The following is a 143,710-nucleotide window of genomic DNA, read 5'->3' on the forward strand; positions in this document are numbered from 1 at the left end:
CCCCGACTTAAGACTCTCCCTGTATGCTCTCTAATTCCCCAGGTTCATCCTGTGTTACTAGAACCTGAGGTCTCAGTCCCCGGATCAACAAGCACGGACTGGACTAGGTGCTCGAGACAAAAACAGGAAAAGCCGATCCGGCCCAGCCCTCCGCGCAGCGGAGGAACCGGACCCTCCGCCCGCCAGGAGCTCTGCACGGGCCACCCTCAGCCTCCGCGCAGGCGCCACCCCACGCCGCCCCAGGCTTCCTCTCCGCGAGGAAGTGGAGGACTCCGGTCTCAGGCCGCCCCCTAAGGCCGACCGCGCGGGGCGGAGCGGGTGGAGCCCAACGGCCCCGACGCCGCCTGGTCGCCTAGCAACGCCCCCACGCGGAGCCATGCAGGCGGGCGGCAGCAGGGAGCTGGAGGCCAGGAATTACTTGGAAAAACACCGGATTATGGAGTTGGTAAACTATCTCACCAGCACCCTGCTCTTTTTCCGGCCGGGTAAGAGTCTTGCTTACCGCTTGGCTTTCGATCCCACCCGCCTCCCTGCCCGGTTGGTTCCCAGAAACTCCCGGTACCGCCCTCCCTGCGCGCTCGCACCCCGGACCCGCTCGCCTCCCCGAGACCCCGCAGCTCGCCCTCCCGGCCCGGCCTCTCGGCGGCTGGAGCCCCACAGCCCGCGAACGCCGTGGCCCTGAGTCAAGCGAGTACTGGTTGAACGGCCTCTTTTGTGCCGGCCACTGGCCAGGTGCGCGGGGCTCTCCTAGGGGGAGGCTCGCGGCGGGTGGGGAGAGGCTCGGGGGAGGGTAGTCCTTAACACTAGCGGAGTGTGGGCGAGTGTGGGCGAGGGCCTGCGCGTCAGGGTCCTCTTCTGGAGAACCGGGAGCAGTACCGAGCTGTGGACACGTGGGGAAAATTGAATGGGTAATATATAAGTTAGCCCTATGGCTGGCAACCAACACGTGTTTGATTTAGATTTTTTAATAAAAGTATATGCGTATGGGGTTTAAAAGTCAAAAAGCACCCCAAGACTTATAGAGAAGAACCGCGTTTCCCTCCCTGTCCCAGATTCCTGTTGTAAAGAATGATTGCCAACTCCCTGATATTTCTAGATCACAGACTTGACTGCTACTTACCAATGTCCCCTCAGCCCCCGGGGTTTAGATTTAGCTTTATTTATACTGTGTAGGAGGAAACGTCAGCTCGCTTACAGACATGCACGTACACTCACACCTGTTCCCACTCATCCCCACCTTTCCAGTAAAATTATAATTCAGTTTTGGTGTGGCCAGCATTTAGAATGTGCATTATTATTATTAGGCAAATATCCACAGCGAATCCGTGTAGCATGCTATGACTGTATTTCCTTTGTTGATTTCCTGGAAATTAGTAATACCACCGTTTTTTTAAAAAAATATATTTTATTTATTTATTTGACAGACAGAGATCACAAGTAGGCAGAGAGAGAGAGGAGAAAGCAGGCTCCCTGCTGAGCAGAGAGCTGGATGCAGGGGCTCCATCCCAGGGTTTTGGGATCATGACCCCAGCCAAAGGCAGAGGCTTTAACCCATTGAGCCACCCAGGCGCCCCAGTAATACCACATTTTAAATGTTGACTTAAATTTTCTGTGTCATTACTACTCAGTCATCGATATTCTCTTTTGGTCGCAAGCAGAGCTCTCCTCCAGGTAGGACCGGAGTGTCGTGGTGTAACCACTCCCCTACCCCAGGGCATTCTTGCTCCGGACTAGACTGATGGCCCAGCTGTGCTGCTGTGTGGCTGTAATTCAGGGGTTTCCCTCTCTCTTCTCAGACCTTAACCTTTTCACCTCTGTCCTCTGTTTACAGCCTGTTTTATGGTGCTTGGGTCTCTTTCCCCCATCCCCACCCCCACCCGCACTTTTTTTTTTTTTTTTTTTTTGCCTTTTCTCCCTTCCTCTAGAGGACAGACCAAGGAGCATGCTTCATTGGAGTGGTAAATATTTTGAGAACTCATGTGTATGGTAGTGTCTCATCCTACACTCAAACATGATAACTAGGGTAGATACAATTCTCAGAAAGTACTGCCTTCAGAATTTGGAGGGCTGTGCCCCTTCCTCTTCTGATTGCCACAGTTGTTCTGAAGAATCTGATGACATGACGTCATCAGATTCTTTTTTTTTAAATATTTTATTTATTTATTTGACACAGAGAGAGAGAGAGATCACAAGTAGGCAGAGCAGCAGGCAGAGAGAGAGGGAGAAGCAGGCTCCCTGCGGAGTAGAGAGCCCGACGCGGGACTCTATCCCAGGACCCTGAGACCATGACCTGAGCTGAAGGCAGCGGCCTAACCCACTGAGCCACCCAGGCGCCCCATCATCAGATTCTTGACCTGTTTAATGAAGACTTTTTCTCTCTTCTGGAAGTTTTTATTTTATCCCTGTTCTCTCTCTTTCTCTTTTTAAATACGTGTCCTCTTTTTTTTTTTTTTAAGGTTTTATTTATTTATTTGACAGAGATCACAAGTAAGCAGAGAGGCAGGCAGAGAGAGAGGAGGAAGCAGGCTCCCTGCTGAGCAGAGAGCCCGATGTGGGGCTCCATTGCGGATGCTCGATGCCAGGATGCTCGATGCCAGGACCGTGAGATAATGACCTGAGCTGAAAGCAGAGGCTTAACCCATGAGCCACCCAGGCGCCCCTTATCCCTATTGTTTTAAATGTTTATATGCCTTGAAGTGGGTTTGTTTTTGTTTGTTTTCTCATTCACTGTGCTAGTAAGTACTTTGTAGTCTTTTTTTAGTTTGTAGATTTTTTTTTTCTGTTTCCTGCTTCTTTCCTGGCCTTTTTCTTTCAAGCTCTTTCTAATGTCAACCAATGTGGTATCTCAAGGATTCGTTTTTTTCCTTTAATATAAAAGGCTTTGAACTCGTCTGGCAAAAACAGCATTCTCCTATGGAAGGCATGGTGGGGGAAAGAGAATCTAAGATAAAGACAAATTTTCTCAGCAGAGGATAGGAAGGGGAGGTCTGGTAGTAGTTACACAATTAATATTGTAATCCTACCCCATTCATAATTTAAATAATTATCAATGTAAGAAACTGAGATGCTGTTACCCCCTGTAACAATGGGAACATTTTATTTATTTATTTATTTTTAAAGATTTTATTTATTTATTTGAGAGAGATCACAAGTAGGCAGAGAGGAAGGCAGAGAGAGAGGCAGGGGGGAAGCAGACTCCCCACTGAGCAGAGAGCCCTATATGGGGCTTGATCCCTGAACCATGGGCTCATGACCTGAGCCAAAGGCAGAGGCTTAACCCACTGAGCCACGCAGGCGCCCCGAACTTTTTCTTTTTTAAAGATGTTATTTATTTATTTGAGAGAGAGGGAGCAAGAACAAGCATCGGGGAGGGTCAGAGGGGGAAGCAGAGTCCCTGCTGAGCCGGGAGCCAGGTGTGGGACTTTATCCCAGAACCCTGAGATCACGACCCAAGCTAAAGGCAGGCAATTAACCAACTGAGCCATCTAGGCACCCCACAATGTAAACTTCTTGAAACATCTTTACAAACTCCAAAGGGAGTGGGGAGGGGCCGGAAAAATATGAAGAAATACTGAGGAGAAGCTAAGGAAGGGTTTGGCTGGTGTCCAGAGTATAGGGCAATGCCTCTCCAAGGTTCCTGCCCAGATTCTCCTAATGGCAGAGAAGAGCAGACTTGTAACTTTGGTGTCTGAGACCTTAGCCTGCTGCTGCTTGACAAGTTTCTTTGGAGTCACTTGTATTACCATAAAAATTTGCAGGCTTTGTTCTTCTACAGAGATACCCATTTCTTACTATAAATGTTTCACATTACTCACCAGAGTATGATCGATTCTCAGGAAGAAACATTATCTTTACCTCGGGTCTATCCGAAGCCTCTGGCATTATGACATGGATCCCAGTTTGAAAAGCTTGGATCTTAAAGGGATTTATGGGGGTGCCTGGGGGGCTCAGTGGGTTAAAGCCTCTGCCTTCTGCTTGGGTCATGATCTCAGGGTCCTGGGATCGAGCCCCGAATCATGCTCTCTAACTCAGCAGGGAGCCTGCTTCCTCCTCTCTCTCTCTCTGCCTGCCTTTCTGCCTACTTGTGATCTCCGTCAGCTCTGGAAACTAACAGATTTTCATAACTCATTTAACAGCAAAACCTAACATGACCTGAAGTCATTCGGTAGGAAAACGTGTCATTTCCCAGCCACAATTCTGTGCTAGGGAAGGAGGGAGTATAAATGTTTAGGAGAGGCCTTTAATAGAATTATAATTTCATTTTAAAAAAAGAGACAGTTGTAGTAACCCAGGGGAGAGATATTGCTATGGGAATGGTTAAATGAGGATAAGATACCTTTGAGAGTTACAGAGGAGGAAAAACTCAATGGAGACCATCAATGCTGACAAGGTTTGGGGTTTCTAGATGTTTCCCATATCTGAATTAGTAGAGTGCTCCCTATTAACTCCCTACCAATTCCCTAAAATGTGCAGGCTTTACTGCACATTTTAGGGAGCACATTATGGATTCATACTAGCTGTGGTCTTGGGGAAGTGATGATTATGGGGAATACCAGGCCCATAGTGAGGGCTCAATAATTATTAGCATTTATTATTAAGATGTGAACTTGAGGTTTTCTTTTACAAAAACTGATTGTCATTATCAGCTGACATTTACAGAACTTAGGTGGTTAGTAACATTTGGATCTTCCCTTCATGTTTTATTTTTTTTAATTTTTAAAGATTTATTTGTTTGAGAGAGTGCACGGGCAAGCAAAGGGAGGGAGAGGGGAGAGAGAATCTCAAGCCAACTCCATGACCAGTGCAGAGCCTGACGTGGGGCTCAATCCTGGGACCCTGACAAGACCTGACCTGAAACCAAGAGTGGGATGCTCAACCAGCTGAGTCAGCCAGGCAACCCCTCTTCATGTTTTTAAAAAGCCCTATCTTTAGGGGCGGCTGGCTTCCTCAGTCATTGGAGCAAATGACTCTTGTTCTCGGGGTTGTGGGTTCAAGCCCCATGTCAGGTAGACAGGTTACTTGAAAATAAAATATTTCTTTAAAGGTAACACTTTTATTACTTCTGCGTAAGCATTTTCAAAACATTTTCAGAAGCAGGCAGAGTATAAATTATAGACTCTAGACTTAAACATGATAAAATCTCATGTAGTCTAAGGGATATACAGTAAAAATACTTCATCAGAGAAACACACCAAGTTCCATTAGCATTATTTACTTACTCTGTCCTTAAAAAGAAAAGTAGTAAATTGAAATTCAAACTTGGCCTTTTTTCTTTTTCTGAATTTGATAAGTAGTTTGGGAGAAGCGACAGTAGACCACATACGTGACGGGATTGCCTTCAGTAACCCAATTGTTTCTATAGTCTGTTAAAATTTGTACAGAAAGGCACAAGAGAGATCTAAAAACATAATCAGAATGTGTGGGTGCTATTTGAATAAGTGTTTAAATTCATTTTTTAAAGATTTTTATTTATCTATTTGACAGAGAAAGACATTGAGAGAGGGAACAGCAGGGGGACTGGGAGAGGGAGAAGCAGGCTTCCCACGGAGCAGGGAGCCTGATGCAGGACTCAATCCTAGGACCCTGGGATCACGACCTGAGCCAAAGGCAGACACTTAAGGACTGAGCTGCTAAATTCACTTTTACTTTTTAAAACTTTACTTTTTTTAAAAAATTCTATTTATTTGAGAGAGAGAGAGAGAGAGCGAGCACATGAGCATGGGAAGAGGCAGAGGGAGAGGGAGAGGAGCAGACTTCCTGCTGAGCACGGAGCCCAACATGGGGCTCCATGCTGGACAGGACGCTGAGATCATGATCTGAGCTGAAGTCAGATGCTTAACTGACTGAGCCATCCAGGCGCCCCAACTTTTTTAAATTTAAAAAGTGTTCTCAATTCATAAAATTTGTGGGACAACCTGATACCATAAGATTCCTAGAAGAAAACACAGGGAAGAAGCTCCCTGACACAGGTCTTGGCAATGATTTTTTAGATACACTACCAGAAGCACAAAGAACAAAATGAAAAAACCAACAGCTGGGATTATGTCATATTTAAAGCTTCTGCACCACAAAAGAATCAACAAAATGGAAAGGCAACCTATAGGAGAAAATATTTGCAAACTATGTATCATTTAAGATCTAAAATGTATAAAGAACTCGTACAACTCAATAGCAAAAAAATTGATTTAAAAATGGGACACCTGGGTGGCTCAGTCAGTTAAGCATCTGCCTTCAGCTCAGGTCATGATCCCGGGGTCCTGGGATCGAGTCCCACATCAGGCTCCCTGCTTGGCGGGGAGCCTGCTTCTCCCTCTGCCTGCCACTCCCTTGCTTGTGCTCACTCACTCTCACTCTCTATCTGACAAGTAAATAAAATATATATATTTTTTTAAATGGGCAAGGCAGGGCTCCTGGCTGGCTTAGTCAGGAGAACACGGGACTCTTGATCTTGGGGTCATGAATTTGTTAGGGCTCAATGTAGCAATTAAAATAAAAAATAAAAAATAAAAATAAATAAATAAATAAATAAATAATAAAAATAAAAAATAAAAAAATAAAAATAAAAAATAAAAAACTTTAAAAAAAATGGGCAGATGAGCTAAATAGACATTTTTCCAAAGAAGGTATACAATGGCCCGCAGATACATAAAAATATGCCCAACATCACTAATTATGTTGGAAATGCCACTATGGAAAACAGTATAGAGGTTCCTCAAAAAAATTAAATCAGGGGCACTTGGGTGGCTCAGTGGGTTAAGCCTCTGCTTTCGGCTCTCAGGGTCCTGGGATCGAGCCCCGCATCGGGCTCTCTGCTCAGTGGGGAGCATGTTTCCCCCTCTCTCTCTGTCTGCCTCTCTGCCTACTTGTGATCTCTGTCAAATAAATAAATAAAATCTTAAAAAAAAATTAAATCGGAACTACCATATGCCTCAGCAATTCCACTTCTGGGTGTATATCCAAAGGAAATGAAAACAGGGTCTGAAGGAGAGATCTGTTCACTCATGTTTACTGCTGCATAATTCACAAAAGCCAAGGTATGGAAACAGCCCAAGTGTCTGTCTACAGATAAATGAATAATGAAGCTGTGGTATATTTATACAATGGAATATTATTCAGCCATGAGAAAGAAGGAGATCCTGCCATTTGCAACGAGGATGCCCCTTGAGGATAGGCTAAGTGAGCTAAGTGAGAGAAAGACAAATACTGCAAGACACCACTTATACAAGGAATCTAACAAAGCCAGTTGTAGAAATGGAGTAGAATGGTGAGTGGAGCTGTTGTTTGAGGGCAAGTAAGGTAATTCTTGGAAATTAATGCACAGCATAGGACTTACAGACAGTATCACTGTATGATAAACACTAAATTTGCTAAGAGACTAGATCTTAAAGAAATATGTGGTAAAGGTGTCAGCAAATACTACAGTGACAATCATATTGCAAATTAAAAATGTACCAAATCAACATGTTATGTAAACTTACATAATGCTATATGTCAGTTATATCGCAGAAGGAGTCCTTATCTGTTAGGGATACATGCTCAAGTATTTATTAATGAAATATCACTGTAATTGACTTCAAAACAATACAGCAAGAGGGAGGCCTGGATGAGATGATGGTGAAATGAGACTGGCCACAAATTTTAAGTTAAAATGGGTTGACAGGTTCGTTATACTTTCCTACTTTTATTTATTTATGAAATTCTCAAGAAAAAGCCTTTTTTTTTGAAGATTTTATTTATTTATTTGAGATCACAAGTAGGCAGAGATGCAGGCAGAGAGAGAGGAAGAAGCAGGCTCCCTGTGGAGCAGAGAACTCGATGCAGGGCTTGATCCCAGAACCCTGGGATCCTGACCAAGCTGAAGGCAGAGGCTTTAACCCACTGAGCCACCCAGGCACCCCTCATGTTATACTTTTTTTTTCTCCCCCTCGACACTTATCTACAAATTAGAATCACCTGAGGAGCTTTTTTAAAAATTCCCAGGTCCTATATCTGGGGTAGAGTAATTAATTGTCTAATGTCTTGTTTTGCTTGTGAGCAAGGTGTAATACCCCAGTGCCTAGTACAGAACCTTGAACGTAGTTATTTAATAATTGTTAAATGACTGTTTCCATGTGTGATATATCTTAATTTTATATCAGAAAGAATTGGAACCATTCTTTTACAGAAAAACCAAGAGAGTATTTAATATCTATATTGGAACGACTGAGAATTGCCAAAGTAACAGGCGTGGCTTTTCCTTTCTTTATGGATCACTCTAACATCGTGTCTATGTTTGAGATGATGGACACTTCACATAAAGGCACCATATCATTTGTGCAGTACCGAGAAGGTCAGTATCTTCTACTCACTGAAGTAAAAGCTCGTGCTCATTTTTGAACTTTCCTTAGTTGAAAATAATGCTCGCTTCATGAATTTTCCTTTCTTCTCATTCTGACTTTACAGGCCTGAAAACCCTGGGTCTGTTGGATGAAGATGAAGTTTTACAAGATGATGGACATGTGATAACTTTGGAAAAATTCAGATCTGAAGTGTAAGTTTATTTTGATGTGGCTGATATTTAATGGACATGACTTTGAGGTACAAGGACTATAATTTAAAACAGAAGTTCCTACCTTTTGACAGAAACATTTCATTCCCTTGAAACTTCCAGCTGTCTAGAAAGCAAGGAGTGACAATCAAGTCTGGAATTAGGAAATTCTGGGGCAGATTCATTCTTTTCTCAATGGGAAAGCCCAGCAGTTCTCAAAGAATGAGGGGGAGAAGCCCCAGTCTGCTAGAACTCACAGAAAAGCTTTGAGCCCAGTACACGAGTTGGAAAATCTCTTTTTAAAATATAGAGCAGTAGAAGTTCTCAGAATATTTCCTCAAAGTTATTTATCACCAAGTAGATGTTTATCGATAGTAGAGGTTGTTGGGCCTGACTAGCTCAATCAGTAGAGAATGAGACTCTTGATCTCAGGGTCATGAGTTCAAGCCCCCTGTTGGGTGCAGGGCTTACTCAAAACAAACAAACAAAAAAAACAAAACAAAAATATCAGTGTAAGTTGCATGCCAGCCCAACAATTTTAGATTTGGAGTATTACACTTGAAAAGTACTAACTAAATGCTAAATCAGGAAAAAAAAAAAAAAAGGAATAAAATTTGATAGCTGTAGGCTTCTGACCAATGTAACTCAATGCCTTTAAATATTTTGTTCTCTGAGGATTTATTAATCAAGAAATCATTATGTAACAGAGTCCAGAGCCAAGGAAAAGTTGGAAGAAAAGGAAAGTTAAAGATTCCCAGCTCGTTGTCACTTACATCAATATCAGACAAAACTGTTTAGTTCCCATCCCTACCCTTGTGGAGAAAGACTGAAACACAGTGCTCTGGCCTGAAATGTTTCGTCCAAAAGAAAAGGCTGTCTACTGTCATATGGAATGGAACTAGGAAGGATTTTATTTATTTATTTATTTTAAAAGGTTTATTTATTTATGAGAGAGAGCACGCGCACAGGGGTAGGTGGTAGAGGGAGGGGGAGAACGAGAACCTGCAGCAGACTCCTCACGGAGCCGGGGGCCCAAAGCATGGGGCTCCATCCCATGACCCTGAGATGATGACCTAAGCTGAAACCAAGAGTCTGATGCTCACCTACTGAGCCACCTAGGCGCCCCTAGGAAGGATTTTAAATGTAAGGACATTTGTGGAAAATGAGAGCAATTCTGGTTTAGTCACCATCTCATATGTTTTCTTGCAGGAAACACAGTGAATTTCCAAACCAAACACAGGAATCAATTATAAACATGCATTCTACATTGATTTTTAAAAAAAATTTATTTGCTGTGTTTGATTATCTACAGTAGTCTCCCTTAATTAGCATAGGAAATTGAAAATTCATTGTAATTTATTATCTCTGTTCTTGTATCTTACTTAACAGACAGACATAGCATTTATATTTGTAAATGGAATTACTCTTGAGTTTTTCTGGCTTCTGAGTTTTCTGTTTTTATTTTCTTAGGAACAAGAGGACTGAGAAAATATGGTCAGCATTTTAATAACACTGTAAATTCAAGATAATAAATGATTCTATAAAGTTTTCAATTGTCCAGTTTCATTAATTCCGAACATCATCATATAATTCGAAATCCAACCGGCTTCCTCTTTGTTAAAAACGAAAAACTCCAAAACAAAAAAAGATGCATCATTTTCCAGTGTTAGGCCAGTTTGTCCTCAAATTAAGTAGAATCTCAACATCTTGTTGAGCCAGTTTGTAAATTCCAACTTCATTTAAGGCTGCTGTGGCCTGAGGCTGCCCAGAATTGGACTGGAGGACGTCTTTCAGAAGTAGGGCAGAACCAACGTTCAGGTTCAAAACAATACAGGCTTCTTTGACACTGTTAAGAAAAAGAAAAAAAAAAAGGGCAGGAGGTCCATTATCTGTATCATCCACATTACTCCATAATATATTCATTTTCAGAAACAACCTCCCTGCACTGCTAGTCCATATGTCTTCTGTAAAAAGTATTGATGGATTTATTTGGCTCTTTTAAGACATTAGGACTATGTATTTGTATAGTGTTTACATTTCATTAGATTACTATAATAGGACCATTGTTTTCAATATGTATCTATTACTTCCCAAAATATAATAATGATACTAACATAATAGCCTATTATATGTAGCTTAGCGTTTAGCTAGATTAGAATATGGGAAGAGAAACAAAAAAAAATTTCAGATGACTTACTAAAATGAGCAAAAATAAATCTTTCATTTTATAATAACTTTAAAAGGAATACTTTATAATCTCAAATTCCCCCCAATAATTTAAATTTTACATCAGCAATTTCTAAAAATGTTCTTACATACATTTATAGTTATGCTTAGAATCAAAATTAATACTAAATATTTAAGAAAACAGATTTTCTTCAGGCCTGGCTTACTATTAGGTACTAAGCATAATTTTAATTTCTTCTACATCTTGAATATGGCAGAATTACACTTGTTTGCATTTTCTCTCTCTAATAACAGGCAAATAGGAGCATTCAACCAAATGCAAGAAACAAAATGCCCAACACGTAGTTTAGATCCAGTCCTGATAAATCTGGGGGGGATCATGAATCACATCTTTGATTATCTGGGTACATAATGGATATTTTAAAATTTCAATTGATGCCTTACTTATCCCACCAAACATCACTGGAACCCTGAGAGTTGTTATTAAAAAAAAAAAAAAAAAAAGGAATCAACCTCCTCTAAACATGCGATACATTAGCAGTCATTGTTAAATATCGAGCTTACTGTTTAAAATAATTTTCCGGTCTCTTGCAATAGTGGGAGAACAGGGGGAACAGGTTCCGGGTCATATCAAACTGCAGCTGAGCCGCTCCTCCTTCATTGAAGTGATTAGCCAGAATGATCTGAAACAAAGAGCAACTCATGTTACGGTCGCCTTGATCCTCGCGGCCCCGACATGCGGTCTGCTCTTACTTACTTCTTGGTAGATGTACACATCCAGCTTCTCCACAAGCATTTGCCAGAAAATTTTAAATAAGGAGAAGCAGAGCTGCTGCTCCAGCTGAAGGGAGCGGTCTCTGAGCGTGAGCAGGAGCGGGCAGGCCGAGCTGGACAGGGACATCACCGCCTGCTCGGCCTGCGACGGCAAGGACAGCCATCTGCAAGACACAAGAGCAGCATGGCCTGTGGCACTTTAAGTATGACTATAAGATTTTCCAAACGCGGTGTTTTTTGTTTGTTTGTTTGTTTGTTTGTTTGTTTTAATGTGACAGGCAGAGATCACAAGTAGGCAGAGAGGCTGAGAGAGAGAGGAGGAAGCAGGCTCCCTGCTGAGCAGAGAGCCCAATGCGGGGCTCGATCCCAGGACCCTGGGTTCATGACCTGAGTCTAAGGCAGAGGCTTTAACCCACTGAGCCACCCAGGTGCCCCCAAACATGGTGTTCTGAAAGATTTAACAGATCCTTTCAAATTCGGGGAAGTGCACGTTGGATAAGAAACGATATACAGCCCAGCATGAAAAGCTCTCTCAGAAAATAAATCTATTTGGGGTGCCTGGGTGGCTCAGTTGGTTGAGCGTCATGATCCCAGGGTCCCAGGATCAAGCCCGGCGTTAGGCTCCCTGCTCAAGGGGAGTCAGTCTGCTTCTCCCTCTCCCCGCTGCTCATGCTCTCTCTCTAATAGATAAATAAAATCTTAAATAAATAAATTTATACTTTAGTGCTTTTTTTTTAAAGATTTTATTTATTTGACAGAAATCACAAGTAGGCAGAGATGCAGGCAGAGAGAGAGAGGGGGAAGCAGGCTCCCTGCTGAGCAGAGAGCCCAATGTGAGGCTCTATCCCAGGACCCTGAGATCACGACCTGAGCCAAAGGCAGGGGCTTAACCCACTGAGCCACCCAGGTGCCCAATTTATACTTTAGTTCTAAATTAAATACCCCCTATGTAAGGAGGATGATAGTTTTTTTTAAATCCCCCAATTTTAATATGACTTACTGAAATATTTAAAACAGGCAACATGTAACCCGTATTAGCATTTAAGACATCTGCTAACTTTGTGATCTGATTTTCGGCAAGATCACAGGGACTGAAAATGAAAACACTTCCACACTGATTAGAAATACTCCATGTGACTGGCACTGTTCTCCAAGAGGACACCGTGCAGCGCACACAGAACCACAGTGGGATCAAGTGTAGAGGCAGACGCACAAAGGATACCCCTGGACCGTGCTTGGTAGAGCGGTGACAGGCCCTTCAGCTCCACACCACACACCAGCTCCCTGTATTTACAGACAGTCCTGGAGCTCAACTATGATCAGTTTATTCTGATAAAGAATGTTTGAATATATTTTAGAAAGATTTCCATCAAAAGGTAAAGTTTGTAGTATAAAGAGCCAAACTCTGCTGTCTAGATGCCTTCGAAGTTGACTATATGTATCATCTTTCAATTTGTTTTTAAGGTCTTAAAAATTAATTATTTTAAGATTTCATTTATTTATTTGTCAGAGAGAGAACGTTCATAAGCAGGCAGAGTGGCAGGCAGAGGCAGAGAGAGAAGCAGGCTCCCTGCTGAGCAAGGAGCCTGATGACGGACTCGATCCCCTGCCCCTGAGATCATGACCTGACCCAAGGCTGCATCTTAAACAACTGAGGCACCCAGGTGTCCCTTTAAGTTTTTCTTTAAATCACCGGTGCTCAGCACAAGCACACTCCCTTAATCCCTGTCACCTATTTCACTCATTCCCCCAGCCACCTCCCCCCGGTAACCAGCAGTGTGTTCTCCATTGTTAAGAGTCTCTTTCTTGATTTGTCTCTGTTTCCCCCTATGCTCATTTGTTTTGTGTCTTAAATTCTACATGCGAGTGAAATCTTATGCTATTTATCTTTCTCTGATTTAACTTAGCATAATACTCTCTAGGTCCATTCATGTCTTGCAAATGGCAAGATTTCATTGTTTATGCCTGAATAATATTCCATTGTATTACATATACTATGATACATGCACACACACACACACACACGTATGTGTGTGTGTGTGTGTGTGTGTGTATCTTTATCCATTCATCAGTTGATGGACACTTGGGCTGTTCCCCTAACTTGGCTATTATAGATAGTACTGCTATAAACATTGCAGTGCATTCATTCCTTTGAATTAGTGTTTCTGTATTCTTTAGGTAAATACCCAGTACTGGGATTGCTGGATCATAGGGTTACTTTATTTTTAACTTCTTGAGGAACCTCCACACTGTTTTCCAGAGTGGCTGCACCAGCTTGCATTCCCACCAACAGTGTAGAAGGATTCCCCTTTCTCCGTATCCTCGCCAATACCTGTTTTTTCTTGTTTTTGATTTTAGCCATTCCAACAGGTATGAGGCGATATCTCATTGTGGTTTTGATTTGCATTTTCCTGATTGTCAGCGATGATGAGTATCTTTTTATGTGTTTGCTGGCCGTCTAGATATCTTCTTTGGAAAAAATGTCTGTTCAGGTCTTCTGCCCTGTTTTTGTTTTGTTTTGTTTTCAAGTGAGCTCCATGCCCAGCATGGAGCCTAATGCAGGGCTTAAACTCCCGATCCTGAGATCAAGACCTGTGTTGAAATCAAGAGTCCCACACTCAACTGGCTAAGCCACCCAGGTGCTCCTGCCCATTTTTTAATTGGCCTATTTATTTTTTGAGTTTTAGAAGTTCTCTATATATTTTGGATATATAACTCTTTATTGGATATGGATTTACAAATATCTTCTCCCATTCTGTAGATTGCCTTTTAGTTATTGACTTTTCTTTCTGTACTGAAGCTTTTTATTCTGATGTAGCCCCAATAGTTTATTTTTGCTTTTGTTTCCCTTGCTTCAGGGGACCTATCTAGAGGAAAGTTGCTATGGTCGATATCTGAGTTCCGGCTAGTGTTCTCTTCCTGAATTTTTTTTTTTTAATCTTTTTTTTTTTTTTAAAGATTTTATTTGTTTATTTGACAGACAGAGATCACAAGTAGACAGAGAGGCAGGCAGAGCGAGAGAGAGGAGAAAGCAGGCTCCCCGCCGAGCAGAGAGCCCGATGTGGGACTCGATCCCAGGACCCTGAGATCATGACCTGAGCCGAAGGCAGCGGCTTAACCCACTGAGCCACCCAGGCGCCCTCTTCCTGAATTTGTATGGTTCCAGGTCTCACACTTAGGTCTTTAATCCATTTTGAGTTTATTTTTGTATATGGTGTAAGAAAGTGGCCCAGTTTTCATCCTTTTCAAGTAGCTGTCTAGTTTTCCCAACATGATTTGTTTTTTGTTTTAAGATTTTATTTATTTATTTGACAGACAGAGATCTCAAGTAGGGGGAGAGGTAGGCAGAGAGAGAGAGGAGGAAGCAGGCTCCCTGCTGAGCAGAGAGCCCGATGTGGGGCTTGATCCCTGGACCCTGGGATCATGACCTGAGCCAAAGGCAGAGGCTTTGACACACTGAGCCACCCAGGCGCCCCAGCCCAACAACATTTGTTGAGGAGACTGTCTTTTTCCCATTTTTCTTTCCTGCTTTGTCTTAGATTAATTGACCATATAATCATGGATTTATTTCTGGGTTTTCTATTCTGTTTTATGATCTGTATGTCTATTTTTGGGGCCAGTACTCTTTTGATGTCTATAGCTTTGTCATATAACTTGAGGTCTGGAATCCTGCTGCTTTCAGCTACACTTTTTTTTTCCTCCGAGATTACTTTGGCTACTTGAGGTCTTTTGCGGCTCCATACAAATTTTAGGATTGTTTGTTCTAGCTCTGTGAAAGATGCTGTTGGTATTTTGATAGGGATTGCATTAAATGTGTAGACTGCTTTGGGTAGCATAGACATTTTAACAATGTTTGTTCTTTCAATCCATGAGCACGGAATGTCTTTCCATCTCTTTGTGGCATCTTCAATTTCTTCCATCCGTGCTATAGCTTTCCGAGGACTGGTCTTTCACCTCTTTGGCTGGGTTTATTCCTAGGTTACCTTATTATTTTGGGTGCAATTTTAAATGGGATGGTTTTCTTAATTTCTTTTTCTGCTTCATTAATGGTGGATAGAAATGCAACAGACTTTTGTATGTTGTATATTCTCTGACTTTACTGAATTCATGATCAGTTCTAGCAGTTTGTTGGTGGAGTCTTTTAGGTTTTCTGTATACAGTATCATGTCTTCAGCAAAGTTTTACTTCCTCCTTACCAATGTGGATGCCTTTTGTTTCTTTCTGTTGTCTGATTGCTGTGGTTAGGACTTCCAGTATTAGGATGAATAAAATGGGAGAGTGGACATCCCTGTCTTGTTCCTGACCTTAGGGGGAAAGGCTCTCAGTTTTCCCCCACTGAGGATGATGTTTGCTGTGCGATTTTCACAGATGGCCTTTATCATGTTGAGGTGTGCTCTCTCTAAACCTACTTTGTTGAGGGTTTCTATCATGGGTGTTGTACTGTGTCAAATGTTTTTTCTGTATCTACTGAAATGATCATATGGTTATCCTTTCTCTATTTGATGTAACGTGTTCATGCTGAGAGATTTGCAAATACTGAACTACACTTGCAAGCCAGGAATAAATCCCACTTGATCGTGACAAATGATTTTTTTTTAATGCACTGTTGGGTTTGGCTTGGTAGTATTTTGTTGAGGATGTTTGCATCTATGTTCATCAGGGATATTGGCCTATAATTCTTTTTTTGTGGTGCCTTTATCTGGTTTTGGTATCAAGGTAATGTTGGCCTCACGGAGTGAATTAGGAAGCTTTCCTTCCTCTTCTGTTTTTTGGAATAATTTGAGAAAAATAGATATTTATCGTCTTTCAGTTTTTAGCAAACTGGATTTGAGAGTTGAGTTGTCAGAAAATACAAAAGGACTTACCTTTCTTTTTTATACAATTTTGCAGCTTCTTTAACTTCTCTAAAAACGTGGTCTACTTGGCGGGTTAACATGTCATGCTTTAAACGTTCCAGCAGGTTAATCATGTCATCAAAGACAGAACTCTCCATGGAGGCTAGCTGTCCCAGCTGCAACTTACTGAGGGTGTTATTCTCTGCAAAGACTTCCAGTGCTGCCTGTTGAAGTTGTAGGAAAAACTGAAAGCAAAAGCAGGTTCACATGGTTATTAAAATACGTCTTAAAAAAAAAAAATTCTTTTTTAACAGCTTGAAATATAATTCACGTACTACATCTTATTCATTTCAAATGGACAATTCATTGGGTTTTAGAGTACATTCAGAGTTGTGCGTTTATCACCAGAGTCAATTTTAGAATCTTTTTTTTTTTTTTAAGATTTTATTTATTTAATAGAGAAAGACAGGAAGAAAGGAAACACAAGCAGGGGAAGTGGGAGAGAGATAAGCAGACTCCCTGCTGAGCAGGGAGCCCAATGTGGGGCTCGATCCCAGGACCCTGGGATCATGACCTGAGCTGAAGGCAGACGCTTAACTGAGAGACCCAGGTGCCTCTAGAATGTTTTCTTTACCCCCAAAAGATACCCACACTTAACCATCACCTCCCAATTCCTTCCCTGCCTGCCCTCCCTACCCCCCAAACTGTAGGCAACCACTAATCTTCCTGTCTTTGTCAACTTGCCTGTTCTGGACATTTCATATAAATGGAATTATACAATTTATGGCTCTTGTGACTGGCTTCTTTCACTTAGTATATTTTCAGGGTTCATCTATGTTGTAACATATATCAATCAGTACTTAATTTCTTTTTACTGTTGAATAATATTCCAATATATTTACATTTTATTTATATTTATTCAGTCATCATTTGACAGATAATTAGGTTCTTTCCACTTTTTGTCTTTATGAATAATACCACTATGAACATTGTGTAAATTTTTTATAGACATAGGTCTTTATTTCTCTTGGATACACCTAGAAGTACAATTGCTAGATCACATGGTAATTCTAGGTTTAACTATCTGGAGATATGACAGACTGTTTTCCACAGTGACTGTACAAACCATGTGTGACCATTCAAATTTATCCAAAGCTGCACGGATAACACTTACTGTTTTATTATAGCCATCTTAGTTTATATTTAGTGGTAACTCACTGTATTTGTTTGTTTTTGAGACTGAGAGAGAGAGGGTGTGCAAGGAGCCGGAGCGGGGGGAGGGGCTGGTGGGAGAAGGAGAGACAGAATCTCAAGCAGACTCTTTACCCAGCACAGAGCCCAAGGTGGGGCTGGATCTCACAATCCTGAGATCATGAGTTGAAATCAAGAGAAACCGACTGAGCTACGCAGGCAGCCCATCTCACTGCGATTTTATTTTTTATTTTTATTTAAATTCAATTAACATATAATGTATTATTGGTTTCAGAGGTAGAGGTTTCATTGTGACTTTCATTTGCATTTGCCTGATGGCTAACTTCTTTGGGTAGTCATTTTTTCTGGGTACAGACTAAGAGTTGTAGTAAAACCAGGAGATTTCTGACAGTTAAGAAAATTTAAAATGCGAGGGGTGCCTGGGTGGGTTAAGCCTCCACCTTCGGCTCAGGTCACGATCTCGGGAGTCTTGGGATCAAGCCCTGCACTGGGCTCTCTGCCTACTTCTGATCTCTGTCTGTCAAATAAATAAATAAATCTTTAAAAAAAAAAAAAGATTAAAATGTGGGGCATCTGGGTAGCTCAGTCAGTTAAGCAGCTGCCTTCAGCTCAGGTCATGATCCCAGGGTCTGGGATTTAGCACTGCATCCTGCTCCCTGCTCAACGGGCAGTCTGCTTCTCCCTCTCCCACTCCCCCTGCTTGTGTTCCCTCTCTTTCTGTCAGATAAATAAATAATTTTTTTAAAGGAAAATTAAAATGTCATTTTCATAGTGGCATTTTCAATAGAATTCATATTATTTTTCTGTAGGGTAGCAAAAAATATTTTTCTAATAGGAATAATGCTGTGGATAATTAGCAAAAGATTAAAAATAGCCTAAATGTCCATTAACAGGGAACTGGATATGGCCACACTAGGGATTGTTCACGAATGGCCAAGTTGGAATTTTCTGCTCAAACGGAGAAGAGGCACTGGTCCTTTGGAGACTGGTGAATGACAATGTGAGCTTGAAGCCACCTGTGGCCATGCTTCCCAGAGCCTGCCCGAGACCGAAGCCAGAAGCGAATGTCTTTAGGGCAGCCATGCCTAATGCTTTCAGTTACACCAAATCCTTACCTCCTCACCCCAGCCCCCCACTCGCACTCAGGCCAACATGAATCTGGTTTCTGTCACCTACAACTCAAAAATTCCTGATGTTGAAGGGCTGTGTATGTCAGGCTTGGCACAATCTGGCAAGAGTCAGACAGCTATTAGTAGAGAATCTAAATGAATGGAGGGGTGCCTGCATGGCTCAGTGGGTTAAAGCCTCTGCCTTCAGCTCAGGTCATGATCCCAGGGTCCTGGGATCGAGCCCCGAATTGGGCTCTCTGCTCAGCAGGGAGCCTGCTTCCTCCTATCTCTCTGCCTGCTTCTCTGCCTACTTGTGATCTCTGTCTGTCAAATAAATAAATAAAATGTTAAAAAAAAAAAAGAATCTAAATGAATGGAAAGTGAACTCTGTCCACTCTTCTTTTTTCTATCTAGACAATACGAGAGCTTTAATTTTATTTTAAGCATTCACAGGCTGAAGGACCATGAAGAAAGTCAATTTTTGATGTTAAACAGATTTATAATAACAAACAAGGACAAAGAACTCATTCATGATTTGAAGAGTAACTCTAAATTTAGTTATTCTTCTGTTGACAGAAGGATCCAGTTAATTCAGCATCAGATTATAAATTTCCTAAGGATAGGGATGATGGCCAATTCACTGTCATTAACAGACTACGGCACCAAGTAAAGTGTTTAATGATGTTTCACAAATAATTCGTTGAAGCTAGAAATCTGGCCTTGAATGAGTCTCTTATTAGATCATCTGGCACAAGAAAGAGGAATGACAATTTGTTTTATGACAAAGCGTAGCAGAAAATGGAGCAGTGTGGGGGCTGAGTGAAGAAAGTACAGGATGAGGAAAACAACACATAAAAGTACACAATGAATAAATGTATTCTAATTGGGTGCCATTATAAACAAATGCTGTGATCATTACACTTTACATTATATTCATTTTATAAAATAATTATTTTGTGTCTTATTTTCCTTGCTTAGCAGAATGTTATTACATACATGGATTTCAGTTAATGTTTTTGTAGAAAAAAGGCTTTATATAGTTAAGTCCCAGCCAAAGAGTCCAGAATAGAATAAACTATGATTGTGTTTCTCAGGTTTTCATCTTGTTTATATTTGTTATTATTTTCTTTGTTCCCTATTTTTAAAAAATTTATTACCCTATATTTAATTAAGATTAAAGACTTTTTTGTTTCATTCGTTCTTTCACAGTAGAGAAATATAACTTCTATATAATACAGTACATTATACAATTTTTTGGTCATAAATTCATAATTTAAAATTTATTTTTTAAAAGATTTTATTTATTTATTTGACAGACAGAGATCACAAGTAGGCAGAAAGACAGACAGAGAGAGATGGGGGAGGAGGCTCACTGCTGAGCAGAGAGCCCGATGCGGGGCTCGATCCCAGGACCCTGAGATCATGACCTGAGCCAAAGGCAGAGGCTTTAACCCACTGAGCCACCCAGGCACCCCTTGATGCCTTTAAAACATGAGTAAATACAGGGGCACCTGAGTGGCATAGTTGTTAAGCCTCTGACTCTTGATTTCAGCTCAGGTTCTGATGCCAGGATTGTGAGATCTGGCCCAGTGTCTGCACTTACCAGGAGTCAGCTTGGGGTGCTCACTCCCTGCTCTCAAGTGTGTGCATGCACTCAAATAAATAAATCCTTAATAAATAAATAAATAGGCAGACCAAATCTGTCAACACAAAGCATTGTGTGGAAAAAGGAAAGATAAATGAAATTCCTGGATGTAAAAGTCCTTGTAATACATGCTAACCAGGGGCGCCTGGGTGGCTCAGTGGGTTAAGCCGCTGCCTTCGGCTCAGGTCATGATCTCAGGGTCCTGAGATCGAGTCCCGCATCGGGCTCTCTGCTCAGCAGGGAGCCCTCCTCTCTCTCTCTCTGCCTGCCTCTCTGCCTACTTGTGATCTCTCTCTGTCAAATAAATAAATAAAATCTTTAAAAAAAAAAAAAATACATGCTAACCAGACCCAAGGTTTTGATTTTTAGATTTATTTGAAAGATACCTCTCCCTATAAGAAATTAAATTTTTTGGATGATGTGATAATGGCACTGTGGTACTTTTTTTTAAAGGCGTTCTCTTAGAGATACATTTTGAAATATTTATCATGAAATATATCTAAGATCTTTAAAATAATCAAGGATGGGGGATGGAGAAGAGGCTTAAAACAAAACTGGTCTAAGAAGCTGGGTCACAGGCACATAGGAATCCCTTTTATTATTCGATTTACTCATATTTTGTTTCTTTTTTAAAGATTTATTTATTTGAGAGAGAGAGAGAGAGAAAGCAAGAGCACAAGCAGGAGGGACAGAGAGAGGGCTCCATGTCACCCAAGATCACAACCTGAGCTGAAACCAAGAGTCAGCTACTTAACCAACTGGGCCACGCAGGTGCCCCTCTATTTACTCGTGTCTTTTTTTTTTTTTTTTAAAGATTTTATTTATTTATTTGCCAGAGAGAGAGAGAAAGGGAGAGAGAGAGAGAGCGCACGCAAGCGAGCACAGGCAGAGGGAGAAGCAGGCTTCCCGCTGAGCAAGGAGCCCGATGTGGGACTCGATCCCAGACCTGAGCCGAAGGCAGCTGCTTAACCAACTGAGCCACCCAGGCGTCCCTATTTACTCATGTCTTGAAGGCATTCAAAAGATAGCCAATATCATCATTATTTTATTTATTTTATTTTTTTATGCAATCTCTATGTGGGGCTCAAACTCAGGACCCCGAGACCAAGAGTCCCATGTTCCACCAACTGAGCCGGGCAGGCGCCCCTCAAATGCTATTATTTGATCTTTCTCACAGTCCTGGATTTTACTGATTTTGACACCATTATTCAATGTTAGCTTTTTCTGAGATGGCAATTACCATACATGAATATTTCCCAAATCTAAAGAAGAAAAAGCTTCATTCTACAGACAACTATTACATGAAAGGCTGCCTTTCTTTTCTAATGATTAAAATCATGGGATTACTTAACCATTTGAGACTTAATTGAGAAAAATATGTAATTTAATCATACCCCCTAAATTTGGCCTAATTGTTATTCTACCTAATGTGTAACTTCAGCATGTTATAAGTTCAACATTTCAAAAGGTAAAACTGTTAAAATTACTAATTTGTTATTTAATATAAAAGCATATTAATAGGGGTGCCTGGGCGGCTCAGTGGATTAAGCCGCTGCCTTCGGCTCAGGTCATGATCTCAGTGTCCTGGGATCGAGCCCCGCGTCAGGCTCTTTGTTCAGCGGGGAGCCTGCTTCTCTCTCTCTCTGCCTGACTCTCTGCCTACTTGTGATCTCTCTCTCTCTGTCAAATAAATAAATAAAATTTAAAAAAAAAAAAAAAAGCATATTAATAGAGTGCCTGGCTGGCTCAATCAGAAAAGCATGTACCTAACTCTTGATCTCAGGGTGTGAGTTTGAGCCCCACATCGGATGCAGAGATTAACAAATATATATCAAAATATATATTAAATAAATATATATTAAATATATAAATAAATATATATTAAAATAGATGAATAAAAGTACATTAACTTACAACATTGTCAGCCCAATCTGCTAGGACTGTTGAGATATAGTTCACGGCATTGAGAATCGCACAGTATCGAAAGCCAAGGGAAGCTCTAGTCTCTTCTTTCATCACCTGAGTTAATCGTATCCTAAAATCATCTACTAAGTCCTTCTGTAACTCCAGGAACTGTAGCTTTCTGGAAGCTGTGGGGAGATTTTTATATCTGTCTGTGGAAAAAGTAAGACATGAAGGTTTGGGTTCCATCCATTATACAGTTAGAGGCTTTCCTATTGACACTGTTGGGTGCCTTTGTCAAAAACTCTATCAACTGGAGGCACCTGAGTGGCTCAGTGGGTTAAAGCCTCTACCTTCGGCTCAGGTCATGATCCCAGGGTCCTGGGATCAAGCCCCACATCGGACTCCCTGCTCAGTGGGGAGCCTCTGCCTACTTATGATCTCTGTCAAATAAATAAATAAATAAATAAAAGCACCAAAAACCTCTATCAACTGTTCATGTACGGACTTATTTCTACACTTTATAAGGGTATGGGTTTCACAAGTATATGTACTTGTCAAAACTCACTGAACTGTATACTTCAGATTCATGTCTTTTACTATGTATAAATCACATGTCAAATTTTTTAAGGCATGAGGAATTTGTAGATGGTGCCTGATTTATGATGGTTCAACTTAAGATTTTTCAAGTTTACAATAGTGCAAAGGCCATATGCATTCATAGAAACGACTTCAAATTTTTTATTTGGATCTTTTTGCAGACTAGCAATATGGGGTACAATCCTCTCATGACCCTGGGCAGTGGGAGCAAGCCACAGCTCTGTCAGCCACGGGACAGAGAGGGCAGACAACCGATGCCTTTACAGAATGGTTGTACCCACACAACCATTTTGGTTTTTGCCACCAGTGCAGCACTCAATACATTGCATGAGACAGTCAATACCTTATCATAAAATAGGCTTTCTGTTAGATGATTTTGCCCAGTGAATGGCTAATGTTAATGTTGTGAGCATGTGCAAGGTAGACTGTGATATTCAGTAGGTTAGGCGTATTAAATGCATTTTTGACTTGGAATATTTTCATTTAGGATAGGTTTATGAGGCTATAGCCCCACTGTAAGTCAAAGATCTATATATACAAAAATCATTCCATTTCTTCAACAAAAAAAATGACTTATTTTTTCACAGGAGGAAGGGGCACTTGGGTGGCCCAGTCAGCTAAATGTCTGCCTTCGACTTGGGTCATGGTCCCAGGGTCCTGGGATGGAGCCCTGTGTCGGGCTCCCTGAGGGAGCCTGCTTCTCTCTCTCCCTCTTCGTCTCTATCTCCCTCTGCCCCTCCCCCTGCTCAGGTTCTCTCTCTGTCAAATAAATGAAATCTTCAAAAAAAAAAAAAAAGTTTATTTATTTATTTTTTTTTTTTTAAGATTTCATTTATTTATTTGACAGAGACACAGAGAGAGAGGGAACACAAGCAGGGGGAGTGGGAGTCTTCTTGCCAAGCAGGGAGCCCAATGCAGGGCTAGATCCCAGGACTCTGGGATCATGACCTGAGCTGAAAGTAGACGCTTAATGAGTGAGCCACCCAGGCACCTTCCAAAAAAAAAGTTTTTTTAGATTTCTTGTGTGTTCTAGTGTTTTTCATATTCTTCACACAATGAAGAATATGGAGTTATTTACTGGCTAGGCTGGAATGACACTTCTTCAGGTGACTACCCAGGCCCAAGAAATGGACAAGCTAGAAGAGGATGGTACTGAGGGCTCAGGGGCACCTGGAGCAGCAGCAAATCTGCAGTGGGACAATGCAGACAATTATGGGCCAAACAGGACTAGAGGCTGCTAGGCCCTCCTCCGGCCAGAAATTCTGGCACTGTAAGAAGAGTTCCTCTTACTATTCCAATCCTTAAAATCACTTTATTATTGTATTCTTTTTTTTTTTTTTTTAAGAATTTTATTTATTTATTTGACAGACAGAGATCACAAGTAGGCAGGGTCAAGCAGAAAGAGAGGAGGAAGCAGGCTCCCTACTGAGCAGAGAGCCTGATGCGGGACTCGATCCCAGGACTCCGGGATCATGACCTGAGCCGAAGACAGAGGCTTAACCCACTGAGCCATCCAGGTGCCCCTATTATTGTATTCTTCTGCAATCTTTTCTTTTTTAAAAGATTTTATTTATTTACTTGAGAGAGAGAGCACGAGAGAGAGAGTGAACAAGCATGAGTCAGGGGGCAGAGGGAGAGGGAGAAGCAGGCTCCCCACTGAGCAGGGAACCCGATGCGGGACTCGATCCCAGGACCCTGGGATCAGGACCTGAGCGAAAGGCAGACACCCAACCGACTAAGCGACCCAGGGGTCCCTTCTGCAATCTTTTCTATTTCAAGGAGAAAAATAACAGTATTTAAAATTCAGCGCCTGGGTGGCTCAGTGGGTTAAGCCTCTGCCTTCGGCTCAGGTCATGATCTCAGGGTCCTGGGATCGAGTTCCACATTGGGCTCTCTGCTTGGAAGGAAGCCTGCTTCCTCCTCTCTCTCTCTGTCTACTTGTGCTCTCTCTCTGTCAAATAAATAAACAACATCTTAAAAAATAATAATAATAAATAAAATAAAATTCAGGTCAATCTACTGAAGAAACTTAAGCTGAATGGCAAAAGAATTCAGGTAATAAAAATAAATTCTCGGGGCGCCTGGGTGGCTCAGTGAGTTAAAGGCTCTGCCTTCAGCTTGGGTCATGATCCCAGGGTCCTGGGATCGAGCCCCACATCAGGCTCTCTGCTCCGAGGGTAGCCTGCTTCGCCCCCCCCACCCCCGTGCCTGCCTCTCTGCCTACTTGTGATCTCTGTCTGTCAAATAAATAAATAAAATCTTTTTAAAATAAATAAATAAATAAAATAAATTCTCATTATTTTTAGGTAGCCATTCAGGAATTTCCTCCTCATATATACCAATGTTTAAGATATTAAATTATTAAAAATCTGAAAGAAGTATATTGTACTAGGATTCTACCAAGATAGAAACTGTATTTAAAGATATTAAAATAACCACTATATGATATTAATTTTGTTGAACTACTTGAAAAAGTACCATATAAAGAATCAGTACTTTTAAAACAAAGTTATATCTTAAAAGACTTCTACTTACCAGTTATTACCAGTAGTAGCGTCATAAAAGTCTCTGCACAATCTGGAACTTTCATCTCATCCACATCGGTGATATCCTTATATTGGGACACCCAGGCAGCTTCTGATGAAAGCATAGAGTCCATTTTTTGAAGAGCAACTAATATGCAGAAAAAGGGAATATGTCAATTAAGTAGTTACAGATACTCTTATTTTTCAGCACAATTTTTAGGAATGACTTTCCTGTAAAAAGTAAACAAATCCACAATCCCCTACTGGTTGCATTATATTTAACATGCTCTGGTTTAGGGTTGAACAAGATACTTGACTTCTCCCTGCCACCCCTACCCAAAATCTTCAAAATATTTACATTGATTAGACAAGCTACAACCAACAGTTTCTACCAATTACAGAAATAATGTATTGGGACGCCTGGGTGGCGCAGTTGGTTGGACGACTGCCTTCGGCTCAGGGCGTGATCCTGGAGTCCCGGGATCGAGTCCCACATCAGGCTCCCAGCTCCATGGGGAGTATGCTTCGCTCTCTGACCTTCTCCCCTCTCATGCTCTCTCTCACTGTCAGTCTCTCTCAAATAAATAAATAAAATCTTTAAAAAAAAAAAAAAAAGAAATAATGTAGTATAATCAGTAGGACAGGTAATTGTATAGACTACTGGCTTGAATGCTGCATTCTGGAAACACGTACAGTCTAAGTATAAATTCAAGAGAAACTGAAGTTTGATGGGAAGCAAATAAGGCACCTTAGTAAACCATGACCAAGAAAAATTCAGATGACTCTAGTTTTCTACCCAGAGCTGGGGAAGAAAAACACCAAATATTAATACCCACAAAAGAAGACAATTCTTCCCACCCGATGGCTACAAGAGCACTTACATTTTCTCTCCACAGTCAACCATCTCTGAAAACAGGTTTCCTCTGACAGAATATGCATACAGTTGGCAAACGTGTCAGGATAGCCATAAACACTGTGTAGCTCCCTTTCGAACAAAAGCACCTCATCCACCAAATGACAGAAGAGACTGTCATCGTAGAGCAGACACGGAATATCAGCAGCTAACTTCTCCAGAACGAGCATCATAAGGCCCCGGGAAAATTCGAGCTGAAAGAAATATGTACGCATAAGGTAATGTAGACAACAGGTTATTTGTGGACACATCCAACTCTAAAATTGAAATGCTTAGGACCGAGTCTCTTACCCTAGCATTTACCGAAGGGCCCACTTTGTCCAAAATCGGCTGAATCTTCTCATCCAGAAACTGAGAGTGATTCCCAATCCACATAAGCACCTGAGCCAGGTACCATTCAGGCTAAGGAAAGAAGTGAAACAGTTTGAATTCTTAATTCTTAAGTCATTCCAAGTAGAGAGTTACAATTAAAGGGCTCTATTTAATTGTATACAAGCGGTACTTACAAAAATTAGTTGAAAATTCCTAAATGTAAGAACGCAATTTCTATTCTGAACTTTAAGGTCATGCAAAGCTTAATAATCAAATGTACCCCAATATATTCCCAGCAAATTCCCAAAAGTGGCAGAAGTCAATAAACTCATATAAAGTTACAGTACCATGTATATTGAAAATGTGGCACTTTGGGGATACCTAGGTGGCTCAGTGGGTTAAGCGTCTGCCTTCGGCTCATGTTGTGATCCCAGTGTCCTGGGATCGAGTCCCACATCAGGCTCCCTGCTCAGTGGGGAACCTGCCCCCCCATAAATAAATAAATAATTTTTAAAAAATAAAATAAAGTTAACAAAATAAGTTGTTTTTGTGTATTTCTCTGGAAATACACAAAATGAGTATTACAAAGATCTGACAGCCTTTAAATTGGTTGGGGTTTTTTTTGGCCATAGCATTCCAAAATAACTTTTAAACTTGATTTTCTTCTGCTCTGTCTTTTAAAAAAGTAAATTAGGGGCACCTGGGTGGCTCAGTGGGTTAAGCCGCTGCCTTCGGATCAGGTCATGATCTCAGGGTCCTGGGATTGAGTCCCGCATCGGGCTCTCTGCTCAGCAGGGGGACTGCTTCCATTCCTCTCTCTCTGCCTGCCTCTCTGCCTACCTGTGATCTCTCTCTGTCAAATAAATAAATAAAATCTTTAAAAAAATAAAATAAAATAAAAATAAAAATGTAAATTAACAAAACAAAACAACATATGCCTTAAAATAGATATAATCACAGAAAAATAATGTAAGCAGCAGCTTTTATGAAATTGTCCCTAGAGCCGATTCTACAAACCTTCCAAGTTTTGTTGGGCTAGTATTCAAAAACATTTACTGGGTGGTAAATCACTGTTGTGTGCTAGATGTTGGAAATACAAACATGAGTAACAAACACCTGTAATCTCAGGGACTGCATGGTTTAGGCTTGATGACAGTGAAAGTACTTTAGGAAGGAGTCAACATAACACAATTTTCTCACCTTTCTTCCTGCTTCTCTAGAGCTTTAGGTTTATTGCTATGTTTCACTTACCACTTACTAATTGATTCTACTCTTGTTTCCACCAATACCCCATCCAAAAAAGGAGGAGCCCCATAAACACAGAAGAAGCCGAATTTAAGAACCAAGGGGATAAAAAAAGAACCAGGAAAAAACTGCTGTGACATTTGTGGGGCACTGTTTACACCTGGCCCCACACACTTCACTGTGCAAATTGCTCCTTCAGGTTTATAAATATATCAGAAAGAGAAGTAGAAGGCAAGATAGCCGAGTATTAGCTTTTTTTTTTTTTTAAGATTTTATTTATTTATTTGACAGACAGAGATCACAAGTAGGCAGAGAGGCAGGCAGAGAGAGAGGAGGAAGCAGGCTCCCCACTGAGCAGAGAGCCCAATGCAAGGCTTGATCCCAGGACCCTGGGATCATGACCTGAGCTGAAGGCAGAGGCTTTAACCCACTGAGCCACCCAGGCACCCCAAGTATTAGCTTTTGAATAGATTGTTGATGCTAAAATGATTTGTGGCCATAAGGGCATGACATGCTAATGAGTAAGCAGATTTTGACAACCTCTCGAGAAAAGTCCGAAAATAGATCTATTTTTTTTAATGCCAAATTTTTTTCCTTTTTATTTATTTGATAGAAAAAGAAATCACAAGTAGGCAGAGAAGCAGCAGAGAGAGAGACAGGGAAGCAGGCTCCCCACTGAGCAGAGAGCCCAATGCAGGGCTCGATCCCAGGACTATGAGACCATGACCTGAGCCAAAGGCAGAAGCTTAACCCACTGAGCCACCCAGGCACCCCAGAAATAGATCTATTAAGGACAGTGACAAAATAGGAATTTAACTCTTTTTTTTTTTAAAGATTTTATTTATTTATTTGACAGAGAGATATCACAGGTAGGCATAGAGGCAGGCAGAGAGAGAGAGAGGAGGAAGCAGGCTCCCTGCTGAGCAGAGTGCCCGATACGGGACTCGATCCCAGGACCCTGAGATCATGACCTGAGCAGAAGGCAGAGGCTTAACCCACTGAGCCACCCAGGTGGGAATTTAACTCTTTAGAGAAAAAAAATGTGAATGCAATCAGATTTTAACTTAAACCAGAAAAGTAAAGAACACTTCGCATTTGCTATTAATAAAAACCAAGGACAAAAGAGTTGAGAAAACATACCTTGCTTATAACATTAGTCTGTCGGTTCCCTCTGAAGTGATACCTGAACCTCTTCTGGAGGGGTGTCAGCATGACCTGGATGGGCAGAATGATAGCCGGGCAAGCAGGAAGACAGTATTTCTCTGGAAGTTGTTTTGGCTCAGTAAGTAATTCATCTCTGACAGAGTCGAGTCAAGGGAAAAAATATTTATATGTGTGTGTATATGTATATGTGATATATTTTCCCAACAAATATATGACTAGATAAAATTAATTAAAATACAGAAAATGTTACATTACATATGATTTCAATAAAAAGTGCACAAAAATGTTCTTAAAATTAATCTATCTTCCCTAAAATGAAAAATAGTAGTAAGGAACGAAACACATTCAAGTAATTGCTTTATTGGGGCTCCTGGGTGGCTCAGTTGGTTAAGTGACTGCCTCGGCTCAGGTCATGATCCCAGAGTCCTAGGACTGAGTCCCGCACCAGGCTCCCAGCTCAGCAGGAGCCTGCTTCTCCCTCTGACCCTCTCCAATCTCATGCTGCTCTCAAATAAATAAATCTTTAACAACAACAAAAAAAGTAATCACTTTATTAAATTGACACAAAGTTACTAAGATCTCCTCCCAACTGCTTTATTTTTTCTTCCAAGAGACCTACGTGTGATGTAAACTTGGGTCGGTCATATTTCAGCCTGACCCTCCCCTGCCCCACATGTAATTCACTCGAAAGGAGAATAATCTACCACCCCATGGGTATATAAATATAAAGGTAAGACCAAACCCAGTACCCCTACTTGACTTCTTGGCCACTTTCAAAGTTTTACTCTCCAGCCACGAATCCACTCTTTAAAAAAAAGCCATTTTGGGGCGCCTGGGTGGCTCAGTGGGTTAAGCCGCTGCCTTCAGCTCAGGTCATGATCTCGGGGTCCTGGGATCGAGTCCCACATCGGGCTCTCTGCTCAGCAGGGAGCCTGCTTCCCTCTATCTCCCTCTCTGCCTGCCTCTCCATCTGCTTGTGATCTCTCTCTGTCAAATAAATAAATAAAATCTTTAAAAAATATATATATATATATATATATATATTTTTTAAAAAGCCATTTTACTAAGTTTGAACTCCAACAAAGATACGAGGTTTGTAGTTTCAGAAGCTGACAAAACAGCGTCTCCAGGTTAGTGTAGATGTCAGGGGCACTGGCTGGTCGACTCAAGCCAGCAGCTTGAGACTGGGGGGGTGTGATGAAGGGCCAATGAAGTTGGGCCAAAATTTCCTCAAAATCACTGTAACAGAAAAGTAACACCCATGTTTCAGTTAAAATACAAGTCACGAAATATCCTTCTGAAAGCAATTACCATGCAATATAATTCCTTACCTTGTAAGCTTGTCCTTGAGAATCTTGTGCCAGAATTTAACAGTGGCTCTCATGAAAGTGAGAAGATGAGTACAAGATGATTCCTGAAGCTTGATGTCAAGTTCCGCCATGTACGCCAGAATCGAGGCTGCCTCTGGGACGTTATTGGTCATCAGATACTGCTGAATGTTATCGCTGCAAAATGAGGCAAAGCAAACTTCAAAGATGGTTTGTTCAAGAGAATTCCAAATGCAGAAAAACTGTTTCTCCTTCCTGCCGTATATCAAGTTTCATACAAGGAAAAAGGAAGCACCAGCTAGAAGTGGCTTTTTTACCAATGTGGCCAAAGCTTAAAATGGTTCTAGGTAAGCCAGAAGTGAAGATTTCCATGTAAAGCCAATTAATCAAATTCTTTGAAACCAGCCAAACAGATCCCATGAACTACCATTTTGCTTATTTGCCTTTATAAAGCAAACACTTTGTTTAAAAATTAGATGTTGCATGTCAACTATACTTTTAAAAAAAATTAGGAAAATTAAAATGAGATATTTCTTTTGATAAAAATACATATTCTAGGGGCACCTACATGGCTTCATCAGTTAAGCACCCAACTCTTGGGTTCTGTGGGGCTCAGTCAGTTAAGCATCTGCCTTCGGCTCAGGTCATGATCTCAGGGCCCTGGAATCAAGTCCTGCATCAGGCTCCTTGCTCAGTGGGCAGCCTGCTTCCTCCTCTCCCTTTGCCTGCTGTTTTTCCTGCTTGTGCTTTCTCTCCGTCAAATAAATAAATAAAGGGCGCCTGGGTGGCTCAGTGGGTTAAGCCGCTGCCTTCGGCTCAGGTCATGATCCCAGGGTCCTGGGATCGAGTACTGCATCGGGCTCTCTGCTCAGCGGGGAGCCTGCTTCCTCCTCTCTCTCTGCCTGCCTCTGTGCCTGCTTGTGTTTCTCTCTCTGTCAAATAAATAAATAAAATCTTTAAAAAAATAAATAAATAAATAAATAAATAAAAATCTCTTTTTTTGGAAAGATTTTATTTATTTGACAGAGATCACAAGTAGGCAGAGAGGCAGGCAGAGAGGGGGGGAAGCAGGCTCCCCACTGAGCAGAGAGCCCGACGCAGGGCTCGATCCCAGGACCCTGAGATCACGACCTGAGCTGAACGCAGAGGCTTAAACCACTGAGGCTTAAACCACTGAGCGGGCACCCCAATAAATAAAAATCTTTTAAAAAAATGGGGTGCCCGGGTGGCTCGGGGGGCTAAAGCCTCTGCCTTCGGCTCAGGTAATGATCCCAGAGTTCTGGGATCGATCCCCACGTTGGGCTCTCTGCTTGGCGGGAAGCCTGCTTCCTCCTCTCTCTCTGTCTGTCTCTCTGCCTACTTGTGATCTCTATCTGTCAAATAAGTAAAATAAAATCTTAAAAAAAAAAAAAGACTATCAAGAAACCAACTCATTTAGAAAAAAAAGCATCCAACTCTTGATTTCGACTCAGGTCATGAGATCGAGCCCCCCCTACCCCCGCCATGCCCTTGCACGGAGCCTACTTAAGATTCTCTCCCTCTGCCTCTCCCTGCTTGAACTCGCTCACAAAACAAAAACCCATAGCAGTTAAAAAAAATAATAATATTCCATAGCTTAAACTAAGGAAAAGGAAAAAAAAACTTTTTAATTTTTAAAAAAATTTTTTAAAAACTTTATTTATTTGAGAGAGAGAGAGAGTGCAAGAGAGTAGTTGGAAGGGGCAGTCACTGAGGGAGAGAGAATCACAAGCAGACTCCCCACTGAGCACGGAGCCTGACAGGGGGCTCAGTCTTAGGACCTGAGCAGAAATCAAAAATCAAATGTTCAATTGACGGAGCCACACAGCTGCCCCAGAACCCTGTTCTTCAATTAATTAATTAAGATGTTAACATATTTATTTATTTGACACAGAGAGAGAGCACAAGCAAGGGGAGCAGGAGAGGGAGAAGTAGGCTCCTCACCGAGCAGGAAGCCCGACATGGGGCTCAGTCCCAGGACCCTGGGATCATCATGACCCAAGCTGAAGGCAGCTGCTTAACCAACTGAGCCACTCAGGTGCCCGACACGGCTCTTTTAAAAAAGAGAGTGCTAATGAAAAGCAGGTGAACATTAGAGAGAACTTAGAAGATGAAGAAAATCTCAGAAGCCCTAAGGAAGTCAGAAATAGAGATTTATCTTGAAGACCTAAAGGAAAGATCTTGCATGTTATTAAAGAAAGAAAGAGCTGTGCTCTACTTGATTATGAATTTGATTCCTATTTTTTTTTTAAGATTCCATTTATTTATTTTGACAGAAAGAGAGAGAGAACACGAGCAGGGGGAGGCAGATGGAGAGGGAGAAGCAGGTTCCTTGCTGAGCCACATGCAGGACTCGATACCAGGACCCTGGGATCATGACCTGAGCTGAAAGCAGACACTTAACCAACTGAGCCACCCAGATGCCCTGTTTCCTACTTCTAATATGATTTCCAGGCCAAATGTCTCTTGTGTTTTTTTTAAGATTTTATTTATTTATTTGACAGACAGACATCACAAGTAGGCAGAGAGGCAGGCAGAGAGAAAGGGGGAAGCAGGCTCCCCACTGAGCAGAGAGCCCAATGCAGGGCTCAATCCCAGGCCCCTGAGATCATGACCTGAGCTGAAGGCAGAAGCTTAACCCACTGAGCCATCCAGGCACCCCCAAATATCTCTTTTAAACAATTCCAACATAGATAAAAGCTATCTACAACCATAGTCCTATTTTAATTAACCTATTACCTTGGCTACTACAAGAGTGAGGCTTTTAAACAATTTATTCTACTTAGAAAGGTTATTAATATTGCCCCTTATTGGTTTTATCTTTCAGAGGGGCAGGGGCAGTGAAGTAAAAAGAAAGAAGGTTTAAAATTCGTTCACTGCAAGTGATTTATCTAAACAAGGAGATGGTCTAAAAGGTTAAGCTGAGGGGCGCCTGGGTGGCTCAGTGGGTTAAGCTGCTGCCTTCGGCTCAGGTCATGATCTCAGGGTCCTGGGATCGAGTCCCACATCGGGCTCTCTGCTCAGCAGGGAGCCTGCTTCCCTTCCCCTCTCTCTCTGCCTGCCTCTCTGCCTGCCTCTCTGCCTACTTGTGATCTCTCTCTCTCTCTGTCAAATAAATAAATAAATAAATCTTAAAAAAAAAAAAAGGTTAAGCTGATATCTGGAATCACTGGTAAAACTACAACCTTGGGCATATCACTCTTGCTGTATATGTAAAACTCAGATGCAACTCAAAGATTTTCATACTGCACTGACAGGTAAAACTCTTTAAAATCTCAAGAAAAATGCAGGACAAAGTGATACCACATTACTCTTTGGGAGACATAACATAAAATATATTAACTGGGATGAATTTACAATGGGATATTAAGACTCTTGGATGGGGGCACCTGGGTGGCTCAGTGGGTTAAGCCGCTGCCTTCAGCTCAGGTCATGATCTCAGGGTCCTGGGATCGAGCCCCACATCAGGCTCTCTCCTCAGCAGGGAGCCTGCTTCCCTTCCTCTCTCTCTGCCTGCCTTTCTGCCTACTTGTGATCTCTGTCTGTCAAATAAATAAATAAATAATCTTAAAAAAAAAAAAAGACTCTTGGATGACCTTTCCTCCGTAAGTCTTCCAGACAACATGAATGGTTGCTGACAGCTTTGGAGCATGAGTAGTTGAAACCAAGCAGGATGGAACCATGCAGTTTGGAGGGGCTGGGGGACTGTATCATGAAACCAAATAATGTGCCAATCTAGGCAGAAATGTTCATTTAGCTTGTCTGAAAGGCAATATCAGACACAGTCAACACTGTAACACACATTCAATTCAGAAAAAAGTATGTACTTTTCCCCCTACCTATAGGTAGCAAAACTCTGTTACTCATCTAAGAATACTGTGTAGCTCTTGTTAGATGATTCCATTGGGGGCACCTGGGTGGCTCAGTCAGTTAAGCATCTGTCTTCAGCTCAGGTCATGATCCCCGGGGTGGGGGGGCAGTGTTTCCTGGAATGGAGCCCCACATGGGGCATCCTGCTCAGTGGAGAGTCTCACTCTCCCTCTCCCCCTGGGGTGCGCTAGTGCTCTCTCTCTCTCTCTCTGTCTCTCTCTCTCATGTTCTCTCTCAAATAAGTAAATGTCTTTTAAAAAAACGATTCTCATTTAAAACAATTCAAATTTTAGAGAAAACAATCCACTTCAAGTGACCATGTCTAAAAAGTAAAAGTAGAGAATATTACCATGTTGAAGAGTTGTTGTATTAATTTGGTTTTATAAATAACAGGGTTTTTTTTGTTTTGTTTTTGTTTTTTTTTTAAGATTTTATTTATTTATCAGAGAGAGAGAGGGAGAGAGCGAGCACAGGCAGACAGAGTGGCAGGCAGAGGCAGAGGCAGAGGGAGAAGCAGGCTCCCCGCCGAGCAAGGAGCCTGATGTGGGACTCGATCCCAGGACACTGGGATCATGACCTGAGCCGAAGGCACTGCTTAACCAACTGAGCCACCCAGGCGTCCCTATAAATAACAGTTTTTATTATGTGTTCACAACACAAGTATAGGACTTACAATTTTTACTTAGATTACTTTCTTTCAAATGCAAATTAGGCTCCCTGAAAACTTTATGTTCATTCACAATAAAGGAAAAGAATCATTATCATAATGCTATTTTCATAACAACTGGTAAAATTATATTATTATAATCTTTAATTAACTCAATTATTTAATGGCATGCATGCACTCACTAAGACAGAGCCTCAAAGGAAAATAATAATTATGAGAACAAAGAGGCCCTTTTTACCTTAGTTCTTCAATTTGTGAAATCCATTTAAGGTAAGCAAGATGGCGCTCAATCTCTGCAATTTGGCTGATCATGGCCCCAAGATCTTCCATCCAGGGCTGTGCGGTCAGCAAATGACTGTTAATGGAACTGAAGAGATGAGTTTCTTGCTCCAGAAACTGATTCAGGAATTGCTTTGATTCTTCTGCATTTTTTAAGGCACTCTGAATTCTTTTAGGGATTTCTGATGAAATCGTAAGTACCTGACCATACAGAAAACAAAAACAACAGCAATCAGATAAAATTTTCATAACCCTTTTCTTTAGACTATTACCTTCAAAATACACGTTTGTTCTAACAGAATTGAAAATTGTCAATTACAAGCTTCAAAAGAGAGGTGTGATTTCTGCATCCCGTACCCACCAAACCGAAACACGAAATGCTATACATGGAGATGTGTGGGGAGCGGCCTGTCGTCCCAGTAAACACCTCTGGATCTGCCCTCACGTAGCTCAGCACTTTCAGAAGGTCCAGCCAGACAATACTTTTATGCTTTATCTACTAAATACTTCGATTCAAAAACAAATGAAGCTCTGATTCTAAAAGTCTGAGTATCTGTATCTGTATGTCCCTAAAGTTACCCAGGTGATTATGATTTAAGTCCGGGTTGAGAACCACTGACCTGGTAAGATGATAACCAGATAATGCCTTGAGATATGGTATTTACTCATTCTTCTTACAGCACATGGAAAAACATATACAAACATTAGGTATCAATACAGTACAAAGGGGCGCCTGGGTGGCTCAGTGGGTTAAGCCACTGCCTTCGGCTCGGGTCATAATCTCAGGGTCCTGGGATCAAGTCCCACATCGGGCTCTCTGCTCAGCAGGGGGCCTGCTTCTCTCTCTCTCTCTCTCTCTCTGCCTGCCTCTCTGTCTACTTGTGATCTCTCTCTGTCAAATGGATAAATAAAATCTTTTAAAAAAAATACAGTACAAAGACTATTATAGGGGAATTACAATTTAATCAATACTGATTAGACACTTTGCACAAGGCCCTGTGCAAGGAACAGAGAAACAAGACAACCTCTGCCCTAAAGCTCAGTTCGTGTGGAAGAGAAATGTAAGCAAATACATCCTGTAATGTGGGAAGAATGCAATGAAAGAGAGATGCTAGGTGTAATGGTGACTAAGGTAGTGCTTCTCACACCGGAATGTGCACAGGAATCCCCTAGATATCTGGTATAAAGCCAACGTGAACTCATTAGGTCTAAAGTAGGGACTGAGATTCCGCGTGTCTAACAAGCTCTCACACTTTGGCCAACAAGGTTTTGAGGTGGTTGCCCGGCTCCTGCACAAACCTTCACAGGATGGGCGGGAATTTTCTGGGGAACTTTGGAAGGAAAGGGCATTCCAGGCAAAAGGAATGGCTCGGTTGCAATCAGAGAACAGCAACGAGCTGAGTAAGGCACAGAATACAGTTAAGGGAAAAAAAAACATAGGAAGAAGAGGTAAGTCTAGATTGGTAGGGAGAGAGACAATCACAGGGGCATCTTGTGCCTTAGAAGAATGTGGGCTTTTTCCAACAGACAATGGGAAGCCAGTAAGAGTTTCTTTTCTTTCTTTCTTTTTTTCTTTTAAGTAGACTCCATGTCTGCATGGAACCCAACGTGGGGTCATGATCCTGAGATCAAAACCTGAGCTGACCTCAAGAGTAGATGCTTAACCAACTGTGCCACCCAGGTGCCCCAAGAGATTTGAACAAGGAAATCATTCAGTTAGATTTATGATTTAGAAAATAAAGTGACAAAATATTATGTTTATTCTCCTATTATTTGCCATAATAAAAACTGGAAACATCAAAAATGTCAACCAACAAGGGCCTGGCCAAAGAAATTATGTACAGCTATAGCTGAATACCATAAAACGATTAAAAAAGAGAGCTCTAGGGGCGCCTGGGTGGCTCAGTGGATTAAGCCTCTGCCTTCAGCTCAGGTCATGATCTCAAGGTCCTGGGATCGAGCCCCGCATCGGGCTCTCTGCTCGGCGGTGAGCCTGCTTCCTCCTCTCTCTGCCTGCCTCTCTGCCTACTTGTGATCTTTCTCTCACTCTGTCAAATAAATAAATAAAACCTTTTAAAAAAAAAAAAAAAGAGAGCTCTATATACACTGATATGAAAAATTAGTATATTACATTAATTACAAAAAGTTAAGTGATACATATTTGACGTATGCATATGCTTATATATACATAAAAGCTGTTAACAATATTTTATATATATATATATATTTGCTTAATTACATATCACACAGTTTCTGTAAAGAATACAAATGAAAGATGTTAGCGTGGGGATGGGAAGGAAACAGATGATGTGCAAACCGCCATCAAGTGCAGGAGAGGCTGCAGCCCTAAACTGGGGTGAAAAGACACCAGAGACGTGAAGGGGGGCGAAACTCTGATGTCTCAGTGATGGGGAGGTGGAGGCAGGATGATGGGCAACCTGGGAGGGCTCCTAGTTTCAGGCCCGAGTGACAGGCAGATGGTGGTACCATTTTCCGAGGGGAAGCATCTTTAGAGAAGACATGCTGAATTTAAGGTTCAGTAGGGACTTCAGCAGAAGCTTCCACAATCATCAGGGAAATGAGCCTAACTGGGAAGTGGAGATAGACATAAAGAAAGATGACTTTCTGAGGAAGTCTAACAGTAAAAGGAATGAACACCTAGTAAAAGATGAGGGGAGGGTTTTTCGTTTGGGTTTTAAGGCAAACATCTGGGTGTGTTCCTGTGCTGAGGGGACAGGACTGGCTGAGGAGCAGAGGTTCTCACTACAAAAGTGTGAAGCAAGTTCACTCAGGTGGGAGGTGGGACCTGAGGCATGAGGACTGCTTCACATTGATCCTCTGCTGAATTACCAAGTAGAAATTATTGCAGATAAGTTTGTGGGCTGTGGTGTATACTATTCCAATAGAATTACGCTAAGCGCTCTCAATTTCTTCTTTTGGGAAAGGGCAAAGACAGAATGGCCAGATGGGGTAGTATCTTGGGGCAGAATTCTCAAGCACAGCTGGGGGGAGGAGCAGAGGAGCCGACCTTCCCAGGGAAGGAGCCATGGAAGCACTGCCGGGTGGGGCTGGAGACCACTCATCCAGGCCAGCCTCCTCGCACTCCTCTGTGGGATTCCTCAGAGAGCCCAGCACAGCCTGCCTGCAGGAGTGGAAGAGGAAGACGGGGCAGACTGGAGGTAGACATGGGGAAAGACAGGAAGACGGGAGGCCGGAGGTGCTGGGGATAGGAACACAGGACGACTGACAACCCAGGGCTAACACCATCATAGCCACACACAGTTTCCTTAGCCCAACATATTAGCTACAGGACATAAAGCTTTTATCCTTGACAAACACTGCTGCAAGTACAGAGATCCACTTGTTTTAAGATTATATTCATTGGGTGTTTTAAAAACTATTTTAGGGCGCCTGGGTGGCTCAGTGGGTTAAGCCGCTGCCTTCGGCTCAGGTCATGATCTCAGGGTCCTGGGATCGAGTCCCACATCGGGCTCTCTGCTCAGCGGGGAGCCTGCTTCCTCCTCTCTCTGCCTGCCTCTCTGCCTGCTTGTGATCTCTGTCTGTCAAATAAATAAATAAAATCTTTAAAAAAATAAATAGGGACGCCTGGGTGGCGCAGTTGGTTGGATGACTGCCTTCGGCTCAGGGCGTGATCCTGGAGTCCCGGGATCGAGTCCCACATCAGGCTCCCAGCTCCATGGGGAGTCTGCTTCGCTCTCTGACCTTCTCCTCGCTCGTGCTCTCTCTCACTGTCTCTCTCTCAAATAAATAAATAAATAAATAAATAAATAAATAAAAATAAAAACTATTTTAAGTAATACGTTCACTGTAAAAAGAAAACACTGAAAACACACAAAGATCTGAAGAAAATAAATCACCTGTTGATGCACCACCCAGAAATAACCACTATTATGTTATACTCACTTTCATGTTTTTTCCTTATGAGTGGGCATATACAAAGTTTGGAATGATGATGTTATAACATTTTTATATACCATGAAATGACTTAGTTGTAAAAGCACTTTAAAAGTCACTGTACGGGGGTGCCTGGGTGGCTCAGTGGGTTATGCCTCTGCCTTCAGCTCAGGGCATGATCTTAGGGTCCTGGGATTGAGCCCTGCATCAGGCTCCCTGCTCAGCAAGGAGTCTGCTTCCCCCTCTTTCTCTGCCTACCTCTCTCTGCCTACTTGTGATCTCTGTCTGTGAAATAAATAAATAAAATCTTAAAAAAAATAAAAATAAAAATAAGATCACTGTATGAAAAGCTACTTAAAACGTTAGCTGTCATTATATTTTTGACAGAGAAAGACACAATAAGAGAGGAAACACAAGGGCGCCTGGGTGGCTCAGTGGGTTAAGCCGCTGCCTTCGGCTCGGGTCATGATCTCAGGATCCTGGGATCGAGTCCCGCATCGGGCTCTCTGCTCAGCGGGGAGCCTGCTTCCTCCTCTCTCTCTCTCTGCCTGCCTCTCTGCCTACTTGTGATCTCTCTCTGTCAAGTAAATAAATAAAATCTTTTTAAAAAAAAAAAAAAAGAGGAAACACAAGCAGGGGGAGTGGGAGAAGAAGCAGGCTTCCCACTGAGCAGAGAGCCCTATGCAAGGCTCGAACCCAGGACCCTGGGATCACAACCCAAGCTGAAGGCAGGCGCTTAAAGACTGAGCCACTCAGGCGCCCCAGTTGTCATTATATTTTTAAAACCCAAATGGTATCAGCAGGAACTTTGTCTTTTTTTTTTTTTTTTTAAGATTTTATTTTTAGGTAATCTCTCCACCCAACATGGGGCTCAAACCCACAACTCCGAGATTAAGAATCATACATTCCATTGACTGGGCCAGCCAGGTGGCCCCAGGATCTTTGTCTTTTACATAATTCATAAAATACCTAGCACACTGTAAGTCTTAAAACCTATTAAACAATTTTAAATGATTAGACTATTAGTCATAAGCTGTATCTTCAAAATTCCCTATATAATAACGGTTATGTGTATACCTCTGATTTTATTTCAATGAGTTTTAATACTTGCCTGTTCTTCTAACTGCATTTTATTTTCTGTCATCTGTTCTATGAGTTTATCAAGTTTCTTTAAAGATTTAAGGTCACTTCCAACTTCCTTTTCTATAAATGCAGACACGTAAGAAAGGAGATCACCATTATCTGTATCTTCATTGACTTGTTCATTTCCAACAAGAGCTGTAATATGCACATCACCTAAAACAAAAGAATATTATTCAACATTACTAAGTACCATGGAGTTAAAAGAAATACAAAAGATATACAAAGCAATATATCTACTTTCAAAGGTCAGTAATTTAAAGAAAACACTATATACGGTATGCATATATATGTTCATGTATATATATATATACACCATATACACACATACAAAAATACCAAAATGTATATATATAATATGTATAGATGTATATAAATATATGTGGATTTTTTTTATTTTTTTACACACACACACACACACACACACACATACACCCAAATGAATAGCTATAAAGTAATCTATCAATCAAGTACTACAAAATGCTTAGGAGCTGAGGAAATTCAGAGGAAGGAAAAATCCTGAGGTCTGTCCTAGTAACCATGGGTTTCAACTGATGTTGGCATGACAATGCAGTTATAAGCACATATTAAACTTTTCCAGAAGACTTTTATCTTATGAATCTATTTTATTACTAGAGGAAAAAAAGGTCAAATACTATTTTATGGATGTGGTTTTTATTACAGTAGTAATATATTTTCAAAATTTGTAAGGAAACAGATAATGTGATCTAGAATAACACCAGAGGACTCTGATTTTAAAATGTTAAAAAAAGGGGGGCGCCTGGGTGGCTCAGTGGGTTAAGCCGCTGCCTTCGGCTCAGGTCATGATCTCAGGGTCCTGGGATCGAGTCCCTCATCGGGCTCTCTGCTCAGCAGGGAGCCTGCTTCCCTCTCTCTCTCTGCCTGCCTCTCCATCTACGTGTGATTTCTCTCTGTCAAATAAATAAATAAAATCTTTAAAAAAAAATGTTAAAAAAAGGAAAAAGTATGCAAAGATTTCAAGTATATGAAAAAAAATTTGAAAGGCTAACCAATGAGTTAAAAACTCCTCCTTATGTAAGAGTAAAAAAGTTTTAGGTGCACCTGGATGGCTCAGTCGGTTAAGCATCCAACTCTTGGTTTCAGCTCAGATCATGATCTCAGGATCATGAGATTAAGGCCCACATCAGGCTCCATGATCAGTGAAGAGACTGCTTGAGATTCTCTCTCTCCCTCTCCCTTTGCCCCTCCTCTGCTCGTGTACATACACACACAAACACACACACACACACACACACACTCTCTCTCTTTCTCTCTCTCTCTCTCATAAACAGATAAATCTTTTTTATGTTAAAGATTTATTTATTTATTTATTTTTAAAGATTTTATTTATTTATTTGTCAGAGAGAGAGGGAGAGAGAGCGAGCACAGGCAGACAGAGTGGAAGGCAGAGTCAGAGGGAGAAGCAGGCTCCCTGCGGAGCAAGGAGCCCCATGTGGGACTCGATCCCAGGACGCTGGGATCATGACCTGAGCCGAAGGCAGCTGCTTAACCAACTGAGCCACCCAGGCGTCCCAAGATTTATTTATTTATTTATTTGACAGACAGGGATCACAAGGAGGCAGAGAGGCAGGTGGAGAGAGAGGGGAAGCAGGCTCCCTGGGGAGCAGAGAGCCCAATGTGGGGCTCAATCCCAGGATCCTGGGATCATGTACTGAGCCAAAGGCAGAGGCCCTAACCCACTGAGCCACCCAGGTGCCCCTCTTTTTTCAAAAAGTAAAAAAAAATAAATAAATAAAATTTTTAAAATTTGGGCCGCTGCCTTCGGCTCGGGTCATGATCTCAGGGTCCTGGGATCGAGTCCCGCATTGGGCTCTCTGCTCAGCGGGGAGCCTGCTTCCTCCTCTCTCTCTCTGCCTGCCTCTCTGCCCACTTGTGATCTCTCTCTCTGTCAAATAAATAAATAAAATCTTTTAAAAAATTTTTTTTTAATTTAAAAAAAAATTTAATTTTTTTCAATGCCATTTTTTCAAATGCCGTTGTACAAAGTAAGATGCCCATGTTGGAAAAAGAAGTATAAAAGGAAGTGTGAAAGCAAACACAAATTACTAAGAAAAACTCAAAATGACAGGTGCAACCACTAATTTTACAGTCTGAAGTGAGACTCCTTCCACAGCAAATAAACTGGACTTGAACTGGGTCATCCAAGTTTATATACACTTACTAAATGTGACGAAAACAGATGACTTGGAACCCTGAGCCAATTCTATGGAGGAGTGGTGGCAGAGGCAGCACGGCCTGTGACGGAGCGAACAATGCCCAGTGAAAACAGGAACACTGTGTAACTTTTCTCTCACCCGATTTAGCGGGTGGGATTTCCCAAAAAGACCATTCCTCACTCTGCACTTGAACGCCAATTGTTTCCTCTCAGTTCCAAGTCAGTTTTTCACTCTGCAAGCATCTATACCTTCTTCCACAATCCACAATGTTTCAGAAATAATTAAGTCAGCAAGGAAGGTAGGAATGACGTGATCTGTAGTTGCTACAGAGGCTCTTTCCACTCGAGCCCTGTGTGTTAGATAAACTGTTTCCTCTGGGGTATCTGTTGCATGTGCAGGCTGTCCCCCTTTGCTTACTTATGGTACCCCTCTTCCTGGAAAAGTTTAGGAAACTTGGTACAATGGTGGCTGCTTTTCCACAATTTGAATTATTCCACAGACAGAGCTTAAAGCCCCTAGATTTGGTAGTACCTACAGATTTTTTAAAAGGTGGTGGGGGGAGCTTGGGTGGCACAGGTAGTTGAGTATCTGACTCTTGGTTTCAGCTCTGGTGGTGATCTTGGGGGGTGTGAGATCAAAACCCACATCAGGCTCCACATTCAGCAGGGAGTCGGCTTGTCTCTCTCCCATCCCCTCTGCAATACCCGCCTCCCGCTTGTGCTCTTCTCTCTCTCTCAAATAAAGTCTTAAAGATTTTTTTTTTTTTAAATTTGACAGAGAGAGAGAGATCTCAAGTAGGCAGAGAGGCAGGCAGAGATAGAGGGGGAAGCAGGCTCCCTGCTGAGCAGAGAGTCCGATTCGGGGCTTGATCCCAAGACCCTGAGATCATGACCTAAGCTGAAGGCAGAGGCTTAACCCACTGAGCCACCCAAGTGCCCTCAAATAAGTAAAATCTTTAAAAAAAAAAAAGATAATGTAAGAGGAATAGCCATTGGTCTTCGGATGAAAATAAGTGCTATAAAATAAGGTCCCAGACAAAAAGCAGACTTCCTAGAAACCAAACCTTAGAATAAACCTGAACATACAGTGCATTTCTCTACTTCAGGTTTAACTAAAGGATTTGGTCCTCTCTAAACAAACCATTCATAATGAGTTTATAAACAAATTAAAAGCTTAATTAAACTAGCATATGTTTAATTACAGACTGCAGCAATTTCTAAAAAAGAAAAAAACAGTGTGTGTGCATGAGAGATAAAGCTGGGGGAACAATACAGAGCCTCCTGAGGAGCAATACTGGTTGAACTTCGCCTCCGTTCTTTCTGGAGCTGCCCTTGTAGAACTTGGCTCTTTACCAAAATGGAAGTTTTAAGAAAGCAGCAACGAGGGAAAGGCAAGAGGTTATAATAAGCCTCATTACAAAACAACTGTTCCTTCTGATAAAATGAAAATATGAATACCTAAAAAAAAAGATTCACCTAAATGCAAAATGTAACTGTCAGATATTCAATTATTTATGTAAAGATTAACAGAACAGGGGCACCTGGGTGGCTCAGTCAATGAAGCGTCTGCCTTTGGCTTAGGTCATGATCTTGGGGTCCTGGAATCAAGCCCCACACCAGGCTACCTACTCAGCGGGGTGTCTGCTTCTCCCTCTCACCCTTCCCTCCCTCATGCTCTGTCTCTCTCTCTCTCTCTCAAATAAATAAATAAAATCTTTAAAAAAAAAAAAAAGATTAACAGAATATATACCAATGTGTTTAGGACTGGGAATATTCCCTAGTCCTCCAAAACCAAATTTTCCTTTATTCTATTCAACTTATAAGAATTAAAAGCTTGTTTTTGTGCTATGGGAACCAGCAGCCCACTAGTAAGAAGCAAAACTAGCATAAATCTCTGCCTCAGCTTCCCAACTATAAATGGTAACATTTGCCCGGCTTAGACTTAAAGGTTATAAACGGTATTAAAGTCCATGTTTCCTGACTCTCAACCCAATTTTCTTATTTTTTTTTCTCCTTCAAATATGAGCAGAATTGGCTGGCCTCCATCAAATTTTATTAATACAGACACCCATCTACCATTATGTACAGGAGTCATGGTATCCTCTTTTTTTATCCTAAATAAACAAGATTTAAAGATTTTCTTTCTTCGGGGCGCCTGGGTGGCTCAGTGGATTAAGCCTCTGCCTTTGGCTCAGGTCATGATCCCAGGGTCCTGGAATAGAGCCCCGCATTAGGCTCTCTGCTCAGCAGGGAGCCTGCTTCCTCCTCTCTCTGCCTACTTGTGATCCCTGTCTATCAAATAAGTAAATAAAATCTTAAAGATTTTCTTTCTTCAAAGATTTTATTTAATTATCTCAGAGAGAAAGAGAGACAGTGAACAAGTTCAAGCATGAGCGGGGAAAAAGGGCACAGGGAGAAGCAGACCTCTACTGCGCAGAGAGCCTATAGAGGGGCTCCATCCCAGGACTCCTGGATCATGACCTGAGCCGAAGGCAGACACTTAACTGGCTGAGCCAGCCAGGTACTCCTTTAAGTTATATTCCTTTGACATCACCATTTAAATGCAGCATAGTACATTCTTAGTCAAATGACATTTTTTAAAAAAAATCCATTTATTCATTTATTTGAGAGAGAGCATGAGGCCAGGGGCAGGGGTTGAGATGGGGCAGTGAGAGAGGGAGTGGCAGACTGCCCACTGAGCAGGGAGGCTTAGCCAACCGAGCCATCCAGGTGCCCCAAATGATATTCATGAAGATGACACATTGATGATTTGCGAGACTTTTGATTCTCTTCTCATTTTTTGTAATGAGCACTCCTAATTGCAAAGAAGTTGACCAAGCCACCAAAGGAGGGACAAGGACAAAGTCTATAGTCTGTGTCTTTCATTCTACTAAATGACAGCTCAGTAGGCATCAACTTCCAGGCATCTGAATGGGCAAAGGTGGAAAAGGGAAGGGTTTAACTGAAAGACTGGGGTACTCTCCAATCCTTTTACAAGGGAGCGAAGCTGTGGGAGCTATGCCTGTCAAGGGCTGTGGACTACGTAGATCTTTCCTTCTGAGGCAGACTAGATCAGCGGGCAACGTCAAGGGCAAGCCTAGCTCCTAAAGCCATTGCGGTAATGTGGACACCCTTCCTCCTATCACTATTCATTCCTAGACTATTTGCCATGGTCAGAAGAACCAAAACCCTCTGATGAAACAGCTGTTACATGCTCTTCCCTTCCTCCCCTAATTTCACTTCAAATGCCCTTGAAGACTCCTTGATTTCCAAAAGCCTGCCATACTTAGCTCATTAAAGTAAAATGACAAATGTCCATGTCCTTGACATATGCTCCTGCCCTAGGTGGAAAATGGAGGTGCTGACCTCTTCCCTCTTCCTTGTCCAGACCAAGACCCAGGAAACAAGTTATCACTTGTCCTCTTCCTCCCACATCAGCTTTTTTCTTTTTTTTTTTTTTAAGATTTATTTATTTATTTATTTGACAGACAGAGATCACAAGCAGGCAGAGAGGCAGGCAGAGAGAGAGAGGAGAAAGCAGGCTCCCTGCTGAGCAGAGAGCCCGTTGTGGGGCTCGATCCCAGGACCCTGAGATCATGACCTGAGCAGAAGGCAGCGGCTTAACCCACTGAGCCACCCAGGTGCCCCCCACATCAACTTTTAAAGGAAAATTCACCGAAGGTAGACTACAACTAAGCAATTACCATTTTGACTCCAATTAAAGTAGTAGTCATCTCTCCTAGATCATTAGCCTCTCCAAATTCCTGATGCTTGATAAGTCGATGCTTCATTAAAATAACAGGCGGTCCCTAATTATTCTGAATCCAGTCTGAGGGGCAGCACTGCAGTTATTCCACACCAGACCCTGCACTAAGTAGGGATTAGGAAATGTTTATCTCCAAATCATCCCATATTTTACAATTTTAGAAAGAAAGATATGTATATAATGATTCCACTACTGAATACTATGCAAGCATATTGTACAAAAAAGAGAGATTCGTCTAAAAGATAACAGGCTAAGCAAGGCAGTTCGCTGCAGACCCAGGAGGGCTGAGTTTTGGAGAGATGGCTGGGTACAGAATGCTTAGGTGTTTAGAGTCCGCTTACTTTTCTCTTCGACGTCCTTCCTTTCGTCACCACTTTCAGAGCAGCACTAGAAGAACAGGTGTAACGAACACATTAAGACTGAAGAGAAAGCTGGAACTCACACAGGATTCCCAGAGGGCATCCACTGGAGCACCACGAGGTCCCAGACCCCCTCCCCTGGGGCCTTCCTGAGGGGTCAGGGCCATCTGATGCAGGTGGCCCCTGGGACCACCACTGCCACCACCCCAGGACGGCTGGAGTTACCGCGCCCAGCCTCCAGCGCCACGTCCCTAGAGAGATCTGTCTGTGTCACCCCCTGGGATGGCCAGAGCCACCGCCTCGGGACCAGCTCCCCTGGGAGGGCCGTGCCACCTCACTAGATCAAGCGCTATCTCCCCCGGGCCACGGAAACCACGTCGCCAGGCTGCCAGGGCCACCTTAGAGACACAATCTTCCTTGGGACATCTGTGCCACCTCACTGGGTCACCGGTGTCCCTTGTCCAGGTCACCAGGGCCGCCTCACCGGAGCTGCCGGCGCCTCGCGGATCTCGCCGGCCGGGAGCATCCCGCCTCGGCGCGAGTCCTCAGCTCCACGCGCAGCCAGCGTGGCTTGTAGCGTTCGGGGCCGGCCAGCGGCCACACACCCGCTCAGCCTGCAAGTCTGTGGGGATGGACGCCACCGCTACTTCCCCTCCGTCTCTCTGGTTTCTTCCTCTCTTCCCAGAGAGGCCCTGCCCGCGCAGTCGCCAGCCGTGAGCCATAGCCCCCCCTGCTGGCAGGATGCCGGCTCAGCCGCTCAGAAAGAGGACACTGTGCCCCAAGGCTTTCCAGAGAAAGGGGTGGCGCGGGGTGGCGGTTCTTCTCAACCAGGAAAAAACCTCCACCTCTCTGGGCACTCAGTGGGCCCTTTTAACCTGGAAACTCATAGTTTTTAGTTTGGAGACGTTTTCTTGAACTTTTTGTTGACGACCATTACTTCCCTAACCCTTGTTGGTTTTTCCTTTCGGAACTCTTATTTTTCAGATTTTGGATTCCCTGGAATGGTCCCCGAATTTCTCATTTTTTCTTTCTTATTTTTCATTTCTTTGTCCTTTCCCTTACATTTACTTCTTCTTTCTCAGGATGCTTCTGGAGGTTGTGCTCTACTATAATGAGGAACTAAACAAAGAAAAAAGAAGACATGGGATATAGGAAAGAGAAAATACAATACAAAAGAAAAATGAATTGAGAGTCCCTGACACCAACCATCACCAACCAGACGTGGACTGGTGCAGGTCCAGAAGGCTCCAGGAGAGACTCCTTCAGACAGATTAAACTGATAGAACACCTCAACTATCTAAATCTTGGGAGGTGGAGATTGAAACAATCATTAAAAAGTTTGGGCTCAGGGGTCCTGGGTGGCTCAGTGGGTTAAAGCCTCTGCCTTCAGCTCAGTTCATGATCCCAGGGTCCTGGGATTAAGCCCCACATCAGGCTCTCTGCTCAGCCGGGAGCCTGCCTCCCCCTCTCTCTCTGCCTGCTTCTCTGCCTACTTGTGATCTCTGTCAAATAAATAAAATCTAAAATATATATATTTAAAATATATATATATATATATATTTTAAAGGACAGTATAGGGCACCTGGGTGGCTCAGTCATTAAGCGTCTGCCTTTAGCTCAGGTTATGATCCCAGGGTCCTGGGATCCAGTCCTGTGTCAGGCTCCTTGATCAGCAGGAAGCCTGCTTCTTATTCTCCCACTCCCCCTGCTTGTGTTCCCTCTCTCACTGTGCCACTCTCTCAGATAAATTAAGTAAAATCTTTAAAAAAAAGAAGAGAAGAAAGGACAGTATAACTAGTTTGAGTAGATAAAGAGTTGAAAGTGTGGTGGGGTTGGGGGAGGGATGGGTAAAGGAAGAAAAGTTAAATCCTCATCTTCCATTTAGTGAAGTCAATAGATAATGCTTGAAGTGAAAATTTGAGAAATAGCAATGCAAATTTTTTTTTGGCAATGTTAACATTTTATATAGAGAAATGAAGGTAAATATCACAATAGCAGTTGAAAGAGGCAACATGAGGACACTGGGTGGCTCAGTCGGTTAAGTGCCAGTCTCCTGTTTTTGGCTCAGGTCATGACCTCAGGGTTGTGGGATTGAGCCCCACCGCAGGCATCATGCTCAGCGGGGATCCTGCTCGGGATTCCTTCTCTCCTTCTCCCTCTGTCCCTTCCCTCTAAAATAAATAAGTCTTTTTAAAAGGGTGAAATGAGGGAGGCCTGGATGGCCCAGTAGGTTCAGTGTCTGCCTTCGGCTTAGGTCATGTTCCCAGGGTCTTGGGATTGAGTTCTGCATTGGGCTCCCTGCTTATCAGGGAGCTTGCTTCTGGATTCTTCTGCCTGCCACTCTCCCTGCTTGTGCTCTGTCTCTGTCTCTCTCTCTCTGAAAAATAAATAAATAAAGTCTTTAAATAAATAAATAAAAATTAAAAAGTGACATGACTGTCTTTGAGGAGAGGAAAATTGATAAGGAGGGGGTGGGGGTACAGCCTTTGCTCTTTCATTGCAAATTATAAGATTTCTACAGAACTATTTGACTCTAAATCACAAACATGCATAACTGATAAAAATAAAAACATTAAAGGGAAAAAAAGATTGCTCTAAACTCAAATTTTTGCTTCTGAAGAATTCACTTTCTGGTAACAGAAATAGAAATAAAAATAATTTAAGATTGGGGGCGCCTGGGTGGCTCAGTTGGTTAAAGCCTCTGCCTTCGGCTCGGGTCATGATCCCAGGGTCCTGGGATCAAGCCCTGCATCGGGCTCTCTGCTCAGCAGAGCCTGCTTCCTCCTCTCTCTCTGCCTGCCTCTCTGCCTCCTTGTGATTTCTGTCTGTCAAATAAACAAATAAATCTTAAAAAAAAAAAAAAAAAGATTGGATGCCATAGGCTCAACAACAGAAATGTTTGCAATGACTGAGGGAGCACAAAAAACAATCAACTACTATTTGGGGAGTGGAGAGAGGCCATCTAAAATGGACAGAATACTTGGCAATAACAAGGATAAACAAGAGATACATTGTGTGTGTTATGCACTTAGCAATACATAGTGCTGGTGTGGGTTAAAAGCAGGATCCTGAATAATCTACATAACATACATGTTAAATGTAATTTGAAAGTCAAGGAGAACATTAAATTGTTAAATGACTGTTAGAGGAAGTTGGAGTTTGGGACAGGCTTTGAACGCTTCTGTATTATTTTAAGTATAAAAGCTAATAAAGAGGGATGCCTGGGTGGCTCAGTTGGTTAAGTGGCTGCCTTCCGCTCAGGTCATAATCCCAGTGTCCTGCTCCTTGCTTGGCAGGGAGCCTGGTTCTCCCTCCCCCTCTGCCTACCACTCTGCCTGCCTGTGCTCGTGCTCTCTCTCTCTCTCTCTAACAAATAAATAAATAAATTCTTAACAAAAAAAAAAAAAAAGCCCGGGGCGCCTGCGTGGCTCAGTTGGTTGACCAACTGCTTTCGGCTCAGATCATGATCCCTGACTTCCAGGATTGAGTCCCGCATCGGGCTCCCAGCTCCTTGGGGAGTCCGTTTCTCCCTCTGACCTTCTCCTCTCTGATGCTCTTTCTCACTCATTCTCTCTCAAATAAATAAATAAAATCTTAAAAAAAAAAAAAAGCCAATAAAGAGCTGCCATTTTGAAAAACAAAACTAAAAATACATGTTTCACTTGGACCTTGTCTAAGGCAGTTCAGGCTAAAAATGCAAAAAGGGTAAGTTTTGGCCGTGGACCTCGCTAACAGCTAAAGGAATGTAGACATTCTTTCCTTCTATGTGCATTTATCAGGATTTGGGCCACAATCTCAGAGAAGACACTGTTTGAAGTATACAAAAATTTAACGTTTGGGATCGAAGTTTTACTGAGGCTGTGGTAAAAATATTTGCAGTTGCTGTCACTGGAACATTAACCTATGAATTAGCCATAGCCAGAGGACATGTGCTTATACATGCATTAGAGACAAAACAGTCCATGGTACTGTACGTAATTGAGGTGACTACTCAGAGACAGGCAATATAGAATCCTACCAGCCTGAGTAAATTGTCCATACTGAGTATGGATAATGTACACCCAGATTTTAAAAACAAGTCTACAGATACTATAGAAAACAATGTGGGGGTTGTTCAAAAAACATTAAAAATAGAATTACCATATGATACATCAGTTCCGCTTCTGGGTATATGCCACAAAAAATTGAAAGCAAGGTGTCCAATAGTTATTGGAACACCCACGTTCATAGCAGCATTATTCACAATAACCAGAAGGTGGAAGCAATCCAAGTGACGAAAGGTGACAGATGTGGTTATAGAATATGTAATGGGATATTATTCAGCCTTAAAAAGGAAGGAAATTCCGACAAATGTCACAACATGGATGAACAGTAAGGAAATAAGGCAGTCACGAGGGAACATATACTGTATGATTTCCACTTACGTGAGTTACCTACAGTTGTAAAATTCACCCAGACGAACAGTAGAGTGGTGGTTGCCATGGCTAAAAGTAGGGACAACAGAGTTGTTATTTCCTGGGTAGAGCATTTCAGTGTTGCAAGATGAAAAGAGTTCTAGAGATGGAGGGTTGCTCAACAGTGTGAATGTACTTAATGCCACTGAACACTGAATTGTACACTTGACCATGGTGAAAATGGTAATTTTAAAAAAACATTTTATTTATTTGACGGACAGAGATCACAAGTAGGCAGAGTCAGGCAGAGAGAGAGAGAGAGAGAGAGGGAGAAGCAGGCCTCCCGCCAAGCAGAGAGTCCCATGCGGGTCTGGATCCCAGGAGCCTGTGATCAGGACCTGAGGCAAAGGCAGAGGCTTTAACCCACTGAGTCACCCAGGCGCCCCACCATGGTTAAAATGGTAAATTTTATGTTGTGTGTACTTTACCACAATTAAAAAAAAAAAAAAGAACTCGGAAATAACGCCGGTTTTTCACTAAGGATTGAGATCTGGCAAAATATTGAATGTGCAAAAGCTATTCGAGGCCCAGGTTTGGTTGCTAACGTGTGCTATTTGAACAGCATGGAAAGAACAATGGGTTTGCTTTTTCTTCTCACAGAAGCACAAACTTGCTAAAGATCAGTTTTCCTGAAGCAGATCCTATGTGGGAGCCATCAAGCCGGAAGGGTAAATCGAAGAAGTGGGAAAATGGTTCTGTTGGATTCTCTGCACTTTGGAGGAAATTATATATAGAACCCGAATAGAATATAGTCCCTGAAGTTACTATTTTCGTTGTTAGTTGCGTGTGGAGAACACAAAAGGGCCTTAACTATGTAGAAAAAACCCTTATAGTAAGGCCGTGGCCACTTTAAAGGTCCTAAAGGCAGTGTAAAGCACTCTTCAGTGCACGATGAAATTACTGCTGGCCGGGCTCAAAGCCCAGGCGAATGGGCCTCAGCAAGCTCCCCAGCCCGCAGCCTGCCAGGCCTCAGGGGATCAGCGAGATGCAGCTCCGCCAGACCGCTGGGAAGCCAGGCGCAGAAAGGGGGCGGGGTCTCGCCGAGAGAGCCCGGCGCGGGGGCGGGGCCGCCGGCGGAGACCGGGCTCCGCCCCGGGGGTGGGGCCGACCGGCGGCGGCGCGTCGCTGCGCGGCACGTGTGAGAGCTCGGCCCCCGGCGAGTCCACGCGCGCGCTCCGCGGCGCAGGGGCTGAAGACGCTGGCCGCGCTGCCTATGTCGGGACGCCTCCGCAGCTGGCTCTTCCGAGTGGCATTCGCCGCCGCCGCCCTCCTGCGCCCGGAGCAGCGCGCCCGCCCCCTCGCCGCCCGGCCGGTGCCGCGCCCGCGCTCCCAGGCCCCGGGTAAGTCCGTGGCCTCGCCGCAGCCCCCGGGCTCCGCGGCTAGCCGACGGCCCGGCCCCAGGGCCTCGCCCTGAGGGGCAGTGCAGACTGGGAAGGCGTCCCGGCCGCGGCCTGAGCCCGCGGAGCGCCCGCGGTGCCTCCATTACGGACGGTGCCCGCGAGAGCGCGGTTGGAGCCGGCGGTCCTGCTCCCTTGGTGCCAGCTCCGCCCCCCCTCCCGGGGCCGGTCGGCAGGGGGCGCCGCGCTCTCCCGCCTCCCCGCGCGGCTGGCAGCCCGCGGGCCCAGGCCCCTCTCCTCCCTTTCTTCGTCCGGGACGCTCCCTAAACTCTTCTCGCTGGGGAGAAAACCGGCCTGTATCCCGGAGCCTTAAAGGCTCGGGTGTTTCGCAGGGCCGGTCTTCTGCGGGGTGAAGCCCACGTGCTTTTGTCCTCGTTTTCATCCATCACTGCTTACTCCGAGCCTCCTGCACGCCAGGCAGGCACTCAGCTGCTGCTTTGGTACACGTTGCCCAGAGTAGGAGCGAACAAGTTGGGGCCGAAGAGTCCTATCTCCAGCCCTCCGCCGGGTCCGTGTTCAATGAGTGGATGTTGTAGGGGCTGCTGTGCTTGTTGAAAACTCATCCGCGCTGAGTCCTTACCGCCAGCCCAGCACTGAGAGGTTTGGAAGGACATCCTTCTTGCCTGGGTTATTAGCGCCTGCCAGGAAGTAGGCTTTGGAGAGTTCCGTTTGTCACATACTTGATCGCGCTGTCAGACCACTTTTTTTTTTTTTTTTAATTCCGAAAATACAGGATTATGAAGGGTTTTTGTTTCAAGTCTCCAGTCTGATCTGTGAAAACCGGCATCCCCCATTGGTTTGGGGATGCCTTGACCGTTGAGGGATCTGTCAAAAAGAAGCCAGTACACTCATATTGAAAAGGGGACGGATAGGCAGTGTTTATTAGGCAAGTCATTAGGCAAGTAGCCAACAATCTGTATATATTAATTTAACAACTTTTGTTTTGTTTTTATTTTGTTTTTTAAATATTTTATTTATTTGACAGAGAGCACAAGCAGGGGGAGCAGCAGGGAGAGGGAAAAGGAGAAGCAGGCTCCCTGCTGATCAGAGAGCCCAATGTAGGGCACAATCCCAGGACCCTGGGATCATGACCTGAGCTGAAAGCAGATGCTTAACCGGTTCACTGAGCCACCCTGGGACCCCTAACCTTTTGCACATAACTTTTGGTAGAAGCTGGGGTGATACAGGTATTAATAAAACAGCTTTTACCACCAAATAGGAGACAAATTACAGTCTAGCTGATCTGTTCACGAAGTTTGCTCCTGACTCAGGTCCTTTACCTGTGCTAGTCCCACTGCCTGGAACTCACCCCACAGGCATCTCTTCATGTCTAGTTCTTCCTTCCAGTCGAGGTTCAAAGGACACCTAAATAGCACTCCTCTTCCTCTCCTTCCCTTTACTGTGCTTTATTTATAATTCTGCATGCATAGTTCTGAGAGATTATTACTTTATTCATTGATATATCCTTAAGTAATGTAAACTTAGGGCAAGAAATTGTCCCTTTTCCCCCCTGTGCTTAGACTAGTGGCAGACTTATAAGGGATCCACAGATATTTGTGGAATTAATGAATCTGATGGACTTAATGATTTTGCATGTTAGAGTGTAGTGTGTGTTCTGCCGTGGGGAAAGGGTTGTTTATTGTGAGCTAAAGGGATTATTGACAGTTTGCAGAGGATGGATGCATTTAAAAAGTGGATGTTGTATTCTGAACATAGAATTAAGACTAATATGGCTTTTTTAAGATGCTTGCTTTGTAGGAAATATGTTAACAGACTATCAGTGTTGTATTACAATTTTGAGAATGCTAAACATTTCTTGTTGTGGATGTAAAGGAATCTTATTGGTGAATCTAATCTTAATGAAAAAGACTTTAAAATATTGTTAAGGGGTGCCTGGGTGGCTTAGTGGGTTAAGCCCCACATCAGGCGCTCTGCTCAGCAGGGAGCCTGCTTCCCCCACCCCTCTACCTGCCTCTCTGCCTGCTTGTGATCTCTCTCTCTGTCAAATAAATAAATAATCTTTTAAAAAATTATTAAAAAAAATTGTTAAAATCTAATATTCCTCATCTCATTTGGGTCATTTGGAGTATAAAAGAGACAAAACCCCATTTTTTAGTACTGTATTCAAAAAATTTTGTAGGACTTTGAAGTTCATTGGAAAGTTATCAGTAGATTCTTTCTCTTCTTGGTTCCAGAATCAAGCTTCTGGTCTATATTACTTGAGTGTGACTATATTACTTGACTATTGTTCTGGATTGTGTATTTGTGCAGCATAACATTTTTTTTTTTAAGATTTTATTTATTTATTTATTTGTCAGAGAGAGCGCGAGCGAGAGTGAGCACAGGCAGACAGAGTGGAAGGCAGAGTCAGAGGGAGAAGCAGGCTCCCTGCGGAGCAAGGAGCCCGATATGGGACTCCATCCCAGGACGCTGGGATCATGACCTGAGCCGAAGGCAGCCGCTCAACCAACTGAGCCACCCAGGCGTCCCTGCAGCATAACATTTAAAAAAAAAACTTTGTTTTAAAGATTTTACTTTTATTTGGCAGAGAAAGAGAGCGAGAGCAGGAACACAAACAGGGGGAGTGGGAGAGGGAGAAGTAGGCCCCCCGCAGAGCAGGGAGCGTAATGCATCTGATCCCAGAACCCTGGGATCACAACCCTAGCTTAAGACAGATGCTTAACAACTGAGCCAACCAGATGCCCCTAAAAACATTTTTTTTAAATACCATTAAAAAAACTCCTGAAGCTGTACCCTCCACCCTTCCTCCCCTTCTTAAAAAGCCAGTCATTTTTTCCAGCTGTGAGGTACAGTGCTTGAATATGTATATTTGGATTTTCCTGAATGCAAAACTGATTTCCTTAGGAAAATCATACTGGGGCAGTCTGGGTGGTTTTATCTTTCTGCTTGAATTCTTCCCAGCCTCTTCCATGTTCAGAGGATCTGCTCCCTCCCTCCTTCCATTTAAAAATTATATTGCATTTTAGTCTCCCCTTCTATGTAGTTCCTGCTTATGAAAATGGTACTAATTTGAGTTTGTTCTCTCCTAGTCCAGAAGTTTGCACAGCTGTTCTAGTTAAATATGTTTTTATCTTCTAGGCCCAGTGAAAGAACTTAGCAAAAAAAAAAAAAAATTATATATATATATAATATATAAAATATACATATACATTTAATATATAAAATATATATATATTTTAAGATTTTATTTATTTATTTGGGAGAGAGAGCGCCCATGTGTGTGTGTGCTAGGGTAAGAAGGGGGAGGGTCAGAGGGAGATGCAGACTCTCTGCCGAGCAGGGATCCTGATGCAGATCGGATTGAATCTGGGGAGTCCAGGATCATGACCTGAGCCGAAGGCAGTTGCTTAAACAACTGAGCCACCCAAGTGCCCAGCAAAATATATATTAACAGATTTATAGACATTGATGCTATGTATACTTTAATAATTAATGCCTGTGAAAGGGCCATTGGCTAAAACAAATGAAAACTATAATTTAATTGGGAACACAAAAGTTAGATTAGTTAATGAGCTTGTCTTTACAGTAAAACATAATAAGAAAGAGATTAGACAAGTATCCACAAGTATCAAGGAAAAAATTGCCAAAGAATATTAAAGGCCTGTTTATTTGGTGCTGTTGGCAGTGCTATGAGGGTCTCTTAAAATTAAATGGTATTTGGATGAGGAAACCATGTTTAATCATTAGCCCAGAGAACAAAAGAAGCATAAGAAGCTTTGTTTTTTCCCCAGACTCAGCAGTATAGCTCTGCTGTGTAAACCATCCATAATAAATATTAATGACCAACAGTTGACTGGGAACAGCTATTATAGACCTCTGAGCAAGTCATCATTTTTCAGCCTTACAGAGAAAGAAACTCAGCCTGTACAGAGAAAGAAACTCAACCCCCAGACTGGGTTGAAACCAGTGGGTGATACTTCATATACATGATCTGCCTATATTCTTATTCTGGGGATGGTAGGCATAACAGTGCTGTTCTAAACCTTCTAGAACTGTCTGCATGAAATCACTGATGTGGGCAGAGGGGAGAGCAAGGAGTTGGGCTGATGACCACATTCTGACCTTGGTGGTAACATCCCTTGAGGTAAGAGGTGTAAGGTGGGAAATGCTGAGATCAGTTTAGGGCATGTTGAATTTGAGCATTTGGTTCAGGGCTCTTCCAAGCTGGGTAAGCTGGAGCCAGAGCTGTAATCTCTGGGGTACCCCTCACCCCAAGCCATAGGGCCAAGGAGAGGCTTGAATGCGTTCCTTGCGCACACTCTGCAGTTGCTTAGCTGTCCTCACTGTTGCTTTGGGCCCCCAGGCAATGCAGGAAGTTGGAAAGGGATCTCTGCTGGACGAATTGGAGCAGGGAACAAGACTGGTGGGAAGCTAGAGATGCCCCCATTTAAGTGGCAGCAGAGAAGGAAGGGGAAAAAGCAGCTTGAGAGTCAGGAGAAAGGCAAGGAATAGAAGCAGGGTTTCAAGGAAGGGAAGCAGTGAACCATGTCCCTTTGGGAAAAGATGTCAGTTAGAGCCAGGATGGCGCAGCTGTGGTTTGGGCACAAGGACGCCATCACGGAACTTGAAAGAAACAATTGGATTGGCGTGTTGGAGGAAGAAGCTGGATCTTCCCTGGAACGAATGTTAGCCCCACAAAGGTGGGGCAGTAGTTTGATTTGCTACAATGTCTTTTTGCAGTGTAGGGTGCAGGGTGCCTGGTGCAGGGTGCTCAGTGTTTGTGGAGGGGGTGGAGTGAGTGTTCAAGTGACCATAGATTCTTTTAAGAGGGTTGCTGTATTTAGGGAAGTGGTTCTGATAAGGTAATCCCCGTTTTCTTTGTGGATGGCCAGCAGGACTCAGATTAGCCTGTCCCAACCTGGGATGGCTGTCGTTAAGAGAGGAACTCTCCTGACCCGGTATGGTTTTCTCCAGCAGCAATCAGGAGCACAGACGGAGGCAGTAGGGTTGGTACTTGCTTGGGGTCTAGCAGGGATCATGGAGCAGGACCAAGGAGCAGGAGTGTCGAGTGGTGGCTCACAGATACTAAGGCTTGGGGCACTTGAGGAAGTGAGGGTGGAGGAGACAGTTTCTTGGAACCGGTCGGAAGAGCAGGTGATGACAGAGGGTGGGACAGAAGAAGGGAAAACATCAGTGGCTTGATTGGAACAGAATAGTTTGTGTATTTCTTTCTACTTTGTAGACTTGAAATTTCTTGTAAGAAAAACAAAAGCTCAAAGTAGAAGTTGTTTTGTTACCATCACTTAGTTTCAGTAATTACCTACCTGGTTTTAAATCTATACCTTTTCCACTTCCATTCATCACTGGTAAATTATCCTGAAGCAAATTCTAGACTTCATAATTTTCAACCATAAATATTTCACTTTGTATCTTTAAAACATAAGAATTCTATTTTTAAATGTAACCACAGTAACATAATTGTACCTTAAAAAGTTGACAGTACTGGGGCCCATGGGTGGCTTAGTCAGTGAAGTGTCCAACTCTTGTCTGACTGGATTTTGGCTCAGGTCATGATTTCAGGGTCTTGGGATAGAGGCCTATGTAAAGCTCCACGTGGGCGGGGAGTCTGCTTGAGGGTCTCCTTGTCCCTCTTCCTCTGCATACTCTCACATACAAATGCTCTCTCTTTAAAAAAAAAAAAAATTATAATACTACCTTAATGTCATCAAATATCACCAGTATTTCTGCATCCCTGATTGTCCTAAACAGTTTTTTAAATAGTTGACTTATTTTAAAGAAGAATCCACTCATTGCATTTCTTTTTAAGTTTATCTGTTAAGTTCCCCTCCCTTTTTTCCCCTTTGTTATTTATTAGTGAAGGAACTGTCTTTGTCCTTGTAGTTTTCCACATTCAGAATTTTGCTGGTTCCTCCCTGTGGTGGGGTTTAAAACCTTCTGTCTCTGTATGCCATCTAACCTACCAACTGGACATCGAGTTCCAGTCAGTAAGAATGCTTCACAGAGGGGCGCCTGGGTGGCTCAGTCGGTTAAGGGTCTGCCTTCGGCTCAGGTCATGGTCCCGGGTGTCCCTGCTCAGCGGGGAGCCTGCTTCTCCCTCCCCCACTTCCTGCTGTGTTCCCGCTCTGGTTGCCTCTCTCTGTCAAATAAATAAGTAAGTAAGATTTTAAAAAAAGAAGAAGAATACTTCACAGATGATAGCACGTGCTTTCAGGGGCTTGAGGTGTGTCTGGTTGTCTGTTTGTTGTGATGTTAGTGGCCGTTTATGGTGGCTGGTTGTCCAGGCCCACTCTTTCCTTAGAGATTTGCTATTTAGTGTGTCTTTGATCTCTGTAGGTGAGGAACAGTTTCAGCACCTGTTGCACGAAGTCTACAAAAGATCCGGGGAGAGCTCATGAGCGAGCAGTCGTCTCCCTATATAATTAACATAGGAAAACTTTTTTATCCTTATTTCACCAAGAGTACCAAGTAAGATCAAACTCAATAAATGTATTTATTTTGCTTGCCACATGTTACCCCTCTGGCAAGCTGCTCAGTACTGGGAAGTATGTATGGCTTCTTAGATTTTCCTTCATTACATTATGTGTGGGCTGGTTAAATGATAATCTGTGTTGTTTAAATTGTGGCAAAATACACATAACATGTAACATTAGTTTATTCATTTATTTTTATTTTTTATTTTTTAATATATTTTTTAAAGATTTTATTTATTTATTTGACAGAGAGAAATCACAAGTAGATGGAGAGGCAGGCAGAGAGAGAGAGAGGGAAGCAGGCTCCCTGCTGAGCAGAGAGCCTGATGCGTGACTCGATCCCAGGACCCTGAGATCATGACCTGAGCCGAAGGCAGCGGCTTAACCCACTGAGCCACCCAGGCGCCCCCATTTTTTAATATTTTTTTTTTTAAAGATTTTATTTATTTATTTGAGAGAGAGAGACAGTGAGAGAGAGCATGAGCGAGGAGAAGGTCAGAGAGCGAAGCAGACTCCCCATGGAGCTGGGAGCCCGATGTGGGACTCGATCCCGGGACTCCAGGATCACGCCCTGAGCCGAAGGCAGTCGTCCAACCAACTGCGCCACCCAGGCGTCCCCATTTTTTAATATTTTTGACAGACAGAGATCACAAGTAGGCAGAGAGGCGGGCAGAGAGAGAGGGGGAAGCAGAGAGACCGATGTGGGGCTGGATCCCAGGACTCTGGGATCATGACCTGAGCCGAGCGCAGAGGCTTTAACCCACTGAGCCACCCAGGCATCCTAGCTTATTCATTTTTTTTATAAGATTTTATTTGTTTAATTGAGAGTGATCATAAGTGGGAGGAGGGGCAGAGGGAGAGGCAGACTCCCCGCTGAGCAGGGAGCCCAGCGCAGGGCTGGATCCCAGCACCCAGGGATCCTGACCTGAGCCAAAGGCAGACCCGTAACCAACTGAGCCACCCATGTGCCCCATCTAATCCATTTTGAAGCATACAGTCCAACAGTGTTACACACATTCACACTGTTGTGCAACCAGTATGCAGAGCTCATTCTAATCTTGCAAAACTGAAACTCTGTACCCAGTAAGCAACTCTGCATCCCCTTTGCTTTTTATTTTTAATATGGTACAAGTATGCATTCATGTCAGTAAGTGTATTTATGCACTATTTTTGTTTAATGAGTTTTTTGAAAGGATAATAATCTTCGTGAAACAAAGTTGAAGTGGCCTGACTGCGGTTTTCAGTAAAAACAGCAGGTCACCCTGTTGTGCTCAGCCACCCATACCATGTCCTAGAAGTAACCACCTTTCCCAGTTTCTATTCACACTGTTTCGACTTACTGTTTAGTTTATGTACCCAGGCATCATTGTTCTTAGTTTTTTGCCAATATTAAAGCACTGAGATGAGTATTCTTACAGCTGAACTTGAAACACTTAACAAAAAATTTTAAGCACTTCAGTTATTTTAAGATACTCCCTGAAAGTAGTATTTCTGGGTCAAAGAACATACATTTTTTTAAGGTTTCATAAACCTTAAAACTTAAACTCAAATTCTATACAGAAGTGTTGTGCCATTTTTCTGTGCCAGCATCAGGAAGAATTATTGTAATAAATGAGTTTTAGGACCCTAGGAGCAAAATTAATTGTGCCTTTGTTTGCTGAAACTCACCCCTTAACCCCTCTTAACAGAAGTGATTGTTACTACCTTCTCTCTCTTCCTTCCCAAAAGGTTCTCTTAAATGTTTTTTTGGAGCTTTAAGAATGGAGATGACAGAAGTGACTGGTGTGTCGCTGAAACGTGGGTCTCATGCTGTCGAAGATAATGACTGTGTGGCCTCAGCTGAGGAGGCAAAGAGACAGAAGGTCTTGGATGGCGGTCTGACCACAGGTCAGGATGGGCTGGAGCATGTCTCTCCTCCCGGCGGTGTAGACGTGCCTGGACCGCCCACAGCTGTAAGTGCCAGAGAAGGTAGAAAGAATTCTGATGTGCAGGTGGAGGAAGAGGAAGAGGAGGAAGAAGATGGCCTTTCGGAGGAGGGTGAGGAGGAGGAGGAAGCTGAGAGTTTTGCAGACATGATGAAGCACGGCCTCACTGAACTTGACGTTGGCATCACCAAGTTTGTAAGTTCTCATCAGGGATTTTCAGGCATCTTGAAAGAAAGGTATGTTTTTATTTATGTGTCAAGTTATTTTCGTTCTGTTTGTTCTTTTCTTTTTTCTTTTTTTTTTTTTTTAAGATTTTATTTATTTTTATTTATTTGACAGAGATCACAAGTAGGCAGAGAGGCAGGCAGAGAGAGAGTGAGAGAGGGAAGCAGGCTCCCTGCTGAGCAGAGAGCCCGACGTGGGACTCGATCCCAGGACCCTGAGATCATGACCTGAGCCAAAGGCAGCGGCTTAACCCACTGAGCCACCCAGGCGCCCTGTTTGTTCTTTTCTTGAGGAAGAAACCAGCAAAAGGCTCTATTTCTTTTTCTTCTTCTTTTTTTTTTTTAAGATTTTATTTATTTATTTATTTGACAGACACAGCGAGAGAGGGAAAACAAGCAGGGGAATGGGAGAGGGAGAAGCAGGCTTTCCACAGGGCAGGGAGCCTGATGCGGGGCTTGATATCAGGACCTTGGGATCATGACCTGAGCCAAAGGCAGACGCCTAATGACTAAATCACCCAGGTGCCCTCTGTTTACTCTTCTCTTTAGCTTTCTATCCCCAAGAATTGTTTACTGATGGTCACAAAGGAATTGTTAGGGTACGGAGTCGACCACCCCTCAGTTAGAGAATACTCTCAATAATGCAAGTCACACAGCTAGGTTTATTTCCAGCTAGCTGAGGTCCAAGTATCTGCCCGACGCAGCGGGTTTCAACAAGGACCCTGAGCACTCAAAGCCAAGGGTTTATATATCATTTTCAAGGCACTTTATCATAGCTATAGACATATTTTGTGCCCCACTTTGACAGTTTAACTTTGTTTAACCTTTTGCCACCCAGCGTCACCCTGGAGCCATCCTGGCGGTTAAGTGAGATTTAGGTTTAGAAGAAATTTAACTTTATTTACATTTCCTTCTGCCTCAGCCTCCTTCGGTTTTCTGGTGGGGAGGGCGGCCTTAGGCCTTGAGGAACTGAGCCATTTGTCTCTGGAAATTGGGCCATTGAAGAGATAGCCTTTTTGCTGTAAATCACCAGGACCTTTGCAAACCAAGGGAGATTCCTGTCTTGCAGGATTGTGACCTCTGCAAGTTAAGTATTTGTTTTTCTTCAGCATTTGGTCCCTGTGGCGCCACCACCTAACCACCCTGGTGGTATATGATTAAGTTGTTTTTTCAGGTTTTAGCCACTTTCTCTCATCTCAAGTTACGTATGCCCTTGTGGGCTGGTTAGGCACCCTCAGTAAAATGGTTTCCAGGCCTTCAGGATGGCCATTTTTATGCTAACCCACTCTTACAGTGCAAGGTACCCGCTTTTGCTTTGCCAAGATGGCTGTACTTATGTCAGGGCTAGACTCAGAAGTGGGTACAGCCTTGTTTTTCTAGGCCTCCACACCTGGAGCTGGTTTCCGGGACTGGTTTTTAAGTCCCCTGGGGGAAGGGGAGCAGGGACAGTTTAAGGGTTAAACAACAAAGTTATTGTTTAACCTCAGTGGAAGCCTCTGGCTAAAATAAAAATATAAAATAGGTCCTTACAGAATGGGATGGAGAAGAGCTGCCTAAATAGGAAGATGAAGCCATTTAAAGATGAAATGAGTAAATAAAAATAATTTTTGTGGCATGCCTTGCTCATACATGAGTGAATGCTGTTTACTTTTTTAAAATACATTATTGTAAATTTTTTTTTAAGATTTTATTTATTTATTTGACAGAGAGAGATCACAAGTAGGCAGAGAGGCAGGCAGAGAGAGAGAGAGAGGAGGAAGCAGGCTCCCTGCTGAGCAGAGAGCCCAATGTGGGGCTCGATCCCAGGACCCTGAGATCATGACCTGAGCCGAAGGCAGCGGCTTAATCCACTGAGCCACCCAGGCGCCCTTAAAATACATTATTGTAAATGGTCTTAAGTTTTCTCTTGAATTGGTTTTCAAATCTTAAACTCAGCTCTTTCACCTAAATGTGCCACGTCTACAGTAGAAAGCAAGTGGATCTGGGTGTGAATCTCGTCCGGTCACTGTGTTTACTTAACTCAGAGCCTCAGTAGCCTTTTCCAGAAAATGGGTCCTAATACCACCTTGGGGTTTTTGAGAGGATTTTAAGTAATGTGTGTAGAGTATTTAGCATAAAAGTAAGCTTCAGGTTGGTTCATGGTAGACTCACAGGATTCCAATTTAATTAACTGTCCCATATTTTAGGATTCACTTTAGTATGGACTGTCTCTGTAATATTCCTATGCTTTGATTTATGCATTTCTCTGAAAAAATATTCTAGAAGTTCAGGGGGCCTTTACATTCCAATACAAAGCCAAGCCATGGCTTAGAATTCATTAAGAAACCAGAAGAAATAACTCCATGTGAATTTTGTACTGAAGATTGTTTTTTAAATCCCTGTTTCGTACAATGACAAGGCTTAATGTTAATAAATTTTCTCCTAAAATTACTAGGAAGCAAAATGTTAATGCTTTGAAAATTTGTGTTTACTTTTCATTAGGTACTCCGACTTCGTTGTTCATGAAATAGGAAAAGATGGACAGATCAGCCATTTGGATGACTTGTCCGTCCCAGTGGATGAGGAGGTAAGAGCAGCTCTCCAGCAAAAGTCACCTTCTGTATAAAATAGCATTTCCTGGAGATCCTGGAAATACAGATCTCTAACAGCTTTAAATTCTGTGTTTGACTCACTGGGAGTTTCATCATTATTTTCAAGGATCCTTCAGAAGATGTATTTACGGTTTTGACAGCTGAAGAAAAGCAGCGTTTAGAAGAACTCCAACTTTTTAAAAATAAGGAAACCAGTGTTGCCATCGAGGTAAATAGCACAAAAATGTATGGAAAAGTTTCTTTAGAGTTTTGAGTGCTTCTTTTTGGGTGAACATATCAAAGTGTCTATTAGAAAAATTACAGTAGTTTATAAAAGGATGGCCTTGCTCTATTTGATCTAAAAGAGCACTACACTAAAAATGTTTTTATTGGGGCTCCTGGATGGCTCAGTCACTTAAGCGTCTGCCTTAGGGCATGGGGCTCCCTGCTCAGCGGGGGAGTCTCCTCCCTCTCCCTCTGTCATTTCCCTCCTTGTGCTCTTTGGCTCTATCTCTCTGTCAAATAAATAAATAAATAAATAAAATTTTAAAAAAATGTTTCTGTCAGTGGCAGATAACCTGTATCCAGATAAACTATAACAAAAAAAAAGTTAATGTTTTTGTTGTAAGAATATTTTATACATGACCACAGATCAACAAAGAAAGGTATTGTTCGGAACCATAGAGTAACTTTACTGTCACATGGTGTCTGTAGCCAAAAGACTAGGACAGCCTGACAATCAGATGTGTGGCCTGCTAGGGAGGCCGTGGCCTTGGCTCTGCCTCCTGCAGCCTCTGGGTCTCAGGTGGGTTTTTAGAGGGAGAGGTGTTGGGGAAAGAGAAGGGAAATTTCTCTGCTCAACTTCAATCTGCTTCCACTGTGGAGAAAAAGGAGAGCTGAGCTACTAAATGCAATAGTGGATGCCTTTTTAAAAGCTTTTGTTATGAAAATTTTATTCTTCTCAGTTAGTGCTATCCAGTGGAATTATAATGCGTGCCATGTTTTTAATTTTAAACTTTCTAAAAACTTACAGAGGTGAAATTAGTTTTTATAGTATATTTTACTTACCCTAGTACATTTTAAAATATAATTTCAGGGCACCTAGGTGGCTTAGTCAGTTAAACATCTGACTCCTGATTTCGGCTTAGGTCATGGTCTCAGGGTCATTAGATCAAGCCCCACGCTGGGCTCTGCACTCAGCTGGGAGTCTGCTTGAGATTCTTCTCCCTCTCCCTCTGCCCTTTCCCCCACTCTTGCTCTCTCTGGAATAAATGAATAAATTTTAAAAAAATAATAAAAAATATGGGGCGCCTGGGTGGCTCAGTGGGTTAAGCCGCTGCCTTCGGCTCAGGTCATGATCTCAGGGTCCTGGGATCGAGTCCCGCATAGGGCTCTCTGCTCAGCAGGGAGCCTGCTTCCTCCTCTCTCTCTCTCCTGCCTCTCTGCCTACTTGTGATCTCTCTCTGCCAAATAAATAAATAAAATCTTTAAAAAAAAAAAAATAATAAAAAATAGAATAGTTCAGAAGGTAATCTATATACATATATATTTTTATTTACAAATGAGATGTTTTTACATTCTTTTCTCCCCCTGCTTAATCATCAGAATCTGGTGTTCTTTTATGCTGGTAACATAGCTCAGTTCAGAGTAGCCACATTCTGGGACTCTGTTGCCATCTGTAGCTCATGACTGCCGTATGGGATAGCGCAGCTCTAGGTGATACAAGATTTTAAAAGTCTTGTAGCATAAGATTTTTAGAATTTTAAGTTTATGTTAAATTCATTTTATACCATAGTTTAATGACCTACTTGATCAGGGGTCATCTGAAATCCCGGTTTCCATCACTCCCAGTTACAAGAGCTTACCATAACTTTTCAGAATTCATTATCTGCCCCCAACCCTTGGCTCTTCTTCCCATCCACCGAAGTGTCCCCAAAGTATGTATATTACAGTTTTAGGATTCATCAATTACTGAATTTACCAATGGACAAAATCTTGCAGTGCCAAAAAGAAAACAAAGAACTGTTTTGGGGAGCCGTCCGGGAGGGTGGCTTAGGTTTCTCTTGCTTGTACAGCACAGTGGCAGATCTCAACCCTGTAGTGTGTGTTTTCCTGCATGGACAGTAAAATTTACTGTCCTCTGAAAAGCTATAATCATAACATCTATGAAAGTTTTTACCTTTAAAGATAAAGCCTGGGCACATTTTCTTGTTTGTAAAATGAGGATGGCTTGCCAAATATTTGTGAAGTCTAACTGTGTGTTCAGTCATCTGTACAAAGAGTTTGATTCCAGCTCAGTGCTCAGTAAATACCAGATCTAGACTCATTCTTAATGTGAAAATGTCACATGTCTGTAATTAAAATGTAGTTTGTTTTCTTTTACATTTTTAATTTTACTAAAATACTACTAAGTTTAGCAAGTAGTTAGTGTATCCTGGTGTTTTTCAGCTTGCAGGTTGCAGTCCTTAGTGGATCATGGAATCAGTTCAGTAGAACTTAACCGACATCTGTGTGAATACAATACGATAAAACAGAAAATAACAGTGTATTTGTACACATAAAGGATAAATACTGTTTTTGTAAAAAAATTTTAGGTCTTTAGTAAGGCATATACACATACATACTTCTGGTGGTTGAATCCAGATATGAAATGTATTTCTTAGTGTGAGACTTTCTTTTTTTTTCTTTTTTTTTTTTTTTTTTAGTGTGAGACTTTCTTAATGTGAGACATTCAAAAATTGAACAACAGTTTGTTTTTTTTTAAGAGAGGGAACATGTGTACAGCAGGGGACAGGGGCAGAGAGAATCTTACGCAGACTCCACACCCAGTGCAGAGCTGGAGCCCGACGCGGGCTGGAGCCACGACCCTGAGAATCACGACCTGAGCCAAAATCGAGAGTCAGACACTCAACCTAGTGTGCCACCCAGGCGCCGCTGAACAATGGTTCTATCACTAATGATATCACTTTATCATTTTCTTAATGTTGATTTTATTTTTTATTGTGAACAAATGTTCTAGAACATCATTATAAAATAATTCATCTAATATAGGGTTCACTATGGGGCACTTGTAGATTGGAGCTTTCCAGGGAGTTGAGTGTGTGATCCCCCAAAGGCCCAGCTTGCCGACATCGCCGTCTGGGAGCCCCGAGTCCCTGAGCGGCAGTATCTGTGATGGGCGCCTCTGGAGTCTCACAGCCTGGATTTCACATCTGGCGCCGCCTTCCTCCAGCTGTGAGCTGGGACACATTCCTTCACTTCTGTCAGCTTTGTTTTCCTTCTCTCTGAGCAGGTGTAAGGATGGCATGGTGAGGAGATGATGGGGATTAAATAAGCCGACGACTGCGAAGTTCTTGGTACTGTGCCTGGCGGCGGTCATGCTCAGTAAACAGGCTCTTAAGATGAGCAGCATTACGGAGCTCTGGGAGATCCAGCAATCCTACCCACGGACTCTGTTACTTCTCACGGTTGATAACATGACGCGTGTTTTTACTAACTCATTAGTGTTATCTCCCTATTTGATGTTTGTTAAATCAGTAGTCGCGGTATTTCTGTTTTTAATAGGTTATTGAGGACACCAAAGAGAAAAGAACCGTCATCCATCAAGCGATTAAATCTCTGTTTCCAGGATTAGAGACAAAAACGGAGGACAGAGAGGGGAAGAAATATATTGTAGCCTACCATGCAGCTGGGAAAAAGGCTCTGGCAAGTAAGTGTGCGAATGACCTGGCATTTGTGCTGTCGGGGACCGTCCTGCTCCTCCTGCTCTTGCCCGTTCATGTTTCAGGACTACTTGGCTGGTGGGCAGGAGAGGATATTGGCCGTGTCACTCTTTCAGAGAAGGTGGATGATAGCTTTCACGTTCATAGAGCAGCCCTGTAGAATGTGTCTGGTGGGAGCACTGGGTCTCTTTTGGGAGTCACGATTTGCTATAGTTACAGTGGTGCCGAAGAGACAGTACTAGGAATTTGATACGTTCCCTGAGGAGCAGAATGGGCTCAGCAGTAATTCAAGAAGAAAATGGAAGGGTATTGCTCATTCCGTGCCTTAATGGAGAAAAGAAAGCTTTCAATGAACCCCAAATCCCAGTGGCATATTTTCTGCCAAGCCCCTATATTGGAAGGCCTGCTGCTTTCCAACTGTGAGTTTTTTCACTCATACAAAAAAAACCCATGGAATATACAGGAAAATACCCCTTTGCCCATGCTCATCTTTTGTTGTATATCATTCACTTGAAACAAGTCTAATATGTTTTCTATAGCCATGAAAATTTCTATATCCTTAAGAAAAAATAGGTCGTCTGCCAAATCAGCAGACAAAATTCTAATGAAAATGACAGTGGGGAAAAAGATATTTCCTCACCCTCGTCCCCTATCCTTGATGGCTTCTATTAGGGGAGAGTTATTTCTAGATATATTTGTCAGAGCAAAACTCGAAGGCTGCGTAACAAAAGACTGCTCACACTGTTGGTGCTTTGTCAGTCTTCTCTCAGGTTAATGCATGAGTCGGTGAAGCCTTAATTGTTTGTAACTATGAATCTAGAGAAATGAGGCCATTATAAGAAAAATGGACACAGAAATAAGGTTCAGCTGTGCCTGAAAAAAATAACATAGTTGGTTCAGTATGTCTGGGTAGTGACACAGAAATGAGAAATCTTGAGCAGGTAGGAGGAGAAGATGGACATTGGAGGCCACTTCTCAGTGGATGCTGCAAAGGAAGTGAGATGGTGTGTTCTGGAACAGCTGAGGGCATGGGTTGTTAATCACTCCTCGAGCCACATGCTGATGTCTTGCTTGCTGCACATTTCTTTGATGTCTGAGTCACAGTATAAAATGGTTCTCCAGCCAGGGCTGTTCAGGAGCATTAATCCCAATGGAAAGTGATTTGAGTGAATTTTTTTTTTGCCTTCTCCTGATTGGCAGATGGCTGGTTACTGTCCTGGATATAGAGAGGGTGCCATGGTGCACTCAGGCTCCTGTTCTCTCAAGGAGCCCAGGCTGAGCACGGCTGCTAGTGAACCGTTCCTTGTAGAGAGGCAGTCCCCATGTTGGGCAACAGCCCCCTTTTAAAGGCAAGGTCTTGATTCTGCTGAGTGTGGTCATGAGGAAGCAGGTTAGCAAAACCTGGATTGTTTTGACTGGCTGCTGCTTAGAAATTATCTTTTTTTCCTAGAGGATGCCTTTGTGACTTGCAGGGAGGGGTATTAGGGCATTTATTTGCACTGTCATGGTGGCCCTGAAAGTCTTCCCACCCTTTCCCCTCAAGTGAGTGGCACCAGATCTCTCACATTCTGTCTTTAGCCACATTCTCTATGCCTAAGCCATACCCATCTTCCTTTTTTTCCCAAATAAGAAGTTTCCTTAAGATTTTTTAGGTGAGATGCTGAGCTCTGTAGGACTTGAACCACCCTCCCTCTTTCCCTTGCACATCTTCAGTAAAATAGAAATTTCTCACTGGAGGAAGCATGAAGGCAGGTCAGATTGGATCGTCACCTGCATAGAGTTCTAAACCTCTTGAGCTTGAGTCGTTTTGGGGTTTGGTCAAAGTGGACTAGAGGTCTGAGCCATTCTCACCCTCCTCCTCATAGCCCCAGACAGACACTGGAGGGCCTGTGTTCATCTGTTGCAGATCCAACTCCCCACCAGTAAGAGTGCCTTAGTTAAAGACTGTTGGAAAAGTCGGGAGAGCTGGGATCCAGAGACCACCCTTCATGCCCCTGCAAATAGAGTCCAGTACCAATGATAACTTACCGTTTTGAGCTATCTTCACTAGCTTATGAATAAATTAGCTTTTAGAGCTTCATTGCATAAGCTAAGCTTATAGTGTTTTTAGCGCTCCTTTCCTACCATACCCTGATATTGTTACATGTGTTACTAAGCAGATTGGCAATATTCTCACCTAAACTTTGCTCAGCTAGAGCCATGCATCCTAAAACATAGACATCATGGTACCCAGACACCACAGATTACCAGCTGTTTTACCTCTGAAGCTATGTTGTTTGTGAATCCAGTCTGATAGACAGGGCACCTTGATTCACCTACCAAACCATGCCTAACGGTATTTTCTGAAAATATCATTTAATTATTATAAGCCATGTAGTCAGGTAAACTAATATGTATTTTCAGATAGATCATATATTCTAAATGCCTCTAAGAACATCTTTTTTAAAAGGCTTAAGTAAAAAATAAGGAAAAAAATCTGCCACATGATATGTAGAGGTTCCTGCATACTTTCTGAAAGGAATGGATCCCAGCAGGGATACCTACCCAGATAAAGGAATCCACAGAGACTCCAGAGAAAGGGCCAGACATAAAAAGGAAACTCTGGGAGAGGCTGGTATTGTGGAATCCGCAGGAAGAGGGAATGCCAATAACTAAAGTGATTAGCAGTGGAAAATACTACAGATGGGTCCAGCAAGAGAAGAACTCTGAAATCAATCTGTCAGTTTATAGCCACATCGATATCATTGGGGTGTTTGCTGTAGAAGCTCCAGTAGAATAGGATTGGGAACCGGTTGACACCGTAGGCTGAGCTGGAAGACACCAGTACGGAATGCTGTTTGAAATAAGCTGTAAAGAGGGGCGCTGCTGGCTCATTCGGAGGTGTGTGTGGCTCTTGATTTCGCAGGCGTGAGTTTGAGCCCCACCTGGGGTGTAGAGATTACTTGACTAAATAAATTTTTTAAAAAAAGCCATGAAGAGAAGGAGAAAGGAAGGCAGCATGGTGGAGAGGGATACAAGTTTTACTTTTAAAGTGGAAGGGTCCTGGGCATCGTGATCTCCTGAAGGGAAAGAGCCAGTGCAGAGGGTGGGCAGAAATTCTGGGAAGAGAGTGATAGCGGGTGGGACAGGATACTGAGGCAGCTGGAAGGTCAGTGTACAGCGATGCAGTCCTGGAAATGGCCTTGAATAAGGAAAGAATGTTCTGCATGCTACACCATCATGTCATCTTTCTAGAGCTACATTTTTCCTTCCTTATTCATGAGGATCTCTGTGCTCCATACCTGACCCTTCCCGAATGTGGTTTCTTTTTCTCTCTGGTTCCTATTTCTACTGAACTGGCACTGCCCTATCAGACCATCAGAAGGTTGCTTTCTGTGATCTCAGCCTGAGAATTCTTTGCATTTTATCTTTTAAAACAGGGTGTCTCAAAAAAGTCTGAAAGTCATTTTTAATTCTCTTAAATTACAAAGCTACATAATGCTCCTTAGCATTCCAAGGATTTGGAGTTTTAGAAAGTCCCATTCACCCAGAATAAGTTGAGTCTTGCTGATTTTTCCATTATTCAAAATATTCCCGGTTAATTAATGCATATGCTTACTATTTTGTATACTGAGTGTGCCTAGAAAAAGAACCCTCGTATGTTAGTGACAGAGGAGATAATGGTATGCATGAGCAGTGCTTGGATTTGCTAATAAAAGATGCATGCTTGTGAGCCAAAACTCATGCTCGGTTGTCATGGTTTCTCTTAGGCATTAAGTTTTTTAGCCTTGTAGCCTCATTCATTTCTCGCCATTATAGTTGATTGGGAAGGGGAAGGGGTCCTGAGGGGGTCATTAAGGATGCATACAGTTCCACTACAGCATTTGTGATCACAAGGTTTTTTCGACTTTGTATTATGGATATTTTCAAACAAGCACAGAGTGTGGTATATATTGAACCACTGTGGACCCACCAACCACCTTCAAGATTGTTTACATTCTGTTGTTTTTGATTGATCTTTTCCTCCTCCTCATTTTTCTTGTGGAGTGTTCTAAAGAAAATTCTCTGCAGCACTTCATTTCACTCATAAATACTTCAGTGTGTATTTAGCAGCTAAGGAGTAAAACCCCAAACCATTATCACATCCTACATAATGAACAATAATTTATTAATATCCAGTAGCCAGTGCACATTCAGTTTTTCCCCCAATCGTCTCAAATACGTCTTTTACAATAGATGACTTGTCAGGCAATGATACAAAAAAGGTCTGAACATTGCATTAAATAGAAGTCTCTAAAATCATCTTAAATCCCTTCAAATTTATCATTTCAGGAGCTGTTTTCTGTAAGGATTTCTCAAATCTTTATCGAATAAAAACATCTTTATAACTCAATGCCAGAAACTCATAAAGCGCAGAAAAAGACAAAGCTAAACAATAATTACATGCAGTGTCACCACCCAAAGATAATCACAAGTAGCACTTTGTGAAAACGAATCTCTAGATGGGGCAGCATTTTGCATTAGGTCTTTTTTTTTTTTTTTTTTAAGCTTTTATTTAAATTCCAGTTAACATGCCTTGTAACACTAGTGTTGGGTAGACAACACACTGTATTCATTCGTAAACCTTACGCTGCGTCCCTTGGGTACGGACAGTGCAGCTCTGAGGATGAACAGACCTGCCCTTGTGAGGAGGCTGAGACAGGGAGGCTGGTACCTATAGGTGAGTTTTCTCCTCATTCACTGTTTGCCTCTGTGACATTCCATTGTTAACGTCTGAATGGCTGTTAACCCACCACATAACTACCAGGTACTGTAGCAGTTCTTGGTAGGAAATTTCCATGCGATCATTTGCATGTTCACCTCTAAAGCACTTTAATATTATTACGAATTAAACATTGCTCTCTTGTGCTCTTTATGCTGTGCATTTGGACAGAGGTCAGAACTGCAGCAGGTAAGAGCAGTTGGTGTTTCATGTAGAGAAAATGAAATGCCAATGATTTTTCTCCCAAGTGCTAAGTAGAAGACAGTTTTGGTTAACTGGTGAGCTGGATGGAAAGCCAAAAATAATACTGTTATTCATAATTTTCTGAGGATGAGTTGCGAGGAATTCCCACGAAGAGCCAAAGAAATACTTGTAATATTTTTGTTGTCCAAGACAGAAGAGACTTACCTTCACATTTATCAGAAAGGGAAAGCAATTCGCTGAGCATGCAAGCTGTGGCGGTTTTGCAAGATGATCCATTGATTCATTTGTTGTTTACGTTGTAGCGTAAATCACTAACGTACCAGAGTGCTTTTTGCCTTGACAAAGCGGAATGTACCAGCAACTTCAGTACTAGAAGTTTCTTATATCTCTGAAGAGGACAGATTCACGAGTTCATCCTAAAGGATTATTTTTAGGGACAAAGACAAAGGAACATTTTTAGAAGAAGACTCTAAGGATTGTATGAAATACTTTTTCCACAGTTTTTCTTTCACCAAGTTGTAGAAATCAAGTGAATTAGATGTGTGCAGATGACATTTGCTGCTGTGTGTTGCTCAAGATGCAGGAACATCATTGTATAGCATCTGGAAGTGGGGTTGTGGCTTACCTGTTTTTCCCAAACTGTGTTGATTTTTCACAATCAGAGTTTAAATCCTAGTATTTTAAAAATACATCTCTGATGATAGTACATTTAAAAGAAAATTTTTAAATGTTTTCCAAAGCCTGGACATATTGGTCACTTTTCAGAAAGTTGAATAATCTAACTGTAGTTCAGAAGTTCACATTGAAAGTTAACATTTAACCTGGCTTAATTTTTAGAGTTTCCTTTTCCCCAAGAATCATGACCATTACGTTTTGAACGCTAGCCATGCTCTCTGCCAGGGAAGCGTTTGTAAACCACCTAGGATTAACTCAACTTTTGTGAAGGAAGTGGCTTTTGGAAAGCTTGAACGTGTCACTGAGGCAACTCCTCACAAGCTTTGTCCCCATACTTGCTGAGGCAAGTATGTGTGAACTCCTGGCTTGGGATATGAGGCAGGGCGTGTAGATTCCAAGGGGAGTTCTCTTTCCTTCTGGACCATGTGTGTTCCAGAAAGCCAGTTACCCACCAAGAAGATACACGCTTGTGTGAAGTAAACACCACTAGGGAGTGGGGACCCCTGTGTGTGAGGAGTTGCTCTGTGTGAGGATGGCTGGTTAGTCGTACTCATTTGTCACACAACCTGCCTTTCAGCTTTTGATTGTGAATGTGGACAGATCATGTGGAGTCTCCAGTAACAGGAAGTGTCATACCTGTAGTCCACACAGCTGTGACCACTTAACCTGTATTTCTTGTCAGACTAGATCGGATTTCTCACTCAGGTTCTCTAGCAAAAAATGAGCTTGTAGGTTTCATAAGCTAAAGCTTATGTTTAGAGCACTTTTGTTATGGTCTGTGTAACATTTAATTTTTTTTGTTTTTAAGATCCAAGAAAACATTCTTGGCCAAAATCTAGGGGAAGTTACTGCCACTTTGTACTGTACAAGGAAAACAAAGACACCATGGATGCTATTAATGTGCTGTCCAAATACTTACGGTTAGTATCTTGTTCTTGTGCAGACACAAAATGACAACACGGGAATTTATTTTCCTCTTTCAGTGCTAATGAAAAACAAGTGGGAAAATAAGCAAAAAGATAGCAAGTGTGCCCTCCAGTTACGGTTTCCTTAAGCAGTAGGTGAATTATTTATTTATTTATTTTTAACCTTCGTGCATACTGCTAGTGACTCAAGATGGAAATTCTGTAAGTAAATAGTTATCATAGTAGCCCATCCAGTTGAAAATAAAAAGTAACTTGCTTCCTGGAAAGCCTACACTTTGATGTGTTTGCAGGGGTTTGCTTAACTAGAGCGTAAACTCTTTAATTCTTGGAGATGGACTTGATCGGACGCTTGAGACCAGTTGGATTTCCTCCTGGGAATGCAGATAGAGCAGGTTTGAGTCTCCGAGGATCAGCCAGGAGCCGAAGAATTGTTTTTCAGTTGTGGATACAGGCACCGCAGCCAGTCTGTGTGCACGGGAAGTTTACACATTTAACCCGGTTTAAACATGGTACACAGTGTGTCAGTCCACTGGGGCCACCATACCAAACTGTCACAGACTGTGGGGCTTCAGTAATAGCTCAGGAGACTGGGGGTCCCAGGATCAAGGTGTTGGCAGGTTTGGTTTTTTTTCTTGAGGCCTCTCCGTGGCTTATAGATGGCCACCTTCTCTGTGTGTGTGTCCCAGAGTCTGTCCAGATTTTCTCTTCCTGCTGGAACAGATTGGATAAGGGCCCCCCAGCCGCCTCATTCTAACCGAACCACCTCTTTAAAGGCCCTGGCAGCTCCATTCTCAGGTACTGGGGGTCAGGGCCAGTAAGTCCGTATGCTAGCCAGGAGGGTGCAGTACCCTACAAGGGACATTATTTTACTCCTGTTGCTGGCTCTCTGGGAGAGAGTCGGTGGGGCCTGTCTGTCCCTGAGCCTGCGAGGATACTTCCTCTGTATTGCGGAGGGACTTCCTCTGACATGGGCAGTTGGAGCGCGCTAAGAATTCAAGCAGCTTGTCCTGTCCTTTTCCTTTTCACGTGGAGCAGTTTCTATAAAATACTTCATTGTTAACTAGCTTAGTTACATTTTCATATCACAACTATTCAGATCCCTATTATAGTGTTTAGCTTTTTTATGCAAAGAAATACCATGAATTTATGGAAACTTTGTATTATTAACTTTTTAAAAACTGAAGATAATAAAATTTTCAGAGTGGTGTGTTACGTATCTAGAATGAATTCTTTACCTTCACTGCCATGTCATCCAAAGAAAGGCCTGCGGTCGATAGGAAGTACATTGTTTCCTTTTGGTGACTGGCTAGCAAAGTCTTCCAATGGCATGTTTTTTCATTCATAGCCACAAACATTCTAAGTCAAGCCCTGCTAAGAAGGTTGCTGTCCAGGCATCATTTACTATTTCCTGGGTATATTTTATTTTTTAATTTTTTTATTTTTTAAAGATGTATTTGTTTATTTGACAGAGAGAGAGAGATGACAAGTAGGCAGAGGAGAGGCAGGCAGAGAGGAGGGGGGAAGCAGGCTTCCGGCCGAGCAGAGAGCCTGATGCAGGGCTCGGTCCCAGGTCCCTGAGATCATGACCTGAGCCGAAGGCAGAGGCTTATTACCCCCTGAGCCACCCAGCTCCCCCACCCCCCCAGGTACATTTTAAAATCAAGTTTCTCCTTACTCTTCTATTCTGGTACCATTTTATTTACTTTTTGTCTTAAATCATGAGAAATACGATTTTCTAATGATGTGCAACTTCGTATGGTTTTGTTTTTGTCTTACCAGAGTCAAACCAAACATATTCTCCTACATGGGAACCAAAGATAAAAGGGCCATAACCGTTCAAGAGATTGCTGTTCTCAAGTAAGTACCAAGTACATGTCAGGATTCATTCTCCAAAAACCCTGGTGTCACCGTCCTCAAATTCACTGTGAGGAGGTTTCTCTCTTCTTTTTCTTTTCTTTTCTTTTCTTTTTTGAGAGATTTGAGAGCGAGAGAGAAAGCATAGGGAGAAGGGAAGAGAGGGAGAGGGAAAGCAGGCTCCACACTGAGCACAAGCCTGATGCATGGCTTGACCTCACCACCTGAGATCATGACCTGAACTGAAATCAAGAGTCAGACGCTTAACCGACTGAGCCACCCAAGCGCCCCTCTCTCTTCTTTCTCTAAATGGTGCCTCTGCCTATTCGAAAAATCAGTTTTATTCTTTTTTTCTTCTTACTTCTCTGTATTTCCTAATGTTTTTAGGAGCATACAGGTATTGTTTGTGTGATTTTTAAAGGTAGAGTCAAGAGAATAAGTGGTAGAGTCAAGAGAATAAGTGGTAGAGTCAAGAGAATAAGTGCTTCTTTCTTTCCATCCTTTTTTGTTCATTCATTATTAAATATAAGTTACTTAAAATTTAACTACAAAACAGTGAATCTTTTGTTACACACTGGGGATATACAGATGAAAAGATGGTCTGTGCATTTAAAGCAATTACAATTTATTTTTTTTTTTTTAAAGATTTTATTTATTTATTTGACAGAGAGAGATCACAGGTAGGCAGAGAGGCAGGCAGAGAGAGAGAGGAGGAAGCAGGCTCCCTGCTGAGCAGAGAGCCTGATGCGGGACTCGATCCCAGGACCCTGAGATCATGACCTGAGCCGAAGGCAGTGGCTTAACCCACTGAGCCACCCAGGCGCCCCTAAAGCAATTACAATTTAATGGAGCAGACAGACAAGTAAATCAGAGCTTATCACACAGTGAGATAAATGTGGAGGTATTAGGGTAGGCCAGTTTCACTGAAAACGGGATGCTCTAATTTTAATCTAATCAGGGCATGTCCGCCTTCACCAGTGACATTTTGGAATGGATAATTCTTTGTTGTGGGGGCGTCCTGTACATTGTAGGGCATTTAGTGGCAGCCATGGGCTCTACCCATTGGAAGTCAGCAGCTTCCTCCCACCCTGCCCCCCACCCTTCAGTTGTGACAACCAAAAATGCCTCTAGACTTTGCCAAATGTCCCTTGAAAGGGCAGAGTCACCTGGGGTTGAGAACCACTGGTCTAGATTCTGGAAGGATGAGTAGGAGTTTTCTGGGGCTGCAGAGGGTCTAGGGTTGCTTGTTTGAACCGAGAAAATACCTTGTGAAAGGACACTGGAAAGGAGTTGGGGAGCACTGCACATTTGGTACTTGGCAGGTGACTTTAGTCTTCTGGGAGCTAGTGAGAAATCAGGGTCCTCGGACCCTGCAGGCCGTGGTGAGGATCTTGGACTTGGCCATGATCTAAACGGAGGGCATTGTGTGGAGAGGCAGGAGTAAGGAAGGGTTGGTTGTGACTGGAGCAGGTAGGTGACCCTGGAGATCGCGGCTGTTGCTCAGTCCTGGGGCTCTGAACCCAGCCAGTTGAGTGAAAGGAAGGGGAGAAGATGAATTTATACCCTTGTGAAGTCAGACAGACAGACACACACACACACACACATACACTGAGTTTATAGCCATGTGAAGTCAGACACACGCACACACACCATCACTGCCTCCACCCTGAGGTAAGGAATGGTGGGAAGGAGAAAGAAAGGGGCAGGAGGAAACTTCTGAGGGTTATGCGTGTGTTCATTATCTTGAATGTGGTAATGGTTTCATGGGCTTAGTGGTAAATCTTGTACATTTTGAATATGTACAGTTTACCACATGTTAATTATATTGTAATGATCAATGAAGTCATCTGTGCTTGCTGTCCCCACCTAAATATGTATTTATTTGTAACTCTCTTATTTTTTCTTAAAGAATTTGAGGCGACCTCTCCTCTTTATCCCACGATCCCCTATAGTGTGCTGCTTTCCCGCGACTATTCTGATTCACATGAAATGGTGTCGGGTTTAAGCATCTGGTTGCATCCTAATGGTTTTGCAGCCCTTTTCCTCCTTGACCTCAAGAGGGAGGTGTGATGTGGTCATGAAAAAGCAAAGTAAGAACATCTCTCCGTGACTCCACTAAGGTTTGTGGGAATCTTGACGTGTTTGAAAGAGCAGCAGGAGACACCTAAAAGTGTTCATATTTGGTGGCCTGCTCTTTTTCGTCCTGTGATGCAGAATGTGGAGTCATCTGCTGAGAGTGCAGGGGGCAGGATTGGGGGAGAGAAATTGAAGAGTGGGAAGATTTGAAACTGCCTCTGCCGGTAGTGGGGGCCACTGGGCTAGCCAGAAACACTGAAGGGTTAGAGGGAGCAGCAGTGGCTCGCGGACTCTGGTATTTCTGTCTTCTTTATCTAAACTATCATTTAGTCAACTCCTATGCTATCCGGCTGGTTCTGCAAATTTTTTCACCAAAATTAAAAAATAAGTTAGAAAAAATCATAATAGGGGCACCTGGTGGTTCAGTGGGTTGGGCTTCTGCCTTCAGCTCAGGCCCTGGTCCCCTCCTGCATCAAGCCTTGCATCGGGCTCTCTGCTCAGCAGGGAGCCTGCTCCCCCACCCCACTCTGCCTTCTTCTCTGCCTACTTGTGATCTCTCTCTCTCTCTGTGTCAAATAAATAATTTTTTAAAAGATTTTATTTATTTATTTGACAGAGATCACAAGTAGGCAGAGAGAGAGAGAGAGGAGGAAGCAGGCTCCCCACTGAGCAGAGAGCCCGATGCAGGGCTTGATCCCAGGACCCTGGGATCATGACCTGAGCCGAAGGCAGAGGCTTAACCCACTGAGCCACCCAGGCGCCCCCCCACAAAAAATCATAATAAGTTCACAAGCGACTGGCTGGCTTAGTCAGTAGAGTGTGTGACTCTTGATCGCTGGGTTGTGAGTTCGAGCCTCGTGCTGGTTGTGGAGATTACTTAAAAATAATATCTTTAAAAAATTAAGTTAGTTAGTTGTTTTATTTTCCTTCCAGAAGGAACGAGGTGGAAGATGAAAGTTCTGCCATAATTGTACTCCTTCTGAGATTGCCTTGTTCACAGCTAGGTGTGTTTTTTGTGGGGGACTCTTTTTTTCCCTGTGAACCAAAATATTTATATAAGATGTGTTCTTGTGAACAGTAAATGATGTACCTCTTTCCCTTTTAGTACATAGCAAAAGATATGTAAAATATGGCAAACCCTAATTTCTGATGTTGACATTGTTTCCCATTTCTTGCTATTATAAGCAATTCCATGAGAGACCTATTGGTAGCTAAATCTTGGCACACATCTGTGAAAACTTCATTAAGATAAACTTAGCAGAGAAGGGCGCCTAGGTGGCTCAGTGGGTTAAGCATCTGCCTACAGCTCAGGTCATGATCATGGGGTACTGGGATGGAGCCCTGTGTCAGGCTCCCTACTCAGTAGAAAGTCTTCTTCTCCCTCTCCCTGCTGCTCCCCCTGCTTGTGCGCTTTCTCTCTCTAAAATAAAGAAATAAAATCTTAAAGAAACAAAACAATACAAAAAAAACTTAGTAGCAGAATTCTGACTTAAATGTGAAACTCTACAGTTTCTTTTCTTTTCTTTTTTTTTTTTTAAGATTTTATTTATTTATTGGACAGACAGAGATCACAAGTAGGCAGAGAGGGGGGCAGAGAGAAAGGTAGGGAAGCAGGCTCCCTGCCAAGCAGAGAGCCCAATGGGGGGCTCGATCCCAGGACCCTGGGATCTTGACCTGAGCTGAAAGCAGAGGCTTTAACCCACTGAGCCACCCAGGCGCCCCTCTACGGTTTCTTTTGACGGCAAAGCCTAATTGCCCTGAGGAAAGGTAGTACCATTTACACCTTTATTCTGCTTCTCCAGAATCCTCCCTAACACCTGTTATGGATTTCTGGGTTTTTTTTTAATCCTTTACTAATCTGAGGGTCAAAAAATGGCATCTCATTATTTTATTTTGTGTTAAATGATGTGAAATCTTTGAATATTTGGAGTCAAGGTATTTCTTTTTCTTCATGGTCAGCCACCAGGTGTCACACTTGATCACAATGCCGCTTTGTCTTTGAGCCTTTTGCTGCTTTTCTCATCTTCCTGTTGACTTAGTAAGAAACTTTATTAGACACCTAAGTGTTGGCCTTTGGAAGGCACATAGCACTTATCTCGCGGATGCAGGCGACACCCTTCGTTGGCTTAATGGATACCCGGGGCGGGCAGGGTGGCCTTTCCTGTGAGAACGAGTACACAGGATAACCCTACTCTGCCACACGGGGGTCTTGATTATTGCTGAATCGCCCATTCCTAGGAATAAGCAGCATTTCTTTTAGCTTCATGTAACTCTCCAGCCACCTCGTAATTTTAACAGGATCTCCAGCAGGAACAGCCCCATTTAGAATGATTTGTTTCTTTTCCTGTCTCTTCCTGCCAGTCTCCTTTCTGAGCCTGGGCCAGTGTTTCGCTGGCTTTGTTAATAAAGTCTTTTTGTGCAACGTGTTGCTCCTGATGTTTGAAAGTGAGATTTTTAGTAGTCCCAAGTTAGTCACAGAATTCGCTATGAATTTAAAACCGTAGAGCTCTATCCAAGATCATCAGAATTAAAACTGTGAACAGTATCATGAAGATACTGTCAACCCCATTCTACCTCTGCTCAGGGAACGCCCATTCTGTAAGAATGAGTATACCTCTTGCTTTCTGCTGTGCCAGTGGGATTCAGAAACATATGTCTATTGTGTATTCAGGAAGAGGTAATGGAGTATGCTTCAGCCATATAAAGGAACGAAGTACTGATACATATTACAATATGGAGGAACCATTTTTTAAGATTTTATTTATTTATTTGAGAGAGAGAGCAAGCATGAGTGGGGGAAGGGGCAGAGGGAGAAGCAGGCTCCCCGCTGAACAGGGACCTACCCCACCCTGACCCGGGATAGACACAGGGCTTGATCCCAGGGCCCTCTGATCATGACCTGAGCTGAAGGCAGACACTTAACCCACTGAGCCACCCAGGCACTAAACATGGATCAATCTTAAAAATGTGATGCTTAGGGGCGCCTGGGTGGCTCAGTGGGTTAAAGCCTCTACCTTTGGCTCAGGTCATGATCCCAGCGTTCTGGGATCGAGCCCCACGTCAGGCTCTCTGCTCAGCAGGGAGCCTGCTTCCTCTTCTCTCTGCCTGCTTCTCTGCCTACTTGTGATCTCCGTCTGTCAAATAAATAAATAAAATCTATAAAAAAAAAATGTGATGCTAAATACAAGAAGTCAGACAAAAAAGGCCACATATATGATTATGTTTATGTGAAATGTCCATAATAGGGAAACGTATAGAGACAGAGTGCATGAGTGGTTGCTAGGGACTGCTGGGAGAGGGAATGGGATTAATAGGTGTAGGGTTTTTTGGGGAGTGATGAAAATGTTCTTGGATTAGATAGTGGTAACAGTTGCACAACACTGCTAATGTACTAAAAACTGCTGAATTGTATATTTTATAATGGTTAAAGTGATACATTTTAGGTTATATTAATTTTATCTCAAAAAGAGAAAACAACGGAGTCATCAGGTACTCCCATGGCTTCCAGGGAGTACTCTCCAGAATCTCTCCAGAGCCGCCAGGTGCTTGATTACTTCTTCCCTCTTAAATATCTTGTTCGTTTCTACAACAGCAGTTATGACCAAAGAAGAGTTCTGTCATCCTTGTTCCCCTCTGTTCCTCTGATCTCTGCTTCCTGGACTCCTTGGGATGTAAGTCCTAGACTAATTTATGCCCTGTGGTCCCACCACTGACTGCATATGTATGCAGATAAGGACCTGGTGTCCTTTGCTCCTGGACCTGCTGCTGGCCCAAGGCCACATGAGCCTTGCTTTATGCTGTTTGGTCCTCGGATTGGATATGGAGAGGAAGGGTACTAGACTAGGAGCTTTGCCCATTTCCCAGTTTCTCTTTCTAGCTTCCTGTGTTTTATATTAATTAATGGTGCAGTGACAGATTTTTTTCCTCAAGAAATTTGGTCCGACTGCTTTTGCACATGTTGAGCTGGGAAACAAACTGATTGATATGCAGCAAAGAGATGATTGCGTATCTTCAGGAAGTATAGGGAAATTTTCAGCAAAGAAAAAGAGTGCTGTGAGATGAATTAGCAAGCTGGTATTATATAGATGAATTTTAAACAGTTGGACTCAGTAGACAGCATGTTTTTAACTAAGGATATGACAAAGTTTGCCTGTCAGTTCTTCCTGGGACGTTGGGACTTTAGGCGGGCGGAGGCGCACACTGTGCAGGGCGGCTTACGTGACAAGCTGCTTTGGGTGTGTGGACCGGGCACTCTGGGGCAGGGCTCGGCCTTCCGTGCTGGCTCCACAGCCAGACGCACACGCCCATCCAGTGCCTACATTTTCAGGCCAAAGCCAGAATGGGCTCCTGACAGCAGGAATGAGCTCAAGGACTAGGGCTGAAAACCAGTCCAGAGCGTCAGGTGTACTGTTCCCCAAGGTGAAGCACAAATACCCTTTGTTGTTGTACTTCTGAGAGTAGATGTCTTTTCAGAGGAAATCTGAACTTAGAGAAAGTCAGAAACCATCTTAGGCACGATGAGGTACCGTGCCGCATTATTTGTGATTTTGAAAAATTGTGAACAATCCAAGTGGCCCAAATTGGAGGATCTTAATAAAATGAATAGTTATAATAGATGAATTTTAATGGGTACATTGTTTTTGACCATGTCAGTCTTTTTTTTTTTTTTTTTTTTTTTTTTTAAGATTTTATTATTGACAGAAAGCATAAGCAGGGGGAGGGACAAAGGAGAGGGAGAAGCAGGCTCTCGCTGATCAGGGAGCTCTGACAAGGGCGTTGATCCCAGGACCCTGAAATCATGACCTGAGCTGAAGGTAGACAGTCAGTAGACTGAGCCACCCAGGCCCCCATGTTAGATTATTTCTAAAAAAACAAAAACCCTTTTTACTAAAGTAGAGATGCAAGTTGTCATAACAATATAAAAATACTGTAACGTGACAAAATATGAAAATCTCAAATGAAAAGCCAGTGTCTTATTTATTGGGGAAATACCAGAAGCATTTCATTTAGAGAAAAATAAATAAGGATGACCACACTATTACCACTATTTTTGTTGTTGTTCTGGACAGACTATAGTACAAACAAAATTATTTTTTTTTTTTAAAGATTTTATTTATTTATTTGACAGAGATCCTAAGTAGGCAGAGAGGCAGGCACGGGGTGGAGGGGAAGCAGGCCCCCTGCTGAGCAGACAGCCCAATGCAGGGCTCGATCCCAGGACCCTGGGATCATGACTTGAGCCGAAGGCAAAGGCTTAACCCACTGAGCCACCCAGGTGCCCCTAGACATTAAAAAAAAGATCTTTAAAAAAATTTTAAGAAATAAGTGTTATAAAAATTAGAAGCCTGGTGGCCAAATTGCAGTTTTTGTCATAAATGATTATTTCTACTCAAAGGAGCTGCCTGAAACTTATACAAGATAAGAAAGAATAATATAGGGGCACCTGGGTGGCTCTGTGGGTTGGGCCGCTGCCTTCAGCTCGGGTCATGGTCCCAGGTCCTGGGTTCGAGCCCCGCATCGGGCTTTCTGCTGCTCAGGGAGCCTGCTTTCTCCTCTCTCTCTGCCTGCCTCTCTGCCTACTTGTGATCTCTCTCTGTCAAAATAAATAAATAAAATCTTTAAAAAAAAAAAAAAGAAAGAAAGAAAGACTAATATAGGGACGCCTCAGTGGCTCAGTTGTTAAGCTTCTGCCTTCGGCTCAGGTCATGATCCCCAGATACTGGGATTGAGCCCTGCATCGAGCTGCGTGCTCAGTGCTCAGCAGGAAGGCTGCTTCTCCCTCTCACACTGCCCCTGCTGTGTTCCCTCTCTCACTGTGTCTTTCTCTGTCAAATAAATAAAATCTTTAAAAGGAAGGAAGAAAGGGACAAAACGTAATATGAAGACAATATCTTAATGGAAATTATAATGGAAAAGAAGTTTTTTACACAAGGAGAAAAAGAACATACCTAGAAATATATATAGATATATATATGATTTTTATGAAGAAAATTTTTAAATACTGTTGAGAGATGTAAAAGAACTGAATGAATGAATGATACAACTGGTTCTTGGGTCCATATAAATGTTTTTCTTATTGAAGAAGTGTATAAATTTGTGCTGCTACTAGTGAGAACAGCAGTAGAATGGTATTGTTTAACTAAGTTAATCATAAAGTTAATGTAGGATACTTAAGATGAAAACTAGCTATAAAAAAAAAAATTCTGGAAGAAGTCACTATCCAAGGGGGATTAACCTTAGTATATATTAAAGCATATAGAAATTTCACAGTTAAAGCACTTTGATCTTGGCACATAAATCAGTAGAATAATTAGGGACCCAGATCCATCCACAAATTTACTGTGTATTCAAAGTAGCATTTAAAATCAGCAGAGGGGGGCACCTGGGTGGCTCAGTGGGTTAAAGCCTCTGCCTTCAGCTCAGGTCATGGTCCCAGGGTCCTGGGATGGAGCCCCGCGTTGGGCTCTCTGCTCAGCGGGGAGCCTGCTTCCCTTCCTCTCTCTCTGCCTGCCTCTCTGCCTGCTTGTGATCTCTGTCTGTCAAATAAATAAATAAAATCTTAAAAAATAATAATAATAAATTAAAAATAAAAATAAAATCAGCAGAGGAAGGTGCCTGGGTGGCCCAGTTGGTGAAGCGTCTGCCTTCAGCTCAGGTCATGATCCCAGGGTCCTGGGATTGAGTCCTGCATCGGGCTCCCTGCTCAGTGGGGAGCCTGCTTCTCCCTCTCCCACTTCCCCTGCTTGTGCACTTGCACATTCTCTCTCTCTCTCTCTGTCAAATAAATAAATAAATAAAATTTTTTTAAAATATAAGATTAGAGAAAAAAAATTGCTGAGTCAATGAATGTTGTTGAGATAACTGAATGGCCATCTGGGGGAAAAAATTGGCTCTTTAAACTCTGTTCCCTAGTCTAAAATTCCAGGTGAATCAAAAATTTAAACATAAAAAAGTACAAAATAATCAGTGATGACATTTTGCCTGTCTTCACTGAGTGGGTAAAGTGGCAATGCTTTGTCAGATTTTCTTTTTTCTTCACACAAAGAAAACTTTTGTTTGAAGCAAAGGTGATCACTGGGAATGGCTTCCAGAGCCGTGACTCTGCCAGAGAGTAACAAAACCGGTTACAAAGCAGCACCAGCCACAGTATCACTGCCCACGGATACAGATAAATACATTTTTTTTTTTGTAGTCAGGTCCTTGGTGGAGTTTTTTTACTCCACAGTTGGCCTCTTTAGAAGGCCATAAAAGGGGCACCTGGGTGGCTCAGTCATTAAGCGTCTGCCTTCAGCTCAGGTCATGATCCCAGGGTCCTGGGATTGAGCCCTGCATCGGGCTCCCTGCTCAGTGGAAAGCCTGCTTCTCCCTCTCCCACTCCCCCTGCTCATGGTCCCTCTCTCGCTGTGTCTCTCTCTGTCAGATAAATAAAATCTTAAAAAAATAAAAGGCCATAAAGCAGAAAGGCATGTGTGATACTGTTAATTTAAAATGTGGAGTCCACGCCACTGGTAGCTGCTGACACGGTTGCCAGTTTATGTGTGAAGAACACTTTCCCCCTTTCCTTCACCTCCTTGTTGCTTAGGATGAGGAGACGCCATGATTTAAAGCTGGGGGGCAAGAGCAGGAAAGCCTTCCTGAGTCAGCAGGACCTGTCCTATATCCCCCTCCGTTGTAAGGAATCCACTTTTGGCATCACAGGCGGACTGGGGAAGGAGCAACGGATGCTCCCACTCAAAGCCCCTGGACAGCAGTGCCCGAGGTCTTGTCTTATTCTCCACAACTGACCTGCTGTGAACTTAGAAAACCCTAGCAGTGAAGGTCAGTGTGTTGGTGAGCTCATGGCCTGCTCTAAGTGAAGTGTGATAAAAAGCAATCACTACCATAATCAGAAGGAAAAAAAGAAAAGTGTCCTTTTTCCTGAAAACAAAACAAAAAATGGTAGAAGTACTCTACCCTTGGGAAACATTTAAAAACAAAAACAAAAAATCTCTCTGGCTAGAGATACCCTGAGTATGTCTTAAACCTCAGAACTATTCTTTTTTTCAAGATTTTATTTATTTGACAGAGGGAGCGAGTGAGCAGAGAGGGAGAAGCAAACTCCCCGCTGAGCAGGGAGCCCGACATGGGGCTCAATCCTATAACCTGAGCTGAAGGCGAATGCTCAACTGACTGAGCCACTCAGGCAACCCTAAATCTCAGAACTATTTAGAAAAAAAAAAAAAAAAAAGATTCATGAACATACCTAAAATTCTACTCTGTAGTCCCTTGTTTACAGAAGAATGCCACCTAAGGCAGGAGGAATGGTAGATGGAGAAAAATTCTCTCTCTCACATTAACACACCAGTGTTTGCTTCAGGCATTAAGACTCCTGGGGTACCTGGACAGGCAGATGAAAGACTGAGGAACAGGATAATCCTAAGGATTAGGGAAGGGGGAAGGTCCCTTTACAGTAGAAAACCCTAGTACGTACCATCCTAACCCAGTGATTAAATTTATCGCCATCAGTGATGGACAAACTGAACACTGTTGCCTTTTGCTGGGATCCACTGAAAAGGTCATAGCATCACCTAAATAATGTGTTTATCTGAGTCGGATCACGAGGAAACAATCAAACAAATCCAAATGTTAAGGCACTGTGTGAGACAGCTGGCCTGGATTCTGCCAAAATTCAGATACCAACAGAAACCAAAAGGCTGGGCCGAGGCACACAGCTTAGTAGACGCTAACCGGACATCAAGACGGCAGTATGTAGTCCTTGGTTAGATCCTGAATTCAGGGAGCTTTAAAAAAATTGAAATGATCTTATCGGGTAACTGGGTAAGTGTGGGTATGAACTGCCAATCAGTAGTGTCGAATTCATGTTGGGCTTCCTGACCAGGACCCGCATGGGTAGCGGTCAAGGATACACACACAGGGATCACTAGGGTTAAGGTGTGATGTCTGCAACTAACTCAGAATCATTCAGTAAAGTATTTAGATTTCACATGTGTGTCTTTGTGTATGCATGTGTGTGTACTGTATGCAGGTTCCTAGATTAGAGAGAGACTTATAAAAGGGGAGGGAGTTAACAGTTGGTAAATCTCTTAGAACATACAAGGTTATAATGTTGCCATTTTTCTCCAGCTCTGAATTTTTTTTTTTTTTTTAATAAAACAGGTAGGGAGAGATTTTCTTTTCTTTTCTTTTTTTTTAAAGATTTTATTTATTTATTTATTTGACAGAGAGAAATCACAAGAGGTGGAGAGGCAGGCGGAGAGAAAGAGAGGGAAGCAGGCTCCCCGCTGAGCAGAGAGCCCGATGTGGGACTCAGTCCCAGGACCCTGAGATCATGACCTGAGCCGAAGGCAGCGGCTTAGCCCACGGAGCCACCCAGGCGCCCCTTTTTCTTTCCTTTTCAAAGATTCTTTTTATTTATTTGACAGATCACAAGTAGGCAGAGAAGCAGACAGAGAGAAAGGAGGAAGCAGGCTCCCTCTGAGCAGAGAGCCTGATGCGGGGCTCCATCCCAGGACTCTGGGATCATGACCGGAGCCGAAGGTAGAGGCTTTAATCCACTGAGCCACCCAGGCGCCCCTAGGGAGAGATTTTCTAATGTATAAATTACTATAAATAAACTAGGCTCAGTCAGTTAAGTGTCTGCCTTTGGCTCAACTCATGATCCCTGGGAACTGGAATTGAGTCCCACATCGGGCTCCTTGCTCAGCTCTCCCTTTGTTTCTCCCCCCAGCTCATGCTCTCTGTCTCTCTCTCTGAAATAAATAAAACCTTTTGTTTTTGTTTTTGTTTTAAGATTTTTTTGTTTATTTCTTTGAGAGAGAGAGAATAAGAGAGTGCCATGAGAGGTCAGAGGGAGAAGCAGACTCCCCACCAAGCAGGGAGCCTGATGTGGGATTCGATTCCAGGACTCCTGGGTCATGACCTGAGCCAAAGGCATCTGTTAACCAACTGAGCCACCTAGGCGCCCAATAAATAAAATATTTTTATGAAAATAAATAAACTAGGGATGCCTGGATGTCTGTCGGTTAAGCAACTGCTTTAGGCTCTGGTCATGATCCCAGGGTCCTGGGATCAAGCCCCGCATCAGGCTCTCTGCTCAGCAGTGGGCATGCTTCTCCCTCTCCCTCTGCCTGCCGCTCTGTCTACTTGTGCTCTCTCTCTGTTGAATAAATAAAGAAAATATTTAAATAAACTCACAAAATGGGAGATAATATTTATAAACTATGTGGTAAAGGACAGATTTCTTTACTCTGAAAACAGAAAAATAATAACAATCCAAAATACGTTAAAAAAAAAAAGTAACAGGACAAACAGGCAGTTCACAACCAACATATGTAGAAATGTTTAACCTCATAATAGGAAGTGTGCAAATAAAAACCAAAGCTAAATATTTTTTTAACAGTCTGGCAGACCTCAAAAAGGTTTATAATAGACCCTGGCAGGAGACACAGGGATGAGGCAATAGGCACTCATATGTTAATAGTGTGAGCACAAGTTGATAAAACTTTTTTGGAGGGCAGTAGGGATTAAAATTTAAAATCCATACCTCCCACATCGAGAAATTTACTCTGAGGATACATCTGTGTAGATGCACACAAAGACGTATGTGTAAGGATGTTTGCTGTAGAATTGTTTGTGATAGCAAAAGTTACGTTGTTTAAATGTACACCAATGGGGGTCTGATGGAGGATTGAATAGGCAGGACAACAGCCATCCCATGCACCTGGACAAAGAATGCGGCAGCCTCGAAGTACCGTGTGGATAAAGCGCATCTTGGATATGGATTTTTAAGTGGAAGAAAGCCAAGAGGCTAGGGCACCTGGGTGGCTCGGTTAAGCATTGACTCTTTTTTTTTTTTTTTTTTTAAAGATTTTATTTATTATTAATTGGACAGACAGAGATCACAAGTAGGCAGAGAGAGAGAGAGAGAGGAGGAAGCAGGCTCCCTGCTGAGCAGAGAGGCGGATGTGGGGCTCGATCCCAGGACCCTGAGATCATGACCCGAGCCAAAGGCAGAGGCTTTAACCCACTGAGCCACCCAGGTGCCCCAAGCATTGACTCTTGATTTCAGCTCAGGTCATAATCTCCTGCTCCGGAGATTAAGCCCCCGCATTGGGCTCCCCACTGAGCGGGGAGTCTGCTTCCCCTTTCCCTCTGCCTCTTACCCTGCTCACACACACACTCTCTCTCTCTAAAAATAAATAAATCTTAAAAAAAAAAGTGCTGAACAATTTATAATGTAACAGAAGAGGAGGATCTGGGTGCTAGTTACATGGTTGAGTTCACTTGGTGAAAATTCATCGAGCAGAACACTTAATGAGTCTTGTATTTTTTCATATATATAAAACATATAAAGATCTTACCAAAGAAATTCCAAAAAGGGAGGAGACTGTAGGTACACCTGTGCCTCTTTATACAGAAAGTGTTTCTGGAAGGATGCACAAGAAACTCTTGGGGGCACCTGGGTGGCTCAGTGGGTTAAGCATCTGCCTTCTGCTCAGGTCATGATCCCAGGGTCCTGGGATCGAGCCCTGCATTGGGCTCGCTGCTCAGCAGGGAGCCTGCTTCCCCCTCTCTCTCTGCCTGCCTCTCTGCCCGCTTGTGATCTCGGTCTTTCAAATATATAAATAAAATCTTTAAAAAAAAAACAACAAAAAACTGTTAACATGGGCTGCTGATGAGGAGAGGTGTTGAAGGATAGAGAGAGGACATTGGTTTTTTAGTTCTGTGTTTGTTTTTCTATGTAAATTACTATTAAAGAAGTTAAGGAATTTTCATGAAAGTTTCCTTATACCTTTTAAAGTTTTGGGTTTTTTTTGAGAGAGAGAGAGCAGAGGGAGAGGGAGAACTCCTTTTACAATCATGGTCCTGGGGCTTGATGCCAGGACCCCGGGATCATGACCTGAGCTGAAGGCAGACACTTACCCAACTGAACCACCCAGGCACCCCATTCTTACACCTTTTAAGTGATAACAAGGTACACATTTGTAGTAGAATGCCATCTCTATCTCTGTCTACATCTATATAATATGTTTGAAAAAAAAAGAATGGGAGGAAATGCAAAGTTAAATATTAGCAGATTTTTTTTCTTTTCTCTGTACGTTTTCAAGTTTTCTTAAGATCACAGTATTTTTCTGATAGATGAAAATAGGACTAAGGGATTGCTCTCTGTTATTATCCCCTTCCCTCTCACAAAATGTAGCAAATTTTACAGATATGATTGTCCCATTACTCAGAAATCACAGTAGGCTTTATGAATATAAATGTGGCCCAGGTTAATCTATCCAGTAAGATCAAACCAGCATCATTTTGCTGAAGGAACAATCCAGAGGGAAATGAAAAATGCTCAGCCCACTTGCCTGTGTTCTGCTCCTCATAACTTGGTGCGGTCTTGTTTCTAGCTGTTTCCTGTAGCAGGGTGCCCAAGACTATTTCATTCAGGCAGTATTTTATTTTATTTTATTTTATTTATTTGACAGGGAGAGGGAATACAAGCAGGGAGGGTGGGAAAAGGAGAGGCAGGCTTCCTGCTGAACAGGAGCTTGATGCGGGGATTGATCCCAGGACGCTGGGATCATGACCTGAGCCACAGGCAGACTCTTAATGACTGAGCCACCCAGGCGCCCCTTCAGGCAGTATTTCATGATCCTCTTTGTGCTCCTTTTTTATTTTATATTTTTTAGAATAACCGCTCAAAGACTTGCCCACTTGAACAAGTGCTTGATGAACTTTAAGCTGGGGAATTTCAGCTATCAGAAAAACCCTCTGAAACTGGGAGAGCTTCAAGGGAATCACTTCACAGTTGTCCTCAGGTAAAGACCTGCAGGTAGGAGTGCAAACCAGAGAGGGTCCCTCTGGGCCTCCTCACATCTGTTCAGAATAGTTATTAATCCAGGTGAGCTGGCTCTAGCAGGTGTGGCAGTGAGGGAAGGCCCAGCAGAGCCTCATAGGGCTGGAAGAGCAAGTAGTGCTGGAGAATTGTACCAACACCCCCTCACCTCTCAAAACTCAGCTCCTCCTTTGGAAAGGAGCCATGTGCTTCAGACACGGTGTTAAGAGATGGAGAGCCTATGCTTCTGCTTATAGGCAGTAGCTAGGATGGGCAAATTCACAGACACCGAAAGTAGAAGAAAGGTTACCTGGGGCCGGGAGTCTAAGAGGGGGGACTTTGGAACTATTGTTTAATGGGTCCAAAGTTTCAGTTTGGGAAGAGTGGGAAGTTCAGGAAGTAGATAGTGGGGAATGTTGCACAACATTGTGGGTGTACTTAAAAATGGCCAAAACAGTCAATGTTATCTGTATTTTGCCACCGTTTTTAAAAAAAAGCAGAGAGTCCTCAGCAGGTGGAGAGAAAGCTGCAGGGGATAAGCGAAAAGCACGAAGCCAGGCCATATCATTGATGATAGGCATCCCTGAATGTGTTTGACTCCGTTTTTTCCTCTGGGTAACTTGGGCCCTTGCAGAAATATAACAGGAACTGATGACCAAGTTCAGCAAGCTATGAACTCTCTCAAGGAGATCGGATTTATTAACTACTATGGGATGCAAAGATTTGGAACTACCGCTGTCCCCACATATCAGGTTGGAAGGTGCGTATTTAATTTCTTGACTTTTGTCTAAAATAGCTCACTTGAAAAAAGAAAGGTTTTTTTGTTGTTGTTGCTGCTGTTCTTATTCATTCATGTCTGGGCTGAGTGAACCAGTATGTCTCATCAGCTGATCTGTAGAATCCTTCTAATTTTTGTTGTGTTTTAAGATAATGCAAATTAATATAAAAATAATAATAATAAATTAAATCACTGTTCAAAAGGATATAATTTGGAAGGTAAGTTTTTCTCTCATCTGGGATAACCCATTTAGGAATTCTATTTTTAGTTGCTTCCTTACAGGTAAATCTTGACTCAGTACAATAAGCTGTTAGGTAGCCCGACAAAGATGATACAGTTTGTGATCTCTTTTTACAAGTGCCTTCCAGTTTATTAAATTTTCATCTGCACTTTGCCTGCCCTTAAAGAAAGTGGTGTGGGATGGAAATAGCGTGGTAAAGTTTATTTTAAGAACTCTGATTCACTTTCAGGCAATGGGGAATCCCTGTAGTGTAAGCTAGGGTGGAAATCCCATCAATAAATAATTGGACTCTTGATCTTGGGGGTCATTAGAGCTCCATGTTGGGTGTAGAGATCACTAAATAAATAAACTTTAAAAAAAAAAAGAAAAACTTTAAAAGGGACACCTCGCTAGCTCAGTTGGAAGAGCATGCAACTCTTGATCCCTGGGTCATGAGTTCAAGCTCCACATTCAGGTGTAGAGATTACTTAAATAAATATTTTTTTCTAAGATTTTATTTATTTATTTGACAGAGATCACAAGTAGGCAGAGAGCCTGATGCAGGGCTCGATCCCAGGACTCTGGGATCATAACCTGAGGTGAGGGCAGAGGCCTAACCCACCGAGCCACCCAGGTGCCCCTAAGATTTTATTTTTTTTTATTTGAGAAAGAGAGAGATAGAGAGTGGGTGGAGGGAGGGGCAGAGGGAGAAGCAGACTCTACACTGAGCATGGAGCCCGATGCAGGACTCCATCCCAGGATCCTGGGATCATGACCTGAGCTGAAGGCAGATGCTTAACCAACTGAGCCACCCAGGTGCCCAAAAAGATAAACTTTTAATACATGCATACATACTTACTTGGATTTGGAAGCCTAAACCTGAATATGCTGTCCAGTAGATTGTTAAATAAAGTAATCATTCTCATGGTTATAGAAGTCATGAGTTGGAAGTGATCTGAGGGATAAGGTAGTTCATGGTCTTACTTGTGTTTCAAACCCTTTTTCTAACAAAGGTGAAATTTAGGGTTGGGGGTCTGCTGGAGCTCAGTAGTTGGTCCTCTGTAGCCCTGGGAGCAGAGGACTTCTCTTGATTCCTGTGCATGGTTGCAGCAGCTGACTACACATACTCGCGTTTGTTCGTGCTTTTTTTTTTTTTTTTTTTTTAAGATTTTATTTATTTATTTGACAGAGATCACAACTAGGCAGAGAGTCAGGCAGAGAGAGAGGAGGAAGCAGGCTCCCTGCTGCACAGAGAGCCCGATATGGGCCTCGATCCCAGGACCCTGAGACCATGACCTGAGCCGAAAGCAGAGACTTTAACCCACTGAGCCACCCATACGCCCCATGTTCATGCATTTTTTAAAGCACGAAATGATTGGAGTGGCTCAGTTGGTTAGGCATCTGACTCTTGGTTTTGGCTGAGGTTATGATCTCAGGGTTGTGGGATCAAGCCCCTCGTAGGGGTCCGCACTCAGTGTGTTTGAGATTCTCTCCCCCTCGGCCCCTCCCTCTGCTCGCACATATTTTCTTTCTCTCAGATAATACAGTCTTTTTTAAAAAATGAAATAAGGTTTTAGAAAAGCACAAAATGATAAAAATCTCATGCCTCTACTTCTTTGAGGCAGTGTTGTGGAGATTAAAAACTCAGACAGTTCTGAGCCTCAGATTACCCATCTGTTAAATGGAGATCATGAAGTGATATGATATTTATGCATCCCCTATTGCTGTGTCTAGGATATAGTAGGTGCTCAATGCTTTAAAGCTAAAGCATACCAAGCAGAGAAAGAATTTTTACCGGAAAGAAAACTAAAGTCACTAAATATCATTATTATTAGGTAGTAAATGATAATGTTTTCAATCTTGCTAAATGGTCAGAGGACATTGATAAAGATAGTGAAGATATTAATTGTATCATGGGACAGAATATTTAAGGGAAGGCTGTATCAGCTTTTTGTTTTGTTTTGTTTATTTTTTAAGTAGGTTCCATGCCTGACTTGGTGCTTAAATTCATGATCTTGAGATCAAGAGTTGTACACTCCACTGACAAGCCAGCCAGATGCCCCAGGCTATATCAGCTTTTTTTTTTTTTTTTCCCAAAATTTTACTTATTTTAGAGAGAAAGAGCACAAGCATGAGTGGAGTTGGGGGAAGGGAGGGAGAGAATCTCAAGCAGACTGTGCCCTGAGTGCAAAGCCCAACAGGGCTTAGTCTCATGACCCTGAGAGCATGACCTGACCCAAAACCAAGAGTCAGACTCTCAACTGACTGACCCACTCAAGTGCCCTGTATCAGTTTTTGAATTTGTAATTAATTTGGCAGAAGAATAGCCAGGGGACCCTGCAAATGTACTCCAAAGATAATGTAAAATGGCTAATGAGAATAAGATCAGATTTATCAAAAGTGTAGAAAGGAACAAAAATTGCATTGCTTTCCCTAAGTATAGTCATTATACAGTCCATTCAAAATTTCAAACCAGAGTTTCCTAGCTTCAGAGCAGCCCCCTATTACCATCATAGGATCTCTCAAGGGAAAAACAAAACCACCCTTAGTTTATAGATTAAAGATGGAAAAATGACTTTTATCCACAGTTTTTAAAGAACTCTTATAAAGACAAAAGAGACAAATAACAGTCTAAAAATAGGCAAGTGATCTGAGCAGTCATTTCTCTAAAGAACATAGACTAATGGCCAGTAAGCACACAAAAAGATGCTCAACATCACTAGGGAATCACTAATCATTAGGGAAAAGCAATTTAAAAATATATATATTTATTTATTTGACAGACAAAGATCACAAGTAGAGAGGCATGCTGAGACAGAGGGGAAGCAGGCTCCCTGCCGAGCCAAGAGTCCGATGCAGGGCTCAGTCCCAGGACCCTGAGATCATGACCTGAGCCAAAGGCAGAAGCTTTAACCCACTGAGCCACCCAGGTGCCCCAGGGAAAAGCAGTTTAGAACCACAGTGAGCTATCACTTCATATGCACTATGATAGCTAACATCACAAAGACACGATAGCAAGTGTTGGTGAGGATGTGGAAAGATTGGAATCCTCACGTGCTGCTGGTAGAAATGTAAACCGGTACAGCCATTTTGGATAACAGCCTGGCTAGTCCCCAGAAGGTTCAGTCATACAACTTAGCTGTTGTACTCCTAGGTGAATACTCAGGAGTTGAAAACATGTTTACACAGAAATTTCCACCAATGTTTATAGCAGCCAAAAATAGTGGAAACAACCCAGATGTCCCATCAACTAATAAATGGATAAACAAAATGTGGTGTATCCATACAATGGAATATTATTCAACAATGAAAGAGAATGGAGTGGGGTGCCTCGGTGGCTCAGTGGATTAGGCCGCTGCCTTCAGCTCAGGTCATGATCTCGGGGTCCCGGGATCGAGTCCCACATCAGGCTCTCTGCTCAGCAGGGAGCCTGCTTCCTCCTCTCTCTCTTTCTCCCTGCCTCTCTTCCTACTTGTGATCTCTGTCTGTCAAATAAATAAATAAAATCTTTAAAAAAAAAAAAAAAGAGAGAGAATGGAGTACTGACTCCCGACTATGTGGATGGATCTTGAAAACATGCTAAGTGAAAGAAGCTAGTCACAAAAGGCAAGATATTGTAGGATTCATATATATGAAATATTCAGAATAGGCAAATACGTAGAGACAGAAAGCTGATTAGTGGTTGCCTGTGTTTGGGGAGGGATAGCAGAGAGTGCTGATGGGTGTAGGATTTCTTTTTGGGTGCTAAAAATGTTCCAGAATGATTGTGTAATGTCAACAATTCTGTGATTATACCAAAAGCATTGAATTGTGCACTTAAATAGATGAATTATATGGATATATGAATTATACCCCAGTAAAGCTGTTTTTATTATTTTTTTAAGTGGAATAAATCCTTGCATATATGGTCAAATGATATTTGACAAGAGTAACAAGACCAGTGGGGAGAGGACAGTCTTTTCAACAGATTATGTTGGGGAAATTGGATATACACATAAAAAAAGTGAAGTTGGACCCTTAACACCATTACAACTTGTCTCACACCATTCACAAAAATTAACTAAAAATAGATTCAAGACCTGAACCACTAAAATTATAAAATTAGGGGAAAACCTCATGATGTTTGATTGCCAATTTCTTGGATCTAACAATAGGTTGGGTTCCATAAAATTAAAAATATCTGTGTAGAAAGGACACTATCAACAGAATAAGAAAGCAGTCCGCAGAATGGGAAAAAATATTTGCAGGTTATCTGTTAGGGGTTAATGTCCAAAACATAAAGAGTTCCTTACAACTCAATAATAACAAAACAACTTGATTAAAAATTGACAAAGAACTTGAATAGACCTTTCATAAAGAAGAAATGCAAATGACTCATTAACTAATAATGAAAAGATTACCAATCATTAAGGAATAAATCAAAACCATAATGAGATCATTTTTATACCCATTAGACCATTATTAAAAAGAATAAATTGTTACATCAAAAACGAATATGTACTATATGCTGACTAACTAAACATAATAAAAAAATTATCTCCCTAATAAACATGAAAAAAAAAAAAGAATAAATTGTTGGTGAAGGTGTGGGAAAATAGGAACCCTTGTGCATTGCTAATGGGAATATAAAATGGGCCTGCTGCTATGGAAAATGATACAGTAATTCTAACATCAAATGCAGAATCACCATATGATCCATAAATTCCATTTTTTAGTATCTACCCAAAAGAATTGAGCATGAACACTCAGCAAGTATTTACACACCCATGTTTTTAAGAGGATTATTCACAACAGCTGAAAGGTGGAAGCAATCAAGTGTCCATTAACAGGTGAATGGATCCAAGACATGTTAGATCAATACAATGGAGAATCCTTCAGCTTTGACAGGAAAGAGACTCTGACACAGGCTACAACATGCATTGACCTTGAAGACTTTCATGCTGAAAGAAATAAGCCAGGCACAGAAGGACAAAAACTGTAAATCCTCTTACCTGAAGTACCTCCCATAGTTAGATTCATACATGAAGTGGAGCAGTGGTTGCAAGAGACAACAGAGTTTCAGTTGAGGAAGATGTGAAAGTTCTGGGGGCAGGTTGTCCTGATGGTTACAGTGTGAATGCACTCAGCGCCGTAGAACTGTACACGTGAAAAATGGCTAAAATTAAGAGTTTTATGTTATGTGTTTTATATACAATTAAAGGGTAGCTCAGTGGGTTGGGCCTGTGCCTTCAGCTCGGGTCTTGATCTCAGGATCCTGCTCAGCGGGGAGCCTGCTTCCCCCTCTCTCTCTGCCTACTTGTGATCTCTGTCTGTCAAATAAATAAATAAATAATCTTTTAAAAAAAAGTTGGAAGAAAGATAATGTAAGAAAAGTAGGGTGGCTCAGTGGGTTGAGTCGCTGCCTTCGGCTCAGGTCATGATCTCGGGGTCCTGGGATCGAGGCCCGCGTCGGGCTCTCTGCTCAGCGGGGAGCCTGCTTCCTCCTCTCTCTCTGCCTGCCTCTCTGCCTACCTGTGATCTCTCTCTGTCAAATAAATAAATAAAATCTTATAAAAAAAAAAAAAAAAGAAAAGAAAAGTAGGAAACATCTTAACGTGTAGCGGACCAGACAGAATGGCCTCTTGTAAATGAAATCTGCACATATTTCATATGGCACTAGGTAGTGAACTTTCATGTATGTGGCAGCATCTTAGGAAACTTGGTAGTATACCATGCATTGGCAGACTTTTCTGTTAAGGGCCAAGTAGTAAATGTCTTGGGCTTGGTGGGCCAAGGAGTGTTCATAGCAGGTGCTCAGCTCTGCTGTTAAAACAGCGTGGAAGGAGTCACATACAATGCGTCAGGGAGGAGCACAGGTGTTTTCAAGAAACATTTACAAAATCAAGGGGCCAGCCAAGTCACAGGTTTTTGAACACGGACATCTTCTGTGCCACCTAACCGACCAGTGCCTCATCCTGAACTCATTCTCCGCTCTCTCTGGAGGTGTTGTGGATAGTCTAGTTGCATAATGTGTCATCCAGGAGAATATTGAAGGACTTACAGAGCATGGCTTCGTCCAGGACTGCTAAGGATGGCCAGCAGTAGGAGTCTGTTATGTAATTAATCACATTAGTAGATAAAAAATCGCTATGATCCTATCATGGATACCAAACGGCGTTTTATACAGTTTAATATGCAAAAAATATGCCATATAGGTTTCTTAGATATGAAAAATAAAAACCCCAGTTAACTAGAAACAAAAATTAGTAGAAGGGATTTTGGTATTCTTTTGGTGGGGAAAGCCTTTCTTCTTTTAAAGTTTTAGTTTTAGAGAGAGGGAAGAAGTGAGTAGGCGGGGGGCTGGAGGAGGAGGAATCTCAAGCAGACTCCCCACTGAGCATGGAGCCTGACTTGGGGCTCGCTATGGAGCTCAACCCCACAGTCATGGGATCATGAGATCATGACTTGAGCCAAAACCAAGATTTGGGCACTTCACTGACCCAGGTGCCACTAGGGAAGACCCTTCTAAGCATGATTCCAACACCAGAAATCTTAACTGGAAGAATTCAGGTAAGACACCCGAAATAGAATTTTTGTATGGCAACATAAAATGGAATAAAAGTTAAAGGAAAAATTGGATATGCTTACAGATTTATCAAAAACATCATGGAGGCACCTGGTTGGTTCAGTCAGCGTGTGACTCTTAATCTTGGGGTTGTGAGTTCTACCCCCACAATCTTTAATGGGGACCCTGGGTGGCTTAGTGGATTAAGTGTCTGCCTTTGGGTCAGGTTATGATCCCAGAGTCCTGGGATCAAGTCCCACTTGGGGCTCGCTGCTCAGTGGGGAATCTGCTCCTCCCTCTGCCCCTTCCCTTCCCTGTCCACCCCCCCGCCCCACCGCTCGTTGCCTCTCGGTTTCTGGTGCTCGCTCGCTCTCAAATAAAATCTTAAAAAAAAAAAACAACTTTTTTTTTTTTTAAGTTACAAAAAGTACTCTCTAACGTGTTGATTTAGATAGTGTTAGATAACAGGTAACCTTTCTTACATACTATTTAATTTTTAAGAAGCATATATTATAATCAGTAAAAATAAAGGTATTTCCATTTTGGCAAGAATAGTAAGGAAGGATAAAGTGTTATTTATTCTGTTGTCTAGGCAAGAAGGTATTAACAAGGGGAAGAAGTTTCTTGAGAAGTTTCAAATAAGTTTTAGTGCAGAAAGGCTTAACTTTGATTTATACACATAATACCTTGTATAACAGCTTGATGAGTTGGTAGTATTTATACTATTAGCATTTTAAAACTGAGGGTGATACTGAATGTTAATGAGTGAACATGCTCTTCATTTTGTTCTCTCGTTTTTAAGTTCTTTTGGCATTTACGTTTGAAACCTTTATCATATTAGTTTTCCAGCTCACTTTTGCATTTAATAAAATATAGACAGTTAACATGATTTGTGACTGCACAGATTTTGACATATAAAATACATCTTACTGCAAAATTAAGTAAAATAAATGATGTTTAATTTTAGAGCTATCCTGCAGAATTCCTGGACTGAAGTCATGGATTTAATATTGAAACCCCGTTCTGGAGGTATGAATAAAATTCATGTTAATGAAAGAAATAGAATATTTTGTTAAGTATTCGTGGAATTGCTTTGAATAAAAAGTATGTGTGCATACTGGGGGTGGTTATTTCAGAATTTTCAAGATTGTTTTTATAGTAAAATAAAAAGATAGTTCATTTTTTCACAAATTCTGTATATATATATATATATAGATGTGAGATTTATAACTTATATCCTGTTTTCAGCAGTTTAGCTCATCTAATTTATTCATTCATAAATGAATACATGTATTTCCTTTTCCCTGTGCTCTGTTAAATCTCTGAACATTCAGGAATGCAGACACATTTCACTTGTGGTTAATTTTTAAGCATAGTGTGATAGAATGTAAAAACTGGGCCAAAAAATGTTGAGGATTTTTAGTTTAAAGAGTTTGTCAGGAACTTCCCAGAAAGTACCTCTACATTCATATTGTATGAAAAAAAGATTTCAGTGCTTCTGTACAAGGGCGCCTAGGTGGCTCAGTCAGTTAAGGGTCTGACTCTTGATTTCAGCGCAGTTCTTGATCTCAGGGTCCTGAGTTGGAGCCCCACTTTGGGCTCTGTGCTGGGCATAGTGCCTCTTAAAAAAAAAAAAACCTGTACAAATTATCAAAACAGGTATGCCCTTTGGATAATCGTTTCCAAATTAAAAGAGATAAAGTTGTCTAATTTTAAGGAGAGTGGCCTCTTAAATTTGCCCACCCAGTAGAGAAGGAGAAGGAAGAAAGCACTACCTGGGTTTTGTCTTGTGACTCAGCCATTGTCGTGGAACAGTAATGGTGTTTAAATCCTGGGGTGGCGGAAGGTGGACAGAGCTGGCTGGTTCAGTGCACTCTACCTGTCCTGCCTTGTCAAGTTCTGGTGGCTGTTCTCAGGTGAGCACAGAGAGCCTTTTCTAATTTTGTGTTCTCTCAGCAGCACATTAAGTTACGGAAACCTGCCTGTCAATAATTTATTTTAATTACAGCTTTTCTTCCCTCCCAGCTGAAAAGGGCTACTTGGTTAAGTGCAGAGAAGAGTGGGCGAAGACCAAAGACCCAGCTGCTGCCCTCAGAAAACTTCCTGTCAAAAGGTGTGTGGAAGGGCAGCTGCTTCGAGGACTTTCAAAATATGGAATGAAGAATATAGTCTCTGCGTTTGGCATAGTGAGTCCTATTTGTGAAGTCAGGCAAATGACTTGAGGTGGCTTAATGCTTTTTAAATTTTTTCTTTAAATATTTTACTAAATTTTGAGAGAGCAGAAGGTAAATAAGGATCCTTTGGTGATCTCTGAGTGGCAGGTGACCAGAGTGATCCTTGTTTGTGCCCTGAACGGTGATGGGGGTGGAGGGTGGGCAGGAAATGTTGGCAGTAACTATTAACGTTGAGGGCATGAGAAGAGCATTGAAGTGGAAGATACTATCCACAAGAAAATTAAAATTAACCATCTTGATACTTCAGAAATTCACAGACCATGTTAGAGTTCATTTCTTGGTCATTCTCCAGCATCAGCCCTCTGACCTGCCTAAGAAGCTGCACGAGGAGTGGTCTAAATGATCACATTTTAGTTTGGTTTCTTCGTGGTGGTTCAGCAGTGGGTCCTGTCTTGGCACACGTGGCCTGTGCTAGCGTTCGGATACCTATAACCTAGAAGAGACCGAAGTTTAACTCTTCACCTTCAGTCTTATCTACTCTTCCCCAGGGAAACAAAACAGCGTTTTTGCTGCATTAAATTAGTTGTCCATTCAGTCCTTTAGGTTTTCTCCTTCCATGGAATTAATCAGGAAGGAAACATGGTCTGCTCTGTAAGTGACGTGTCGATTTCTGCAGTCGGAGTGCTGTGTCTTTGAATCAGGGTATAGGGTCTCCCAGAGTTGCCTTCACTGCCTGAATGCCTGGCAGCTGCTAAAGTCGGAGCGACTGAGCACCCATAGGCACAGGGGCTCTGTCCCTCACACTGGTTGCTGTGCGTCACTCACTGTTTCTATCCATTCAGCGTATGGGCTGCTTATCCTAGGGTCACCACTAAACAAATGAGATGTCTTGGAAAGTACAGTACTTCTAATACTCAGAATGTGTATTTTTTTTTTCCTTGCCCATTTTTTTCTTCCTTCCAGATACCAAGAAATAATCGCCTGATGTATATTCATAGCTATCAAAGCTATGTGTGGAATAACATGGTAAGCAAGAGAATAGAAGAGTATGGACTGAAGCCTGTTCCAGGAGACCTTGTTCTCAAAGGAGGTAAAAAGGCAGATATCCTCATTCCATCCAACTAGGCTTAGCTGTTTAACACTAGTGCTTAAAATGCAACCTGGCCACTAAAGAGAGAGAGAGATGTCTGGTAAGGTTGAAATGGAAAGACGTCGTAAACTTGGATTGAACAGTTTGGACCTGTGTCTTTAATGAAAATATATATCCAGTTAGGGGCTCCTGGGTGGCTCAGTTCATTAAGTGTCTGCCTTTGGCTCAGGTCATGATCCTGCAGTCCTGGGATCGAGCCCTGTATCGGGCTCCCGGCTCAGTGGGGAGTCTGCTTCTCCCTTTGCCTGCCGCTCCCGCTGCTTGTTCTCTGTCTCTCTCTGTCAAAGGAATAATCTCCAATTTGAAAAAGTACCTAACTCTCTCTGGGTCTCTGGGCCTTCATTTTCTCAGCTAGAATAAGATTTGGACTCAGTGTTGCCTTAAATCTTTTTCCAAACTGTAATCTGGGTCTTGCAAATACTCCTCTCTACTTCTGGACATACCTCGGCCTCTCAGCTGTTTTCTGCCAATTTTAAAGAGTTTCTTTAAGTCAGCACTCAGCCGGAGCCTGCTTTACATACAGGCCATGATATAACAGACATTTAATGCATACCCTGTGCCCGCAGCATTCATAAGACACACAGATGATCCCCTCTGATGCCGAGCCCTCCCACCACGGGCCAGGCCCTGTGCTAAGCCCTTTGTCTGCATTTTCTGGTTTAAAGTTCATAGTATGCTGTGAAGTATTCTCTCTGTTCTTCAGACAAGGTTCACAGGGTTCCACGGCTGGTTAAAGAAAGAAAAGCGGGGGCACCTAGGTGGCTCAGTGGGTTAAAGCCTCTGCCTTTGGCTTGGATCATGATCTCAGGGTCCTGGGATCGAGCCCCACATCGGGCTTTCTGCTCAACAGGGAGCCTGCTTCCCCCACATTCCCTGCCTACTTGTGACCTCTGTCTGTCAAATAAATAAATAAAATATTAAAAAAAAAAAAAAAAAGAAAGAGAAGGCAAGGATTCAGAATCAAGGTCTGCCTGTTTCCACAGTCCACTTCCTTCTGGCCTACCCACCTGTCCCTCTACTGTCTGCAGACATAGCCTGCTCGTCTGCATGTATGCCTGAGAGATCCAGGTTTCTGTTGAGAAATTTTAATTATCCTAAATTAATAGTATTTAACTTCATTTAGTGTTGATTACATCCAGTGTATTTTGATGTCCCATGTGTCATTACATTTCATTCTCTAAATGCAGGTGGATTTTTTAAAATTATTCTCTTAGCAAAATGTATCCATTGATGATAGCATTCTAGATGGTATTTTATAGTGTTGTTTTTGTTTTTGTTTTTTTTAAAGATTTTATTTATTTATTTGACAGACAGAGATCGCAAGTAGGCAGAGAGGCAGGCAGAGAGAGAGGAGGAAGCAGGCTCCCTGCCGAGCAGAGAGCCCGATGCGGGGCTCGATCCCAGATCCCTGGGATCATGACCTGAGCCGAAGGCAGAGGCTTTAACCCACTGAGCCACCCAGGTGCCCCTATAGTGTTGTTTATAAAGGAGCTGATCATTTAATACAAACATTCTAAAAAATTGAGGGTGCAGCTGAGAAATAAATTTTTTTTTGGCTTCCCACTTGTTCCCAGTCCATGATTTTTATTTCTTGGGTAGAGCAGAAAAGACAAAAAGATCCCTAACTTCATTTCTTAAGCTTTGTAGGCCACTCAGCCATGTCAGCTTGCCCTTCTGACTTCTTAGATGTGTATAATTTTAGAAGCTCAGGCTCATGAAAATATTACCTATTTTCACAATTTTTCTCAATTTCTCTTTGTGCATTTGCAGCTACAGCCACCTACATCGATGAAGAAGATGTTAATAATTACTCCATCCATGATGTGGTAATGCCCTTGCCAGGTTTTGATGTTATCTACCCAAAGCATAAAAGTAAGTTCCCTATTTGGGGAAAACAGTTCAAACAAAATTTGACGTATTTAAGCCATTGCCTGTGAAGAGTAGAGAGAGGAGGGAAAAGTAATCAGTACTTGAAATAGAATTTTAGAACTTTGATTTCCATCAGACTTGAAAATGTTTCAATTTCAAGCATTTATAAATCATATTTACATATAAAGTCCCCCAGGAAGGGATGTATTCAGATAGATAAATTAATTTTTTTTTATTTTTAAGAAGTCTCTACACCGAACATGGGGCTCAAACTTATAACCCCAAGATCAAGAATCCCTTGATCTACTGATTACTCCAGCCAGGCCCCCCTGAATAATTAAAATTGAGAAACAAAATGGTGGTGGTGGTGGTGGTGGCAGCGGTAATGGGGTAGTTTTAGTAGTGGTGGTATTATTGTTCCTAGTGTTGCTATTATTAGTGGCATCATTTAAATTTCTGAAATCCACTAATTCTTATAAAGGATAGGAAGACTTTGGAAAAAGTCATTGAGAAAGTGAATGGATAGTTCGACTTTACCTTCCTTCAGCCTTTTTTCTTTGACAACCATGGAAGTAATACCTGCTTACTGTGTTTTAAAAGTCACCGAGCACAGAAGCTTATGGAGTGAAAAGTGAGCATTCACTACCCTTATTTCCCATTCCCCATAGGCTGTTAGGAATTACTTCCTTATCTTCATGGATTAGGGTTGGGGGTTATGACTGGAACTTTCGTTCTTCAGGGATTCAGAAATTGGAGAAAAGAAGGCAGCTCTGAGCATGGGACCAGCTTGATGGATCTGACCCTGGAAGTTTACCCTTAGCCAGAACTGATCTGTGGGAGGTTATTTCTTGTAAAAAAAAAAAACCTTTTCTCTTGGAGCGCCTGGGTGGCACAGCTGATTAGCATCTGACTCTTGATTGCAGCTCTGGTCTTGATCTCAGGGTCATTGAGAAAGTGAATGGAGAGTTCAGGCCCCACTTTGGGCTCCACACTGGAGCCTACTTGAACCAACAAATGAAAACCATCTTTTCTCTCAAGGGACCAGAATGGTTTTCCTGGTCATTGTTCTGTTCCTTGAAATTGTACAAGTTAGAGAATGATTCAATATTAACACCCTTCTTTGATAATGCAGATACTTAAAAAATTTAGTTATCTGCCACTTCCATGTTGGTTGACACAGTCAAACTGCTGTGCTCCTAGTACTTCCGAGGCTGACTTTGCTGAGGGGCAAGAACAGAGACAAGGAGGAGAGAAGGACTAGGGAGACGAGGGAGGGAGGGAGGGAGTGGGGAGTGGTCTGCCTAGCCTGACATTGTAGCGAGGCCCCGAAGACACACTGACACTGGGAACTAGCGAGAAGGAAAGCACTTAAGATGCTCAGACCCACACTTGCTCTCTTTCCAAGAAAGAAAAAGTGAGTGTTCTTTTCTTCTTCCTTGTACCTCTTAGGATCAGAATTATGGGCTAATGCCAGTTAAGACATAAATTCAGCACAGCCTTTGACCAGGCCATTCATGGAAACCTTGTGGCCAGGACAGGGGCTCACAGATTGCATGGCTGGCAGGTCGGGCGCACGGATGGGTAACACGCGCACACGGTGGCCAGCTGTGCTCAGTGTAGGGATCTCTGTTGTCTCATGGGTGTGTTTTAAGGGAGTCTTTCCTTCACGCTGGTCTACCCAGCATTTTTTATGAATAACTTGAATCAAGAAACCTGTTTATCATGTTTGCAGATTCTTTCTTTTTTTTTTTTTTTAAAGGAAGGAATGTTTTCTTTTTCTTTTTTTTTTTTTTTAAAGATTTTTTATTTATTTATTTGACAGAGAGAGATTACAAGTAGGCAGAGAGGCAGGCAGAGAGAGAGGAGGAAGCAGGCTCCCCACTGAGCAGAGAGCCCGATGCGGGACTCGATCCTAGGACCCTGAGATCATGACCTGAGCCGAAGGCAGCGGCTTAACCCACTGAGCCACCCAGGCGCCCCATGTTTGCAGATTCTTTTATCCAGAATGGTTAATACTAATTGTATGAAAATTTTTTTGAAAAGAACTGCAGAGGGTATTGAATAGGGTTTAATGTAGATAGTATTTTTGTAAAAGCCTAGTTTGATAGTAGTCTACATAAAGTATCTGGAGTTCTTACTAGCCTCAGACTGCTAATCTGAGGCCGATTGAGTGTTTTGTGGGGAGTACAGAAACGGCAGAGGAGGGACAGTTGAAGGAACAGGTGTGTGACCTAGAGAAGAAACGGCTTAAAGGGCGTTTAAGTACGTGAGTACTCGTGAGTACGCGAGGGCAGTGAATTGGCTGTGTTCCAAAGCAGTCAGCGGAAGTTCTAAGAAGACAGATTACAGCCCGGAATAAGGGACTTTCTAACAATTGTGTTTCTCACAAGGAAGTGGTGACCAGTAACTGGCCACATGCAAGCAAGGCTGGATGACAGCCTCTCTTGGGTATTCCCACATCAGGTGTGAGGCTGAGCCCAGATGGTTTTCCCAGGTCTCGTATATATAATTTATATCTGCCTTCTTCTAGAAAGAGTCTGAGGCCATGTGCGTGGTCTCTTCCAGCTCTGAGCATGTATAAATTATAGGTTAACAACTTCGGAGGAAATGCTCTTGTAGTTAGCTGAAGAACCTATGCCCCAGATACTGTGGCTGCTCACAAGAGATAACTTACAAGTTGGTCCAAACTAAGCTGCAGACTCCTAGTTGTGGGAGTAAGTCCCTAAATTTCGATTCCAGAGGACGGGCTGGATTATACATTAGAGGGATTTTGGTTTTGTCAGGACAGGCTGGATTATACATTACTGGTTTTGTTAGGACGATCTAACTGAATGTACATATTACTCTCTTCATAGTCTCACTGAAGGTAGCTTGCTACCAACTATGCTGCATTCCAACTAACTTTTTGTATTTTATAGTCAGCGAAGCCTACAGGGAAATGCTCAAAGCAGACAATCTGGATATTGACAACATGAGACACAAAATTCGAGATTATTCCTTATCAGGGGCCTACCGAAAGATCATTATTCGTCCTCAGAATGTCAGTTGGTGAGTGATCGTCTGGAATGATACAGAACTGAATTATGTGAGACTGAAAGCTTTTGCATCTCCTTTATATTTTCCATAATTTACAACCTGGTGTAGAAGTGCTATTTACTATTATTACTATTATTATTGCTATTACTTGGGATTTTTCAAGTCATCAGGAAACAAATGAGTGAAAGTGTTAAAGTTTACATTTTATTGACCTTGCTAAATTATTGAAGAAATATGCAGAGAATAAACTTTTCCCTATTAATAAAAAATTGAGATTTGTTGGGGCACCTGGGTGGCTCAATTAGTTAAGCATTCAGCTCGATTTTAGCTCAGGTCATGATCTCAGGGTGGTGACATTGAGCCTTGTGTCTGGCTCCAGAGTCTGCTTGAGGCTCCTCCCCTCTCCCCAAATAAAAAGAAAGAAATCTTTTAAACATTGAGATTTGCTTACAGAGCTATCGCTGAATAAGCTACCTTTATTCAGAATTAGCTGTGAGTTCCAAACACTGATCTGTTTGTTTTAATAACAGTTTAATAACATTTAATAACAGTTTCTAAAGAGAAAAAAGTATATATGTATTAACTCATTTAAAATATTTTAGTACCTAATGTGAACCAAAGCTTTATTTGATAATTTTTAAAATTGGATCTTGAGTTAGTTGTCCATTGCCAGAAAGTTCTCTTTCCTCTCTCCATCTCCTTCTCCCTTCCTGTCTTCCCTCCTCTTCCTGGGTTGTGGGGTAAGGTTGGCAGGGTTGGACTTGGTCCTCCCCACTCCAGAGAACAGTTCCTCCTGAGTAACTACAGTGTTAGTAGTGAAAACCACTCTGGGGAAAACATAAATGCCATTATTAATTCATTTCACATCTGTGCAAAGTGAAGTTTACTACTTATCAGTTACATATAAAAAGAATTTCTATCCCAAGGAAATATATTGTGGGGTTTTTTTTTTGTTTTTTGGTTTTTTGTTTTTACAGAGGCTGGCATCCTTTGTCATTACCATATAGTGATGTAAAGGCAATACTCATGAAAGATCTGGTCCTGTCCTGTTACCGAGTAGTTCCACCCAGAATTATTTCCAGCCGGCCTATGTGTTTTTCTTTCTAAGAAAATGGCAATGAGCAGCTTAATAACCGTTTATGGCAATGCACATTCACACTTCTCTTCCTTTCTGTGTTTTGAAGGGAAGTCGTTGCATACGATGATCCTAAAATCCCACTCTTCAACACAGATGTGGACAACCTGGAAGGGAAACCACCACCAGTGTTTGCTTCTGGTAAGTTTACTCAGCCATCAGTTCTGTGTCAATTGTGAAATGTTTTCCCAATCCAAAACATAAAGAAAACACTGTTGGGGGGCACCTAGGTGGTTCAGTAGGTTAAGCATGTGCCTTTGGTTCAAGTCATGATCTCAGTGTCCTGGGTTCGAGCCCCACATTGGGCTCCCTGCTCAGTGGGGAGTCTGCTTCTCCCTCTGCCTGCCCCTCCCCTTGCTTGTACTCACTCTTTCTCTCTCTCTCTCTCTCTCTCTCTCTCTGTCAAATAAATAAAATCTTTAAAAAACAAAACAAAAATTCTTGGGGCATCTGAGGTGTCTCAGTCAGTTAAGTGTCTGCCTTTGGCTCAGGTCATGATCCCAGGGTCCAGGGATCGAGCCCCGAGTTGGTCCCCCTGCTCGGCTGGGAATCTGCTCCTCCCTCCGCCTGCTGCTAACCCTCCTTGTGCTCTGTCTCTGTCTGTCTCTCTCAAATAAATGAATAAAGCCTTTGAAAAGAAAGAAAATAAAAACTCTTAAAATCACCACCACCTTCTACCAGCTCAGTGGCTTCTATTTTGTGTTTTGTCATCTTAGTTTCATGGTTATACCTTAATAATTAAAACGGTAGATTTTGCTGAGAATGAAGGAACATTACAGAAGGTTGTGGTGTTAGGTAATTGAATATTTCCTCCACCAACCCCCCACATCCCCCCAAGTTAACACAGGTGAGTGAAAGTCCAGGAACGGAGTCTAGCACATGAAATTTGCCTTGTCATCATCAAAGTTTTGCCACCATTCCTTTTTCTGTTTCCACCCTATTGCTTTTGTGTCGCCTGCCCTTTTTATGAAGGTTCCAGGTACAATCACCATAGGGATTCAGCTGGATCCCATACTGCCAGATCTCACTTCCACGTTTATTCTCTGAGGCCCCACGAGAAGTAGCGCCTGAGGAAAGGAGTGAGGTGGTTTTCTTTCAGTACAGACGCTAGGACTTGCCCCGGTCTGTCTGCCGCTGCCTGCCTTTTCTGACTGTTCTCTTCTCTCTTGCCTGGCAGAAGGCAAATACAGAGCTCTGAAGATGGATTTTTCTCTCCCTCCCTCTACCTACGCTACCATGGCCATTCGCGAAGTGCTAAAAATGGATACCAGCATCAAGAACCAGACCCAGCTGAATACCACCTGGCTCCGCTGAGTCCTCCTCCCCCAGGGTTAGAAGATGCGCACGAGTGTTCACCGGCTCCCTGTTCCTTTTTCTCTTAGTACAGACCCATAGGTGTACTTTAGATCTTTGTAGTTAAAGATTATTTGTATTTTTTCAGGTTTTTATTAGCTTAATTTGCAGTATTTGTACACATATACAAATCCTGAGGATCCTAATTCTAGCTCAGAGGATTAAATTGATCAGAATATATTTCAGGTGCTTAAATCATAGTGAAATGTCAGCTTTCCTGGCTTTATAATAATTTAAAAAGGACTTTGGTTTAAAGTTGCAGTTTTAGGTTTTTGCTACATTCTTAATGGACATGAACTTTTAATGTATCCATGAATGGAGTACTCAGTGATGCATTTTAAGAGAAAAGGCAACAAATCTTGAGTAGCACCCCCCGCCCAGCTATTACTACAAGTACAGTACTCGTGCTTATTGAAATGATGATAAAACATCGCCATGTCTATAGACACACACGTGACTGTGTCATCATCTCACTCCTGCACCAGGTTGAGGCAAGTGCTGAGAGACCTTTCAGTTGCTATAGCTTTGCGTTTATTTTCTCATCGCCTTGCGGAAGGTTGGGTTGATAGGACTTTTTTTTCCTCAAGGTTAACACATGCAGCTATTTTTATTAGTCAAGGTCTGATTTTTACTCTAGGTGCCTTTTATGTTCAGAACTCCTTACACTGGACTGGTTATTTGCCCCAAAATGAGTGACAGCAGAGAAGAAAACTTTACACCTTCACAAGGGCTCCTCCAATCAGCAGCATCGGCCTCTGTCACCTGCCGCGTAGGTGTTTGCGTTTCTGGCATTGTGTGAGACTTGTCTCTGGCGTGAGAGGCTACACGGGCCTTGCCAAGGGTGTGTGTGACGTCAGTGCACCGATTTTTATTTTCTACCATTTCTAGAACAAAATATAATAAATATTTTTTAAAACTCCTTTCTACTAGTTATACATTAATCAATTAAATTCTCTAAAACCGAGCGCGAATGAGAACCTTGGCCCAGACTGAGGGCAAGGAACGAAGTGAATGAGGGATCCTCAGAGATGGTGTCCACACAAAGAGGTGTCCTGCGCGGGTGTGAAGATGTCACGAGGATACCCTAGTTGCATGTCAGGCTCTACGGCGGTTGGACCAGTTGGACTGGATTCAGGGTTATTCTTCCCGTAGCATCCCTCACTTGCTTCCCTGCACGCTTTCTGGAGAGAGGAACGGAGAAGAGCTTCCCTACCAGGAACATGCCCCCATGGCGGTGTGGGTGACGTGTCCCGGGTCTAGCAGTGGAAGACTGAGAACTGGTTTTCAGCCCTTGTGTGTTAATGGCATCCGTCACAGTGCAGAGGTGAAAAAGGATTAGAGAGCTCATGGGAAAGAACCCTCTCAGCTGGCTAGTTTCTACAGAATCTTCTGGCCTACAAAAGCCCAATTTGTTAAATATGCATTGGACTGTTGTTGCTTTCCAGTGCTAGCAAGTTACTTTCCTTTGTCAGACTGATGAGTGAAAAAGGGCTCACGCAGGGGACCTAACTGCCTAATGCAGATGCCTCCAGTAGCTCTGCATTTATAAATTTACATTACTGGGGGTGGGGAGGCTAAACTTAGAAACGTGGTCTTCATCCGGGGAATACTTACAGCCCTGTGGCGTGAGTTCGTTTGCCCGCTGCATTAGCCCCCTGCCAGCTTGTGTGTGTTTCCTCATAAACACCCCTGGGCAAGAGAGGATTCAAGGCTGAGGCTTCGTGCCACCTTGAGACTCGGGGACCGCCCATCTAACCCCGGGATTTGCCAGTTTGGAATAAATCATTGCCTTAGCTTCAACGTCAGGACTTTTTGTTGCTGTTAACAAAGGGGAGACATTTCTGTGAGCCTCGCCCTCCATGTACATATACCTTGTGTTCTCAGTTTTTGCCTAAAAGAAATAATAAAAGACCCTTATTTTTTATGATATAAACTCAGCACTGTTAACTAAGAAGCTAAATAATCACACGCATATTATCACCTGTTTCTGTTCATGGTTTCGTGTTGCAGAGAGTAACCAGACAGCCTCTAACTACACTAATAAAAGAGTACTTCCGACTTGAGTCCAGCCAAAAAATTAGCACCCACAGTAGCACACGTACTTAAAACTTGACCAGCTGTGCCACACACTGCAAACGAGCACAAGCTGCCATTTGGACCAGGATGCTTTTTGTGCCCAATCTTGCACTAACAAAATAAAGATCTGTTTGTGTGTGTGTGTGTGTTATTCTAGTCTGTACGGATGTGTGTGTGTGCGTATTCAGAGGCAGAGACAGTGCTGTGTAGCTGCCGCCGTGAGGAAGTGACAGCACAGCGGAGGAGCTCCGAGCTGTGAGGGGCTGGGTTCTGCCCTCCGCAAGCTGAAGGGTGTGCCTGTGGAGCCAAGGATGACTGCACGGTTCTGTCTGATCAGGGAAATCTATCTTCCTGATTTATAGGGCCATATTCCTGTAGGCTAAAACATCTCCATTTTGGATCATGAATTGAAAAAATGAAGGAATAAGTATGGATGTTGCTGTATGGGGAAGGAAAGAGAGCAAGTGTGTATGGACACACCCACACACCCCTACACATACATAGATAGGCTAACTTTTACACGACTTTAAATAAGACCCCCTACTCTACTCTAAGTCAGGGCTTTCCAAACTTGAATGTGCGTGGGAACCCCCTGGCAGTCTTGTACACTGTGGGTGTACTTCGGGAACTGCGAGTGGAGTCGGAAATACTTTGCATTTCTAACAAACTTCCAGAGGGCCCTGTGTCGCTAGTCTGCACACCGCACTTGGGGAAGCAAGGCTCCAGACGCAGTGGCCAGTGCAGCAGCCACCAGCCACGGGTGGTTAATTTAATTTCACTAAAAAAAAATTTTAAGGTGTTATTATTTATTCGACAGAGAGAGAGTGAGACCAAGAGCATAAGCAGGGGGAGCAGCCGGCGAAGGGCGAGGGAGAAGCAGATGCCCCGCCGAGCAGGGAGCCCATTGTGGGTCTCAATGCCAGGACCCTGAAATCATGACCTGAGCTGAAGGCAGATGTTTAACTGACTGAGCCTCCCAGGTGCTCCCCCCACCAAATTTTTTTAAGTTAAATCAAATTTACAATGGAGCTTTTCAGCTACCCACAGTTCCACTGCTCCATTGCCATGTTTGGGTGGTGGTGGCTATCCGGAATGGCACCACTCTAGATGTCACACACCAATCACCTGAGCTACACAGGAGTCTGTCGATCAGGTGTGACACCCAGTGGTCCTAATGACTAAGGGCACCTTGTACATGTTCATCATGTGCAAGTAGGATGACACTGCAATTAGATCCAGGGCTCATATTGATGATTTAGGAGTCCCTCTTGAAATAGATCATCTTAAGAGTATTCCTTAAACTTACTTCTATTTTCTGGTCTTCTCCGGGACCACCTGTGGTCCTGTTTTCCTTCTCTCTGCCCTTGCTTTGATCTGGATACCTCATCCAAAGATTTAGTCAACCCCGTCTTGGGAAAATCATCCCCTCAAAAGATGTAACTGCTGTAAATAAAAATGTTCCTTCTTGGGGCACCTGGGTGGCTCAGTCGGTTAAGCTTCTGCCTTCAGCTCAGGTCATGATCCCAGGGTCCTGGGATCAAGCCCTGCATCGGGCTCCCTGCTCAGCAGATGAGTCTGCGCCCTTTCCCTCTGTGATCTCTCTAGCACTCTCACTCAAATAATATCTTTTTTTAAAAAAATGTTCCTTAGGTGACGCACACTGTGGCTTCTAATGAAAGCAGCAACTATGAAAAGCAAGGATGGCTAGAGTCCATATGGTTTGGAGGTCTAGCATGAGTACAGGGATCGCTTTGTGTGGCAGCTTCTCCACCTGTGCTGAAGACTCTGGGAAAGTGACCAGTATGTAAAAGAGATGCAAAGGGACCTGTAATGGGAGACGTTATTCAAGACCCTTATCTCCTAATGTATATACCTCCTATCGTATCAGGAGCTTCGAATGTTGCTTTAGAACAATGCCGTCCAAGAGAAATATAATATCCGTTCATATGTAATTCAAAATTTTGTAGTAGTTGTATTAAGAGAGTAAAAAGATCCATTGATAGATGAAGGGATAAAGATACAATGCTATAAAAAAGATGAGATCTTACCATTTACAACAACATGGGTATTCAGAGGGTATAATGCTAAGGGAAATAAATCAGACGGAGAAAGACAAATACTGTATGATTTCACTTATGTGTGGAATCTAAAAAAAACAAAACAAAAACAAAAACTAAAAGAAGAAACAGACCCATACATTCAGAGAATAAACTGATAGTTGCCAGGGGGAGAGTAGTGAATAGACAATGGGAGGAGGGGTGTGGGAGATAATAGGCTTCCGGTTTTATGCAAGGAGTAAGTCATGGGAATAAAAGGCACAATCTAGGGAGTGTGGTCAATGATACTGTAAGAGCATTGTATGGTAACAGATGGGAGCTACACTAATGAGCGCAGCATAAGGTATAGACTTGTCAGAATACTATGTTGTATGCCGGAAACTAATGTAACATTGTGTGTCATCTATACTTCCGTTAAAAAAGTAAAAAGGGGCACCTGGCTGGCTTAGGTGGTAGGTGGTGGAGCCTGTGACTCTCAATCTTGGGGTCTTGGGTTCATGCCCTATTTTGGGTATGAAGATTACTTAAAAATAATAATAATTTAAAAGGAGACAAGTGAGATTAACTTTGTGTATTTTACTTAAACCAATATATCCCAAATATCACTTCAACATGTAATTAATATTAAAATCTAAAAACAGGGGTGCCTGGGTGGCTCAGTGGGTTAAGCCTCTGCCTTTCAGTTCGGGTCATGATCTCGGGGTCTTGGGATCAAGTCCTGCATTGGGCTCTCTGCTCAGCAGGGAGCCTGCCTCCCCCTCTCCCTCTGCCTGCCTCTCTGCCCACTTGTGATCTGTCAAATAAATAAAAACTTAAAATTAAAAAAAAAACAAAACCCAACTTTAGGGATCTGCTTCTCCCCTGACCCTACCCCTACTCCGGCCCAGTCATGTTTTCCCCCTGGGTGGGGGTGGAATCTAAAAATAAGTAAACTGTATCTTGTGGGATTTGGGCAGAATAAGGGAAGAGGATTAAAAGTACAAACTTCCAGGTATTAAGTAAGACAGACCTGGGGGTAAAATGTATAGCATAGGAAACATAGTTAATAATATGTAACTACTTTGTATTGTGACAGATGGGAGCTAGGTGTATCAAGGTGATCACTTTGTCATGTATATAAATGTTGAATCACTGTATTTTACACTTGAAACTAATACTGTATGTCAACTGCACTTCAATTAAAAAAATAGACTATATCTAATTTTAAAAGATTTTCACTGTTTAAAGATACTCACATTCTGACTTCCTCCTAATTAATGCACAGAGACCCTGCCCTAAGAGGCCAAGATGGCCTAGCAACAAAGCTGTTAATAAAAAGAAAAACAAGTAAGACAAAAATCTCAGCCCCACCACAGTTGTCTTACCACACCCACACAACCTGAATTTCTGGTTGATGCTAACCAGTCACATAATCCTCATTCTCATGCCCTGAATCCTTAATTTATATTCCATAGACTTGGAATTTATAATCTAGATAGAGGTTGCATTGAGGATTAGCTTCTGCAATATTTAAAGAGAGAAAATTCCAGAGTGTGATTGGAACTACTTAAGGAAAACTTCAAGCATTCTGAAATATTTCAAAATATATTAATGATATTTATGTGCTCCCATAGCAAAAATGGTTACCCCAATCTCCATAAAACTTAATAATCTATTAAGCTTTTCAAAATCATATTTAATTAACTTTATTCCCATATTCCAAATTTTACATATTAAACTGTAACACTTAAGACAAATCTGCCATCATACTGATGACATGCAATAAAGGAAGGATCTTTCTAGAACTTTCCTATCCAATATTGTAGTCATTGGTCCCATGTGGCTATTGAGCACAGATGTGGCTGGTCCTAGTTGAGATCTGTTTTAAGTATGAAATACACATTGGATATTAAAAACTCAGTACAGAAAGGAGAATGTATTTAGCTTTAATTATCTTTTTTTTAGATTTTTAAGTAATCTCTATACCCAAATGTGGGGCTAGAACTCACAACCCCGAGATCAAGAGTCACATGTTCCACTGACTGAGCCAGCAAAGTGCCCTTGTTTTTAGGTTTTGTTGTTTTTTTTGTTTTTTTTTTTAGTTTTTTAAAAAGATTTTGTTTATTCATTTGACAGAGAGATCACAAGTAGGCAGAGAGGCACGCAAGAGAAAGAGGGGGAAGCGGGCTCCCTGCCGAGCAGAGAACCCAATGCAGGACTTGATCCCAAGACCCCGAGATCATGACCCGAGCCGAAAGGCAGAGGCTTAACCTCTGGACTATCCATTTACTGTCCACTAAAATATTAAGGGCAAGACTAAATGTTAAAAAATCCAGATGATTTTCTATTATAGCTCATGTTACTTTTTTTTTTTAAGATTTTATTTATTTGACAGAGATCACAAGTAGGCAGAGAGGAAGGTAGAGAGAGAGGAGGAAGCAGTCTCCCCGCTGAGCAGAGAGCCGGATGCGGGACTCAAACCCAGGACCCTGGGATCATGATTGAGCTGAAGACAGAAGCTTTAATCCACTGAGCCATCCAGGTGCCCCTCATGGTACATTTTTTAAAGATACTTTATTTATTTATTTAGAAAGAGTGTGAGTGAGCAGGAGGGGAGGAAGAGCAGAGGGAGAGCCACCCAGGCGCCCCTCATACTACCTTCCAAATGAGTTTCTGATTCGTATTTGTAGTCAAAATCACCAAAGCTAATGTTTAAGAATTCACAATGTATTTTATCTTTTCAAAGAAACAGCTTTTGATTTCATTGCTTTTTCTCGATTGTTTTCTCGTTTCCAATTTCACTGATTGCTGCTCTATTTTTTTTCTTTGCTTGTTTTAGGCATAAATTGCTGTTCTTTAATTGCCTAAGAGGGAAACTTAGGTCATTGACTTTAGGTCTTCTTTTCTAGAACATGCATTTAATGATGTAAATGCCCTGCTAAGCACTGATTTTACTGCATTCCCAAATTTTGGTAAGTTGTATTTTCATTTTCATTTAGTTCAAAAGATGTTCTAAGTTTTTCTTGCAGGCTCTTTTTTGACTAGTATGTTATTTAAAGAGTCTTGTTAATTTCCAGATATTTAGGGTTTGCAAGCTTTCTATAATTGGTTTCTTGTTTAAATTCGTGTGCTCTGGGGCACCTGGGTGGCTCAGTTCGTTAAGCATCTGCCTTTGGCTCAGGTCATGATCCCGAGTTCCTGGGGCTGAGCCCCTGCATCAGGCTTCTTGCTCAGCAGGGGGTCTGCTTCTCCCTCTCCCTCACCCCTGCTCACGCTTGCCCGCTTGCTCACTCTCTTGTGTTCTCTTTCTCAAATAAATAAAATCTTTCAAAAATAAATAAATAATTTCATGTGCTCTGAGAATGTTGCTTTGTATATATGTCTTTTTAAAAATTCCTTCATGTATGGTTTATGGCCCAGAATACAGTTTATCTTGGTGAGTATTCACGTGAGCTTGAGAAAAACGTGTATTCTGTTGTTGTTAGATGAAATGTTCTATAGATGTTCAGCAGACCAGGTTGACTAATGGTGCTGTTCAGGTCAACTCGATCCTTACTGATTTTCTGCCTTCTGGATCTATTCATTACTGAAAGAGGAGTGCTCAAGTCTCTTGAAGCAATAGTGGGTTTATCTGTCTCTCCTTGAATTTCTGTCAGTTTTTGCCTCACATATTTTGACACACTGTTGTCAGGTGCATAGGCGTTTAAGGCTGTTAAGTCTACTTAACAGTAGTTAACTACTTAACTAAAGTACTTAACTACTTAACTAAAGAAGAATTAACTTCTTTATCTTTACATAATGCTCCTCTGTATCTCTGATCATTTTCCTTCTTCTGAAATCTGACATTAATACAGCTACTCCAGGTTACTTTTTATTAGTGTTTGCAGGGTATCACTTTACTTTTAACTTAAATCTTTATATTTATAGTGGACTTCTTTTAGACAACATACAATTGGGCCTTGTGGTGTTTTCTTTTTTTAAGATTTTATTTATTTATTTGACAAAGAGAGATCAAGATCACAAGTAGGCAGAGAGGCAGGCAGAGAGAGAAGAGGAGGCAGGCTCCCTGCTGAGCAGAGAGCCAAATGCGGGGCTCAATCCCAGGACTCTGAGATCATGACCTGAGCCCAAGGCAGAGGCTTTAACCTACTGAGCCACCCAGGCACCCCTGGGTCTTGTTTTTTTTATCCACTCTGATAGTAGCTGTTCAGGCCTACTTACCCTGCTGAAGAGGGTTTTTTCTTGCCTTGAAACTTAGTATGCCTTACAAATGTTTGTTGAAATCCTGACATTGTGTATTGGGTAATAGGAGATAAGTAGGTGTCCAGTGTGTGGTTTGGTGTTAATCTGGCTGTTTCTCATGTTTGTTGTAGCTGTAGGTGTCGGAGGCTTTCATGGCCTCTCACGTCCTTGTTTTATCTTCCCTGGAAACTCCTTCTTAAATGGAATCTGTACCTTTGCTGCTCTTTCAGCTATAGTCCACTGTTATTTTGTAGCCCTGTTGGCACTGTGAGGGGTATAATCTTATTCTAAATCCTATACTAAACCTCAGTCTTTTAAGGGGTCTGTGTCCCTGAGTGTGACTTTCACAAGTGTCTCTCAGCATTTTTCCCTTTAGGTGTGACAGGAAGTCTACAGGGAGCTGAATTTGGGTAATTTCCTTCCCCCAGAGTCAGATAAAGCTCTGTTAAGGTCTACTTCCCCTGCTGAAGAGGGCTTTGTCATGGAGAACACTCTGTGCTTATATAAAAATGGTTACTTTTCCCTTCCCCCTGCCAGAAACACAAGTGTGTCTTCTTGTCTCTTCATAAAAAGAACTTAGTGGGGTTTCTAGAAGTAAAATCTACTAGAATGTGGGTCCTCTGTAAGGCCACAGCCAGTAGGAGTTTCCTGCCCCAAGCTAGTCCACACCCAGCCCCTGGCAATTCTTCGGTTACTGTTTTACTCATCTACCAGTTTATGGCTCCAGGAGCTTCTGTCCCAGGTAAGCTGAACTCATCTGTGATTCTCTGTGTTTTCCTGTCTCCAGATTCTGAGGTGACAGCTTGCCCTGCCGCCTGAATTCTCTCATGGCTCCAAGAAAACTCATTCAAGTCACTGATTTTCAGTTTGTTCAGGTTTTTCCTTATAAAGACATGGGTGACAACTTCCAAACTCTTTATATATCAGAACTGAAACTGGAAGTCCCCCAGTATGTATTTTTTCACATTAAACATGTACATAATTATATATAGTCTTTCTTGGGGGCACCCGAGTGGCTCAATCAGTTGAGCATCTCTCTGTGATCTCTCTCTCTGACTCTTGATGTTGTCTTAGGTCATGATCTCAGGGTCGAGATGCAGCAAGCCCTGCATTTGCTCTGTGCTGGGCGTGGAGCCTGCTTCAGATTCTCTCAGGGCTCCAAGGTGGCTCAGTCCTTTGAGCCTCCAAATTTTGATTTCGGCTCAGGTCATGGGGTTGAGCCCTAAGCTGGGCTCTGTGCTCAACATGGAGTCTGCTTATCCCTCTCCTCTCTCTCTCTCAAGTAAATAAAAATCTGAAAAAAAAAAATTCTCCCTCCCTCTGCTTCTCCCCCTTGTTCCCGCTCTCTCTCTCTAATTTATTTATTTTTTAAAAAGATTTTATTTATTTATTTGACAGACAGAGATCACAAGTAGGCAGAGAGGCAGGCAGAGAGAGAGTGGGGAGCAGGCTCCCTGCTGAGCAGAGAGCCCGATGTGGGGCTTGATCCCAGGCCCCTGGGATCATGACCTGAGCCGAAGGCAGAGGCTTTAGCCCACTGAGCCACCCAGGTGCCCCTCTAATTTATTAATTTAAAAATAAATAGTCCCGGGGCACCTGGGTGGCTCAGTGGGTTAAGCCTCTGCCTTCAGCTTGGGGTCCTGGTATCGAGCCCTGCATCAGGCTCTCTGCTCAGTGGGGAGCCTGCTTCTCCCTCCTCTCTGCCTACTTGTGATCTCTCTCTTTCTGTCAAATAAACAAATAAAGTATTTTTAAAAAACTAAAATAAATAGTGCCCCCACTTGGAATAAATGTCATTCTAGTGCTTCTCAATCACCATTGTATTAATCCTAAACCTCCTAACATGACTGTTATTAACAGTTTGCTGTTATTTTTAATTTCTTCTCTATGTTTATATGTGTGTATATATCCATATCTGTATGTGCCTGTACACAAAGATGGACATACACACATACATACATATATACACACACATTTTTAATCAAGGTGTATATACTATGCTGTAACCTTTTTTCCATGTAATACTCTATGCTTTTTTCTTTAAAAGCTAAATTTATTTCAAATGAGGCTTATGGGCACCTGGGTGGCTCAGTCGTTAAGCACCTGCCTTCGGCTCAGGTCATGATCCCAGGGTCCTAGGATCGAGTTCCGAGTTGGGCTCCCTGCTCAGTGGGAAACCTGCTTCTCTCTCTCCTACTCCCACTTGTGTTCCCTCTCTCGCTGTCTCTCTATCAAAAACAATGAATAAAATCTTAAAAAAATAAAAAAGAAACTTTAAATGAGGTTTATATTCAATTGACAGAACTGTATTTTTCCTGAAATTTCATTTATTATTCATAATCAGTCATTTTATCCAATAAAAATATATTAAGGGGCATCTGAGTAGCCCAGTCAGAGGAGCGTGCAAATCTTGATCTCGGGGTTGTGAGTTTGAGCCCCATGTGGGTGTAGAGAGAGATTACTTAAATAGTGAAACTTGTAAAAAAAAATATATATTAAGTAGGTGGCTATGGAATTCTATTAAAAACATAGGGGTGCCTGGGTGGCTGAATGGGTTAAATCCTCTGCCTTCGGCTCAGTTCATGATCCCGGGATCATGGGGCCGGGATCGAGCCCCACATCGGGCTCTCTGCTTGGCGGGGAGCCTGCTTCCCCCCTCTCTGCCTGCCTCTCTGCCTACTTATGATCTCTCTCCCTCTCTGTCAAATAAATAAATAAAATCCTTTTAAAAAAAATAGGTAAAAACTCTAACTCGTAGCCCACTAATTTTTCTGCAGGGACTCAATTAAATTATATTATTTTTTCCCCTAAGTTCCAAATAAAATACCAACATATAATAAATTTTAAAAAAACCTCTGCTCATTTTTTCCACTTTCCATCATGTGAGAGTTCAACAGATATTCTAAAATACAATTTTTTTTGTACCTATACTTTCAGATATGTTTCTGGTTTAACATGGCAGACTGAACACACACATCTGATTTTCATTTAACTACGAAATTATAGGAGAGTGAGCAGGTTGGAAGACATCGGAAGAGAAAAAGAAGAGGAAACTGGACTTAGCCCAACATGCTGTATGTAATGAGGGAATCCTTGTACTTGGCAAGCTTGAAGTCGAGAAAGGAAAGAGCAGGGCTGGGCTGCTAAGCCATATTTAGAGTAAGTCCTGAAAGAAGCATGCTTGGAATTACAAGGACAGTTGGTTACTTCCCCTCTCTTTTCCACCATTTTTTTGTTCAACAAATATTTGTTGGGCACTTTGTAAAGGACTAGGCTCTCTTCCAAGTGCTGTTGCCCTTAAAGCCCATGAACAGCTCTCTAAAGAAAGTGGGCAGGTGGCCTGAGGAGGGCCAAGGAGAACAGTGTCTGAGTGGACTTCAGACTCCACCACGGATGTGCAGTGGGGAGGAGGGAAAGGCAGCATGTAGGAGGAAACACACTTGACCTATTCCATCTGAAGTACAACCCTTTTCAATTTGGCAATTGTGGGGTTCCCCAGTCTGCCTGGCTCTTCACCCACACATCTTGTCAGTGAGGCACGCTGGAAGGCAAGCTCTGCCACTTCCTTAGAAGCAGCTCACTCTCCCAGTAGGGAGAGGCCAACGGGAGCCAGAGAACATCACTGCTGAAACCCGCCCACCACAGCCGAGGCCAACCCTTGGAGGTGTTTGCACCGACGTCTGAGCAAATGAGACGGAAAGAAACATGGCAGCAGCATGGACAGGAAGGACTAAGATGAACCAACTGAATCACGGACCCCATAGGAGACATAAATAACTCTAGAAAGAAGAGATTTCAAATGGTCCTAACTAGTATCCTCAGACGTTGGTTCATCCGTCCAAGACTCTGCAAGGAAAGGGAGTGATTGCCTGAAAACCGTCATCGATGATAAAGTGGGCTGGCAGAAGGACCCGTAATCGGGAGGACAGAGTAGAGGAAGCCTCTCAGAACAGAAATCAGACCGCAGATGGAGGCAACGTCGCTGTAAAGAACAAAGACACGCGTGTGAAGAAATAAATCATAGAAAATCTCCTCTCACCGAAGAAAAATGCCACTCACTGTCAAGTGGGACTAATTGGAAAGGCCCACACATTCTGATGAGATTTCAGAACCAAAAATCTTTCGAAGACGGGGGGGTGAAAAGCCCTGACACTTGCAGAGTATCCAAATCAGACCGACTTCAGATTTCTCATCACCAAATGCTGCAGGGTATGGGAGCAATGTCTTCAGAGATGGAGGAGACAAGTGTTAGAACCTAAAATTCTATACTTAGCTATGGCATCAATCAAATGTAAAGGCCAAATGAAGATGCCTTCAAACATAAAGAGAGTCCCTGCATGGGAAATTTTTAAAAGAGATTCTCCAACAAAATTTTTTTAAAAATCCAGAAGGAGCATCTGGCTGGCTCAGTCAGTAGGGCATGTGACTCTAGATCTCATGGTTGTGAGTTCAAGACCCAGGCTGGGTGTAGAGATTGCTAAAATAAATAAATAAATAAATAAATAAATAAATAATCCAACAATGAAACATGATGTGGGAGTAGCAGTTAGAAACTAAAGTGCAGGGGCGCCTGGGTGGCTCAGTGGGTTAAGCCGCTGCCTTCGGCTCAGGTCATGATCTCGGGGTCCTGGGATCGAGCCTCTCTGTGCAGCGGGGAGCCTGCTTCCTCCTCTCTTTCTGCATGCTTCTCTGTCTACTTGTGATCTCTCTCTGTCAAATAAATAAAATCTTTAAAAAAAAAAAAAAAGAAAGAAACTAAAGTGCAACATAGTTCGTGTAAGAAATAAAAGAGGAAATATGTGGAAGATTCTTCGAGTGCCAGAATGTTAACAGCATAGGGTTACATTTTCCTTTTTACATTAGTTCCAATATTCTAGTTGATTCTGTAATGATATTTACACATTCACATCTTTTATGACACCTTCTTTGGTCTTTTAGGATTTACTCATTCAATAAAGGTTTATTGGGGGACATCTAGGGGGTTCCTTGGGTTAAGTGACTGCCTTTGGCTGGGGTCATGATCCCTGGGTCCTGGGATCCAGCCCTACATCAGGTTTCTGCTCAGCGGGGAGCCTTCTCTCTCTCTCTCCCTCTTTTTCCCCCTCAGCCTCGCCTTCTCTCTCTGTGCATTCTCTCTCTCTCTGAAATAAATAATAAAATCATAAATAAATAAATAAATGTATGTTTATTGAGCACCTATTGGCCAGGAACAGTTCCTGGCATTGGGAACATTCAGTGAACACAACATAAACTTACTCTCTTTCAAGTGGGAGACACCTTGGGAAGGTGGCCGAGATCTGAATCAAGTGAGGGAGTGAGCCATGAAGAGCAAATACAAAGCCTCCAAGGCAAAAACACATGGCTTGCTGTAGCCAAGAGGAAATTCAGCTTTATATTTTAGTGGATAAACAGTGTATAAATATTTGTCTTGACAAGTAGGATAATATAACTAGAAAAAATTGGAAGGATCTTAAAAGAATAACATTAATTTACTCATTTTCATAGATACAGTGTGACATTTATAATTTAAGAAGTAGATGACTTCATATAATATCTAAAGAGAGAAAGATAGCCAGTAGAAGTAGAAGATCAAACTGGAACTGTTGGGAGTAAATGAGAAGAGTCCGTGTAATAAATCACTTATATACCAGGAAGGAGAAAATACAGCCTAAAGTCAGGATACAAACAGGGAAGGATTTTATTTCATGTTATAAGGATAATGAACTAAAAAATGAAAACCAGAAACTATGAAGAGTGGTTGTCTGTGTACGTGAACCTGGAAATGAGAAAGGGGCGACTTTCATTTTTCTTTTTCTACCTTCTGTTCTACTTCAGTTCTTTCTACATTTTCTTTTTATTTTGCCTGCATAGCTATATTTTTATTATTTTTTTGCATAACTATATTTTTAAAAACAGCTTTCAAATAATGTAACACCAATTTTGTTCCCAAAAGCCTTCCAAGTAACATAAAAATACCAACAATAATAATAGTAACAATGAGATGAATAAAAGGAGGAAAAATCATTACATGAAGTTTGAAGCTTGGGTAATGTCAGTATTTAAAAATTATTTAAGATCTATGTGACAGGGGTGCCTGGGTGGCTCAGTGGGTTAAAGCCTCTGCCTTCGGCTCAGTTCATGATCCCAGGGTCTTGGGATCGAGCCCCACATCGGGCCCTCCGCTCTGTGGGGAGCCTGCTTCCTCCTCTCTCTGTGCCTGCCTCTCTGCCTACTTGTGGTCTCTGTCAAATAAATAAAATCTTTTAAAAACTTTTTTAAAAAGACTCTGTACTTAATTAAAAAAAAAAAAGATCTATGTGACAGATTTTTCATGGCTTAGCCATTCAAAAACTAATGCTCTGTTGAATATTTCTCGAGATTCTGCTGACTCCAACGGAAAATTCTGTCTTTAGAGATGATGATCTGCTAGAGACCTCTGAGAGAATGAGCCAAATCATTCTAGCCAAAATTCCTTGACCAACACAATATGTTAGTTTCACTTGAAATTTGACCTGCTTTTCTAAATCTAATTTAGATGTTGAGAATATGGATACTTTGTTGTGACATATGTATAAAGGGCCTGGAAAAATGAACATAGTAACCAAGATTTGAAACACAAGCTACTTTTTTTTAAGATTTATTTATTTATTTATTTGACAGATCACAAGTAGGCAGAGATGCAGGCAGAGAGAGAGAGAGAGAGAGAGAGAGAGAGGAGGAGGAAGCAGGCTCCCTGCTGAGCAGAGAGTCCTGGGTTTGATCCCAGGACTCCGGGATCATGACCCGAGCTGAAGGCAGAGGCTTTAACCCACTGAGCCACCCAGGTGCCCCAAAACACAAGCTACTTTTTAAAAAAGGATTTTACTTATTTATTTGAGAGAGAATCACAAGTAAGCAGAGAGGCAGGCAAAGAGAGAGGGGGGAAGCGGACTCCCTGCTGAGAAGAGATCCTGATCCTGGGCTTGATCCTAAGACCCTGAGATCATGACCTGAGCCGAAGGCAGATACCCAAAGACTGAGAGAGCCAGGTACCCCAAGATTTCACCATTTCTGAAAAATGTATTGCCAGTGTCAATACTATTGAAGGATATTGAACTTACCACACAACTCCCATATTACTCAGCATTTATAGCTATCACATTCACTGTGATTCTCCATTGTTTCCAGTATCTGATTATTTCATTCAGGCTTCCTATATGGTCATGTCTGGACATGTACTTAGTGAAATGCATATTTCCTTTATTTCTGCCCTATAATATAGTTGGATCATTATACTGATCCTTTATGAAACTTTACTTGAGAAGAAATGATAGGCCCAATGAGTTTCTTTTATAGATAAAATGAAAAAAAATTTTTTAAATAAAATAATTAAAGTATTTGTAATAATAGCTTTGGTAATAATCCCTAAGTGAATCTACAGATTCAGTGTAATTCCTATCAAAATTCCAACTGATTATTTTGCAAAATGAACAGTGTTCTTAAAGTTCATAAAGAAATGCAAGAGACCCCAAATGGCCAAACGGTCTTAAACAAGAAAAGTTGGAGGACTCCCATTTCAGATTTCAAAACCTACTACAAGGCTAATGTAAAATGGCACATGAACAGTGTGTTATCTGCATAAGGATAGATGTATAGATCAATGAAACAGAATTGAGAGTCCAGAAGTAAATCCATACCAAACATCTATGATCAACTGCTCATTTTGGCAAGGTTCCAAGCTCATTTAATAAGGAAAGAAGAATCTTCCAACAGATGGTGTTGAGACAACTGAATATTGGCAAAGACCCCCACCTTGACCTAAATCTGGTCTGGCTCCTCTAATCCCTCTAGGCTTTGACTTTCTGTGTTTACTCTTGGGCCTGCATCACCCAGATTAGCAAGAATCTTTTCAATCAGTTTAAAAAGAACCCCCACACTCAATATATATTCAAATTCCCCTTCCCCACCACCCCGCAGGTTGTGTCTGATCCTGCTGACCTGACTTCACCAAGAATCCTGTCAAGTCACTTTAGCCAGAGTAACCCCTTACCCTGATGTTTCCTTTAGTTATTTTTCCACCCACTAACATCCCCTCCAACCCTGCTCCTTGGCTATCAATCCCCACTTTTCCTTATTATATTTGTAGTTGAACCTAATCTCTCTTCCCATTACAAAATCCCATTACAATTGTCTGTTGAAAAGTTTTTATCATCTTTAACAAGTGTTAGAGTAATTTTTTTAAGATTTTATTTATTTATTTGACCGAGAGAGATCACAAGTAGGTAGAGAGGCAGGCAGGGGGTGGGGGGGAAGCAGGCTCCCTGCCGAGCAGAGAGCCTGATGTGGGGCTTGATCCCAGGACCCTGAGATCATGACCTGAGCTGAAGGCAGAGGCTTAACCCATTGAGCCATCCAGGTGCCCCTAGAGTAAATTTTTTTTTTTTTTTAAGTAGGCTCCACGTCCAACATGGAGACCATTTAGGGCTTGAACTCATGACCCTGAGATCAAGACCTGAACTGAGATCAAAACTCAGATACCTAACTGACTGAGCCACCCAAGCACCCCTAGAATAATTTTTTATATAATATTCATATGCAGAAGCATGAATTTGGAACCCTGCATGACACCATGTACAGAAATTAATTCAAAATGTATTAAGGATATAAATGTAAGAGTTAAAGCTATAATATTCTTACAAGAAAGCATAGGTGTAGAACATCATTACCTTGGATTAAGGAACAGTTTCTTAGATATGATGCTGAAAGCATAAGAACAAAAGAAAAAGTTAATGAAATGGACTTCATTCAAATTTTAAAACTTTTTAAAAAGATTTATTTATCTATTTCAGAGAGAGAGCATATGCATGGTGGGAAGAGCAGCCAGAGGGGAAGAGAGAGAAGCCTCAAGCAGATTCCCCACTGGGTGCAGAGCCTGACATAGGGCTCCATCCCAGGACCCTGAGATCATGACCTCATGATGATCATGAGTCAAAATCAAGAGTAAGACGCTCAACCAGCTGAGGCACACAGGTGCCCCCAAATTTTAAAACTTTTGTGCATCATAGGACACTACCAAGTAAGTGAAAAGACAACTCATAGAATGGGAGAAAATATTTATAAATCCTATATCTGGTAAGGGCCTAGTACCTAGAACATATAAAGAACTCTTACAACTCAACAAGGAAAGGGAAATAACCCAATTTAAAAATGGGTAAAAGATTGGGGCCCCTGGCTGGCTCAGTTGGTGGAACATATGACTCTTGATCTTGCAGTTGTGAGTTTGAGTTCTACGTTGGGTATAGAAATTACTTAGAAATGAAATCTTTTTTTTTTTTAAGATTTTATTTTATTTATTTGAGAGAGAGAGAAAGAGAAACAGAGCATGAGCAGGGGGAGAGGAAGAGGGAGAAGCAGACTCCCCACTGAGCAGGGAGCTTGACACGGGGCACGATCCCAGGACCCTGAGATCATGATTTGAGCCAAAGACAGGTGGTTAACTGACTGAGCCACCCAGGTGCCCCTAAAAAATAAAATCTTTTAAAAAATGGCAAAAGATTTAAGCAGACATTGGTCCAAATAAGAAGTATAAATGGCCAATACGCACATGAAACAAGGTTCAACATCATCAGCCATCAGGAAATACAAAATAAAAACCACAATGGAGTACTGCTTTCCACCCACTCGGATGTCTATAATTTTAAAAATGAATTAAAGAATAATAATTGTAAGCGCTGGCACAGAGGCGAGAAAACTGGAACCCTCACATACTACTGAGGGGTGGGATGTAAAAAGGTGCAGCTGCTGTGGAAAGTAATTTGGCAGTTCCTCAAACCGTTAAACAGTGAGTTACCATAGGACTCAGCAATTCCACTCCTAGCTATACACCCAAGAGAAATAAAAACATGTCTGCACAAAAACTTGTACATGAGGGGCATCTGGGTGGCTCAGTTGGTTAAGCAACTGCCTTCGGCTCAGGTCATGATCCCGGGGATCGAGCTGCACATCAGGCTCCCTGCTCAATGGGGAGTCTGCTTCTCCCTCTCCCACTCCCCCTGCTTGTGTTCCCTCTCTTGCTGTGTGTCTCTCTCTGTCAGATAAATAAATAAAATCTTTAAAAAATAAAATACCATGTATCCAGTCATAATGTTTAGGTCCCTAAACCCTTTCTCTATGTTCCCTAATTCCATAATTAAATTTTTAGTGTAACAGTGTGCTACTTATTGTGTATTTTTTTTTACTATTTTATTTACTTATTTGACAGACAGAGATCACAAGTAGGCAGAGAGGCAGGCAGAGAGAGAGAGGAGGAAGCAGGCTCCCCACTGAGCAGAGAGCCTGACGTGGGGCTCGATCCCAGGAACCTGGGATCATGACCTGAGCTGAAGGCAGAGGCTTTAGCCCACTGAGCCACCCAGGCGTCCCCCCTAATCGTACATTTTTGTATTGCCTTTTGGGAGTACAGTGGGGTGTGGACTGTATCAGCTGGCATGTTCCCCCTCAGGAGAAGACCTGAAAGCCCCTCGTGCCTATCAGCATTGCTAAAAGAGAGGACTGAAGTCATATTATCTCTAGCACTTAGAATTGGTTCAGTTAAGCTGCAGTATGGCATTTTTTTTTTTTTTTGAAGGAAGAACTCTTCCAAAATTACTCCCATGTACATTACAGGTTATGCTCTTATCTGGGTGCCAGCGTCACTGTGAGAACAGGCAGGGGTTCCCTAACACGGACACAAACCGAATGCTGCATCCATTTGCAGTCTGTCATTCCCCGTCCCCGTCCTCATCCTCGTCATAGCACCGGGTTCTCTTTATCTGTTCCTCCACAGACAGCTCTTTGACTACTTCTTCCCGCCAGAATCCTATGTCGTGGGATTTCTGATTCTGGGTAGTGACTTCTCTAGGGGAGGTATTGTCTGCAAAGCTGGACCTGTCTGTAGGCTTGGGTTCTTGTGGAGACTGCTGCTTGAGGTCTCTATCCTCTCCATCCATGAGTTTTTGATTTCACCACCAGCAGCTTGCAAGTCATTTGTAGAGTTGGTGGAACTGCTCTGTTCGGACAACAGCTGCCTGGCACTTGGCCATCTGATCCTTGATGGAGGTTTCTGACAAGGGTCATGAATCCAGATTTCACTGGTTCTCGGTTTCCTGCGCCTTGACCGGGGCCTGTCTCCACATCATCCAGAGAGTGGCTGTTTTCGGAGATCCTCCCTCCACCTGCCCTGTGGCTCTGGCCTGAAGAATCTGCTTCGCTGGCGTTGGCTCGCCCTCCTCAGCCGTGTTCTGAAGCCTGTTCAGCGGATCATGGTATCTCCCCGTTTTGTTTGCAGCTTCCCTGTTTTCACTGATTTCAGGTTTTTCTACCTGGTGCTTGAAGTCTCCTAGACAAGTTTCCATTTTTTTTTTTTTTTTAACTTTCTTTCGAGTGGTCTTTTTTTTTTTTTTTGACAGACAGAGATCACAAGTAGGCAGAGAAGCAGGCAGAGAGAGAAGGAGGGGAAGCAGGCTCCCTGCTGAGCAGAAAGCCCGATGCAGGGCTTGATCCCAGGACCCTGGGATCATGACCCGAGCTGAAGGCAGAGGCTTTAACCCACTGAGCCACCCAGGCGTCCCTCGAGTGGTCTTTAAGACACTCACTGCCTTCAAGGCGGGGATGTGGACACTGAACACGGGCTTCAGGAGGTGGTCCGAGCCTGGGTCTGCAGTGAACTCATTCCTCGTGGTCAGTCTGGGCCTCAGAGGCAGAGGACGCCTCTTCACCGGGAGGACGGCTGCCTCTGAGTTGGACCTCAGCACTGCTGTTCAGAGGGAGTCTGTGGGAGACTCTGTCCCCAGGGCTGGGTTCTCCCACTTCTTTCACAATCAGGATCCCCCTTCTGCAGGGCTGGGGGAGATGATCAGTGTTCTAGAGAAACAAGAAGTAAGGTGTCAGTTATAACTTGCCTGTTGAAACCTTCAAACATGTTGTTCTGTTTTTGTGTTTGTTTTTCTTTTTAAGATTTTACTTATTTGAGAGAGGGAGAGAGCAGGAGTGGGGGGAGGAGTAGAAGGAGAGGGAGAGGCAGAATCCCCACTGTGCAGGGAGCCCGACATGGGACTCGATCCCAGGACCCCGAGATCATGACCTGAGCCAAAGGCAGACACTTAACGGACAGAGCTACCCAGGCACTTGTTGTTCTTTATAAAATTAAAGTTAAAACTCTAGGGGCACCTGGGTGGCTCAGTGGGTTAAAGCCTCTGCCTTCAGCTCAGGTCATGATCTCAGGGTCCTGGGATCGAGCCCCGCATCGGGCTCTTTGCTCGGCCGGGAGCCTGCTTCCTCCTCTCTCTCTGCCTTCCTCTCTGCCTACTCGTGATCTCTGTCTGTCAAATAAATAAATAAATAATCTTTAAAAAAATAAAAAAGTAAAAAAAAAATAAAGTTAAAACTCTAAGCTGCTTCTGGTTCACTGACCTTTTAGACAGCTGTGAACAGTTTACAGCCCTGCCACATGGAAAAAGCATCTACCCGAGAGAGGAATTTTATCTTAATTTACAAAAAGAATAGTAAACCCGCTTATATTATATTTCTATAGAAAAAACTCTATTTTCAAAGACAAAAAAAGTGAGAAGGACGACACTGTTTTACATTTTGGCAAGTCTCTTTGATGTCTGGTCTAATAGGAGATAGATTTTTTCATATTTGCTTTTGCATTCAGTCTGTTGCAATGTGTTGTTTGGTTAAAGATAACAAAGACGATCTGTCCTTAAATGCAAATGTAGTTAGAAAACAGGGACATCGCCCGTATGAATGCTTAAAATTTGAATATTTAAACTTTTAAGACTGACCATACCAAGTGTTACTGAGAATGCAGAGCATCGAAGTTCTCATACTCCTGCTGGAGAGACTGTAAAGGACTACAGCCACTGCGGAAACCAATTCTGTAGTTACTTGAAAGTTAAACAGAACCTACCCCATGACTCATCCATCCTACTCTTAATGTATTTACCAAAGAGAAATGAAAGCAAAGCCCATGTAGATATAAAGTCTTTTGCACAAATGTTCAGAGTGGCTTTATTTGTAATAGCTGAGAAATGGAAACAACCCAAGTATCCATCTACAAGTGAATGGTTGTGCAAATTGGGATACATCCCTGCAATGCAATTCTGCTCAGCAACAAAAAGGAATGAACTATTGATACATGCAGCAGTATTATGAGTCTCAAAATAATTATGCTAAGGGAATAAAACCAGACCTAAAAAGAATACAGATGATTCCATTTTTTAAAAAGATTTATCTAGGGGGCCTGGGTGGCTCAGTGGGTTAAGCCGCTGCCTTCGGCTCGGGTCATGATCTCAGGGTCCTGGGATGGAGTCCCGCATTGGGCTCTCTGCTCAGCAGGGAGCCTGCTTCCTCCTCTCTCTCTCTCTCTCTGCCTGCCTCTCTGCCTACTTGTGCTCTCTATCTCTCTGTCAAATAAATAAATAAAATCTTAAAAAAAAAAGATTTATCTATTAATTTGAGAAAGAGTGAGAAAACAGGGTGGGGAGGCGGAGGAAGAGAGTCTCAGCAGATTCCGCGCTGAGTGCAGAACCTGATGTGGTGCTCAATTTCATGAGCCTGAGGTCACAACCTGAGCTAAAATCAAGTCAGGTGCTTAACTCACCAGGCCACCCAGGAGACCCTGTATGATTCCATTTTTAAGAAGTTTTAGAAAATGCAAACTAATCTATGGGAAGTAGGTCCGTGGTTGCTTGGGGATGGGAGTGTGTGGGGACATTGGAAGGAGCAGGATTACCAAGGGGGCATGAGGAAACTCAGGGTGATGGCTTTGTTCATCATCTCGATTGTGGTGATAATTTCTCAGGTGAATAACATGTCAAAAATTATCTAATAGTACACCTCAACATGTACTTGTATGTCCATATTACCTTAATAAAACTGCTCAAAAAGAAATGGTCTTTTAAAAAAAGAAAAAAATATATACACAACAGATCTTGTTTAGATCTGGTTTCAAATCATTTGTAAAAAGATGCTTGAAAGGGGCACCTCGGTGGTTCAGTCAGTTAAGTGTCCAACTCCTGATTTCAGCTCAGGTCGTGATCTCAGGGTAGTGGGACTGAGCCTGGCATAAGGGTCATCGCTGGGTATGGGGCCTGCTTACGATTCTCTCTCTCCCTCTGCCCTTCCCCTGCCTTAAAAGGAGGCACTGGAGAACATTTGTATACCGACCGGATATTAGATTATGTTAAGGAAGTGTTACTATTTTTTCAGTGTGATAATGGGGTTGCTATGTTAAAAAGTGTCTTATCTCTTATAGATACATACTGAAGTATTTACGGATGAAATTATGTGATGTCTGGGATTTACTGAGTTGGAGGAAATGATGTGTATGTATGAAACAAGGTTAGCCAAATATTACTAATACTGACTTTATTCACTCTGCTTAGGATTGTCTCTCTCCCTCTCTCTGTCCCTCACCTACCACCTGAGTGCACAATTTCTGTCAAAAAAAAAAAAAAAAGTAGGGCGCCTGGGTGGCTCAGTGGGTTAAGCCTCTGCCTTCGGCTCAGGTCATGATCTCAGGGTCCTGGGATCGAGTCCCACTTCAGGCTCTCTGCTCAGCAGGGAGCCTGCTTCCTCCTCTCTCTCTCTGCCTGCCTCTCCGTCTACTTGTGATCTCTCCCTGTCAAATAAATAAATAAAATCTTTAAAAATATATATATATATATTGCATTAAAATATATATATATTAAAATATATATATAAAATATATATATTACATTTATATATGCATATATATTGCATGTAAATGCACAATTTTTGTAAAAATATGTATATATAAATTGCATTTATATGTGTATATATATATTGCATTTAAATATATTGCATTTACATAGAGGTTTGTTATATCATTCTTTCTACTCCTGTGTATTTTGAGATTTCCCATAATACATTTTTGTTGTTTCTCTCTCTCTTGTTTTTTAAGATTTTATTTATTTATTTGACAGAGAGCATAAGCAGGGGAGCAGCGGCAGAAGGAAGAGGGAGAGCCCCGCATCGGGCTCCCTACTTAGTAGATGCGGGGCTCAATCCCAGGACCCTGGGATCATGACCTGAGCCAAAGGCAGACGCTTAACTGACTGAGCCCCCCAGGCACCCCACTCTTGTTTGATTTCTTAAGAAATGATTATTTTAGTCCTGCTCCAAAAGAGGGGAGTGGACTAGGTGGCTTCTAATCTTCTCATCTGAGAAAACATACCTTTTCTATTAAGTGATGATCATAAACTATCTGCTTCTCACTAGAAGTAAAATATTGAAGTCCGAAAGACACATGGGGTTTTTGACCAATTAATCATAAATCTCTATGCTGATATACTGTTGGAATCCCTGCTTAAAAAATAAAAAGTGAGCCAGTGGCATAGAATAAAAATGCTATTTAAAGATTTCTTGTTTGGGGCGCCTGGGTGGCTCAGTGGGTTAAGCCGCTGCCTTCGGCTCAGGTCATGATCTCAGGGTCCTGGGATCGAGTCCCGCATCGGGCTCTCTGCTCAGCGGGGAGCCTGCTTCCCTCTCTCTCTCTCTCTCTCTCTCTCTGCCTGCCTCTCTGCCTACTTGTGATCTCTGTCAAATAAATAAATAAAAAAAAATCTTTAAAAAAAAAAATTTCTTGTTTGGTGCGCCTTGGTGGCTCAGTGGGTTAAAGCCTCTGCCTTTGGCTCAGGTAATGATCCCAGGGTCCTGGGATCAAGCCCTGCATCAGGCTCTCTGCTCAGCAGGGAGCCTGCTTCCCCCCCTTCTCTCTGCCTGCCTCTCTGCCTACTTGTGATCTCTCTCTGTTAAATAAATATAAATAAATAAAGTAAAATAAAATAAAAATTTCTTTCTTCTCGGGACCCCTGGGTGGCTCAGTTGGTTAAGCAACTGCCTTTGGCTCAGGTCATGTACCTGGAGTTTGAGGATGGAGTCCCTCATGAAACTCCCTACTCAGCAGGGAGTCTGTTTCTCCCTTTGATTCCTGCCCCCTCACACTCTCTCTCCTTCACTCTCTCTCAAATAAATAAATAAATAAATAAAATCTTTTAAAAATTTTTTCTTTCTTCTCAACTCACCCCAAAATCTCATGGAAATAACCTGTCACTGGAGAGAGAATATATTTCTTATCATTACTTTGAAACTCAAATAAAGCAAATTACATTTTTATTCTGGCTAAAGGAAAGAAAAGGTGATCTGATCTTTTCTGACTAGATGCAAGTTTTCTAAGTAAAAAAAACTGAGCCAACTGGAAATTCTCTCTAGGGAGCAAGCACTGGAAAAGTAATTATATCCAAGTATTATTTCAAAAAATTAAGAATGTGGCTCTTGCACATAAACACAGAGAACAAACTGGTGGTTGCCAGAGGGACGACTCAGTGAGGGGTTGAGCAAAATGGGCAAAGGGGAGTGAGAGGTACAGGCCTCCAGTTATGGCAAGAATAAATTACGCGGATGAAAGGTACAGCCTGAGGAATATAGTGAATGGGACTCTACTAGGGTTGTGTGTTGACAGATGTAGCTACAGCATAGTGTAAGGTATAGACTTGTCTGATCACTATGCAGTACACCTGAAACTAACCTAACATTGTGTGTCAACTATACTTAAACAGTGTATATATTTACTTATGACATATTTATGACTCCTACAAATAGAGAAGGAATGCAGGGAAAATGGGTGCCTGGGTGGCTCCTGGTGTTAAACGTCTGCCTTTGGCTCAGGCCGTGATCTTGGGGTCCTGGGATCGAGCCCGTGTCGATCTCCCTGCTCCGTGGGAAGGCTGCTTCTCCGTCTTCCACTGCCCCTGCTTGTGTTTCCTCTCTCTCTCTCTCTCTCACTCTCTGCCTCTCAAATAAATAAATAAAACCTTTTTTAAAAAAAAAATTAATGTGTCCGAACACAGGGAAAAGGTTTTTGTCCCCTCATCAGTGAGGGAACAAACAGAAGAGTAAGGCTAGTTTGAAGGGTATTTGAGGAATTGTGTATTAAATAGGCCTTTTTTTTTTTTAACTTTTTTTTTCTTTTGTCAGAGAGAGTGAGCACAGGCAGACAGAGTGGCAGGCAAAGGCAGAAGCAGGCTTCCTGCCCAGGCGTCCCTGAATAGGCCTTTCGATAAGGAAATTTAAATTAAGTAAGATTGTTTACCAAAAAGAAAAAAAAAAAAAAAAGAAGTAAGATTGTTCACCTCTCACCTGAATGAATTGCCAGAGGATTATGCTGTGTGAAAAAAGAAAAATCCCGGGACGCCTGGGTGGCTCAGTTGGTTGAGCAGCTGCCTTCGGCTCAGGTCATGATCCCAGTGTCCTGGGATCGAGTCCCACGTCGGGCTCCTTGCTCGGCAGGGAGCCTGCTTCTCCCTGTGCCTCTGCCTCTGCCTGCCATTCTGTCTGCCTGTTCTCGCTCTCTCCCTCTCTCTCTCTGATAAATAAATAAAATCTTTAAAAAAAAAAGAAAAGAAAAATCCCAAAAGGTTATATAGTTATATATATAAGGTTACAGATTATATAGTTATATATATAAGGTTATATACTTATATATATAAGGTTACAGATATGATTCTTCTCTATAATCTTGAAATGGCAAAACAGAAATGGAGAACAGAATAGTCATTGCTGGGGATTAAGAAGGAGGTGGGGGTCTTGAGAGAAATGGGTGTGGCTACAAAATGGCTGCCTGAGGGATTTTTGAGGGGATGGAAATGCTGTGACTTGACTCTATCAGGCAATATCCTGGCTGTGATACTGTACTGTAGTCCTACAAGGTGTTACCACTGCAGAAACTGGGTAGAGATCACACATCATCTCTCTGCAGTACTTCTTACAACTGAATGTAAATCTACATACAATAATCTCAAATTTTGCAATTTAATTTTTAAAAAAGATTTATTTTTTTGAGAGAGAGAGCATGCAAGAGGGAGAAAATAAAATCTCTAGCAGACTCCCTGCTGAATGGGAACCCCAGCGACATGGGGCTTGATCCCACGTCCCTGAGATCATGACTTGAGTCGAAATCAGGAGTCAGATGCTCAACCGACTGAGCCACCCAGGCGCCCCTAAAGTTTGATTTTTTATATTTTTATTTTTATTTTTTTTAAAGATTTTATTTATTTATTTGACAGAGAGAGATCACAAGTAGGCAGAGAGGCAGGCAGAGAGAGAGGAGGAAGCAGGCTCCCTGCTGAGCAGAGAGTCCGATGCGGGACTCGATCCCAGGACCCTGAGATCATGACCTGAGCCGAAGGCATCGGCTTAACCCACTGAGCCACCCAGGCGCCCCTAAAGTTCGATTTTTTAAAAAGGAATTGCTCTATTAGATACAAAACTGGTTAATATCCTGTGACAATAAAACCATAAACCTTTTTTCCCCCATAACCTTTCGAGTTATATTTCTACCAGACATTAAATTTTACCTTTACTGGAGAAAAATCTACAAGTTAACATGCAAATTCATAGAATCTTATGCTTTTAATCAATAGTGAATAGTGAAATGAACAAAAATAGTGAATAGTGAAACAAAGGGACTTCTAGAATCAGCGAACTGTCAGCAGGCCAGATTTGAGTGTAGCCCCTGAGTTAAGAGTGGCTTTTACATTTTTCAAGGATTGTGAAAAAACAAAACCCTGAATATTGACTTACCTGACTCGTTTTTCAGAAAAACTTTGCTGACCCCTGGGTTCTAGAGAACTAAGTCATACTTTGGTGGTCTACCAAAGATGGTCTAGTACCATCTCTTTGCCTTATTTGTGTTTGGATAGTATTTTTAAACAATCAGAGCTAGGGGTGTGTGGGTGGCTCAATTGGTGAAGCCTCTGACTTTGGCTCAGGTCATGATCCCAGGGTTCTGGGATTGAGCTCCACATCGGGCTCCCTGCTCAGCGGGTAACCTGCTTCTCCTCCTCTGCTCCTGCTGTCTCTCAAATAAATAAATAAAATCTCAGATAAATAAATAAAATCTTTAAATAAACTATGAACCAGTTTGTGTGCCTTCCTCCCTAACCACTGAATTATCAGAACACTCTCATTCCATGTTCTTTAAAGTAATTCCTCATGTATCCCCTCATCTGAATATTGGTCTTCAGGCAGCTTCTCAAGTCAGAACTCAGTGTAGAATATGGTCCTGTTACATCAAAGCTTGCCAAAAATTAAAGGATGACCCATATATCTCTCTCTCTTCCTTTTCCTTTTTAATTGAAGTATTGTTAACATTCAATATTATATTAGTTTCAGGTGTACAACATAGTGATTTGACATTTATATACGTTATGAAATGCTCACTATGGTAAGTGTAGTCACCATCGGTCACCAAACAATATTACAGTATTATGGACTATGTACCTTATGTTTTACTTCTTATCCCATGACTCACCTATTTTGTAACTGGGAGTTTGTACTTCCTAATCCCTTTTCTCGATTTTACCCATCCCTCTACCCACCTCTCCTCTGGTAACCATCAGGTTGTTTTTCATATTTATGAATTTCTCTTTTATTTGTTTGCTTGTTCATTTGTTTTGTCTTATAGATTCCACACATAAGTGAAATTATAGGGTATTTGTCTTTCTCTAACTTATTTTATGTAACCTAATACCCTCTACATCCATCCATGTTGTTGAGAATGGTAAGATTTCATTCTTTTTTATGACTGAGTAGTAATATATTTATTATCATATATATTGTATGTGTGCCCATATTATAAATATATTAGATATATATGTGTGTATATATATACACACATATACCCTACATATTTTTTAATTGAATCTATAGTTTTTAAAAAATTTAAGGGATTTTTTAAGGATTTATTTATTGGGGCACCTGGATGGCTCAGTGGGTTAAGCCTCTGCCTTCAGCTCAGGTCATGATCTCAGGGTCCTGGGATCAAGCCCCACATCAGGCTCTCTGCTCAGCAGGGAGCCTGTTTCCCCCTCTCTCTCTGCCTGCCTCTCTGCTTACTTGTGATCTCTCTCTCTGTCAAATTAATAAATGTTTAAAAAAATAAAGATTTTATTTATTTATTTGAGAGAGAGAGTGTGCATGTGCCAGTGCAACTGGGGGAGGGGCAGATGGAGAGAGAGAGAAAGAATCCTCAAGCAGACTCCCACTGAGTAGGGAGCCTGAAGTGAGGCTAGATCCCAAGACCTAAGATCATGGCCTGGGCCAAAATCAATAGTCAGACAGTCAACCAACTGAGCCACCCAGCCGCCCCTAATTCTATATTTTTTAATTAAACTTTTTATTTTGAGCTAATTGTGAATTTACATGTTGTTGTGAAATAATACAGGGAGATGCATATTCCCTTTACCTATTGTGCCTATAGTACAATATCAGGATCTTGAAATGGATAGAGTCAAGATGCAGAACATTTCCATCACCACAGGGTTCCCTGGTTTTCTTTCTTATCATAGTAAGCGTCCTCTTTAATTCCCATCACCTCTTTCACCCATTCCCCCCATTCATCTCCTCTTTGGTAACCATTAGTTTGTTCTCTGTAGTTAAGAGTTCATTCCACTGGTTTTTTTTTCCTTTGCTTGTTTTGTTTCATAAATTCCACATATGAGTGAAATTGTATGAATACCACATCTTCCTTATTTGTTCGTCTATCAGTGGACAGGTAGGTTGCTTCCATACCTTGGCTATTGTAAATAATGCTGCCGTTAAGATGCTCAACATCACTAATCATCAGGGAAATGAAAATCAAAACTATTGTGGGGTGACCCACCTTGATGATGTAGTATTTTTGTAGTCACAATTTTTTATAGTCATTATAATTTTTAAATATTCAAAACATTTATCCCAAGCTGTTAGCTAAATGCTTCTTTAGTTAAAGAAGAGCAGGTGATTTTCAGATATTTGATGTAATATTACCATCATTAAAGTAATTAAACCCAGAGCCCATTAGACTGAGGTGGCTCTAACATCTTGATAGCCTGTATAAGCAAATGGAAACCTAAGCCAGAGTTAAGTCCTGTAAATGCCTCAAGATTAAGAAATTGAAAACTAAGAACAACTAATCACAAATCCAAGTAGTTTTTCCCAAATAAAGCTACTCTAAGCTAAAGCCAATCAAATAATTTCCTTGCTTTGCTTTTGCATGCTCTATAAAAGCCTTTCCCCTTTCATGGGGCACCTCCCTTGGGTGGCTCAGTCAGTTGGGGGTCTGCCTTTGGCTCAGGTCATGATCCTGGAGTCAAGGGATTAAGACCTACATTGGGCTCTCTGCTCAGTGGGAGTCTGCTTCTCCCTCTCCCTCTGCTCCTCCCCCTACTCATATTCTCTCTCTTTCACTCACTTGCTCACTATCACATAAATAAGTTCTTTTTTTTAAAAGATTTTATTTATTTGACATAGAGAGAGAGCACAAGCAGGGGGAAAAGCAGAGAGAGAGGGAGAAGCAGGCTCCCTACAGAGCAAGGGAAGCCCAACATGGGACTTGATCCCAGGACTCTGGGACCATGACTCGAGCTGAAGGCAGTGGCCCAACCCACTGAGCCACCCAGGCACCACTCAAATAAATAAATCCTTTTTTTTTTAAAGATTTTATTTATTTATTTGACAGACAGAGATCACAAGTAGGCAGAGAGGCAGGCAGAGAGAAGGGTAGGGGGGAAGCAGGCTCCCCACTGAGCAGAGAGCCCCATGCATGTAGGAGATGGGGAGCCTGGATCCCAGAACCCTGAGATCATGACCTGAAGGGAGGCAGAGGCTTAAGCCACTGAGCCACCCAGGTGCCCCTCAAATAAATAAATCCTTAAAAAAAAATAGAAAAGCTTTTCCCCTAGTAGAGTGCTCTTCGCTGTTCTTCGTTTGGCATTGCCCAAATTGATATTGGCTCATGTAAACTCTTCAAAATCTTCATGTACCTCAGTTCATCTTTTAACATCATTTATTGAAACATTCTCAATTTATAGGTTTTTTTCATGAATGTGAATAATAAGCTAAACCTCATTCCTGGTTAAAATGTTTTATGCCTCTAAGAATTATATATGTATATATACATTATTTATTCTATATGCCTATATATATGTATGCATTATATATTATAAATATATATACCTATAAGAATTATAAAAACTTTGGGGTACTTGAGTGGCTCAGCCATTAAGTGTCTGCCTTGATCTCAGGCAAGTGTCTGTCATGATCTCAGGGTCCTGGGATCGAGCCCCCCATCGGGCTCCCTGCTCAGTGGGGAGCCCACTTTCCTTCTCCCACTCCCCAGCTTGTATACCTCTCCGGCTGTCTTGCTCTCTGTCAAATAAGTAAAATCTCAAAAAACAAACAAATATTGAAATCATCTAAGCACTTTGGCAGTTTTGAAATACACTAACCAAAGAAAAGAAAAGTAATAAGTAAAATTTCTTATCAGTGCCAGAGTGCTTCTACTCAAACTTATAGATAAGAAACACTGAATTAGGGGCACCTGGGTGGCTCAGTGGGTTAAAGCCTCTGCCTTCAGCTCAGATCATGGTCTTGGGGTCCTGGGATGGAGCCCCGCATCGGGCTCTCTGCTCGGCGGGGAGCCTGCTTCTCTTCCTCTCTGCCTGTCTCTCTGTCTACTTGTGATCTCTGTCTGCCAAATAAATAAATAAGATCTTTAAAAAAAATTTAAAAAAAGAAACACTGAATTAGGTCAGCACACAGACAAAAAATTAAGTCAACACATATTCAGCATATGGACCCTCCCTATGAGGCAGAATTTAAATCTTTTATGACATACATCCTTTATTTTTTTTTAAATATTTATTTATTTATTTGAGAGAGAGAAAGCGAGACAGAGCATGAGCAAGAAGGTCAGAGAGAGAAGCAGACTCCCCGTGGAGCTGAGAGCCCGATGCGGGACTCGCTCCCGGGACTCCAGGATCATGACCTGAGCCGAAGGCAGTCGTCCAACCAACACCCAGTTGTCCCGACATACATCCTTTAGAAGACCTTCCCCATCTCCTACACTAGTTAAGAAACAAATATTTACTGAAGCCTCAGAGTTGCAGAGTCAAACCAAAATATTGAAATACATAATAAAGAATAGATTTAAGAAAGAATAGATTTTTGCTTTGATTGTCAAAGAGCAGACAAATAGAAGTAGGATAAAGACAGAAAATATCTAGGGGCGCCTGGGAGGCTCAGTCGGTTAAGTATCTGCCTTCGACTCAGGTCATGATCCCGGGGTCCTGCTCGGTGGGGAGCCTGCGGCTCCCTCTCCCTTCGCCCCTCTCCCTCTACACCTCTCCCTCTCTCATGTGCGATCACTCTCTCAAATAAATAAAATCTTTAAAAAATATTGAATTATTAAATAGATAATAATAGGATAAAGAAAATAGATCATTAATAATAACTGCTCAGAATGTGACCCAGAATTAGGAGTTGTGCTGGTAGACTGTTGAAAGACAAAACTGAACAACAGTGCCTGGAATTCGTCTTTCCCAGCCTGCCCTCTGACCTTTTTCTCCAAGACCCAAAAGGCCTCTCCAGACGTGGGGCCCTTTATTACTTCCCTACTGTGGCTATAACAAACTGGCTTACACCAACAGAAATTCTGGGGCATCTGGCTGGCTCAGTCGGAAGAGCATGCCACTCTTGACATATCAGTCAAGAGTTGTGAGTTCGAGTTCCATATTGGGCATCGCTTACTTTAAAACAAAGAAATGAACAGAAATGTATTCCCTCACAAGTCGGGAGGCTAGAAGTCAGAAATCCAGGCATTGGTAGGGCCATTCTCCCTGTGCAGGTGTTAGGGAAGAATCCTTCCTTGTTTCCTCCTAGCTTCTGGTGGCTGCCCATACCCTTGGCAGTCCTTGCCTTGTAGACGCACTACTTCAACCCCTGCCTCCAAGGTCATGTGGCCTTCTCCCCACTGTTTCTCTGCCTTCTGTATCTTTCTATCCAGAGATTTCTCTTTTTATAAGGACACTGGTCATTGGATTAGGAGCCACCCCAATTCAGTATGATGACATCTTAACTGGATGACATCTCCAAAGACTATTCCCAAATAAGGCCACATTCACAGGTCTGGGGTGAAGGGAGGGTATGTTAAGACTTCAGAATATCTTTTCAGGGGACCCAATCCAACCTACCCTAGGGCCCCCTCCTGGGCTGTTCTCTTAGGCAATACGCTACACACTAACTACATCTAGGGGTCTAAAGTGGCGTGTAGGCTGCTTGGGATATTGGAGTAAGTAGTATATCGTGTATTTATGTTTATTTTTGTGTAAATGTTAAATTAAGCTCAATTAGTATTGTGTATGTGGATTTTTGACTCTGGCGTCCTGTCACTCATACCTACATACCTCAGTCATTCAGTGTCAGATATGTTATTCTCAGGAAAGACTTGGGGTCTTTCCTGACCTGGCATGGAGGCCTCATCACACTTCAGAAGAAGGAGCCAATTCCAGATTACACCAGCCTAATTACTAGATTTGTAGGTTGTATAATCTAGTTTAGTGACACCAGCCCTCACAAAATTAATCTATGGCTTTCAAAAGATTCTCCCAAGACAGGTGCCTCGCTGATTCGGTTGGTGGAACATGCAACACTTGATCTCGGGGTCGTGAGTTCAAGCCCCACAATGGGCATGGAGCCTACTTTAAAAAAAAAAAAAAATTCTCCCATAGCAGCGGTTCTCAAAGTGTGGTCTGGGAACCCACAAGATATCTGGGAATCCCAAGTACATAGCCCTAAGACATTATGTGCCTGTTTCCACTCTCAAATTCTCCTGAATATGCAGCAAGGTTTTCGACGGGCTCTATGATATGATGACATTATCATTCTGCTACAAATGGAATGTGTGCTTGGGGATTTATGTTTTTAAATTTTTCTCTATTTTGAGGTGCCTGGGTGGCTCAGTAGGTTGAAGCCTCTGCCTTCGGCTCAGGTCATGATCTCAGGGTCCTGGGATGGAGCCCCGCATTGGGCTTTCTGCTTAGCGGGGAGCCTGCTTCCCTTCCTCTCTCTCTGCCTGCCTCTCTGCCTACTTGTGATCTCTGTCTGTCAAATAAATAAATAAATAAAAATTTAAATTTTTCTCTATTTTAATTTCCAATATGATAAATATCAATAGATTTATGACCAGACCAAAAAACATCTCTTTGAGGTCTATAATTTAAATGTAGAAAGAGGTCCCAAGACCAAAAAAAAAAAAAAATTGAGAAATCACAGATTGAAGATAACACTAACATTGTGAACACAAGCTAACAAGGAAATGACATCCAGTGACAAACTCTTGGAAAGCTATTTTACAAGATTAAAAAAAAATGATGATCTAATCAGATCTGACAAGAATTAGGCCAGATGTAGAAAACTATGAGGGCTATTTGAAATAAGGATTTTTTTAAAATATTTTATTCATTTACTTGATAGAGACACAGCGAGAAAGGGAACACAAGCAGGAGGAGTGGGAGAGGGAGACGCAGACCCCCACTGAGCAGGGAGCCAATGAGGGGCTCAATCCCAGGACCTTGGATCATGACCAGGCAGATGCTTAATGATCTTGGTGCCCCAAGATATGTTATTTAAATTTATATACTGGGCATATTATTATTTTAATATAGACCAATCAATAAATAATTTTCTGGTTTTAATTTCTAATATGGTAACACAAAAGTTCTTTGAAGTTCTCAACCATTTTTAAGAGTATCAAGAGAGATGCCTGAGTGGCTCAGTCATAAGCATTTGTCTTCGGCTCAGGTCCTGATCTCAGGGTCCTGGGATGGAGCCCCAATTCAGGCTTCCTGCTCAGCGGGGAGTCTACTTCTCCCCTTCCCTCTGCCCCTCCCTCCCCAGCTCGTGTGCATTTTTTCTCTGTCTCTCTCTCTCAATAAATAAAATCTTTAAAAAAAAAATAGTGTCAAGAGATTCTGAGACCAAAAAGTTTTGAGAACCACTGGCTTAGATCAACCAAAATATAGTCCAATAATGGAGAAATGGTGGACACAGAAACAAAAAAATAGATCTCTGCCCACATGGAGGAAAAGGGAAATGGTTCGTGGGTTGGCATCCAATGATGGCTGCTACCAGAGGAAGATGGTTTGAATCTGGAACATGACTAAAGAAGACAGAAAGTGTAAGGATGGGTCAAGGGAAACAAGAACAAGTAAGCCTTTTCCTTCCATTATGGCCCTGGGAGGCAAGTTTATAGACGACTGACCAACAGTGACCAGTCTGAAGCAGGGGATGGGGGAGGTCTGGCTCTAGTGTTAGTAGCATTAGCAGACTGGTTCACTAGTGAAAGGTATTGCAGTAATCTTGTGCCTTATGTATGAAAATACTTTTACCTTTTTTCCCTGGATTACACATTTACATTTTTCAAAAAATCATAATTTTATGTAGTTGAGCAAAACAATATGGGAGAAAAACTATTTAGAAGACAGTTTTACTCCAAAGTGAAAAAGCGAAGTAGCATGTTCATCGCCCATGTAGGGTCTGAGAATCCTAAACAAGATCCCCTTAAGGCTGCAGAGGCTAACAGAGACCTGCTAATCCTCTGTCCAAGGTGCTGCAGGTGACAAGGCCTCCCATAATGCTTTCAGAACTGAACACTCGGACTATAGTCTAACTGTAGCTCGTCATTGCAGAACTGCCTATTGG

General features: G+C 42.3%; 3 protein-coding genes across 6 annotated transcripts; 2 read left to right on the forward strand and 1 right to left on the reverse strand.

Annotated features, from left to right (window-relative positions):
• Window positions 1-219: 219 nt before the first annotated feature.
• Window positions 220-10,075, forward strand: EFCAB10 (EF-hand calcium binding domain 10). 2 transcript variants are annotated; one of them, XM_044245835.1, is made up of 4 exons: window positions 220-485; window positions 8,165-8,329; window positions 8,443-8,530; window positions 9,737-9,889. In XM_044245835.1, exons 1-4 carry the CDS (start codon window positions 377-379, stop codon window positions 9,840-9,842), a joined length of 468 nt encoding a protein of 155 aa, XP_044101770.1. In that variant the 5' UTR covers window positions 220-376; the 3' UTR covers window positions 9,843-9,889. The 2 variants fall into 2 exon arrangements, with proteins under 2 accessions (XP_044101770.1, XP_044101771.1); XM_044245836.1 differs by lacking the exon at window positions 9,737-9,889 and adding an exon at window positions 9,998-10,075 and having other exon boundaries at window positions 222-485.
• Window positions 9,795-47,131, reverse strand: RINT1 (RAD50 interactor 1). The gene is made up of 15 exons (XM_044245834.1): window positions 46,974-47,131; window positions 46,472-46,517; window positions 40,139-40,323; window positions 35,072-35,313; window positions 30,282-30,455; window positions 30,040-30,189; window positions 28,927-29,083; window positions 26,521-26,631; window positions 26,198-26,423; window positions 25,327-25,464; window positions 22,204-22,403; window positions 16,354-16,568; window positions 11,472-11,652; window positions 11,279-11,397; window positions 9,795-10,373 (listed from the first exon to the last, which is right to left on the reverse strand). Exons 1-15 carry the CDS (start codon window positions 47,013-47,015, stop codon window positions 10,181-10,183), a joined length of 2,379 nt encoding a protein of 792 aa, XP_044101769.1. The 5' UTR covers window positions 47,016-47,131; the 3' UTR covers window positions 9,795-10,180.
• A 4,997-nt stretch (window positions 47,132-52,128) lies between these two features.
• PUS7 (pseudouridine synthase 7) lies at window positions 52,129-109,714 on the forward strand. Of its 3 annotated transcripts, none has more exons than XM_044245838.1 (17): window positions 52,129-52,283; window positions 60,521-60,953; window positions 63,423-63,507; window positions 63,639-63,740; window positions 67,076-67,220; window positions 72,146-72,163; window positions 73,662-73,773; window positions 75,559-75,636; window positions 90,390-90,518; window positions 91,170-91,295; window positions 99,045-99,106; window positions 100,103-100,263; window positions 101,215-101,341; window positions 103,172-103,273; window positions 106,189-106,318; window positions 107,491-107,582; window positions 108,619-109,714. In XM_044245838.1, exons 1-17 carry the CDS (start codon window positions 52,157-52,159, stop codon window positions 108,753-108,755), a joined length of 2,166 nt encoding a protein of 721 aa, XP_044101773.1. In that variant the 5' UTR covers window positions 52,129-52,156; the 3' UTR covers window positions 108,756-109,714. The 3 variants fall into 3 exon arrangements, with proteins under 3 accessions (XP_044101773.1, XP_044101774.1, XP_044101775.1); XM_044245840.1 differs by lacking the exon at window positions 52,129-52,283 and adding an exon at window positions 52,922-52,940; XM_044245839.1 differs by lacking the exon at window positions 72,146-72,163 and having other exon boundaries at window positions 52,132-52,283.
• Window positions 109,715-143,710: the final 33,996 nt, after the last annotated feature.

Source organism: Neovison vison, chromosome 4 (assembly GCF_020171115.1).
Source record: "Neovison vison isolate M4711 chromosome 4, ASM_NN_V1, whole genome shotgun sequence".
Taxonomy (NCBI): Eukaryota; Metazoa; Chordata; class Mammalia; order Carnivora; family Mustelidae; genus Neogale; species Neogale vison.

Bases quoted from the DNA above. Each gene is read 5' to 3' on its own strand.
- EFCAB10 (XM_044245835.1), top strand. From the start codon at position 377: ATGCAGGCGGGCGGCAGCAGGGAGCTGGAGGCCAGGAATTACTTGGAA. The intron at 486-8,164 runs GTAAGAGTCTTG...ATTCTTTTACAG, and splicing joins CCTGCTCTTTTTCCGGCCGG to AAAAACCAAGAGAGTATTTA. The intron at 8,531-9,736 runs GTAAGTTTATTT...GTTTTCTTGCAG, and splicing joins GAAAAATTCAGATCTGAAGT to GAAACACAGTGAATTTCCAA.
- RINT1 (XM_044245834.1), bottom strand. From the start codon at position 47,015: ATGCTCCCGGCCGGCGAGATCCGCGAGGCGCCGGCAGCTCCG. The intron at 22,404-25,326 runs GTAAGTAGAAGT...CTTTTTCCACAG, and splicing joins GCTACTACTGGTAATAACTG to ACAGATATAAAAATCTCCCC. The intron at 10,374-11,278 runs GTAAGCTCGATA...TTTTCTTAACAG, and splicing joins CCGGAAAATTATTTTAAACA to TGTCAAAGAAGCCTGTATTG.
- PUS7 (XM_044245838.1), top strand. From the start codon at position 52,157: ATGTCGGGACGCCTCCGCAGCTGGCTCTTCCGAGTGGCATTCGCCGCC. The intron at 60,954-63,422 runs GTATGTTTTTAT...ACTTTTCATTAG, and splicing joins TCAGGCATCTTGAAAGAAAG to GTACTCCGACTTCGTTGTTC. The intron at 73,774-75,558 runs GTTAGTATCTTG...TTGTCTTACCAG, and splicing joins GTGCTGTCCAAATACTTACG to AGTCAAACCAAACATATTCT.